General features: G+C 39.4%; 2 protein-coding genes across 2 annotated transcripts; both read left to right on the top strand.

Annotated features, from left to right (window-relative positions):
* The first annotated feature begins 83,658 nt into the window (after positions 1-83,658).
* IFNGR1 (interferon gamma receptor 1) lies at positions 83,659-109,782 on the top strand. Its single transcript, XM_081140148.1, has 7 exons — positions 83,659-83,871; positions 94,271-94,385; positions 95,821-95,981; positions 99,545-99,717; positions 101,592-101,778; positions 106,617-106,741; positions 108,118-109,782. The coding sequence occupies exons 1-7, from the start codon at positions 83,787-83,789 to the stop codon at positions 108,688-108,690; spliced, it is 1,419 nt and encodes a 472-aa protein (XP_080996274.1). The 5' UTR covers positions 83,659-83,786; the 3' UTR covers positions 108,691-109,782.
* Positions 109,783-116,886: 7,104 nt separating this feature from the next.
* IL22RA2 (interleukin 22 receptor subunit alpha 2) lies at positions 116,887-130,912 on the top strand (the record flags this gene model as incomplete). The annotated part of the gene is made up of 5 exons (XM_081141151.1): positions 116,887-116,947; positions 120,150-120,285; positions 122,944-123,122; positions 129,607-129,776; positions 130,763-130,912. The coding sequence occupies 5 exons, from the start codon at positions 116,887-116,889 to the stop codon at positions 130,910-130,912; spliced, it is 696 nt and encodes a 231-aa protein (XP_080997277.1).
* Positions 130,913-144,179: the final 13,267 nt, after the last annotated feature.

Below are 144,179 nucleotides of genomic sequence, written 5' to 3'. Positions count from 1 at the left end.
CCTTCAGAGCTGGACCAGCCTGTTTAGTGACCAGCTCAGTTAAGGCCCAGCAGGCCCATAAAATAGACACATACATCTTTAAAGGCAAGATGGCATAAAATGCACAATTATCACTTATCAAAATGAAAATAACATGGAGCAAAGGGCTTTGTTAACTTTAGGGTACCTGATAAATATGAGGAATTGTTTACTCTATCAACATACGCACATCTTGTATCTGCATGGCTCAGGGAAGCTGCTGATCATAACTCATCAGAAGAAAGTGTCACAAATACAGTGAAACTCACCATTTGATGAAAAGGGAATTTACCAGAATATAAAAAGCAAGAAACCTGGTGTGAACGTGGAGAATAATATAGCACTTGGATTACATTATGCCTCTTAGCTCTGCATTGATACAAAAAAGACTCAAGTGCCTTGTTCCTCTGGGTTACTTACACATACAGATAATATTTTGCAGCTTTTTCAAGGAAAGGAACTTTATTATTCCATTCCCAGTTCAGAATTTGAAGATGCACAGTCAGCCTGGAAGCCAGGGCTTATATCACATCATTGGCCATTGAGAAAACCAACAGTTGACCGTCGCAATGATTTGTATGAAAGTGCACTGGACTGTAGAGTGCCTAGTGTCCGTTATTAATTCATGGCCAGCGCCGTCCGAGGCACTTGGCCTTTGGCCTCTAGCCTCACAGCACAGCAGGCAGTGAGTTGAAGCAACACTGTTTGCCCCGCTCTTCACTCTCTTCGCCGCTGTTTGCGCATGTTAGGGTCTGCATTATTTCCTGAGCATGGCCCTTCTGTCTTTGCACAGCTCTACCGGCACAGCACCTCAACTCCAAAGATTAGCTAAGGGCCACCTTCTGAAGTTGGCGTCAATGATGCCACCTTGTGGGCACTAACCCTTTTCAGAAAATAACAGCTCATTACGGAGAGCGGCCTGCCAGCCTTCTAGGCCTGGGAAACGTGCTCCTGGGGCCTTGCAAAGTTATTTCTGCTGCCCAGCTTCCTCTCGCTCCCGCGGCCCCGCCCCGACTGGTGGCTCCCGAAGGTGGCACGCAGCTCGGAGGCCGGCGCCTCACTCGGAGCTGGCAGTGCAGCCTGATCCGGCCCGGCCCGGCCGCTTCCAGGAGGCCTCGCTGTGGTCAGCGGAGCCGGCGGAGGGCTCGGCGAGGCGGCGCCGCCAAACGAGCAGATGTGTCTGAAGCCTGCCCCGGTTCAGCTGCTGACCTCCCGAAATCGGCGAAAGATTTCTATTGCTAATTATAGACTTGTTTCTAATTTATTCATTCTTCCCTTCATTAGAAAAAGGTGGAGATGTGGTTGCAGATTAAAATCCAGTGTTACTTTAGGAGAGATGTCATCATCTTTAGGGATTTTTGCAAATCACAATTTTGACTTTCTCAGGTTAGATGGGCAAAACACACAACATACCGAACATGCACACACAACACACCAAACACACACACACACACACACACACACACACACACACACACACACAGAGCTATTTACAGTTATACCAAATTCCAGAGCTCAGCACAATAAAAAAACCGAATGTACTTTGGTTGGAATTGGGTGTTCATCATAACTCAAAAGTTGTGAGAAAATAAACTGGAGTTGCCTGGGAATATATGTGTTCATCAGATAATTACTACTGAAATGAGGGACTACAGAGGAAATTGGATAAGTAGCCAGGCCACACTGCTGTAGTTAATTGTTGGAAGCATTTGATTTTTACAGTTGGATATTGTTCAGACCATGGGATTTTCTTTTGCGACTTTGGGGGGAAAAAAAGAAACAACAAACCTACAAAGCTTTCTGGAGTGGGGTGGTAAAGGGGCTGGGGGATTTTCCTCTAAGGATTCACTGGCTTGCCTGTGGGACTGCTTTACATAGATTCATGTTTTTTGTAGCTGTTTCCACCTGCCCCATCAAAATGAAAATTCCCTGTCAATTTGCCTTGAAAAAGAAAAGCACAGGTTTCCTGTGTCTCTCGGATGGGTTTAGCCATAGAAATACATGCAAAAAAGGACAAGTGTAATTCACTCTTAGCCATTGACTTTCCTCTTGCATTAAGGAATTTAGAATGGGCCCTAAATGTACCTTCCCAAGTTCACTGCAGGGCTCCAAGTCCAGAGACAGCAGATGGTATGCATGCATTCATAGGAGGTCCATGTTGAACCAGGAATATTTTCAAGTATTATCACAAAGCTTTTCTCACCACATCTTCCCAGGAATGAAATCTGAGTTGTTTCTTATGAATGAATTTTAAATTTTAACTAGAAGCAAATTATTCAAGTAGTATGAGTGATTTTCAATGTGAGCCCTTGAGTTGTTTTGACATTACTGACATTAAAGTCTGGTAGATTCTGATCAAAGTCTACAAAGTTTTTATGCAGTGATGTCAGTTTTAAATCCTGCCGCATAAAGGAAATAAACACATGCTATTGGCAAGAATCCCTCTAGAAATGCCACAGGTGACTGTCCCTGGGTCCCACACAGACCCAGATATACAGAACCTGAACTCAAACGACCACATGGAGACAACTCCAGACCACTTATTTCCTAATCCAGGAAAATTTGTTGTCAGGGACCTGATTGCGGATGAAAGGAATGTTGTTTTGTTTCAGAACCAAAGATTTCCTACAAGATGGAGCATGAGCTTTCTGAAAGGAGAGATCTTTTTGTGTGTGTGTTTTTTTCTCACAAACATGCTCAGACATAGCTTTCCTTTCAGCTAATTAAGCTGTTTTAAAGCAAACTGGTCAAACAGTGACATCTTAGTGGGGAGCCTTGGAGTCAATTGCATGATATAGAAGGCAGGACACTAGAAGGGTGACTTCTGCTATTGTTTGCTCTGGCTGAATATTTTCTACTTGGTCAATGCTGCCAGAGTGACCCCATACAATTGGGAGAATTCAAAGCCACTGGCCTCAAGAGATGCCATTAAGAAGGCACCGCAGAATAACATTTCATGGTCGGAAGCCAAGCTTACCCTCTCCTACGAAGTCCTGATGCTTACAATATTTCATATGTATGTTTTCTTCCTGTCATTAGCATACTGCTAAATGAAACGAGCACGCAGCCACTGGGGAATTGCTATAAATAATTATTCTTGTGTTAATGTAAAGTTCATAGGCTTTTTCATAAGAGAAAAACAGCTGAGAAAAAAGTCAATTTCTAGATTAATGATGGTTCCTTTAAGAGAATGTGTGAACAAAATTTCTCTTAGCTAAATAGTGAGGATGATAGACTATTTCACCTGTCAAATATTTTTAAACAATGCATGACACCCATTATCAAAATGGATGGACTAAATTTGGTGTTTTGACATCTGTCAAGATAGCACACGCTTTCACATGCTGAAAAAAAAAAGAAAAAAAATTAGATGTTCTATAAATGATTGCACGATGGTTGAAAACGATTGTCATTTGTATCTCTCATATTAAATCCCAGCACATCGAATCCATCAGGAGGCTGAAAATGGGTGTTTTAAAACTCTAACAGTGTTAAAGGAGATTTTTTATTCATAATAGCATTTAATTCATTTATTATTTTTTGCAAAGTATCATGATGTTTTCACTAAACAACATGATTCTGGGTCTAATTACAGTGAAAACTGTGTTAAGATGTGTCTTCCTATAGAAGTCAGATGCCACCTGTTTAAGTAGGAGATCTGTGACAAAAGGAATTGAAGAAAATAGCTAAAAATAGGAGAAATGATGATGTAGCAACTTTCCAACTCTTTCAGGAGAGATGTCACACTTCAGCCAATATTTATTTAAAGGAAATCCTGTGTTTTCCTTTGACTTTTAAATACCAACTATACTAAAAATAGGTAATGCATGAAAACAGCACATCTTGCTAATAAGAAAAGGGGGAGACGTCCGCCCACACTTCCTAAGTGTCTGTGGTTCAGAGGAGTGTTACTGAGAACAGTATGAATGGGAGCATTGCTGCTTCCTGATTAAGAGAGAAGCTCCAGGAGCCAGGTTGCCTGGGGTCATTTTCCTGCTCACTACTTCTTGCTGTGTAGCTTTAGGTAGAGTGTGTAACCTCTCTGTTCCTCAGTTTTCAAACCTGACAGAGAAGGTTAGTAATATACTTACCCCACAGGGACTCTGGTGAGCATTAAATAAGTTAAGTGCCGGCATTATGTTAAGTGTTTTACATGTTATCACTCACAATCCTCACAGAAATCCTATAACGACTAAATCATTCTCTACTTTGTAAGACTGAGAAAGCTAAAGTTCATAGAATCTACTGAACTGTTCTACTGTCACAGAGAACAGATGCCACGTTGGAGAGGAGCACTAGAAGGTTCTAAAATATTAAATATTTACCTCAAGAGACTAATCCACTTACAGGAAGTGTTTAAATTAATGAAACAGGCTGAGTTTGCTAAAATATAGTTTATTTTTCTCTCTGCCCATCAGGTCATTGTAATGAAAATTAGATAAATAATTTTTTAAAAAAATAAAGAAGATACATTTTCATTGCACAATATCCTGAAGTGTGAGGAAATCTGTATATCTTCTCTACTTTGTACCCTCTGCTTCCAGAAGTAATTGAGGGGCTTAAAGAGAAAACATGCAGAAATGTTGTGACAGAGACAGAAGGAAGAGACTATTTCAGACTCCTCTGTGAGCAAGTGAAACTTAGCAATTGCATGCTAAATTATTTGACATCCAAAATGGCAAGCGTACATTGTGTTAGATCCTTGATTATATGAAATAAAAATACAAATTTATTTAAATAAATGAAATATTTTCTGAAACTCAACATAAATGATAATTTATCACAAGGCATCTTCTATAGAGAACAATGAATGATATGCAAAAAAAATTTCCATCATATTTTCTGAGATAATAAAATGCTATTCAAGCATGATACAAATTCTAAATGGCTTCATATTTCCTAGCCTTTTGCTTCTGTCTCCTCCAAAATTTTTCGCCCTCACCTTTTATCTTTGCCTCATGCCACACACCAGATTCCTGATTTCTTCTGGACAAAATGATTATTTTTGGCAATGACCTCCAAGCCTTCCCAGAACACTCAGACCAGCTTGTCAGAATGTCCTGCTTCATGCGTGGACTCAGCATCAGCTCTCACCGGGCTTCTCAGTGAGACATCCCAAACATCTAAACGCAACTTTATATTTCTTTGTCCAACCCTTCCTCTCTAAAACTTAATTACCCCAATACAAAATTCTCATATAAATGTCATTCCAAACATTTTGCAATCTGCCACCATAATATTCAACCAAACTCTTCCATCAAAACTACTTTACATCTGTATTTTTTCTGTATATATCTATTACATTTGTCTATGTTGCATTCTCCCCATGCTATTACAAATAAAAATATCTGCAGATAGAGGCTGCATTAATTTTCACTATATATTTCTAAGATAGCAAAAGCTAGACATTTAGGAGATGGCCAAAAATTTTATTAAAATTGAGAAGAATGTAATACTCACAAATCTATTTGGAAGAAAATGTGTCTTTTCTTGTTAAACAGTATTTTCTGAAATTCAAAGGAAAATTTCAAAATTTCAGCAAGCAATTTGCTTAAAGAATGATCTTGCTTGTGTACTTTTATCTTTCTTTTAAACCTATTTTCTTAAGTCTCAGTTAAATATTAAATATTGTGATGGCAACACCTTCTTCTCCCCCCCCCCCCACATACACATACACACACACACACACACACACACACACACACACTCACACACACACACACCAACAGCTTTCCTGGAAAAGTCATCCTAAACTAGTGGAACTGGGAACCTGACTTAAGTGAGCCTTTAGTGACAAGTGGCATTATTTGGAGACTTCCTGCTTAACCGTTTTTTGGTCTGTGACAAGAACTTTGAAGGGTGGCTCCTGGTAGCATTTCCTGGCTACTTGCTACTTTTCCTGTGTAGTTGCATGTTAAACATGATGACCTGCTGTATAGGAGCCATGTGTTGTCATAATGTAACATCATTAAACAAAGTGTTTAGAGCAGTTTTAGCTGAGCCAGAACATGAACAACAAAACCCGCCAATTACAGTGTCATTTTGTGTAGTTGTTAAGGTTTCAAATGTCTCCAACTTTTTCTGGTGGGCCATATTGAGCATGTCACAGTGAACATCTGAGATAACGATTTGCTAGGCAATGTGCAATTCTCGCTCCTTTTTTTAATATCAGAGAAGAAAGAGTTCTTTATAATAATTTGGCTCAAATGTCTACACACATTGCTCCAGCGTCTGTAGCAGCATGTGTTTCTAGGATTGTTCTGGAAGGGAAAATGCAGAAACAGCAGGGAGCAGAAGATAAACAGGCAATCCGTGACTCATTAAAACAAGCATTGGTAGCCAACATTGTGGAGTGTGTGAAGACCCCAGATCCAACTCGCCTATAAACTTTTTTTACCAGCTGGACTTAGCATCTGTCAGAGTTTGGAAGGAGAGATAATCTGGTACAAATGATTTCAGTGTGTCGCATTTATTAACCTGCCACCTTACATAACTCTGCTGATTGGAAACTCGGGGAAATGTTTGAGCAATGACACAGCTTATTGTTGCAATGTTACAACTTCAGTATTAAAGATGCAAGTTGCCGTTTTTTAAAAGAAAAAAAAATGCAAAGACTGCAGAGCAATTGGAAAATGATAATGAAGCAAAGTTAAAAAGCATCACAGTCTTGAGAAATGTATGTGCCAGAAGAATAATTGAGATTCAGTTTGCATGTTGATCGTGTTCAATTCTTTACATCAATTAGGCAGGAAAAGTATTTTATTTTTTAATAGTTGTCACGTTGGCGTTGTTACACAGCTCTGATGTAAACAAATGCCAAACTGGGAGCATTGCCGTGTCCTTTCCAACTACTTACTGTTCTAAATAAATGACTTGGCTTCTGTGGCTAAATCCCTGACAATTGCTAGAAGGGCATTTTCTGTCTCTTTAGCGTTTTCACAGTAGAACCGAAGGAAAAGTAGAGGGGTCTTTATATCAATCCATGCTTATTTTTGTCTTCAAAAGCTTTGCCTTGGCTCACAGTTCACTAAGGACAAAGAATATTAACCCAGAGGTCAAACCACACAAGGTAACGTGCACCCTTTTCATTTCTGTGCTTTGATTTACTTCCATTTTTCTCTCAAAGTTTGCTTGGGATTATTTGGTCAAGGGGGGGAAATGCCACAAAGCAATTTTCTATTTCTTATCTAGCTCACATGCCAGTAATTTCAAATTAATGGGGATGTTTACTCTCTGGTCCACAATTTGTACATATTAGCTTATAAAATATGGATAAGCTGGTTTCCTATAACAAAATATAGCCCTGCCATTTAAAAAATGAAAACTGCAGAGACTTTGGAAAAAAATCAGCTGAAGGAATGCTTCATGTTTCGCAATGGTTAGCCTATTATTTGTAGTTTTGAAACTTTATTGGTCCCCAAACTAATCTTTTCTGAGTATAAAAACATTAACATATGGTTTAACACAGCACAGGGCTGGAAAGTCCATATCCCAAACGCACATTGTATGCAGGGTGACATTCACACTAAATATCATCCCTCAGGGTCTGTACTCCATTTTACCTGGGATTGGAGAGCCATGAAATCCCTGGAAAAGTTGTTCATGGGTCTGAACCAAATGGTGCACAGTGTACCGAGATGCTAACAGTGTATGCTTCTGCCAAAGGTTGTGGCTCAAATGTCTCTCTAAGTAACATTAAAAATCTGCTGCTTCATGCCTATGAATTTCAATATTTATAGCATTCAATAAAACGGTCCACTGTCAGAGAGAGATGTGCCACTGTGCACTCTCTGAGCAGATGGGCGGCAATATGGCACATTTACAGGGACCAGCTGTGGAGCGCAGAAATGGATGCTGGTCAGAGGCAGGGTACAGGCCCCACATCTGGAATTCTAACCGACTGGCCTCGGTACCCATTGTAAAGTTTCCTTCTGCAGGACGGGCTCTGATTTAGAGCTGCTCACTAGTGTGCCTTAAACCGCATCAAGAGTCCTCATTAACACAAGAGACCAGAGGGAGCTTAGGGCCTGGAACTGTTCTGCTGGGCATCTGTTAGAGTCCGTGGATGGTACTCTGCAGTCGGTTATACATGCACCCAGGGGAAGATTCTCTCATGCATGATGCAATGTTCTCTACTTAACTGGCTTTATACAAAAAACGAGGTTTTATTATAAACAGAGCTACTTTCGACACACTCCCTTTTCTAAACAGGTCAGAGGGGACCCTGAGAGAAAGGACAATCCCTAGGATATTTAAAAGTTTGGTAGAAATATCCAGTTTTTTTTCAAGTTTAAAGTGGAACATTGTCTTATTTTGGATAGAATGGGCTAAGTTCAAATGCACGGTTAGAAATTTCTGAAATGTATCAAGCTCTTAGACTAGATCTCTTCCTTGTGATATCACCATTCACTATAATTTTGCAGAGTTTAAATCATTAAACTGACTTGATAGAAAAGTAAACTTCTTTGTATATTTCAAATATGAACAAAAGATGGTTTGTTACATAAAAATACTCTTAAAGAGTAACATTCTAGTTTCATTTTTAGTAAATATTTTCCTTTAGAGAAAATTCTAGTCTCATTCTTTCATTTTTTTAAATACTTTCCCCCACATTTTCTAAGTATTTACTTTAAAATATATCTGGTCTTCAATGAACCCCATCTCTTGAAAATTTGTTTATAGCCCCATACTACTGATGACTCATTTTCTACAACTATCTCATAGCATCTATTTCTACTTCCTTACACCTCCTAGAGAAACATATTTTAAGCAAGTGAGCCAATACAACTAGTTACCAACTGGGTTATACTATGAAATTTATAGATATTCAATAATCATCTATTTTAAAATAAATATATATTTTTAGGCTATTTAGCCTCAATCTTTAAAATGAAAAATTAGGTTAGAACTGTCAAAGAAATTCTAGGGAATGGCTGATTTCTACTTAATGACAACCTAACAGTTTAAAAATACTCTGATTGATTAATTGATAGATGTTGATTGAATGGTATTGAGTGAGTTAATAATTAATGCATGACTGAATGCTCAGCCAAGACCTATTAGCTAAAGCAATAATAGTTTGCTTAAGATAGTATCCACTATGAATACACCCATGTGGCAAATATTCTAGAGACTCAATCATCTATAAAGAGGGTGAAGCGGTGTCCTGGCCGGAGAGGCTCAGTCGGTTGGGCGTCGTCCGGCGCACTGAAAGGTTGCTGGTTCGATTCCCAGTCAGGGCACATGCCCGGGCTGCAGGCTGGATCTCCACGGGGGACATGCAGGAGGCAGCTGATCAACGTTACACTCTCACATCAACGTTTCTCTCTCTTCCTCTCTCTCTAAAAAATAAAACTAAAAAATCTTTAAAAAAAAAAAAAATAGAGGGTGAAGTGACAAGAAGGAAACAAACCACTCTGGACACTTAGAATTGCAGTGATAAGAGGTATGAAACTATAAAAAAGATAGAGTGTTTAGGTAACAAGAATGAACCCAAGCTAGCAATCCAATAAAATATGCATGATCATAGTAGTTTTAAAGAGGTCAATGAGAGTGGTTTTTTTTCTTTTACTTTTCAAACATGATTAAAATTTTCATTGGCAATTCAGTATCCCAAAGGTATCATGTCCTTACTTTAACAGAAAATGTTAATGTTTAGATCATCCCAGGCCTTCCTTGTAACTTACTGTATGAATTGTGAATATATTGTAAACAAAATGTGTGATATCTTTGAGTGGAAATATGATCTTCTGACCAGGGAAATATTGAAAATGAAGTTCATGAGAAACAAAGTGCAATTAACAAGATACAAACCTTCCCAAATGGCAATCTCTATCCGCACGTTCCTACTGTGGCCGATACAAGCTTCCCCAGCACAAATAATCCCGCCTCTGGGTGTCCACCAGGCGGGCAGAGCCCCAGCACCGCGTCGTCTGGCTCAACATGTGCTCGTCACGGATTGCTTACCGCACGACTTATCCCATCTTGCAGAAGGGCTCCCGCTCCACTGTTCCTGACAAGAGACAAATCTATTTATGTATCATCTTGCTCGGGTCCTGAAATGCCAGAAAGGTCATTTTTCCTATAATAGTTTTTAAAAGTTACTCTATGAAGGCAATACTTTAATTTCAATTCAATAGGTATAAAGAATGGAACAGATCCATTTCATTTTTTTTCTCTGGCTGGCAATTGAAGTTTAGAAAATCTCAAGAGGATTTTTTTGTTTAGTTTGCTTCAAATTCCTAAACTCCCGAAGATGAAGAGTTACATTTATTGAAAGGGGGGGGGAATAAACCTTGTAGGTTTAGGATTGGAATTAGCATAATCTCATGGTTTCAAAATATATTCATAGAGATAGAAAAAAAATTCATATAAAAGTATGTATATGCACATTTTTACACATTCACTCATTCCCTAATTTTATCCACTGAGAGAGCCTCGGAGCCACCTGACAGCTCAGTAGCAATGTGTATTCCTGGCACCCTGAGCTTAGTTTTAATACCATTCTCCACTAAAAAAAACACACCAGGGCTTCTTGGAGAGATCACTGATTCCAGGGCTGGGGCAACGAAAGTACCAGACAAGTCTAAAGCACCTTATTGTGTCAGAAAGCAGGACGCACTCAAAGAACGATGGTAGCACATGAAAAGGACTTAAGAGCCAACACGAGAGACCTCCCACTGGTCAAACTGGGGACAATTTGAGCATCAACATAACTAACAATAGCAATGTATTAAAACTCATTGAGTAAAATAGAAAATCATGAAAACATATAGACAGAAATAAATGAATACATTTGAAGTTTGATAAGGTCCAAGATAATTACATTGTTTCAAAGTATCTCCCCACAAAATATTTATTCATAACAAAGAAGAAAAAGAGAACATTATAGTTTAGAAGACTGGCCAACATCACCCTCATCAAGACATCATGAATCCCATCAGTGATGGAACAAATTGAAATCATGAACTTCAACGGGAAGAACCAGCAATTCTGTGATATTTTCATCAGATATGTAAACCTAAATCTAATCTCGAGGAAGCTTCAGACAAACTCACGTTGGGGAACATTCTACAAAATAAATGTCTTGTAATCTTCAAAAGTGTCAAGGTCACGAAAGTGGAGGAAATACTGAGGAAACATTCTGGTCTAAAGGAGATTAGAGAGGCATGATAACTACGTGAAAGATATGATTCTAATCAGATTCAGTTTACAAAGACATTTTTTGAGGCAATGGGTGAAACTTGAAGGGGAACTTGGCTGTGCTCATATTAACCATCTGATTTTCATGGTTATTTATTTATTTATTTTTAAGCCTCACTCGAGGACATTTTTTTCCATTGCTTTTTCAGAGAGAGTGAAAGAGAGAGAGAGGGTGAGAGAGAAACATCTATGTGAAAGAGGCACATCAATTAGTTGCCTCCCGCTCACGCCCCAACAGGGGCCGAGCCTGCAACTGAAGTACATGCCCTCGGCCAGAATCAAACCCAGGACCCTTTGGTCCATGGGCTGACACTCTAACCACTGAGAAAACCGGCCAGGGCTTTCATGGTTATTTTGCCTTTGTGTCGGGGGATGTCCTTGTTAGTAGGAAGTTCACACTGAAGTATTCAGAAGTGGTGGGCCATTAGGTGTGCAATTTACTCTAAATGATTCAAGGTTAAAAAGTTTCTCATTCTGTATTTCCAACTTTTCTGTAAGTTGTAGTTTTTCAAAATTAAAAACAAAAGGTTTTGATACCTATCTATGAGCCTCCCTCCGGAGAATTTGGATTGATTTGAGGTGAGACCCAGGCAATTGCATTTTTTAAAAGCTCCCCAGGTGTTTCTGATGTGCGACCAGCGTTGGGACCATTGGTCTAGACTCTAGACAAACCCTCTCATTTTCCAACAAAAGTGAGTAGAATTCAGATGCCAAACTGAAGGTCTTGCAGTTGGCAGGACAGTAGCTCAGGTGATCAGCTCTTCAGGTTCCTACTTGGTTCATTCATTTACTTTATTGACATTATATTCAGGGCACTGTGCTGGCTATTTTAGAAAAATCCCCACAGTAAAACATATGTGCTTGTAATAATAACAATACCTTCTCTTGTATAACATTTTATTGCTTGTAAAATGTCTTAACATTTCTTTCGGTTGTCAAAGCAATTCACTTGAGTATTATTACCTCACTTTTACAGACAAGGAAAGCAAGGTTACAATGAGCAAGTGGTATCCTGTGTCAGGTCCGGGACTCAGGTCTGCTGACACCTAGGCCAGGACTTTTCTGTCACACTTCACTAGTTTAATAGAAGACACCAAATGTTAAATGTCAAATGAGTAATAAAGAGCCACAAGCATTCTGGGAACCTACGAGAACTTGAGGTCACTCTAGGTGCAGTGCTAAGGAGAACTTCATAAAGGAAGCAAGATAAGAACTGCAGATTGAAAAGCCACGGCTCAAGTTCAGAGCCAGCTTTCTCTGATAGTAGTTCACAGTACTTTTCATAGTTTTAAGTGTAGAATTTGAAATGTATCAATGAAAAGGGTGGAGGACCTAGCAAAAGCTCTGGCTCTGAAAGAACTAGGAGGGTTACAGAGATGAAGAGTGGACTTGAAGAGAGCAGTTTGAAAAGGAGTTTCAAGGAATTCTGGAAGGAATGACCTTCCTTACCTCCTGATTCCAGTATTTTAAAAAACAAAACAACAACAACGACCAAACCCCCAGCTCATCCTCTCTCATGGTCATGAAACCATTCTGACCTGGGGGAAGCTGCCCTGATGGATGCCTTTGTTGAAGGTCAATGGAAATAAGCCATCTGCTCACTCTATCAGTGATGAGCATGGGTGTGAAAATGTTGTTCACCCTGGGAAACAGATTTGAAGGCGGGGATTAGAAAAGAGGGAGCATCCTATGCCAGGCCACCAGGTCCTGTGGCATAGAATCTGGGCAGTAATTTCTCTGTCCAGACTGACACATGGACTACAGTGAACTGATACGATGGGTAAATGCTGTCATTGCTTGCCCACGTCCCCTACCTGCCCCACATCATTGTGGAACCTCTTCAATGTAACAGACACACTCCCTGCTTGTCCACAGGGTGTGGTGTGGGCAGGGAGACTGTGGGGGTGAAATGCCAACTCGAGGGTCTTCATTCTGGGGAGATGTGTAGTCATGATTTCAGTGACAAGTCTCCCTTTGTTGTCTTGTGAATTACCTGCAAAGGGCCCTTCCATTTTAGTTGGTGAATACCCATTTCAACCCCTCCATGCTTGCCTTTTGCCACCTGAAATTAATCTTAGGAAAGGTATTGAAAGGTATAAGAAGAGTGAGAAGAAATAAAATTGTGCTTAAAATGGCTGGTTCCACTCCTTTTGATTCCTGCATTACTCCGTGGCAAGCAACAGCAGTCTCTGTTCTGGCCAGGAAAACATTGGGGAGCATCCCTTCAACCTTTTTCCAGGGAAAAAAAACAGTCACTAAAAACAGCAGAGAAAATTTATGCTAAGTTTCCATTGGACAAATCCTATGGAGAAATATTTTAAGTAAATTGCTCATTTTTATTAGAAATAAAAGGACAGATAAATATTATTGCATTGTAAAAGTTACAAGAAAACAGTTCTGAGTTATATTTGGCAAACGTTAGTTTACAACTCTGCATTTTGCAACAGAGTTGCCAATGTGCTGGAACTTCTCCTCCCCAGTGGACTACCATCAACTTTTAATTTTATATGATGATGGAAAACAGTAATATAGATTAGCTACAAATTATTTCTATGTTGTCTCTCAATTATATTTTTGTAATTTTCTGTAAAAGGGATGTACTTGAATGTGTCCCTGTGAGCAATGCTAAACTGCTGTAACAAAGAGATTCCAAAATGCAATGATTCTAAAAAGGTTGAACCTTATTTTTCTCTCCTAACACTTTGGCAGTGAGTCATCCAGGGTGCGTGGGACAGTCCTGCTCTGAACGCATGTCGGCGACGCAAGGCCTTCATTGCTGCTTCATCACCCTTGGTGCGTGGTTATCATGCTCGAAGCGAGGTCCCCACTGTGTCGAGGCTCAGCCAGTAGGAAAGGGAAAAGGGTGTGGGCGAAACAGCCCCATGTCTAGAGCTCCAGGCCCATCTAGATATGTCACACATCACAGCCCGTCACATTATGAGGAATGTGGTCACCCCTAACTGCAGGGGACACTGGGGAATGCCGTCTCCAGCTCCGCAGCATGAACCCAGAGCAAAAGGAGGAGGGCACTGAGGGGAGAGCCAGCAGTCTGCGCCGTGTTGATATTACAGGAAAACACAATTCAATGTGTATTTAAACAACTTAGAACTTAGGAAGTTGCACAATAAAGACCTCGGAGAAGCTATTAAACAGCCCAGTTTCCTTATTGCCTCCTAGAGAGAAGGTTAAATTCCTCTAAACTTAGAAGTGATCAAGGGCTATGTTAAAATAATTCACCTTTTTGCCATATAACTTGACTTAATAACACAAAACCTAACAACATCAATATACAGGGTGTGGCAGAAGTAGGTTTACAGTGTGAGTACGGGAAAGTTTATTATTGTATTATTGCTTATTAATTGTTGTGTTATTTTCCATATGAACAACTGTAAACCTACTTTTGCCCCACCTTGTGGAATAGCATAAGAACCAAGAAGAGTCCTATCTGATACACCACAGAGCCCACACTGGCATCCTGCAGGTGGAAAGAGGCACCCAGACATAGTTCACTAGTGTGGCACAACATATAACTTTTCTTGAAAAAAAGAGGGAATTCTGATAAAAATACAAGACTGCCATTTCCAGCTGGCAATAGGCTGGCACTCAGCTGGGGCAGGTGCTAGGCTCACCAGTCTCCAGCACAACCTCCTTTCTTGCATCCATACTGCTCTGGCACAGCCTTTACACACATTGGAGCTTTTAACCTGGGTTATACACAGTGTAGCGATCCACTCAAACCTAGTGTTCAACTTCAGTTGCGATGGCAAGAGACAGTGGCAGGACTTACCATTTCCCAGGCTAACTATCTCTGCACAATTAACTACGGATTTCTCCTTCATTTAATTTTTCTAACTAATTTTTACTTTGCTTTTTAAATACTCTTACTATAATCTCTACTAAGAATTGAGTTGTCAATTTAGATAAAAACCTTTCTAGGTTTTAATATTTCAGTTTCAATGGTTCATTAAAGATAACATTTGCATGATAAATTCCCATAACATTAGAGGACAGCGTACTACTTAAGCAAACACGCAAAAAATGCACTCTTGAGCCAAAGGTAAATCATTTGTGGTTTTAAAGTTTCACTGGCCCTTATTATCATAGATTGCAAGCACCCAGAAAGAAAAAATCACATAATCATCATGTTCTCATACAATTAGGCTTATATACATAGACAACCACCATGTGTGTTATTAACATAGAACTAGAAATAAGGTTTTCAAGCTTAACTCAAACTTAGCACCATTAGAGGAATCATTAAATAATGAGTAATGTCTCTGGTGAATTAAATGTTATGAACTTGAAGAAAGCTTCAGAGGCACAGGGGAAACGTTGAGAAGGATGGAAAGGGAACATGCATCATTAGGAAAAAACATTTTTAAAGTTTTTGCTGTTAGAAAAATTCAAGAAAGTTTTAAAAAATCTTAAAAAAATAAATTTACTGGAAAAATGAATCCATGATGAAACTTGAATAGAAAGAATAGAAAGTGAAAATGCAGCCATAAGAATAAATATTAGATAGGAAGGAAACAGCCTGATCTCTATGCCTAAAAAGATAAATTTTTCCTTTTCTTTATTGTTTCTTTTCTTTTTTGTCCATTTATGTAAATAATTTCTTTATATAATTTTCCTCTGAGTACAGCAACAGACTAGAATGTAACTTAAATCAATCAGCTGGTCAAAAAAGTCCAAATCCTTTGAAAATGTGCCATATCCGTTAATTCTCCAGAGCTCAGTTCAGATCCCACTGGTTAAGAATCATGTAAGACAGAGGCCTGGGTCTCTGCTCTCCCCGGACTGTCAGAAGCCGCCCTTCCTTATAAATTGGAGCTGGTGTCTGGTTTCGTTTGGAAAGAGAAATCAATAATATAACGAAACACACACAGGGGAGATCCAACGAGCCATCATCAATGTGCTAAATTATTTCTACTATCTATCCCCCTCCTGACTCCAGGACGGCAAAGGCTTTGCAGGGCAGTAAAGCTGCCTTCACCTGCTGGGGTGGAGCAGAGGGCCCAACATTTGCATTTGACTTCTGCTGATCGAAATGGAGCATTAAAATGCTATTTGGCAAGTTCGCAAAAGCCCAGAGAGCAAAGGCTTATTCTTGCTTCGCTGTAGCTGTTCGCAGGGCCTCGAGAGTGCTCGGTAGGGCGTGACCATATTGCTCCCCGCGGTCATCATATGGTTTGCCCACGCAGACGCCGGATTGTTTTGTGGCTGTGAAATATTGTACGGTACCGAGAGCGCCGGAGCCGGCGGAGCCAGGAGCTGCTGCCGAGACTGACAGTTACATTGTGCTCCTGAATAGGGAAACGGCAGAATCCGAAACACAGACGGGCCCAGACAGAATGTCCTGACCTTTCAGAAAAAGCCTGATTGGATATGGTGTAAGCTGGCCTTCATCTCCCCCTGTAAATCCATTACACCTTCCTCAGCCACTTTCTCAGGGTAGGCGGCTCATAGATGGTTCTTTATGTGAAATTATTTATGGGGCAAAAAAACCCCCAGGAGCACTGCAGTAGGTAGCCACTTCCCCCGTATGGCTTATTCTTGATAGTCATTTTCTATTAACACAGTTTAAAACCAACATTAATGACAAATTGTGTTATTTTTATTGATCTAATCATATTGGTATTTGTGACTGTACTTAAATTTTTTTTAAAATGCAGACAGATGCCCAGATAAGGGAATGGATGTGAATCAATGAATCCAACCAAATGTCATTTAAATATATTTAAATTCATAAATTACTGTTTGCAATCACTGTTTACCATATTGTCAATTTCAAGTGATCTAAATAGAAAGTAGGAAATACACAAAAGAGTAGTTAATTTCTCATTTCTCTCTAGAGATTTTTCTGTTGACTAAGGTTGTAAAATAATGCATCTCTTTATGAAAAAAAAACACTTCATTATTGCTTGACAAGTGTATGATATAATTATGTAAATAAAGTTTGGTATATATTTTAAGTTTATATTTCAAACTTTAATGTTTTCACTTTATAGATGAGACTATTAGTTGTCACCCTTTAAAAAGGCCATGCTGTTCACGTGTGAAGGTCTATGTGATATGTTATGAAATGCAGTGTCCTACACTGTCTGATACAAGCTCTGCTCAGTAAGTTGGAACCAGAGTGTTAGAGAGCAACTGAGAAAATTAACATAACAAAGCAATAGTTTAAACGAAGTGTTTATTTCTGCAACATTTGAGGTGGGTAATGAAATGAAATTTTGACTGCTAGGAAAAGTTGAATTCCAATACCCAAATAAAATAGTCTAGATTCCTGTTTGTAATTTAAAATAATAATAATAAATTTTTTTAAAGCCGCTTTTTATTCTCACTAAAAGATAGATTTCTTTGCATTTTTTTCTAATAACTTTTCCCCTTAGAACAACCCTGCAGACATATAGCAGCCTTTTTAAGGGTTCTCTCTGCCTTTTTCTTCCTCTCTCTTGTTTTTTTCCTGATTTCTAGGCTGCCCTTCTGCTAACGAAATCTCCTCTCTACATTCATATATTTGATTTCAAAGGTTCCTTATACATATACCACCAGATTTGTAACGCAAGATTGAAAATATTTATAAGATTATGCTACATTTACTATAGTATATTTAACCTACCTTGACAGATACAAAGACTTAACTTATCACATTTGTAACTCTGAACTTTTGCTCTAAAATCTGATGATTCCACTGGTATTTCTTGCATCTCTGTTATCCAAGAGGAAAGCATCTTCTAACTCAATTAGCATGCTAAAGAATGGGTTTGGTTTTGTGCTCCATTAAAGTCAACTAAATGGATGCCCTGCATGTCTTTATTTCAAAACTAAAGCTGAACAATTAAATCCCATGTCTCTTTGCTCAGCTTTTGATTCCAAACAAAGCTTTCCCACTTGCTGCCTTTGGATGCAATGTTAACAAAGTCAGTTAACATCAAGCACTGTAGTAACAGGCATGGCAGAATTCCTTGTTTTTGCTCAATCAGTCTGTGTTCAAACTATCAGTTTGATTTATTTGTCCACATTGACCCCTATTCACCACTTAATTATCCTGGTATAATGTTTCAAGAGGCTCCTGACACAAGGAGAAAGACAATTGCCGATGTTCTGTGAAACAACTGTTGACCTGATGGGCCCAAATGAAGACCATGGGTCGAAGGTTGTTTGCTTTTGGGAGAACTCACTTCTCATGCTTGAGATCTGTGGCCAGAGCCACTCACTGTGGGTGCCGGAGGCTGTCCGGTCAAGCTGTTCAACAGGGTCTCAGAGTGCGTGCTGACCATCAGCACAGGGTGTTCACGGCGTTTTGCTTTGTCAGTCTCTCTAAATTCCCTGATAGGTTTGGGATAATATTAGAGTTAAGAAAACAACAATAACAACAACACACACACACACACAGACAACACAAGCTGCATTTCAATTTCAGCAATGTCCTTGTAAGTGTATGGTTACTGTTTTAACTGGAAACATTTCTCCCTTTATGTATGAGCAGGAGGGATTTCAAAATTACAGGTATGAAATGAGAAATTGTATTATGAGCATGGCACTGCTCCATACTGTGGTTGGTCTCTAAGCTCCTGCTAACAAATCAGATGAATTACTATTTCACTGGAAAGCAAACCAGTATCTGTCTTTTACTTCTTGCCAGAAATCCCATATAGAGTAATAAGTTTAATTTGAAATTAAGAAAATTTATTCAGAACTTTTAAAGTCATAGCCACTAAAATGTAAACATAAATAAAATAAATGATAGTGAAAAACACAGACAACAAACATTAAAATTTATAGAAAAAATGAAGAGTGTAATTTTATATTTATGAAGTGGTTTTCTATAAAATCTGAAACTCTTTTCTAGCAAGTTGAGCCCATATTTTATTTGGGTCCATTGGAGTATACATAAATGGTCTTTACAACACTCTACCAACCTCACTTCGTCGTTTTAATTTTTCACACATTTTCCCCTTTTCTTTGCTATGTTCTCCATCTTATTAAATTTTGGTCTCCACAGTTACCAATGTAAACTGACACCATAATTGTTTTTCATAAATTAAAAATGTTCATAAATGCTGTTTGAACCTGATATTAGAAAAATCTCAAGGATTCGTATCTCACAAGCCCTCCATTTGTTGGTGATTTTTATCCTTTTGTGTCTTGGCCTTTCTTTCTCGTAATGGGTATACGATAGCAAATGTTGCCACACAGAAACGATGTCATAAGAACTGGATAAATTTCAGGCAGCATTTTGAAAATGTAAAACACCAAATATTTCTAAAAGCTACTTGATGAGATGTGCTATGACTTTAACCAAATCTCTGGGAAGCATTTTTAGAAGCCCCTGTAACCAGTATGGAAACCACCAGGGTGTCATCTTGCACACCCCACAACCCTGACCCCGCTCTCTTAGCCTGCGGAGGTCTGAAACCTAAGCAGAGGTGGCCTGGTGGCGGTGACCTGCCTGTTCAGTGCAGAGAGGGTGCAGGTCGGGAGCCCCGCGGTGTTCGAGGGGTACGCGTCTGGGTGGATGCATGCTGGCGAAGACACATCAGCAACCTGCAGCCCTGCACACTCACCCAGCTGTGATCACATGGGTCCACTTTTTTCAGTTCTTTTCTGCATAATATTTTTCTCCAGGACAAAGGATTCTGTGGAATTTAGAGTTTTTTGTGTGTGTGTTCTAAATTTCTGGATGCAGAAGCCTTCCAGCTCAGGGATGACATGCATCTGAGATTAAAATTGTCATTCTTAAAGCTGAAAGAATGCAAAGAGACGATGGGGAATGGGCAGAAAGATCTCAGGTAGGAAACGGCCTCCACCTCGCCCTCTGAACCACCCCGTGTCCTTCCAGGGAAGAAACCATCCCACCTCTTCCCCTGGCCACAGACACAATGGGCTGAGATCTCCTGGGGGTTCCTGCCCAGAAGAATACCAGTGGGAAGGAGAGGCACACAGCAGGGGATTGTTCCCATACGGAATCCTGCTCAAAGAAAGGCCACAGATCTTTTCTCTCTGCTCCGGGCTTGGCCTCCAATACCAAGAAATTGTCATATCACTTTCCACTAGGAATGCTCGAAATAAAAATCTCCCTGAGAAAAATGCAACCATCTTAAAATTTTGTTTTGCGTATCTCACTCTTCTACTCAGACATCCTTTCAACCTGAAAATATTTTTTAATTTGAAAAAATAATTTGCTTTCAAGTCTCAAAGCTAATTATACCTGCTTCCTTCAAAGACAGATGTGTCAAAAGTCTACGTTCAACAGCTAAAGATTCTCTCACAGATCTGCTTTGGCACTTGTCTGCTACTAGTGCTTAAAAACAGGACACAAATGCGAAAGTATCCAAGGGGAGAAAGAGTAGCCAGGAGCTAGAAATAGGTACATGTATTACCAAATATGCTTAACTAACTCCCATCAGCATAAACCTCCCAACTAACAGAATTAGGTTAATATGAACCTTACCAAGAAGATTAAAAGGAATGGAACTCTGACTATAATTCTAAATTTACCAGAATATTTTGGGTTATTATAAACAGGATTAATACTTTGTTAGATTGGTCTTTGGATGGAGTAGGACTTCAACAAGCTATGCATTGGCCCCCCTCAAGACAGTGGATAACTAATATTTGTTTAAATATATGTAATGTCTCTAATACTGGAATGAAGACAGCCCTGAAATAACTAGTGTTTGAATTATTTATGAGCTTTAAATTGCAAAAGATACTGTAAAATCTTAAATGTTAGGTTAAAATAAAATAATAAAATTTTCTCATGTTGTTTTTCTTTCTGCCAGAGTCTGAATTCTTTGCATTAAATTATTTGGATTCTGGGGATTTGTAATAAACTCAGCAACCAAAAGAGACTATGTGTCCCAGAAAATGATGCAGGAAAGATAAAGACATGAGCTTAAAATCATTCTAAATCTGTGTTGCTTCAAGATTCTATATTTTGTTCAAATTTGTTCCTTCCCTGCAAAACACAATACTGAATCTGAGAAGATTACACAAATAATATTCTATAAAGAACAAAGAATAGAGTTGATGTATGGTTTAATGGTGTATCAAAAACCATATGAGCGTTAGAAGTACATTTGTTAATGAACTCCACAATACAAGCACCATTAGCTTGTTCATTGAAACTCAACTACTCGTGGAGGAAAAAGATAAAAACCCTTCATTTTCTTATTTTACATGAGTCTAATACAAAAAAGCATTGAGGCTGAGTGTTCAGTAGAGTCTGTAATGTTGACCCCAGAGTTCAAGGTGGCATTGTTATGACTGATGCTCTGTGTGATGGCAGAGGGGCTTCTGTCTCCCAGACTCCAGTAAGAAAAATCAAGTTGTGTTTTCCCTGTCGCAACTCCTGTAAGCAAAATTTCAAATACACTTTCAATAAAAATATATGAACATGTAATACTTTCTGATTGGTATGGATGGATGAAAAACCATTGTGGTTTGTGGGGGGTTTTTGTGGAGGTTTTTTTGGAAAATTTATGACCACAAAATCAGTAAATATCAGAGTTTGGCCAACGCACACCACTAAAGCTTTCACCAACTGGGTTATGTTAAAACAGGGCAAGATAAAAGTAAAGTTAGTCCATTTCTTCCCATCACAACAAAAAGGTTGATAAAGAACATACTTGATATCAAACAGAGCTTCCTGCTGGCTTCAGTTACCTGGGAGTTTGGAGCCTGTGGTTTGAATAATGTTTCCCCTACAATAGGAATGACAGCAGAAGTGTGGAGAGACTGATGGGGCTTCCTGCAGGCTCAGCTTTTAGAGCTCAAACTCATTCTTTATTCTCAAGTAGAAGCTATAACAAATGTGTAAATAAATAGTCACTGATCTTCTGATGTTTCTTTTTTGATGCTGGTAATGACATAACAGTTCACCCAGCAGAGGTGAGCTGACTGCATTGGACTACTATGTTCTGGAGTTATGTAAATTTTCTAAAGAATTAGCAAAGAATAGTTTTTCATAATTTCACTTCAAAATAAATGCCTGTATATGAGGTTCCTGGAGAAACAGGGCGTAGGCAGTAGGGCAGACTAAAGATGCTTTGAGCATGAAAACCATAAAACCTATTATATTAATAGACTTCATACACATGCGCCAATTCTCATTTGAATGACTGTAGTTGTTTGTCTTCTCAATTCTGGAAAACATTTTGCCAAAATAATAAAATTTTAATGTAAGAATTTAAACTTTAGTGTGAAATATAATACCTAAACTTAGAATTCATAATTTTTTTCTAAAAGGAATGTCTAAATCAATATCAAAGATATATCTACTTAATCCTCAGGTACTTGGTTTTTATTTATCTGATTTTCAAATATGTGTATCAACAAAAAAACTTAAGACAATACATTTTGTAATTGCATATATTATCTTCTAATAGTTTCTAACCATTAAAATAAAATTATAATATTTAATAATCATTCCACTTTTTGAAATCTACCTATGTTTCTGTGATTTAGCAGCTATGTTTCAAGCAATGTCCAGAGGGAAATACTTTAACTTTTGATAAATTAACGTTTAAGTTACAGGGAGATGGAGACAAAGAAAATTCTGGCCTAAGTTAGCGACTGAGCCATACAGCACTTCTGAGTGACCACCAGAGGGCAGCATCCTCAAATGGTTGAGGTTGGGGGAGGGGAAAGAGGCGACTAGGATGGACTATATACAGTAGTTAGCTGCGTCTCTTTAGAACTTCAAAGCCTCATACTGTTTTTTAATTTTCCCAGTTGAAACCCAGAAGTGTGAGAGCAAGGATTTTTGTTCTCCAACTTTTAAAAAGAAGTGGAAAAAAATTCCAAAGCAGAAATAATAATAATTTATAACACTTAACCATGTGCCCAACACAGTTTTAAGTGCTTTACATATTAACTCATTTAATCCTCATAAAAATCCTGTGATGTGCACACTGTTATTACCCCAATCTTACAGGTAAGGAAACTAAGATCTAGGGAGCTTCGGTCGCTTGTTCAAGCCAAGTGATGGAACTGAGGTTCAGATCAAAGCTGCTTGCTTATTCCAGGGTCCAAGCATAAGACCTCTGTACTAGGACTGAGGCTTCTCAATACTCTCTCTTGCACTGAATCATTAGGCCTGCCTGATAAACTGCAAGTCAGATAGTAATTTCTTTCTCATCTCATCTTCTTGAATGATACAATTCCACTTTTCCTCTTATTTTCCATAATAATAACATATCTGTACTTCTTTAATGCATTGTTTCCTTGAAATTCACACTATTACAGGCATATCTATCATAGTAAGACTCGTCAGAGAGAATAATGCTCATTTTAAGTTTTGAATTTTTAGAAGGCAGAAACCTACATGTGCACAAAGAGAAATAAAGACTAGAGCCTCAGCCAGCATTGGGCTTATAAATTGGTAAAGCCAACAGCTCACATACAGGAGAAGGTAAAGAATACCTGCAATGGAATCTATTATTAAATACTCATCATGATATTGAACAAAGTGACTAAAGTATTACTGATCCTAAGTTACAATGCTTATAGAAAAGAGAAGTTGAAAATTAATATGAAATGAATCTGAACTGCCAAGTAAACCATTCATTCATTTGACAATTATGGAGACGTAGAGGCAAAATTAATGACCTCTTCATAGAGTACTCCTGAAGCAGGAGTACGATTTTCCTCAAACAGGCAAAGGGGGAGAGCTTCCCAGCAAAGGGATCAATAAAAGCCAAGTGTGGAAGGGCAGATGTGTTTGGAGAATGGCAAAAAGTCATAACTGAATGAGTCTTGTGGTCTGTGGAGGGAGGTGCAGGGAGAAGGGCTGCAAACATAAGGAGCCAAGGAGTATAAAGGGCCTGGAAAATCTTAGTAATGGACTCAGCCTTTACTCTGTAAGCGATGGAGAAAGTGTAGGTTAAGTTCTAAGCTGGATAGGAGTGTATATCTAGGGTGCAAGCTAAAGGTCAACCTCTGACACAGTATTAAGCATTCGTGTGAAAGCCTGAATGATGAGTTTCTTGTAGGGTCACAGATGTTGCCAGGTCAGGAAAGCAGACCAACATTTTATATGCCTGGTGAATTGAAGAAGCAATGTTTAAAAAGAAGAAAAGACAAATGAGGAGAAGAAACAAGTAAGAGCACTTAAAGAAGAGTTAACAGAAGTAGTGTCTCAGACCCTGCATGCCATGGGATTTAGATAATGACAGTCTGTTTGCCAGTTACTGTCCATCAGTCTCAGTGCATCAGAGTGATCAAGAGGACCCAGTTACCTAAATCAGGCTTTTTTGAACATAAGAATGTGCCCCTCAAACGTTTTGAATGCCTACTGCGTTCAAAGCACTGTGCTAGGTGCTGGGTAATCAAAGATGCAAGACAGATGATTCCTGCCATCAAGAAGTTCATAGGTTGCCGTGGCCGGGTGGCTCAGTTGGTTGGAATGTCATCCTATACATCAAAAGGTTACAGGTTTGATTGCTGGTCAGGGCACCTACCTGGGTTGTGGGTTCGATCCCCAGTTGAGGCGTGTACGGGAGGCAACTGATCCATGTTTCTCTCTCACGGTGATATTTCTCTCTCACTCTCTCTCTCTTCCTCTCTCTCTAAAATCAATTTTTTTAAAAACATATTCTCAGGTGAGGATTAAAATAAAAGTTGACAGCTGTACAGGGACAGAGTAAAGATGACAATGCAACAAATCATTGCATTACAACTGAGACAAGTTCATGAAGACCTTTCTGCATAGTTCTATGATTTAGAGAAATAAGAAACTAGTGGATCAGAAGGATGTTCTCATTATTGTTCTCTGGAACTCTCAGTCAAGGATGCCTTTCCTTTCCTCTCCTCTCCTCTTCTAGAAAATTCTATTTATCTCTCAAGACTCATTTCTCTGAAAAAGTCACTAATTCTTCCCTCACCCCAGCTCTTAATAATCCTGAAGCTACTGAGTATTGTGTCCTGTTTGTGAGGTAGACAGTGTGGACAATGAATTGGAGAGGAACATGGCTGTAGGTAGGTTCCTAAGTGTTCATAATAGTTTCCTCCCTCTCTACACTTGCCACATTCACCTATGGGGATAGTATACTTCCCTACGCCAACAACTTTGAGTTTAGCCAAGCGACTCACTTTGGCCAAAAGAGTCTTGAAGGACATGACAAGCCACCTCCAACAGCAGCTTTAAGTGAGTATGGCATAGTTCTATTACCCTTGAGCTTGTACCATTGGCCATGAGACTAGTAAATCCCAAATCGGGGCTGGCCTTTAATCTGGGTCCCAGGTTACAAAGATACATGGAGCCCAATCAAGCTCAGTCAAGCCCAGCCAAGATCAAGGTCAAATTATAATCCTCATGTAATCAGAGCAACTAAAATTTTGGATTGCTTGTTGTGGCAATAATTGTTGACCAATGGATCAGGTAAAATGTTGTGATAATTAATATAAGGAATGACTGTGGCATAAATTATCATGGCGATGATGAGGTTGGGAGAGTTGAGGGCTGTTTAGGAAGTAAAAGCAAAAGGACACTAGTAATTAAATGGAGGTGAGAGTGAAAAGAGTAGAGGAGTGAACCGTGATATCCAGATTTCTGGCTTAGCTGCTGGAGAAGGGAAGCAAAGACTTATGCTCAAAAACTAAAGGTGCTGGATTCTTTAATGTGTACAAAGAAAATAATGGAGAAAAGTTAACACCAAAAAAAAATTTAATACATGTGTGTGATTGTAATTATTAAAGTGCCTATCATCCATCTCTATTAAGCATCTAACAAGTGGAAATAAGCTTAATTTGCATGAAAAGAGGTTATTACACTCAAGAATGACACTTCTGACTAGAAAGGTTGTTAGATATTAGAATGCATTATCCATGGTATTCAAGGAATTTTCTTTTACAGAATATATTTAGTTCCAGATTAGACATGGAATTTTCAAATTAATTATGAAGGAAGATCTTTTCTGAGTATGATTTTACACTTTTCTTTCCTATTCTTCAATGACTTTGACTGTGTTAATTTTATCTCTCTGGGCCTTCCTTTCACCATCTATAAAACAAGAAAATGGGACTAGATGATTTTCAAAATACCTCAAAGCTTGGAAATAATAAAACAGACCCTGCCAGTCCCACAGGACATAAGAGGATAAATCTACAGCCTGGGTTATAAAAGATGCTAAGGGAACTATGGGCAAGATGCTTATATATCATGTTCTTCTATATATATACATTGACATTGATATAGAGAGAATATACTCTTTTTCAACCACAACATACTCATTTTGTTATTTAAAAAAACTAGTTAAAATTATTTTGACATAATTAAAGTGTGCAAAAAAATGGTTGAGAAATGTAACTCCCTGTGACTTTTTTCCTACAAATATAAATTCCAAATATCTAATGCCTTAATCCTTGCTCCATGTACCAACAGAATTAAACTTTACAGTTTGGCCTGATTCGCTACACTTTGCCTCGGAGGAACTATTAGGGTAAGACATATCGACATAGGACTTTAGACCTAACCCAGCATAACACATAATATGTAATACTCATAATTCTTGGGTTTGACAACTGAGCTGCTTTTACAGCTATTTGATTCCTAATAACGAAGTGCTTTTAATACAATTTAACTTTGTTAAATGAGATTTTTGCTTACAAAAATGCCACACACACACACACACACACACACACACACACATATGTATGTGTGTGTGTGTGTGTGTATATATATATATATATATATATATATATATATATATATATAGCCATTAGCATTTTCATGTCAGATGTGTTGTGGAGGTGCTATCCAGGTAGTTCTAAGCTTGATCCAAAATAATGATAGCATAGATTACCAATCACTTAACAACATTTATAGAGTAGAGAGCCTTGCAAATGGTATCCTATAGCATGAAACTGAATCCACTGATGGGAAATTGACTCTTCTCTTTTTCCATAGGTGTACTTCCTAAGCTCCTAGACAGGAGGAAACACACATATGAAACAACTTGGAAGAAAAAATCTAAAATATCTAGTCACTTAAGATCAGAGTGAAAATAATAGTTTTGATTTGATCACTTTCCATAGGGCTTGTAGAAAGCCAATAAGGAGGAATAAAAGTTGGACAGTAGAGTAGGGGAGGTGCAGGGTGGCACAAGAGGATTAGGAACTCACTCGTACCCTCCAGAAACTCAGACTTCAAACCTGGCCGAACAGCTGTGTTTCCACGAGGCTGACTTAATTTTCATAACACTTTGAGATAGAGACTTTTATTTCCTGTTTTCCAGATGTGGAAACTGGTGTACAGTGATTTAAAAACATTTCAAATAATCATTAAATGGCATAGGGAAGATTTGAGCCCAAGTGTGCCTGATGCCAGGCCTATGGTCTTGACACTCCCCCGCCCCCCACCCCCCACACATTGTCTCCTGATAGCACAAATGTATGATGCTTAGCTACTACCAACAAAAGTGAGGTGAGCTTGATCTAAATACAACTTCCCAGAATCTTTTAATATTCCTCACAATTATAGATTGTAATGGGGGACAGAAAAAGATATTATCAGTGGAAACTGGCTTGGGCTGAGCACTAATAGGTAACAGAAAAAGAGAAGTAGCAAGAGAGATTGACGCTGTTGGACAGTCCGTGTGTCATGCTCCTGTGGCAGGAAGAGCATAGTTTGAGGAATGGATGACACATCACCCAGCTGAGAATCACAGCCTAGCCTGGCCACTCTGTACCTCTCAACACTAGTTACCTAATGTCCCTGAGCACACTTTCGTGGTAGGAAAGTGGAGACGGTACTGACCCTTGCCATATTACAGAATATATTCTTCATCTGTTGCTGTTGAAGGGTAACAGAACCTGCCACACACACACACCAAATATTTCACTTTAACATAAGGATTATTTTGAGCTGAAGGCAATAAAAAAGAAGCAGATACAATAAAAGCTTTCTGCCTTCTCCCTATTTGTCTAAAAGCAGGACATACATTTATAAAGGTGTCCCCTCTCCCCTCTCTACCAAGAAGAACAAAAGTTAATCACTGGAGACAACTCCAGACTTTTATCAGGCACCAGAGGAGTCTAGGTAACAAACCAAACTAACCCTTATCTACCAGTATTTGCTTGCCCACAATTTTCCACCAGTCAGGGAGGAAAAAATAATATTTGTTCTAAGTTCTTCTGGCTAATCTAATAATCAAATTGACATGAGATAGGGTAACAGGAGAAAATGACCCAATTTATTATGTACGTACATACAGGGATTCGAAGGACACACTGGGCAGTTAAGGATTATATTCCATTCTGGACGAAGCAGAGGCAGGGGTCCAGGCTTCCACGGGGAAGGAGACAACTCACAGGTACGTGAGAAGGAGCAGACATTTCATAGACAAATTATTGCCCAGCCACCCAGAGACAACGGGACACAGAGGGGAGTCTAACAGAAAGAAGTGGCTAGATTGTCCCATATGCCACACTTACTGCATATTATGCTAAGGTGATAGCTCCCTTCTTTTAAGCAGGTTTTTCCATCTAAATTCATGTAGGCAGGTGAGGGGAAAGATCAAGATTTCTTTCTGAATCTTTTGTTTCTTAAAATAACCAGCTTAAAAGCAATATCCCGAAAGGCATATTTGGAGGTGGCAAAACTTTGTCGTCCCTCAGTGACATTCCGCATTCCATTACTTCTGCCATATTTTATTGGTGAGAAGCAAGTCTATAGATCCAGCCCACAGTGAAGAGGGAAGGATTACATAAAATGTGAATACCAGGAGGCAGGGGTCATTGGGGGTCATCTTGGAAGTCTGCCTTCCGCTGACAGGCATCTGAGCGGGAATCCTATGAGGTGATACGATTGAAGACACTTAGGAGTTTGGTAAGGTTAGGATTGACATTCAAAAATGGCATTTCCCCTACAGCTCAAATTTTTATAATGAGAATAAGATATAGTTTCATTAATTAATTGCATTAATTTCATTCCATCAATGTGAGTTCGATCAGGTTATTGGCACAGTAAGAAAATAGCTGTCCAAGAACATACAGCTTCTTTGTCTAAATGCCTAGAAGCTGGTTGAGGTGTGGGAACTATGCTCCAGTTTGCTTTAATCTTGTGGGGTTTTTTAAAACAAACAAACAAGCAAAAAACAAGTTATATCATTTGGAATTTTACCCAAAAAATGAGTATAAATAATAATGATCTAGAAATTCATTGATTTTGTTCTAATCTTAAGGTGCTATTCCTATCATTGTCTGTTAGATTATTGTTTTCTAAGTTTTGATTAACCACTTTATTTTAGTTTGTTATAGCAAAATACTCATCTATAAAACTCTTAAAATTGGATTTTCTGCAGGAAAAATAAATGGACTTCTGAAACTCTCTAGTTCCTAACCCCCTTTTGCCCAACCACCCAGTTGAAATCAATATTTTATCAAACATTTGTGAATACACAAGGCTTCTTAAGAACCAATGATCACATTATAGCAGAAAAGACTTTACACAATATGATTATGATGCTAATGGGTTAGCTTTCTCTTAGGATTCTCTTCCATCTGTAAGCCCTGACTTTCTTCAAGGTCCATCTAAAGTCCTAGCTCCTCCATGACATCTCCCATTACTTAAGCCAACACCAAGTTTTTCTTTATATGTAAAATTCTATTACACTTAGTGTTACTATCTTATAACAGCACTTAAGACTATTTTATATTATTTCTGTTTCAAGGAGTCATTCTTTTTTCTCTCCAAAAGATGCTTATAAACTCCTTAAAGGCAGCAACTTTATCATTTGTGTGCTTGTGACACCTGCTTTTGGGGAGCCCATTATTGACTGATGGAGCAAATAACCAAAGAGAAAAGAACTTAGGACTAAATGTGGAAGTTAGAAATTTCCTAAACTCCATATTCAGCCCACAAAAGACACTTCCCTTTCTAGTGTAGACTTGTAATTCTTTGCCCAGACTATATCCAGCTTTGAAGATAAGAATTATTTTCTATTCATCTTAGTCTTGTCTCCCCTTCACTTTGCACCAACCATCCTCTCCTCACCGTGTCATTAAAAAGTCTACCAGAGTGGTTTGCACTAACCTGAGCTCGTCTAGAGTTTATACCAAGAGCCATTCACTAAGAAATGAATGTTGGTGTTCTGAAGATAAGTGATGGATCTAATACTTTCTGGCTTGGCTGCCTGGAGTTTCTGCTTGGGGGCTTCCTTTCTTTACTAAGCAAAGAAGACCATCCGTGATGCCCGGTGACAGATCAACTTCCTGCCATTGTCCCTGTCTTCCCCTCCAAACAACAACAAAATACATAAATAAAAACAGAAACAAAAGGAGGGTGTTTCTCTCAAGACAGGGAAACTGGAACTCTCCCAAATGAGGTCCATCTCGTCAATTCTGTAAGTTGGGTAGTTTCGGACAGTGTCAAATACCTGCAAGAAAACCCTGTCTTGAACTCTCCAGTCAAATGGTTTTATCCTATGACCTGAGGAGCCTGCAAGCTCCACCTGCCTGGGCCAGGAGTAATAGATCTATGACTAACTGGGAAGTTAAATTGACTTTGTTTATTGACTGGGCAGAATTAATCAATTCTAACACGTTTTTGTGTTATTTGGTGTTTTGCCAATATTAATTCCATCTGTAATATGTCCAAGACTAAAACAATCTGTGTGTTTTATCTCATCTTTTTTCCCACAATCTGTGGGTTTTCATCTCTATTAGCTGAGTTTCCTAGGAACTGAGGAAGTTGAGAAGTTGCATGAGCCAGAAGAGTTGGCATAATGCATCAGATGACAGGATGCAATTCAACAAACATGTGTCAGCCTTTTACCTTGTGCAAGGTACTGTGTCAGCTGTTTAGACAGGAAGAGTAAGATGCCAGTCCCACCCTCAAAGAGCTCACAGTCCGTGGGAATTACATGCGTATGTGCACACGCACATTTCTTGCCAATCAGATTATGTCAACTGATTCAATAGAAGGAACAAGTAAGTGCTGAGAGAAAAGAAAAACTCACTCCAGTTGAGACTATTAGAAACCTCATCGGTAAATTAATATTTCAGATACAATCTAAGAGTTTCAGTAGGAAAGAAGATGTGGTTGTTACAGGGATGAAAAATTGGTCATTGGCAGATTGGTCTTAGATTAAAAAATTATTTTGTTTTTTCATGCCATGAGGTTTCAGTATTAATAATAAAAATATTACTGGGGTATTTCAACTTACATTCTTATATATGGGAATATCAGGTATTCTGTTACATATAGTTTTCATGCCTTTTCTGTCCTAGTAGTAACTGTTATGCAAAGATTTGAGTTTGGATCAAGAAATATGTGTTCACAAACCAGGGATCACCTTTATTCCTGCTTCCAGTGACTTTCACAACCATAGATAGTTTAGACTGAGACTTCAGTGATCACATAATCAGTAAATTGTTAGCAATAGAATTGACCCTAGAACCCAAGTCTTCTGATATTTCCGCTCAGGTACCTCCCACTCCAACTACCCTGAAACTCAGCCCCTGTGAAGGCTCTTGGGAGAGAGGGACGCTGGCTCCTCTCCTATTTTTGTTTTATGTTTTGTTGGGAAGGAGAGAGGAGAGGCAAAGGCAGGAAATTCATCTTATCGCCTGGCCTCACAAATGGGCTCTTGTCCTTACTAAGGAAGGTCACTCTTCGCCGGCAGCCAGGCTATTTCGGGTCACTGGCAGGTTTTCTAGGACGCTGCACTTCCTTCATTCTCCTTCCCTCCGGTTCCCACGGCCCTCCCTCCTTTGCTCAGCAGTGGCTGGCTCGGATCTGCTGAATTTTCCTCTCGCTTCCTCCCATTCCTCCCTCATAGTTCCGGGAAGAACTGGGCAGCAGAAGGGAGCGCACCAGCATGGAAACCGCATGAGGGCAGGATTTGGTCTGTTTAGTTCATTTCTGAGCAATGCTTGGCACACAGTAGGTCCTCAGTATTTTCTGAATAGATGCTAATCTCTTTTCCTTCCCCCGTGCAATTAGAGCCTTTCATTTATTGGTGAGGCCACAGCTGTACACTGTTTTTCCTTTTGGTCACTTCATTTCGTCCCTGGGCATGTGAGAGTAAACCATGCTGGCCTTGTCACCACCCCCACCATGATTAGGTCTTCATGGGGAACACAGATTCTTTCATTTCCTTCTTCAGAACTCCATTTGGACCTGTAGCATTCTATTTCCTAATTATTCTGATAATATCAACTTTTTGGAGTTCTCCAAAGAGAAAACAATAACTTTAGTAATCTCTTGCCTTCCTCAAGGGTTATATTACAAAAATGGACTGTAGATAGAGAAACACAGTTGGCAAGATCAAAAGTTCATGAAAGATAAATTACTGGGGCCTTATTGAACTTGCACTAAGTATAATTTTTAACATATTTTTAAATGCTTAGAGTATATATTAAGATTATATACTCCCATATATTTTTTAAATATATTTTTTTATTGATTTTAGGGAGAGGAAAAAGAGAGAGAAAAATATCCATGATTTTCACTTGGGACCAGGCAAGAAAAAAATGGCTTAAAGTGAGTCAATTGGACTTGAGGGAGATTTTCTGCAATATGAAGACAATACCAGAAAAAGGATATGATTATGTTATTTTTAAAAGAGAAGATTGGCTTATAATCTTCTTAAAGTTATAGCTTGTATTTTGGTTCACGATGAGTTAGAATTAATAAATCAAGCCAGTAGACAGTGTGTATTTCACTGAGGAGAAAAGAGTTTGGGTCAACCCTACCTTGGGTCACCCCCCCCCCCCGCTCCCCCAGGCTGCTCCAAACATACGATAGCCTAAGGGCCCATGCCTGACCCTTGCACAGGAGCTCCTCCAAGTGCCAGGGCCACTGGACGCAGAGGATTCTTTGCAAATCCGAGTTTGTGTGCACATCTGAACAGACTTGATGAACAGGGTTTTCTTTTTTTACAGTGAGAGGAGAGATATGGAGTCATGGCTTTCTTCTATTCAACCTGAGAAGATTTAACCTCTTCTCAAATGATCATCTCTTCAGTTTCTGGAAATATTTAATCAGTACTAATTATTATATTGATGATTTAAAGTTTGGCCTGCACTTGACAAATATCCCAGGGTGGCAAAGCTGGTGAAAATTGTTTACCACGTCAGTTGCCTATGCCTCTTGGATACAGTACATAACAAAAATGATCTTCTGGGTTTTTTTAACTTTCCGGATACATTATATGACAGCAATACTTCTACTGTGGAACGATGACAGTCTCCAGTCATCATCCCACATTCCACATGAGTGAGCCTGGTGCCATGTGTCACTCAGAATCCCAGCTTGTTTAAAACAAGTCGAAATTCTTTCCTCTCCATTTAAAGAAAGTGAACCAAAATCATCACTGTTTTAACTGCTGTGTTTCAGAATGTTGGAGACTGAATAGAGCTGTAAGATGAGCAGGGAGAAAACCCAAAGACCATACTCTCATGTGCGCGTGCACACACACAGATTTTATGAGAGGTGATGTTTACCAGGGGGCAGTATTTATAGCTCTGCAGAATTTATAGCTTTTAAATCTAATGTTATCATGCAAATAAAGTTTTTTCTTCTCGAGTGATGAACTCATGAATAAACCTGAAAAGGATGCGAGGCTGGAGACAGAGTTGGGAAGGGGAGGCCGAGAATGAATTAGCGTTTGCCCGCTTTCTGCAGCAACTGCCAGGCGGCCCTGGGATCAGTTCACAGCTCAGCGTGAGGGCACCGCTATGTGTGACACGGCGCTAAACAGTCCCACCCGAGGCAACAGGCCAGGAACGCTGCTTAGCGCACCGTGCAACAAAAATGTATGAAATTGCATCAGCAGAAATACAAGATTTCTGGGTCTTATCACAGAAAGGCTTTTTTCCCCTCCCAGATGAGTGTTCACCTCTCATTGAACAACTGTCACCCTCTTTATTTCTACCTGAAAGTGGCTTTTACAACTCATAATTAAGGGCAGGATCTTTATAATCCCATCACCATGGAATGTCTTTTTAGTGCCTGAATGCAGTTCATTAACAGGATATTTAGGGCTGTTGGTTTAGGGAGTTAATGGGACTACAGTTCATTTGCATATCCTGAACATGCATTTGAAGTCTACACAAGAACTCCATTTGGTGACTTTTCTAAAACACATTCTGGAAGGCTGGTGTCCACGGTGCTTGTGAAACAAATACTACCAAAGACACGATTTCAACTTGAAAAGCACTTCACAGCAGGGTAAATAGCTCAAATCCAATCGGACATTCTCCAAATTAATATAAAATATTGTATTTAAAAAAGAAATTATACGGTATAATAAATTCCAGAAGTCGATGGCTCTTAATTAAAACAAACATGAACTAAAAGTTCTTCAGTTCAAATTTAGAGTTTTCCCCAAGCAACTGTGTGTTTCACAGAAGCAGTGGTGGACAATACTCTTTAGTAGTCACCATGAAGTTTTGGGGGTGTAGGGAGGCTCAATGGTTAATTTGTTTAAAATTCATGGCTGATTTTATGGGGAAACATTACCTATTTTATTCACAGGTTTTAAAGACTGTAGATATAAACATTAATTTAGTGGATCCAAATCCTAGCACTTCAGCATACTAAAAGAAGCCCAACCAGAAAGTTAACAAATGATTCAAAGTTGCAATATAAACACATACATCAATTTGAACATATATTTGAGTTTTGTAGACCCTGCTTTTTTAGATTGCTACCCACTTATACCAAGAGGCTCAGATCAGATCAGCCTTCCAGATGGAATTAACCTTATTTTCCCCACAAAGCTTCTATACATTTTGAACTGATCCTTGTTCATATGGACACTAACCAGACAAATTAATGAGGCTAATCTAGCACTAGCGACCCTTTCTCTCTACCTTTCCTTCTCAGGAACTCTCGAGCACCTGAAAAACTATCCAGTCCATGGAAAATTCCTGGGCTCCAGGATCCTTTAGAGAATAGGTTGATAAACTGGGCTTGTGGGAAGCCTTCCAACTGTAAAATTCTTCCAATTTCTTCTAAGAATAAATACAGACCCCAGCTAAAGTCATACTCCTGAACTGGACATTTATTTCAAAATTCTCAATAAAAAGAGAAGTGATATTAGCTCAATATTGCAATTTTTTCAGGAATAAAAAGTCAAGAATCTTCTAAAATTTGCAAAACTGTAGATAGATATTATCTTAACAATGACCTACCATCTTGTATATACACATGTATACACATATATGTATACGTGTATTCCATTATGTATGGTTATGAAGTTAGTGGTAAGTAGAGTTCCTTACATTTCTAATAACCCCTTGAATAAAAACTGCTTACAAATAGATGAACAAAAGTACAAAAGAACAAACAAACTAAACCTTGTAAGATTAATTTAAATGAATATACAAAAATACATTTTTTAATTATTTTAAAATTCTTGAGCCATAGGTTAGATTAAGAACATGTTGCTTTAAAAATAACTTACTTGTGTTCTTATTTTATTCAAAACTCTTTATGAATATAATTAGTTATAAAAGCTTATAATTTAAACCTTTGAAAATAAATCTTAAGTATAGTGGCATGCATTTAAGTCCATGGTATGAATTTGAATTCCATGGTAAGAACTTAAATGTAATTGAAGGAATTTTATTTTTGGCCTTACCCACTGAATGCATTTTAATTAAAATAAAAACTCTATTTACTTACATGATATAAGAGTATTTCTTTGTTCTAGTTATTTATATTTTAAGATAAATTTTATCTCACTGTATCTCAATATGTTACTATTATTATACATATCATGTTGTATATAAAATATATATTAACATATAGACACTATACAAAAGGAAAAGCACATAAAATTACCCATTATATCTGATAATAATTGCTAAAACTATTTAGTGTGAAATGTAGCACCATTATGGTTTTATCTACGAGATTAACAGTTGGATCTGTGTCTTTGTGCAAATAAGTGCTTTGTTTTATTGAGAGGATGACAAATGTGGGGGGGGGGGGGGTATTTTATTTTTAGCCCTATTAAATTAACAGTGATTTCAGTGTCCAAAACCTCAGTGACCAAAAGACTGAAAATCCCTTCAGATACTTTATCAGAAATGTAAAAACTGTATTTTACACCAGAGAATATGAACATATAGAAATGTTTACATATTTTATTTTAAGTAAATGACAATAAATTTTACTGTTTAAGATATAAGATATGGTCACAACGTGAATGAAAATATTTTTGGTACATGAAGTTTAAGGATTAAGCAATCAGAAGGGTAAGAATTAAGCTCTGTCATTTTTACATTGTTGAAGGATGTAGAAATCTTAAATCTGAAATTACATTCATGAATCATTCAAATTTATTCTCATATAAATGCACGTAAAATTATTTTTATTTGCAATTTAGACATCTCTCTTACGTAGTTCATCAAGAAATTATTTACTAATATATGTATGCCCTTTTGCAGAGATTTATTTAAGAATCTCACTGAGTATTGTTCATTTAGTTTTCTTTAAGTGCTCAGCCAATTTATTCTCCATTAATTCCAACAGTTTGCACTTAGGATAATATTGATTAAGATAAGTATTTAACTTATATCACACTAATGGATTTATTAAAGGTTTTAGTGTAAACAATGAAATTCTAAAAGACTAAATGAAAAGAGGTGTCTTTTTTAAACTGATATGAGGGTACAAGAGGATTTTCTAAGATAAAAGCAATAAAAGAGATCACAAAGAAAAAATAAAATTAAAACTATGCATTAAAAAAAGAAACACAAAATATAAAAGTAAATATTTTAATTGAGTAGAAATAATTTTGACAAGAGGTGGCTTTCCTTAATAAATAATAAAAGGCTCTTAAAAATCACTAATACTCTGATAAAAAATAATTGGACAAATCCTAATTGGAAAAATGCTATTTGCAATGAATATTTTAAAAATTACCAAACTCATTACTAGAGCAATATACAATAAAGCCACATTAAGATTCTATTATAATCTGCACAATTGACAAAATATACTGTAAATGTCAATTCTCAATGTTCATTTTAACAGGTACTCATATATTATTTGTAAAAATGTAAGTTGACATTTAATTTTAGGAAAACAAACTGACAATTACCTCAAAAATATTCATAGTCCTGCCCGGTCGGCTGAGGTTCAGCGGTTGAGCATCGACCTGGGATCCAGGCGATTGGGGTTTGATTCCCAGTCAAGGCACATGCCCGGGTTGCAGGCTCGATCAATGACTTTCTCATCGTTGATGTTTCTATCTCTTTCTCTCCCTCTCCTTTCCTCTCTCTGAAATCAATAAAGATATATTTTTTAAAAAAATTCATAGTCCCTCCTGGCCGGGCGTGGCTCAGCGGTTGAGCGTCGACCTAGGATCCAGGCTATTGGGGTTCGATTCCCAGTCAGGGCACATGCCCAGGTTGCGGGCCCAGTCAATGACTCTCTCTCATCATTGATGTTTCTCTCTCTCTCTCCCTCTCCTGTCCTCTCTCTGAAATTAATAAAGATATATATATTTTTTTTAAATTCATAGTCCTTAAATCAATAATTCTACTTCTAAAGAAGTAATTATAGATAGGTTCACATATGTATATGTACAGATGTTCATTATAGTGTTATTTACAATAGTGAAACATTAGCAATAATCAAAATGTCCAACAGTAGGTAAATAGAAAAATAAATTATTTTTAATTTATGAATCTGACAGAATATTATGCAGCCATTATAATAATGCTTCCAAAGCATATTTAAAAACTTGGAAATTCTTTATGAGAAAATGTTAAATTAAAATTTAATCCAAAACTTATATTTGCATAGTTATTAAAATAAACATTTAAAAATGAAAACCCCAAATACTGGTAAGCTTAGGTATAATTTTTATTTTATTCTCTGTATTGTCCAAATGGCCTGCAATGAAATATTTTTTTTATAATTAAAAAATTCCCTAAAATTTTTTTTAAAGATATGACAACTTTATACATTGAAATTATTGGGTAACAGTTAAGGTGATATAGATAGATAGATATAACAGATATAGACATAGATATAAATATACTGCTATTATATTTACATATTTACACATATACATATATAATAATATCACCAATAAAGTTACATTAAATCAGGTTTAAATAGCATTCACTCATGTATTTACGTTAATTTTCTGTTATAAGGTAATTTAGAGCTGAAGATAGCCATTGCTTCCCCTCCTTGTATTACATGAGTTTTCATAAAACTTAACAGTAGTCTAGTTTTCTACTGACTTCCTTCCCACTGTTCATTTTTTCTTGATTTTTAAAAACATATAAAATTGACGTGTGTGTGTGTGCATGTGTTTGCTTGAAATTCAAACATGTTGAACATAATATTTATAATGGTACACAAACAAAAGGTAGAATTTTTAAAACTAAACAATTGCAACACCAGTTTTCTCACTCTGCTACACTTGAAGTTTTAATGAAAAAATAACCAATCTTTTTAACATTCTGATTTAAACATGACATCAATCTATATTTAAAATTATTTTTATTATCATCCCTTTTTTCAAGGAGAAAAATGTTTATTTTTATCTGCAGAATAAATATTAATAATAAAGAATTTGAAATCTGGATGAAGCAGATTATTAAATTAACAATTTAATAGTTTTGCCTTTAGTATATAATTTAACTCAATATAATACTATTTGGGGGAGCCATTATTGCTGGTTACATTGAATATTTTCTCCTCAACAGCTCAAATTTTTAAAATTTATTTAGCGACTGAATAATTTAGTGACTTTTAAATTTTTGTGCCACTTACTTACCTGATAGGAAATAGTCTCCAAGTGTTGATTTCAGAAGAGAAACTGAATTTTAGACTTAAACAATGAGAATTTGATACCTTTGCAAAATATTAACTCTAGTAGAGTTATGATTATAGTCTTTGAAGTAGAACAGGCTTATTTATTTTAAACAAGAATATTTTACATTTATCTTTTTAAAAAAATAAATAACAGAAATAAAAATTACTATTATTCTCCTGATTTTAAGTCTAGAATCTAAGAGGCTTAAATAACCAAAAAGAGGTTGCTATGTTGCATTGACATCTGGTGGATTAAAGCTGTTATTACAAGGTTGGAAATAGCTCTGAATTTTTAGTGAGAAAAATGTTAAATTTGAAAGACAATTTAAAGAGCATTTCTACTCTAATCTAGTAATTTTTCAGCTATGACAACTGAGGCAAAGAGAAAGTAAATTCACCAAGTATTTCAAGAACTGTGAAAACACATGAAATAAATATAGCATTGGCCGTAGTAAATAGAAATTCAATTTAAGAAGCAGAAAACAAATACTAATATCAAATACATATAGTTGTAAAGTATATAGTATTTCCCTCTTTTTGAGAGAAATACAGGGTTTCATTATACTGTTCTATTTATGCTTGGGAAAAAAGTTTTTAAAGGAAATGTGAAAATTCATGTTAAGTTTAAAAATACATATTGCTGCACCTATAATGAAGAACTTCGGTTTTTGAATTTACCTGAATGTGAAAAGAGGTGAGAAAGGAAGAGAAATTGAAGACCAACACTGCTTTCCCTTTAGTACACATATTTAAGCAGTTCTCTGAGATGATACTTCTTAAGGAGGAAGTCACACTGAGTCAAAGTCATTTCCTTCTCAAGCTCAGATACTTGGCCTCTCAAAGTAGTTCCTTGTTCAAAGAAACTTAAACACAACATCACAGAAGGGAACAATCTTTTGTGTGGTTTTTCAGACATTGGCTCCCCCTGTCCACAGCACTTTTCTTATCCATGGAATGCACATCCTGGATGCCTGCGCTCTGCAGGCCCACTCTCACCCCAACCCTGATTCATCCTTGGAAAATCCTCCAAAGTACCTCCCCTGCATTCCCAGTCAATGGCTGACTGTCCCATGTCCTCAGTGTCCTTGCACCAACATAGAATCTTAAATGTGTTTGTTTCTTTCCCTAGACTGTAAGTTCTTTCAGGCAGTGACCATTTCTTTCCAGTGCCTATTAACTTCTGGCAAAGAGTAGGTGCTCAATTAGTGCCTTACACATACATGCGTGCTCTGGTACTGTCTCCTGCAGGCCTTGCTAATGTTACCAGTGCTTCCATTATTGGTGTTATCGGTGAGGAGAGGTCCACGTCTCCACCAGTTGCTTGGGAGGAAGTGTGTGTGTGGGGGGGGGGAATCTTCTTGCAATATCCTAAGAAATTTTCTGAGACTCCCATGGGAGGATGAGGTGTTGTAGAAAGTTTTATTTCTGTGGAATCAAACCCCTGAGTTTACAAGTTCTCATTTCCCTTTGTTGGACCAAGGAAGAAATGCAGCTGTGGCTTCAATAAGGCCAGAATCAGAGCCAGTGTCCAGAATTTCCTTTCCGTGTTGGAGCAGAGTCCAGTCCAGTATCAGGCTTACTTTGTGTCCCTTGCTGCAGTCCATTAGTCCATTGTGTGTGGCCCACAGGGCCACATGGCTACGGAGGGAACATGGGCAAATGCAAGAAAACCAAGAAAGCCAAGAAAGCCATGAGCCAAGAGTGCCAAAAGAACAAGCTCCTTTGTTTAGGGGATTATGTGTTCCCAAATTTTCAAGAGGTTGCAGCGGCCCCACCCATTCTGGCCAATGATCTCTGTTCCCAGGTTTGACTGACAGACACCTTCCCTAGTCACCCCAACTTCACTGCACATGCATCTATCTCCCCTTTGTTGGACCCCTTTCCCCAGTGCTCTGTGGGGAATGGGCCAGTGGTTCCCTGAGGAGTGTGTAATTGCAGCTTCCTGGAGAAACTGCCCAAATGGCCATGCTTATAATGTTTGGCATCCCTTTTGCTCCTTTCCTATTAGTAATAACCAGCTAATTACAACAGTATCACTTCCACTACCAAAAATCCCTGTTATTAATTTCCTCTATTAACATTAAGTTTTGAAAGATTCTGTCTAACAGAAAACCTGTATTTCTGAAGTAATAGTTAATTCCTTTGACCAATGTTGTAGATCAAAAGGCATTGCAGACTTTCTAAGTCTCTCTGCCCAGCTAAGGAGTTCTCATTTGGAGTGTGTCCAGAGCTTAATAAACTTAAGCTCAAGTTTATTATCATCTGGCCTAAGGATCTAGAAAATTAGCAAGTCATAGGAGTTTTAATTAATGGGATTCTGGAAAGTGAAATAACTGCATAATTTGTATTACTGTCAGTTTTCTTTAAGTTTTTAAGACATTTTTATTAATATATGTCACATATAAATTTCAAAAGTATTTTTGAATTATTAATTACATAAAGTATATGACTCAATATTTTTAAATAAACTCACAGATTTGTGCAACCACCTTTACAATCTAACTTTAGAGATTTTTCATCACCCTCTCCTAAAAAAAACCCTTATACTTATTAGCAATCACTCTCTACTCTCCCCCACCTTGGCCCTAGTCACCCACTAATCTATTTTCTGTCTCTATAGATTTGCCTATTCTGGACATTTTATATAAATGAAATCATACAATAGTGGTCTTTTGTGACTGGCTTCTTTCCTTTAGCATAATGTTTTCAAGGTTTATCCATGTAGCGTGTATCTCTTTTCATTCTTTTTATTGCCAAGTACTACTCCATTATATAGCTGTACTAATAATGCTAAGCATCTTTTCAGGTCTTTATTAGCCAAGAAACATTTCCCTTTGGAGAAATGTCCATTCAAATCCTTTGCCTTTTAAAATTGGGTTATTTGTCTTTTTAAACTTGAGTTATTAAAGTTTTTATATATTCTGGATAACAGTCCCTTCTCAGATATATGATTTATAAATATTTTCTCCATTCTGTGATCTGCCTTTTCACTCTCTTGATAGCATCATTTGCAGCACAGAAGCTTTTAATTTTGATGTAATTCAGTTTATCTATTTTTTCTCTTGTTGCTATGTTTTTTGTGTCATATTTAAGAAATCATTCATCACCTCACACCTGTCAGAATTACTACTATCAATAAATCAACAAACAACAAGCATTGGCGAGGGTGCGGAGAAAAGGGAACCCTCACGCACTGTTGGTGGGAATGCACATTGGTACAGCTGCTGTGGAAAACAGTATGGAGTTACCTCAAAAAATTAAAAATGGAACTGCCTTATAACCCGGTGGCTCCACTTCTGAGACTATATCTGAAGAATCCTGAAACACTAATTTGAAAGAATATATGTACCACTATGTTCATTCCAGTGTTATTTACAATAGCCAAGATTTGGAAGCAACCCAGTAGATAATTGGATAAAAAGGCTGTGGTACATTTACACAATGGAATACTACTCAGATGTAAAAAAAAAAAAGGAAATCTTGCCCTTCTCCACAGCATAGATGGACCTGGAGAATACTATGCTAAGTGAAATAAGCCAGTCAGAGAAAGACAAGTACAATATGATTTCACTTATCTGTGGAATCTAATGAACAAAATAAACAAAACAGAAACAGACTCATAAGATGCAGAGAACAGACTGACAGCTGTCAGAGGGAAAAGAGATTGGGGATTGGGTGAAAAGGGTGAGGGGATTAAGAAAAAACCCTCATAAACAGACAAGAGTACAGTGATCCCCAGAGGGAAAAGCGGGTGGGAGTAGGTAGAAGAGGGGAATGGGGGGATAAATGGCGATGGAAGGAGACCTGACTTGGGGTGGTGAACACAATACAATATACAGATGATGTGTTATGGAATTGTACACCTGAAACCTATATAATTTTACTAACCAATATCACCACTTCAATAAATTCAATTTTAAAAAATTAAAATTAAAAAAAGAAAAAGAAATCATGGATTAGCCCAAAATCACAAAGATTTAATCTTGTCTTCTTTTAAGAGTTTTGTAACTTTATCCATTTAACTCAGGCCTATAATCCATTTTGAGTTAATTTTTGTATATGGCATGAAATAGAGGTCCATGTTCATTCTTCTGCATATAGATATTCAGTTGTCTCAGTGCCATTTTGGAAAGATTATCCTTTCCCCACTGAATTGTCTTGACACCCTGCTGAAATCAATGGACTATAAATGTACACGTTTGTTTCTGGACTCTCAATGGTATGCTTTCCCTAGACCAGTACAATACTGCCTTGATTTCTGTAGCTTTGAGGTAAGTTTTGAAGTAAGTATAAATTCTTCAACTTTGTTCTTCAATATTATTTGGCTATTATGGATCCCTTGCATTTTCATATGGATTTTAAAACCCATATATTTTGTTCTTCTAGAAATTTGTTACTTATGTGTTATTTTTTAGTTGTATCTTACAAGTTTTTTTATATTTTCAGTCATTATTTTCTTTTTTATATACATTTTCTCTTAAGATTTTAAAAATCTCCCAAGCAACTAATTAGGGTCTCAATAGTGACCATCTTATCTTTTAATTTTTTAGTTTAAAACCTTTTAGCTCTAGATAGAAAGTTTGTGTAGGCTGTGTGTGTATTGTTACTGAATCTTCTTATGTTCTCTTGTTACTATTTTATTTACTAACAACTTTACTGAGATATAATTGACATAAAATAAAATTTGTCCTGTTAAAACATAAAATTGTTTTAAGTAGATCCACAGAATTATGCAACCATCTGATTTCAAAGTGCCTAATTTCAGGACATTTTTATAACCACTTAAAGAAAGTCTGTACCCATTAGTTCTTGACAAATTTTTTTATATACCTTTATTATTGAGAGTATTACAGATGTCCCCTGCCCCATTGCCCCCCTCCGCCGGGTTCTGACAGTTTCTTGATAAGCCTCTTTCTTACATCTTCTTTTTTCATTTTAGCATAACCACCACTCTGCCTTGAACTATTTGCTTATTCAAAATTAAAGTGTATTTAGGTTACTGGTTATGATTCACCGTGTCTCTAGAGAAATCTTAAAACTTTTGCAGGGAAGTGGTCAATTATTTATGTAGAATTGAAAAGGCTTTGCTGCTCATCATTTAAAACACGTGTCTTTCCTTCCTTTTAAGATTACCCAGGCTACACTGTAAAACTATAAAGTAGCTCCACATCTGAGCATTGAAATTTTATGAAGTGTTTGGGAGGGTGAAAAAACACGATTTGATTTCCTGGCCCTATATTCCTTTTGCCTGTTTTCTTTTGACATAAGAATTGCATTAATAAATGGTTTGCCAAAGTCCTGTGAGAAAAATTAGAAAAGGAATTTAAGCAATGTGTATCCATACTCAGTTCTGTATTAATAATGAATAAACCTCCTGTCCACCCCATTTGAAAACTACTTTCAAATGGGCCCAGAAGCTTCCTGAGTTACGTCAGTGGACGCTTTGCAAGGGCTGACAAAACAATGACTTCAAACTTGGAGAGTGTCCCACTCTCTATTGTCAAAACCTTTAGAACTTTGAACCGCTTTCTCGTGTGGAAAGCACAGCAGCAGAACCTCCATTTTTTAAGGTAAGCAAACGTGGGTTAGAATGCCACCCAGCTGCTGTGTTATCTTAGACAACGTGAGAAAACAGACCTATGGTCTGTGGACCTCGGCTTCCTCCTTTCTCTGCGTGTACCCTGACTTCTTCCTGACCTCACCAGCTAGCCAGGCAGATGAGGTCACTTTAACCAAGGTCACGCCTACTTCCTTGGCAGCTGCTCCCTGCAGCTTACACAGGATTTAGGCTTCCCGGTAAAGTTCACCAGCCCAGCATGCTGCCAGGTGTGTCTCACAGGTGCTTACTTGCAAACAAACAAGTTCCACCCATTCCATGGAGGGCACTGTCCCTCCTCCACACTGTGCTGTGGCTCTGTCAGCTCTTCTGCTCCCCGGGGCTCAGAACAGGCCCTGCTGCTGCTTCTCCAGGGGATACAGACAGGAACTTAGGATCACCAGGTACCTGATATTATTCTGGTACTTGATTCTCAAAATCTCTACCCTCATCTGAGTTTTTATCTGGTACTAAGGGCAGGAAGTCTATGCAAGCCATCTCTAGAGATTTAGGCTTCTAGCCCCAGGGAACATGAGAATCACTTGGTGAGTTGTTGAAAATTAAGATTCCTGAACGCCACCCAGGTCTCTGAATTGAACTTGCAGTGTTGAAGGTCACGGGCCACCTGGAGAGCACCTCTCAGTGTATTGTTGACTCGGATAGTGTCAGGCTGTCTGATGCATCCACATATTCTCGGTCATTTCTGTACTTCCCCCCTTACAGCAGAGTGCTGTCCACAACCCAGGTAACCTGTGAAGGGGCAGTCTGTAATCAGTAGCCCCTGTGGCTCGGGCTCTCAGTTCTTAGCCATGATAAACATGTACTCAAGTAGTGAGTAGTCTGAGGTGTAAATGGACAGGGTCCTGCATTATCGTCTTAGATCTCTAACTTTTTTCTCTTCCTGTATTCCCTGGATATTTCTATTCACTCTACTCATTTCTATTTAAAGTTCCCTTTAAATCTGCCCCTCCTCTCCATTCCCGCTGCAGCTACCCCATTCAGGCAAGCATCACGTCTTGTCCAGACTGTTAAAACCAACTGCCAATTCCTCTTTCTGCCTCCAAACGTTTCCTCGCAGTTGAAAACCAACTGCTAGCCAGAAGATCTATTAGAATTGTAAGTCTATGATCCCATTTCTCACCATCCCCTCCAGCAATCATCTGCCCCCCCCCAAAATACTGTATAAAAAACCCTAATATAATAAACTGATAAAACAGAAGCTGCTCCGCTGAAGGAGACTCATGAGAAGAGGAGAGCATACCTCCATGCACCCACCCAACCTTCCTGGATCTCCCCCACCTCCACCGTCAACCCTGGCAGCAGTTCTCAGTATCCAAGGAATCGCTGGTCTCTGTGGAACACAATTTGAAAACTACATCTCTAAAAGATAAATTCATAATTACCTGCATGGCAAAAAAGGCCTCCAGTAACCTAACCCCGACTCATCTCTCCAGCTTCACCCCCTCCCATGAATCCCTCAGAGATACCTTATGCTCTATAGCTGGGCAGACACTATGATAGTTGCTAGTTACATGCGACTTTTTAAACTTAAATTAATTGAATTAAATAAAATTAAAAATTTAGTCTTGCTGTCAACTAGTCACATCTCAAGTGCTCAAGAGCCACTGTGGCCCGTGGCAGTCATGATGGGCATCCCAGATACAGAATATTTCCTCCATGCAGAAAGTCACTCTAGAGATACTAAACTAACAGCAGTTTCCCACACCCCACACACTCTCACAGCCTAGAGCCTTCGTACTTGCTGTCCTCTCTATTCTTCAAGATTCTGTCTGAAGAAACCTCATCTTAGAGGCCTTCCCTGAACTTCCCGAGTTCCTGTCTGATTCAGGGAAAACTGGGGCACTGTTTCCTCCCTGATCCTTCCTTGGTATCTCTGATCCCTGAAATTCTTTCAATATTGTACTTTTCACATGATTTTATAATTATTTGCTTGGCTGTATATATTTTACATTAGGCTGATGTTTTAACTCATCTTTATAACCAAAGCAATAAATATCTATTAAATTTATAAATTCATTGATAAAGAATGGAAAACAATCAGATTGCTATATACAATTGGGTGAAAAATGACAGTAATTATGGGAATGATGGATGTGGTGAGCAGAACAATGCCCACCCCTGAAGATGTCTACATTCTAACCACCAGAACTTATACCTTACGTGGCAAAAGGGATATTGCAGATGTTGATAAAGTTAAGGACTTTGAGATAGGGAGATTATTATGGGTCATTCAGGTGGGTCAACGTAATCCTTAAAAGTGGAAGAGGGCCCGGCCGGGTGTGGCTCAGCGGTTGAGCGTCGACCTAGGATCCAGGAGATCGGGGTTCGATTCCCGGTCAGGGCACATGCCCAGGTTGCGGGCTCGATCAATGACTCTCTCATCATTGATGTTTCTATCTCTCTCTCCCCCTCTCCTTTCCTCTCTCTGAAATCAATAAAGATATATTAAAAAAAAAAAAAGTTGAAGAGGGAGGCAAAAGTGAAGATTCTAGGACTACAACATGAGAAGGATTCAACCTCCAGCTGCTGGCTTTGAAGAGGAGAAAGGAGGCCACAAGCCAAGAAAAGTGAGCGACCTCAAATTGTGGAAAAGCATAAACAGATTCTCCCTAGAGCCTCTGAAAAGGAACACAGCCTGCCTCCCCTTGCCTTTAACCCATTGGGACACATTTCAGACTGCTAACCTCCAGAACTGTACAATAATATATATATTTGTGTTGTTTGAAGCTGCTTTGTTTGTAGTAATTTGTTAGAACACCAAAAGGAAACTAATACAGTGGAGTTAGGAAGGGAAAAGCATTAGTACAGAAAGAAAAGATGTTTAGCTAGGGGACTTCTAAGTGCTGGGACCCTGGGGTCCAGTGAAGGCAGAACCCCACCCAGTGCAGCAGAGCAGGGACATTATGACTGACCCCAAGGTGGAGAGGATGTGTCCTGGGCTTGAACACAGTCAGGAGTGAGGAGGGGTTTTATGGGCCCCTGGGGCTGGAGAGCTTAGTGCAGGCAGGAAGACAGGGCAGGAAGACAGGATCTCTCGACAGGCCCAGTGGTACCAACACCTAGTCTAGACTTCATGCTCTTTCAGAGAACAGAAAAAGACCAAATGCTTTCTAAAAGCCCACAAGCATCTAGCACACTGCATCAATCAAATACTTATAGTATGATATGTAAAAGACACTGGGTAGCTTCGTGAACACATTGGACATTTTATTTTGTGTTGTGTAAACTAAGTGGTATTATTACTACACCCACACTTCCAATGGAGAACATTCTGTTCAGAGAAGCTGTAAATACATGCCAACTATTTCCCCATCACAGTTTCAATATGAACTGAATAGTTTTCAGTGATTTGATTTTTTTTTAAGCATTCATTTAACAACTACCTTCTATTCCAAACCATTCCTTTGGATGCAGAGCAGTGCGGCCAGAGCTGTGTCAGTGGTGTCCTGACCAAAGTCCTGAGGGCATGATAGTCACCATGGCCATGCCTACCCTGGGAAAAAGTTTCACACAAGGAGGTGATGATTAAACCCTGTCCTGAAGGATAAGTAGGTGTCTGCCAGGTAAAGAAGGTGGGGCAGGGTTGGTTCTCAGAGTATAAAGAAGGAGGGTGGCCTCGTGGACAGATATTTCCCGGAGCCACATTTCAAACCAGGCTGAGTCACAGCCTGTCAGAGTGCAAGTGAAGGGAGGGCGGAAGATGAGGAAAGTGCTCTTGAAGGAAGGCCAAGGGCAAGTCTGGGAGGGACCCTGTATTCCATGCTGCCATCATGACCCCCTGAAGGGTTTTGGGCAAGGAAAATGATTACATTTGCAACTAACAAAAGACAAGGTGACAGTCTTGCACCCAAGAGAAGGCAGGGTGGTAAGCTGAGGCAACTCTGTCAGTGATGCTGGAATTCACTATAGATGAAGAGAAGTCGCATGACTAGGGATGTTAACAAGGTGTAGCTAGATGGGTAAAAGCCTCAGAACTTGGTTATCAGTTTGCTTAGGGAGAGCAAAGGAAAGGTTTCTGTCTGAATGACAGGAGGGTGAGAACACCATTGAGACAGGGAAAGCTTGATTGTGGACAGGTTGAGCCACAGGGTGCCTGTGTGCCCTGGCAGAGCCACTCATGGAACTGAGGTGTTTGTGCTTGAAGGTCAGTGGAAAGCCCTGGATTGACTGGGGAGGTGCCAATGAATAGGCATCTCTGAAGCTATACTCAGCATAATAACAGTTCCCCATTGTTGCTTCTTCAGTACTAGGAACCGTGAGAAGGCCTTTATATCCATTACTGAATTTAATCTTTACAACAGTCCTGTGCATTTTGCTATCACATTTTACAGCTGAAAAGTCTAATGCTTGGAGAGGCTAAGCAACTTAATGTACCCAGGTCACAGTGCTTGCAGATGGGAGAGGTGGGATTCAAGTTTTTTTGAGTGATTACTCATACATTGTGCAATTAAATCACAATGAAAGGATATAAATACCTTGGAAAATTGAAAAGGTAAAATAAAATAAGCCCTGAAAATGTAATGTATAGCATGGTGACTAGAATTAATAATATTGTATTATATATTTGAAAGTTGCTTAGATCTTGAAAGTTGTCATCACAAGAAAAAAATTGTAACTATGTGTGGTGACGGTTGTTAACTAGACTTATTGTGGTGATCATTTCACAACATATGCAAATATTAAATCACTATGCTGTGCTCCTGAGACTAATATAATGTACCAATTATATGTTTTTTAAAAAACTTGCACCTAATGCAAATACCATCTTAGATAATTGAGAGTAGAGTTTCAAAGGCAGATTTTGAAGTACAACTTTCATGCCCTGCACAAAATCTTCTTCCATTTCTGAAAGCAATTTCTCCCCTAGATAATCTCTAAACTCCCCAAACCTGTGTGTTTCTCCCAGCTGGGCTTTGTATTTCTTTTTGTCCCCCACTGTACAATAAACTACTTAAGGCAGAGGACCTTTCTCATAGACCTTTAGAGGTAGTCAGAGTGCCTGTCACAAAGCACCTATTAGGTACTCAATAAATATTTGTTGAGTTTCTTCATTCATTCAACAAAGAGATGTTAAAGCGCCTCTACGCAGAGCACCGTGTGAGTGAGCAGGAGTGCAACGGGAGGCCAAACATGCACAAATCCTTCCCTCATGGAACTTCCAGGTTACTACTGGCAGCACAGACATTAATCAAAATATCACAGATACAAGCATAACTACATTTGACCAACAGCTGCCTCTTAACAGGGAGTGGAAGCCAAAAGATTATATCTTCAGAGTGCTCAGAGAATTACATACTCAGGGAAACTATGTTTTAAGAACACAGGTAAAATAAAGACATCTGCAGACAAACAAAGACAGAGTTTACTGGCAACATATTAAAGAATCTAGAGATACTAAAGAATCTCTAAGTATGTTCTTCCATACATAGGAAAATGACCCCAGAAGGAAGATCTCACATGCAAGATGGAATGATGAGTGAAGAAAATAATAAGCCCATGGCTAACTCTAGAAACTCACTGATTATGTAAAATGATAATATCAACAATGACTAATTTTTGCAAATATAAAAATAAGGCAGAACCAAAAAACTGGGTAAAAATAGAACTGAAGTTGGCGAAGGGGTAATGAGGGGTGAAGCATTCTAAGATCTTAGTGTTTAGAAGGAAGGTAAAGTTTTGATTCAGTTGAGACTTCTTAAGTTAAACATGAACAATAAAATATCTAGAATAGCTACTAAATATACAGAAACAGACTGTGTACGTTCCAAATTAGCAGAGAGGGAAAATGGAACGTGGTAGGGGTGACCTTAAGTCAATGCATTTACATAAGTCGAAAAAGGCAACCAAACAATATATGTTTTAATATACATATATAGTAAAATTACATTTTTTAAAATAAAGGAAATGATTACCACAAAGATTAGACTGGTACATACTTCTCTCTAGGATCAAAGGGTGCTCCCTGGGGACCTGGTTGGGTCTTTAATAAAGGAAACAGATGGCACACTCAAATTAATTTGAAGGGAAGTTACTAAGGGGGTTACTTACAACAGTAGGGGGAATGTGTAGAAAAATAAGTTAATACAGTGCTCCATTGGTCAAAGCTAACTGAAAGAGCAGGCAGAGCAGGTTGTAGGTGGAGACCATGCAGATCAGCTCCCCAGAGCACAAAACATGGGGGGCAGAGTGGAGCAAGAGGGTCAAGGTGAAGGGCAGGCCACAGATATCCACACAATGGGGCTCATTTCATTCTCCTTTTATATCACTAAGTTATGTTCTATTTATACAAGTTTGTATGCAGGATACATTTTGCAGCTCAAAAATAGGGAAACGTGCAATAAAAATGATGGTATTTTTTTCTTATTGGAAAACTACTTTAAAGCTGTTTCAAACATAGAAATGAGTAGCAAGGGAAATAAGAAACATTAAAATGACTAGTAATAGGCATTATTTTTTCCTCCGCTGTTAGCCAACTCCTTTACTTCTATTTTTCCTCATTTGCAGAAAGGACAGCAAAATAGTTTAAGTTGTCACAATCTCATTTATCAGATCATCTAGCCAAGAAAATAAGTCAATTTTCAAGTTTCTCACAGAGATAACTAGTCATTTTCAGTAAGGACAGTTTGCTGCCTCAAAGTGGTATGCCGGGAATGTTAGATCCCATTTACTGAGAAAATGATACATAACTTAAATAAAAATTAAATAAATAGAAAAAGTTTAAACAAAAAAATTTCAGCGATCATAAAACAATGATTTAAATTTTTTTTCAGCACTCTCGATTGTAACATAATTATATACAAAAGCATAATTAGGCAATAATAATAACCAACAATTACTGAGTGCTTTTCTTTGTCAGACAGTTATCTAAACTCCGTTTACATATTAAATCATTTAATCATTACCAGAAACCTACAGGGCGGGATTATTAGTACCTTTTTACAGATGAGGACACTGAGGCATAAAGAAATCAAATCACTAGACGGTGAAGCTGAGTGCACGTTCTTTACGACTGTGTCCCAGGAGTTGCTCCAGTTGAGGTGTGGTGATGCCGACCCAGAGCTCCCTCCCTGCCTCCTCTCCCCTAGCAATGGGGCGTCTTTGAGAGAGACTGTGAAACGCCAAGGGCTACACAGAACACAATTTGAAATCTACCAACTTAGAAAGGAGGAAACGCATAAGAATATTTGGGGGAATATTAGAATTGAGTGTTTCATTTGATATAAGTTTCCTTAAAACCAAGAAAAACTGTGAAATACCATGGTTTAGATCAAGAGTTTTTAAACCGTGTGGTTCATTGACGACTCTGAAGTCAAAGGTAAACTCTTGTGCATACATGTCATCTAAATGTCCCAGCTTGTCTTTGCCCATGTAATCAAATTTCCCTTTCATGTCCGATCACAAAGGCTTGGGTGTCCGTGTCACCCAGCATGCTTGGCTAAACAAAGTCCAGTCCTTTCCAGCTGCCTGGCAAAAGGAATCTGGGAATTTCCAGGCAATCCTACATGTGCCACAGATCATCCTGGTTGTGGCTTGCCACTTTAGCCAGATTTGTGTTTCTGGAGTGCAGCTCCTCCCTTCTGCAGATTGCCTCTTGCCATTTTTTAAGGATAATTGATTACTAGAATCCTTATCTGAGGAAAACTGGGTAGTATAATGCAAAACATAGTTTAAGGCCCCAGGCTTCGAGATCAACCAGACCTGGGTTTGAATTCTGTGGTTTGAATTATTAGTTGTGGACAAGTTGTTTAGTTTGGACTTGGTTTTCTCATCTATAAAGGGAACATTATAATATCCATTTAGCAAGATTATAGTGAGAATTAAATTCAGTAAAGCATGTGCCTGGAACACAGAGTGTACTCTCTGAATGATAGCTCTTGCTAGATTATTTTGCAATGGAGACATCTAAAATGGTGCAGAAACCTTAATTCTACAGGACCATTTCCTTGATCATCAACATTCAAGAATGTCAAAGACAGCAATAAAGTTACATTAGTAAAGGAAATTTTAATTTTACAGTTACACTGATTCAGACCAGATACTTTAATTATGGTGATCTAATACGATAAAGGGCTAGAACTGAAATCTTTCAAAGGGTAAATGGCTAATTTTTTTCTTACACTTTTGTCAGATATCAGTTATCAACTGTCAGATATCAACTGCATTGTTTGCATGAGTTAATTAGGTCAACTCCAAACTGAACTTTCCAGTGACTTCATAGTATACAAATATTCTTTGTTGTTTACTCAGACTAGATTCACAGATATGAGGTCCTGGATGTATACATGTCAAACTTTACTCATTTGGAAATTATGAAGTATGTTTTGCTTGTCAAATAAATGGGGACTTATTCCACTCTTGCAAGGAAGTGGAAAACAAGGGTAGTGAAAATTCATTTTAGGAGAGCACTTCCCCTTTTTCTTTCTAGAAGGCCACCAAGAAGGACATGTAAATTTTCTTTAACACGAGGTGAGAGAGAGTTTTCACTTCACGATCAAAACTTCTGCATTCAATTTTGCAAAGCTCACTCACAAACAATTGGTGCTATTTTGGTCAAAACTGGGAAGTTAAAAAAATTTTGAAATGATGTCCCGAACAACTACTAATTGTGTTAAAAGATTTGCTCAACACTGACCTGAAGCGTAATCTTTTCTTTTCTCCATACAAAGCATAACAGCTGTAGTGACAGGAAGCAATGCTATCCTAGTGGCATGTAGCCTATCCTGATTGCTCATCCAAATTAACATCTATTCAGTGGTTATTTACTAAGTAGTTATTACATATGAAGTCATACTATTTTAAGTACAATGTATTATATGTTTCTACTTATAATTTTCCAATGTAACCGTTGCTCATAATGAACTTGGGAGGTTGGTGAGATAGTTCAGATCAATGTTGCTACAAACATAGCTTAAGCGTCTACTATCTGTAAGGAAATAAAAATGCATAAGGTGTTCTAGTTCTAGTTCCTCACAAGATGATGAAACTAATGTTGATGCCGTCTCTCTGCCCCAAACTGAGTCCAGAAAGGCCACAGTGAAAAGAAATTGGGTCGACAGTCTACAAAGAGTCTGAGATCCCCAGGTGAGACAGAGAGGCCGTACGCTAGAGCTGGAGCAGAAAACCACACGCAGCAAGCAGAGGATGACCTGCTGGGAGCTTCCCTGTGGTGCCTTGTTCTTTGCCCCACATTCCTTGGCTGGATGATTGCCAGCCATGGTCCTCGGCATTTGTCAGGGGTTGTGATGTCACATCAGATAGCTGGGGAACCAGCTGCCTTGGGAATGAAAGGCAGCAAGCAGACCAGCTCCCTTCCAATCCTTGTCCTTCAGCCCTGCCCAGGCTTCCTCTGGGAGCCAGGAATTGACAGCGCAGGGAGGCAGCTTTTTGCAAAAGGCAGTGCTGGGCTGAGGTCCCAGGAGGTCCTCTGAGAGATGAGGTAATGAATGGGACTTGGGAGCACAATCAACAGAACCTCACACCAGAACTTTCCACACCGAGGAGAGCACCCTCACGCTCACTTCTTAAACGCACGCGGAAGGGCAAAAGCTAGGAGCTGAGCCTTTGTCTCCCTCCCAGGTACACAACCAGCTCAGGGTGAGTACACAGCAAGAGGGCTGATGAGCCTGAAGCACTTCTCCCAATTTAATCTCCTGGGACAAACTGTTACATTTGTATGAGATAGAAAACAAATACACCCGATTTAGGTTTCCTATGCAGAATTCTCAGAAGGTAAGACATGTCTATCACATAATTATTTTTTGTGAGTACAACTAAAATATATAAATGTCTTATTTGGAACCTCTTAGCTCTCATTCAAACCCATTTTTCAAACATAATACAAATAACACTATGGCAGGACCCTTTAATGTCAATAGGAGCTATAAAGGAAGGAAAAGACATAAATTTGTTCACTCAACAAGTATTTTAATGCCTGTTATGTGCCAGGTACTGTTCTAGGAGCTGAGAGTACAAAAATTAATAAAAATGGACAAAACTGAAGGGAAGAAAGACAATAATAGATCATAAGTAAAATATATAGTACTGTAACTGCCTTTACGGTACTTATAATAAAATGGGCCAGTACGTGGCTATCCCGTATATATGTTTTCAAAATCTTGCTGTTTTGAAAAAAAGTAGTGTGTGGAAATACTTTATTCAAAGTTGGGATTTGTTATAACTTTACTTTCTATAAGTTGAACCTCTGAGAAAGGTGGCTTTGAAGAGACTATTCAATATACATTAGAAAAATAATGAAGCTGGAGCTGAAGAAAAGAAAGTATTTCCTGGTTAAATAATACCTATAGGGCTTTATCCAGGAAATTGTGAAGTCCTTCATAGGCAGATACCACCTCTCTTTCACTGCCCCATCGAACAAAGAAAAAAAAGAAAAAGTTCAAGGAAAAGGAATGAGAACCTCTGAGAATCACCTTAGAGTCAAACCTCGAGGGAGGGCTAGAATTTCGCAAGAATTCAATATTCAGCAGTCAGAAAGTTGCAAGAAAACTATCCTGAAACTATCCATAATGTGGGAGAGTTTGGGGCATGAAGTATCAAAATTTAATGAGAAATTAAAGAAGTATTTTTTTAACAATGAAGACTAAATAAAGAACCAGCACTTATGAACCAGGGAAGGTGACATTAATTATACTGAAAGTGTTTATATTTCTTTAATTCTTGTTCTAATTATATTTTTTAACCATAGTGACCAACAGTCATGCTCGTGCTTAAGGCCTTATGATTTCTTAGAAACACGTGACAGCAAAGAGGCAGAACTCTCATGTAAGTCTGAGCTCTAACGTGAGGCTCCTCCTTTGGCGTGAACCAAGGCACAGTTGGTCCTGGCATGTTCTCCTCATTTCAACATACGCGAAATTCTCGCCAACACGTAGTGATAGAAATGGTCACTGCCAGCCAGGACAGGCCACAAGCAAAAAGAACTTCCAAGAAACCACCACAGTTCTGTGGTTTGTTCCCTCAAATATTTGACTAGTGCACACTGGACACTAAGAACAAAGCCTCCCACACTGCCGTCCCCAGCTAGATCGGGAGCTCTTTCCTCGCCAGCTCGCTTCCCTCTCAGTGACCCCGGGCTGTGTCCCATGTCCTGATCAGCTGCGTCTGGCAGGCAGGCAGTTTTCACAAGGAGTCCTGCGAGAAAGTTGGGTGTTTTTTTTCATTATGACCAGAAAAATAACCCATGTACTTGGGGTAATGAGTCAATAAAAACTTCTTTATGGACAAAAGAACATTTATTTGGGACATTTTTTTCCAAAATCTAAACCTCATATCTTTTGAAATGAAAAAGTTAAGGAAGTACGAATAAAAGCATTTATAGCCTTTCTTTATCAATAACTATGGCTGATTTTAAAACAAAAAAGTTCCCCCTGATAAGTCTTTCTATCAAATCATAGAGAATAAAACCATCTTCCAGGTTTTGATAAATGAACATTCAGTGTAAAGATCACAGGCAAAGTAAAGAAGACAAGAAATAGTGTGCATTCTAGTCTTGACAATCAAAACGGACTGCCCATCTAAAGCGTTTCTCATTCTATGGTAAACAGAAAGAACAGAGGAACAACAATGCAGAAACATGCTAGTTATTCTCAATACCCAAAAATTCCCATTTTTAAACCATGCTTTAGCTTATTCAGAAGTGTTCAACTCCTTGAACAACAGAGAAATTTCTCAGACGGTCAGCATAAATTACATTGTGCAACTTCCCTTCAACCAAACCACAAACAGCCTCAGCATAAACAGTCAATGTCCCCAAAATGGAGCAAAAGAAAATAATAGATTCAAAGTTGGGACTGTAGAAAAAGGGACAGCTTTTTTTTTAATGTAGCTGTATGTATTTTCTGATATGAAATACCTCTTTCTGTAAGCTGCGGAGATAATAAAGAGTAGTTATTTAGTGTTTATTATGCACAAGACACTGTACTGCTTTATGTGGGTTATTTCATTTATTCTTCTAAAAATTCTATGAAAAAGACATTATCATTATTACCCTCTTTTTACAGGAGAGGAAAATAAGGCTTGAAGAGTAGATTGCATAGCTAATAAATCAAAACCAGATGTCTGATTCCAGAATCAGTGCTTCTACTTTTTTTCTTTCTGTCTTTCTTTTTAGCAAATTATCTTTCCCCTTAACTATAGGTATTTTCAAAGAAAAGGCCAAAAGGCCTTTGCTCTTTCCTCTATATATTCTTTCATTTATTTTAACTATTGCCGTTAAAATCATTCCTCCCAAATGAATATCTGAGAATCAGGACATTTCTTACCTGCAAGACTTTGCAGATTGGTGAGGTCTGACTTGCCCTGAACCATTCCTCCATGTATCCTTAAATTCTAGCTGGGGGTATCTATTCTGAATGTCGCACTCTCAACTCAACAGGTAATTGTGTAAGTAGAGACAAGCATTTAATTTGTTGTTGCTGTTGTTCTCAGTTGTTTTTTGGTTGTTTTTATTTTATTATTATTTTTTAATCCCAGAAAGAAATACATTTAAATGATCCCTAAGGTCTAAACTGTATGGTTCTGTGATTCTATATATAGGATTAAATGTCATCACATTATCCTCCAAACCTCTTCTTCCTAACCTGCCTATGTCTCTGAATGGGCACTTGGGCAGAGGACTGAAGGAGAGGAGGAAACGAGCAGCATAGATCTTGAGGATGGAGTGTGTCAAGCAGAGCAAACAGAATGTGAGGTCCAGCCTGACTGGCATGTTAAAAAAACTCTCAGAAGCCATTATAGCTGGAGCTGAGTAAGCAAGAGAAAGAGTGAGAGAAGAGGAGGTCAGAGACGGTCAGCTCATGAACCTCATAGGGTCATATGGTCTGTGCTTAGAATGGCCATGTACTTTGTTGAATGCTCTGAGGTCAGCAACTTGGAGTTATTAATAAGAGTTTTAACAAGGAGCTCTGCATTTCCATTTTGTATGAGGCCCTGCAAATCATTAGCTGGTCCTGGGTCAGAGCAGTCAATTGTTGGGCAAGAGTCAACTGTTGTAGTGTGTTGTAACCACTGAGCCTTGTAAGGACTTTGAATGAGATGAGAAGCCATTGAAGGCTTTTGAATGAAAGAATAAAAAGATCTGACTGTTTTTCTTTTAAAATCACTCTGGCTACTGCTTTTAAGATAGATCTAAGAGGTCTACGGTGAAAACTGGGAGACCCGAAATAATCTAGTCTGGTGATAAGGGTGATTTGGTCCATGCTGATAGCAGTAGAGGCAGAAAGAAATGGTCGGATTCTGGGCATATCTTGAAGGTATAGCCAAAAGCATATGGTGATGGATATGATGTAGATGTGAGAGAAAGAGAAGTCAGAGATGATTTCAGGGTTTGGGGCCTGACCATTGGGAAGAAGAGAGGCAGACTGAAGGAGACTCCAGCCTGGGCTTGTGGAGACCGGGAGTTTGATTGCAGTTATGTTGAGTTTGAGATGCCTAGTAGACACCAGAGTGTAGGTATTGAGTAGGTAGTTAGATATGCAAGTCTGGGGTTCAAGAAAAAGGTTCAGGCTAGAGATATAAATATTCAGAGGTGGAGGAGATGAGGAGGAACCAACCAAGGAGAATGTGAAGGAGCAGGCAGTGTTAGGAAGGAGACCCAAGAAGGAGTATCCTCAGGTTAAGAGAAGAAAGGAGTATCTGGTATGTCAATAGACTTGTCAATATTGCTGATAAGTAAAATGCGCCAGAGAATTAATTGACTGACCATTGGATTTTGTAAGATGGGGATTTTATAAAATGCTGTTTCACTTTACTATTGAGATCCTTCTCCTTATTTAAATGTAAAACTTCAAGCATATCAACTCCTTATTTACCCTCACACCACTATTTAGATGACCCTTTTATCATATCCACCATTTCATTTTAAAAAAAATCATATCCAGAGCCTTTCTTAATAGTACAACCTAATTCAGGCCCCTGTTACCTCAGGACTGGATTGCTGAGTGCCCTTCTAAACTGTCTGCTGGTTTCTAGTCTCCTCAGCAGCAACCCATCCGGATTAGTTATCCTGGAAGAAAACATTCTGCAGGGATTTCCCAGGTTCTATGGCTTTCAGCAAAAGCATACTAGTAACATGCTTCTCTCACCCACTTGCCCAGTGCAGTGCACAAACATGTCCTCGTGATTCACAACATACACCTATGTTATGAGCCGCAAAGTTCTGCCTGAACTCCATAGAAAAGAACCCACAATTAGAGCCACCATCTAGAATGAGTAGGCCCTCTATTTGCAGTGATTTGATGGACTAATTCAATCTTTCTTAATTTAGGAAGCATGGGAGATTGAAAAATACCAACACTGATTAAATAGGGCAAAGGACTAATGCTTTCTAAGAAAATATAAGCTAACACACCTATTAAAACAGCTAAAGTAAAAAAAATTAAAAAATATTCTTAAAAAACATAAACCACTTACAGCATCAAATACTGTACTGGCAAGGACAAGTTGCAGCTGGAACTCTAATTCACTGCAAAAATTCACTCTCATTTGGAATGCAAAAACAGTTTGGTCACTCTGGAAAATAGTTTGGCAGTTTCTTATAAAGTTAAACAAATACTTAAAATATGACACAGGAGTCCCACTCCTAGCTACTTTCCCAAAGGATACTAAAACATGTGTCCATGAAAAAAAAACTTGTAAGTGAATGTTTATGCAGTTTTATTCATAATCACCCCAAACTAAAAACAAACCAAATGACCATCAAATGGTAAACAAATAAACAAATTGTTGTACATCCACAAAATGGAATCCTACAAAGAAATAAAAAGAACAAAGCCTTGACACATGCAGCAACATGAATAAATTTCAAATGCACATTGCTAAGTGAAAAAAGCCAGACAAAAAAGGTTGCCTCCTGAGTGATTCCATTCATACAGCATTCAGGAAAGGGGTGGACTATAAATACAGGAAACGGGTCAGTGTTTACAAGGACTGGCGGTGGTTGGACTGAGGGAATTTTGGAAAATATACTATAACTTGGTTGGGAGCAGTAGTTCTATGCTTATATAGGTTTGTCAAAATCATAGAACTACACTTGAAAGTGGTGAATTTTACTGCATCCAAATAATACCTCAATAAACCTGATTTTAAAGAGTTCTACGAGAGCAAGTACTGTTTTATTCACTGCTTTATCCCTAGCATCTAGAACGTGTGAACAAAAAGGGGTCACATACTAAACCGGACTGACTTTCAGAGACTGAAAGTAACCACATAGGATAGTCTGAACACACAAATTCCTAACTAAAAGCGCGTCATGGTGGGTAGTCATGCCCTAGACCTGTATTTTCCTTGACAAAGGTCGATCTTTATCTTAGGCGAGCCTGTCTGTTGTCCTTTTGCATCTAAGATGGCACACCTTTGAAATGTCAGCATAATCTTTTCCAGACCCCTTAGGGCACAACCTCTACGCCAGAGCAGAAGACCACAGGACTCCTCCTTGTTATCTTGTGCTCCTTTCCCTGCATACCATCTCTATGTGCCAAAAATGTTAATTATTAACTACCCTGTACCCAGCAATGTGAAAAAAGTATGTGTCTCTTCCTTTTACTTTTTGTCCAATCCCAGAGATTTCCTCACTTTGCTGTCTGTTGTCTCCTTTATCTACCAGCAGTGGGTTTCATGTAACCCTCCTTGCATCTCCTCCTTTGATTCTAATGTTAAAATAAGCTGCAAATCTGCCATTCTGTAGAACATTTTCTCAGTCTGTTGAAGTTTGACTTCCCAGCAATTGTCTTAGTTTGGCTCAAACTCATAAAAGTTCTCCACCTTTTGGGACACTTCTTGTGTTGACAAAGGCACATAATAAGTGTTTATTATAGGAGTGTTGACATAAGAAACATTCAAACCCGTGAAGAATTTTTGTGAGCTTATATGAGCCAAACTGTCGACAATTGCCGGGAAGCCAGTGTTTCAATGGATTGAGATAATGCTCTGGAAAATGGCAGTTTTGCACTTTGTTTTATACATTACAATCAACAGAGGAGACATGAGTGGGTTACATGAAATTCATTGGTGATAGATTAGGGAGGCAGGAGAAAGCAAAGTGGGGGTGGGGGGGACCTCTGGGATTGGATAAAAAAATTAAATGATGGACACACACTTCTTTTACTTAGGTGGGTACGGGATAGGTAATGGTCAACAATTAACTCAGTAAAAATGAGGGGATCTGTGAACTACTCAATTCTGCTTTGAGGGGTCTGGAAAAGGAAAATTATTTGACATTCCAACGATATGTTATCGTAGATGCAAAAGGCAACAGACAGGCTCAGTTAAGGTAAAGACTGACCTTTGTCAGGGGAGATACTGGCCCAGGACATGACTACTCACCATAAACAGCTTTTCAATTAAAAAGTTTTAATTTCGAACCATCCTTTGTCATTACTTTAGGTCTCTGAGTTTGCAAGGCTGCCACGCAGGCCTTCCCTGAGCTTGTCAGGTTAGCATGTGGCCCCTTTTCATCCACAGAAGGAAAGAAGATAGAAGTGAGAGAATGAAAAAAGAAGGAAAGAAAAAGAGAAAGAAGGAAAGGAAATGAGAAAGAGAAAGAAGGAAGGAAGGAAAAGAGAAAAAAGGACAGAAGAGATAGCAGGGGGTGGGAAAGGAAGATGTATTTCTAGATTTTAGTGTGAACATTATTTAGATTCTCTAATATAAAAATTCTGGAAATAGTATGTAACATATCTTGGAGCCCATTTTATTAAACATTTTTTTCAAATTTCTTTTAAAGTCTAGAGCAGAGAGTAAAGGTTTGTCTTAGATTTTTTTCCAATTTCTAAAACACATATAAGGATTAAGAAATTACATATATTTCTGGTTGAGATAATAGAGTTATAAAATAAAAGAAAATTTACAACACATTATTTAAATTGATTGGGAATCTAAAAGAATATAAAACAAATTTGCCTTTATATATAACTGTAGAATTTTTCTGTTCAAGTTATTTAAGCAAGTTCAAAACTGGTCATCCAAAGTTAGATTTCTCTATACAGACACATCAAAAGCCAATGTTAAAGCCAATGGTGGCAAAAAAAAAATTTTTTAATTTTTTTGGTAGAGAAAGTTTTATTTTAGGCTTCAAAAATAAAATCTTAAAGAGAACTGTAATTAATCAGTGTGTTATGTGTCAAACTTCTGGTAAATTAAGTTGAAGTGTGTGGTGCCAAGGTGTAGTGCATGGAAGGTGCCTCAATCAAGAGCAAGCTTAAAGAGCAACAGCAGCCAAGCATAACTGAGTGGACACTAAGAGGTGCTGGCAGCTTAGTACTCTGCATATCAATAAATGCTTTAGAAATGGTACCTTCCAGGATGTGAGAGGTTATGTCATTATAAATTAAATCTTTGTTTAAAAATGCTGTTCACATAACATCATTATCAATATATCTCAATGTATATATAAAGAAAAATAAGAGATGGATGATAAATAGGTAATAGATAAATATATACATATATTCATAGATAAAGTTTGCTAAAATTTAACAGTAATTATTCAATTTTATATTATTTGAGCAAAAAGAAATAAAATAGAACAAAACAAATTGCTAAAAATTGTGATAAGTATTTCTTCACAAAGTAAAGATATTAATTTTCTTGAATTCTTCTTGATTAAAAAAGAGTTTACTAAACTAAAAGTAAATAAATAAATAAAAATGGTGTTTACTTCCTCTGATTCACTCATCTTCCAAATACTTTGGGTCTTGGAATTTCCAAACGCCACTTTTGAAATCACTGAGATGAAATCATGAAGGTACAAATATTTTGCAAATCATACAATGGGAGAAAGGAAATGAATTTTTTTTGCAACAACAAAATACAAATGACTAGTAAACGTGAGAAAATACTCAATCTCACTCTAAGGTTGAATGGATTCAATTTTTCCACCACTAAACCAGAAACCTTTTTAGTGAAATAAAAAGCAGTACTAATAAGGATGCCACAGAGGGGGTTATTTTATACTTTATACATTGCCGTTGGAAGTACAAATGGGTACAATATTCCTGAAAATATTTTTGAAGATATTTATCAAATGTATCTAAAATGTTCAGGCACTTGAACAAGTACTTTTACATCTAGATACCTACCTAGTAAATGAGATTTGCAGAAGGGGTTTTGTATGGAACTGTCAACCACTGCATTACTTGCTTGGTAAAGAACGAGAAACACTCTAAATGCTTACCCTAAGGAGAACAGATAACACATGATGGTTCGTTTCTAGAATGACAATACCCAACCTTTAAAATGATGTTTATGAAGAGTCATTGATGAAAAAGAAAATGCTGAAGTACAATATTAATCCAAAATAAGGCAGAATACAAATTGAAATCTTAGCTATGTAAATTAAAAAAAAAAAAATTTTTTTAATCCTCACTTGAGGATACACTTTTTTAAATTGCTTTTAGATGCCCTGACCGGCTTTCTCAGTGGTTAGAGCATCAGCTCACAGATTGAAGGGTCCCAGGTTCGATTCCCGGTCAAGAGCACATACCTTGGTTGCAGGCTAGAGAGGGAGGCAGCCAGTCAATGTGTCTCTCTCATATTTATGTCTTTCTCTTTCTCTCCCCCCGCCCCCTTCCTGCCTTCCCTCTTGTTTCTCTGAAAAATATCAATGGGAAAAAAATATCCTTGGGTGAGGTTTTTTTTAAAATTTACTTTAGAGAGAGGAAGAAAAAGAGAGAGAGAAACATTGACTGGTTGCCTCCCACACGGGTCCCAATCAAACCCACAACCCAGGCATGTGCCCCAACTGGGGACTGAACCTGTAACCTTTTTGATGTATGGGAAGATGCTCCAGCCAACTGAGCCACCCAGCCAGGGCTTAGCTATGTAAATTTTTCAAATATTTTGTACAAAAAGTATTCAAAGAAATAGCCAAAAATTGTATTAGTTCTCTTTAGGTGATAAGATTATGCTGATCATTTTTCTGTTTCTCTACACTTCTTGTACAGTTTAGCTTTTGTACATGAGAAAGTATTAAAAACAACATCAAAAAAAACTTCTAAAAATTATTGATGGTTAGTAAAAGAAACTAGACACAAAAGAGTACACACAAGACAATTCCATTTATATAAAGACAAAAAAGCAAACCCAATCTCTGGTGTTAAAAGTCAGAACAGTGATTCTTCTTGGGCTAGGGAGAGAAAACATTGAGACCCAGAGATTAAGGGAATGAGTAACTGCCAAGGAAGGGAGGTGGCTGTCTTCATTAGTGGCAATCTATAGCTTACATCGAAAGACTGAGGCTGCTAATAAACGAGTGATCCCAAGATTGAGCATTTAGAAATTCCAAAAGGCCCAAAGCATCTGGAGGATAAGTGAACCAAAGGAAGTGAACACCATTTTTAACCAAAGATTTAATCTATAATAATATATATAACTTTCCATATCTTAAAAGGTACCATTTCTAAACTCATTTCTAAACCATTTCTTTCCCTTCTTTCTCTATTTCAGGGGAACAGTATGAGGGGAATTATGGGGTGCTGGTAATGTTCTGTTTTTTCTGAGTGCTGGTTACTTAAGTATATTCAGTTTTTAAAAGTGAATAATTATGTTTTCTTATGATATGTGTGCTTTTCTGTGTGTATATTATAATTCACTAAAAATTTTTAAGAAAAACTATTATAGTTCTTTTCCAGAAAGAGGCAAATTTGGATATTTTAAAGATCCTAGACATCTTCCTAAAACTATGTGCAAACATAACATTGTCCAATTATGGTGGTTCCAGAGGAGAGGGGGTTGCGGGACTAGTTGAAAGAGATGAAGGGATTAAGAAGTACAAATATATAGTTACAAAATAGTCATGGGGATGTGAAGTACAGAATAGGGAATATAGTCAATAATGTGATAATTATATATGGTACTGTTACCCTCATTAGCTAGTTACTGATGGGAAAGGAAGCAAAGGTAGAGTCAGACATTGTTGAACATATTCATCTGGGAGGCAAAGACCTGTTTGCTTCACCAGAAAGCTACAGCTTCACACTACTCCAGGGAACCACTGGTCCACTCCCCGAAGATCACTGGGGGAAAGGATAGAACAAAGGAGGAGGTAAACACATGTGCAATAAAGTCAAAATGGCACAGGGGAGGTGCTGGATCATGGAGGCCTATTGGTCCAACCTTAGAAAAAGATCATGTGCTAGGGGGATAGACCCCAATGCAAGCCTGTGAAATCTTGGGTAACTAATTGGTTATTTTGAAAATGCTTCTGGTTAAAACTCCAGGAGACAAAGCTCTCTCTGTCTCTCTCTCTTGCTCGGTGACCCTCACTCCCCCGCGCTGTCACAGGTTGTCTCCCACTCTGGAGCAGGTGGCCATGTGGATCTAGTGGTCATCTGAGGCCTGCACATCATTCTAGCTCCCACGGACTATAGAGCAGAAACTCTAGACATTGGTTTTTATTTTAGCCCTACTGAAGATATGGTTGGATTTTTTCCGTGGCAAGATAGAGGGAAACGGGATGCTAGAAGTCCAAGGGCAGGGGCAGCCATCACCAATAAACCACCTTGCCATGTGGATCCTTGAAAAGCTTTTCTCAAGATCCTGTGAAAGAGCCTGTTTCCCACTGACAACAGAAGTGAGCTGTAAAAGAAATGGGCTCAGGAAACAAGTTAAAAGGCAAGAAAAGGGCCCTTGGAGCTTAGGAGAAAGAGAGGCAAAGAAAATGTGCCTGGGGGTGGGGAAAGGCACTGGCATGCACCATAGAGAGAGCCGCACACACAGGGTCCTCCCTCTTGAGGGTATATATCTGGGAGTCTCAGGGGAGGATCCCAATATAATATTCATCAGCTTTCCAGGTGTGTCCTTTTGAGACAGGCCAGTAAGCCAGGACAGGTGGAATAGGGAAACTGAGACCAGATAGTTATACAGCAGTTTGCAACCATCTAGAAAAATCAAGATGCCAAGCAGTTGCAGCCATCTAGTAAATCCCATCTTCCCTAAATGAGGGACAATTTAAGAGTAAATGGTTAGCACTTCTCCTCTACCCCCCAACCAGAGGGTAAATAGCTTAAATCACCCTACTTGGAGATAGAAAGCAGAAATCCAATTAGTGCCGTTTGCCAACCACATCCAAGGACAGATGAACTTAAGAGAATAAATTTCAGTTTGGCAATTAGTATAAAGCTGATGAACATTCTATTGAAATCCTCCCCTAATACCCCCCTAAACACTCAGCCTTTAAAACCCCTAAAAACAAAGGACTCAGTGCTCTAGCTCTCTTTCCCAGAGCATGCCCACAATTACCCCCCCCCTTCTTTCCCCACAGGCACACATCTCATAAACTCTAAGGGACCCCACAAAATTTGCAAACAGGGCAGCAATGAGCAGTGGCAGTTCATCCCAGGCAAACCTCCTGAGCCTGTCCCCAAGGCCCCCTTTTCTCTGACTGCTTAGTAGGCCAAAGCAGACCAGCCTAGACTCATTTCCCCAGCCCCTCCTTGTTTCATTGTCCCCAGCTTTAATAACATCCTCTAAAATTCACCTGGACTCATGTTGTGAAATTTTTTCTGCATGAAGTCAAGAACTACACGCCACCAGCTAGCCCTATGCAGACCCACCAAGGGCCTGGTCCTCTTTCAGTAACACCTTCAGGGCTCTGGTCTCTACTGATTGGTTGGGGCCAGGGCAGGGAGTCATTAGTCAACTCAGCTAGCCATGGAGTCATTTATCTGGTTTTAATGTTTTTCTGGGCATGGAGTTGAAACACAGCTGCGGCCTAGATGTATTTGATAGTCAGAACCTCATTGTACTGGGGGCTTAATGCTCAAGGGCTATTCTCTAGCCCCCTTGTTCATTCCCCCTCTAAGGAGGTCTAACTTGCATGACTAGCAATATGACAGGGGAGGAAAGGTCAGGGGAGGGTCTGAACCATATGACCAGAGCTAAAAAGGTCAGAGGGTCTAAACTGCCTGACCAGTGATATGCTAGCAGAGGAAATGTTAGCATTGGGGGGGTGTTCTTGTTTTCCCAGTTTTGCCTGTTGCTAGGAACCTGAGGCTTTTTGCTCTGCTTGTCTGTCTAAATGCCTACCACAAACTATAATTTAAAAAAAACAAACAGCCGGGCCAGCGTGGCTCGGTGGCTGAGCGTCGACCTATGAACCAGGAGGTCACAGTTCGATTCCCCATGGGCACACGCCTAGATTTTCGGCCTTGATCCCCAGTAGGGGGCACGCAGGAAGCAGCCAATCAATGATTCTCATCATTGATGTTTCTATCTCTCTTTCCCTCTCCCTTCCTCTCTCTGAAATCAATAAAGATATATTAAAAATAATAATATTTTTTTAATTAGCAAAATAAGCTTCAAGTTCTAAAAAAAATAAAAACATTGTCCAATGAATCTATTTTTTCAATAGAGAACTTAATTCATCCCACTATAACAAACAGCCAAGTTAAAAAAAAAAAAAGTTTATACCTTAATAATACTAACTAGTCCTCTAGATTTTCACATATAATGTTAAATACTCCCAAAAGCATTTAAAGGCTGGCAAAAAAATATTTAATGAACATACATATACCAAAAAAAGTTATGCTATGAATGTGACTCATCTATGTGTGTCTATTGGTGAGAAAATTCATGGCTCTTTCCTTCCTGGCAAGGAGGTAAAGACACCTTTTGTAAGCCTTTTTGCAAATGGGTAAAATGCTGGAGGAGACTGAGGACAGCCAAACACAAAAGAAAGAAGGATACAAGTAAAGCCACACCTGAGTGTTAGTAGAAAAATTTTCTTGAAAAACTACCTGGTCAAGCATATGTATCAACACCTATACAGAGTAGTTAATTAAGAATGTGGGGCTAAAAAAAAAAATTTATACTTTTCCTCCCACCTTCCAGATTAATAGAGACAGATTAACAGGAGAAAATCCAACTTCTAATACATGCTCATGAGGAATTCACATAAACATGAAAATTTTAAGACAGCCAAGCAACATTGGGTATATATGACATCTTGGACAAAGGAGAAAAGAGGGGACAGGGTATTAGATCTCAAAAGTGACAATGGGCAATTTACAGGTAGCTGAGGAAGAGCAGAACATACATGGCAGGAAAATCCTTACTAGGCAACTCATAAACAATGGGACATGTGGTAGTGTTTACAGTCTTCCTGACCTCTGCTAGGATGAATATTCTTAAGGTGATTAAACCAAGGCTCAAATAGGTTTTTCTGTCTGAATCTCTTGGGCAGGAAAGGGGGAGGGTCAAAGTGTTACAGGGGAAACCCCAGTGAGGCTCAGGCTGCCTGTCGCTGTATCCAATTCAGGGTTGAATCATATAAGGCATTTATTGAGAAGCCGGGCCAACCAAGAAGACAGGAAGCATACAAGCATCCAAAATCTGTCTTCAGGAGTGGCCTGAGGGATAGGGTTATATGGGGCAAACAGAGGCTGGGAATGGAATGCAGCTACTTGCAGTCCTGGAAGTCATTCTTTTGATCTTGGTCATCTGGCAATGTCTCAATAAGGTGATATCTTGACTCATTGTTAGGCCAACCCCACCATGCATCTTGGTCTCGATAAGGTAAAATATTAACCCATTTTTCACAGCTGTGCCACCGTCTTAATTGCTTCAGCCTGGAATCAAGGGGACTGCAGGGTGCAAAGGGCTAGAAGAAAGCAATCTAAGGAAAAAAAGAACCTTAAATCCCTGCTTACATAAGTATATGTGTTCTATAATATTATAAGTAATATAATTATATTTTGGATTAATTCAGGAGCTCAATCTTTGGAAATTATAAGTGCCTCTATCAAAAGTTTCCTTCTGAGTCTTGTTTCTTAAGAAAAATGTTAACAATTGATGTTAATATCCCCAAATGCAGCTTCAAGGTGGCAAAACTATAGAAAGCAAACTACAATGTTAGGAAATAAAAATAATTTTTAACTAATGAGAATCTTTAACAAACAATTGTTAAAATTAGTAAGAAACAAAGCCAGTGGGAAATGTACTACAAAGTACATGCATCAAAAGGGTGAAGGGAAAGTGAAGACTTGGGATCTATTTTCCTTCTTTCTTCACTTACTTGCTTTTAACTTCAGGAAACTCTCATCATTCTCCTCAAAAGTCCCCAAGATAAAATCTTGGCTTCCTCAATCTTGAAACAATGGCTATTCTATTTATTACTTTCCTCTTCCCACAATCCAAGGAGCTATTGGTAGAGAGTAGGCCAGGTTATTTCGCAACTTTTAAAGATGTGCTGTCTTTCAGACATCAGAGCTGAGGGGATTTTTCTGGAGAAAAACAGTAGTAGGAAACCTGCAAGAGTGGAAAGAATCCTGGATGCTTGGTCAAGAGCCCAGTCTTGGAAGAGAAATAAGCTGGCGGCATAGGTAACTCTGTAGCTGCCGCCTCCCACAACCACATCAGAATTACAACTAAAACACAGAACCACCATCACTCAGAACCTCCTGAAATCTGACTGAACAGAAGCCCCACAACCAGGGAGCTGAAGAAGCATCCAGACCCATAGGAAGAGCAGAGTCGCGGGCGGATCAGGCCTGAATTGTGGGGAGGTGATCGCGGGCCCACACCCGGTGCTTCGGTTGAAACCCAGGAGGGAATCTTGGCGGTGGGGGTTTCCCAGAGGGGCCAGGGGTCCTAGCCCCACAGCAGGCCTCCAGCCCAGGGCTCCAGGGCCTGGAAGAGATGTCCCCACAACATCAGGCCGTGAAAACCAGCTGGGACTGTCGCGGAGGCTGCGGGAGCCCCAGGCTTTCCTCTTAAAAGGCCCGCGCATGGACTCACTCGGACGCTCCCTCTGAGCCCAGCGCCGGGCAGCAGCTGGAAAAAACCTGCGACCCTCAGGGAGGAACTAACCTGCCTGAAATCCGGGAGAGAGGTGAAGGGGCGGCTTCCTCCCAGGCAGAAGGGCTGGCAGAGGCCATTGCTCCTTTGGGGACTCCTCCCCGCACACAGCCAGCAGGCAGGCGCCATATTTGAATCGCAGGCACCTGACTCACACCTTTGGCCCCGCCCCTCCCCACCTGCAGGCTCATGCAGGCCATTTCCAGGGGCTTTTCTGTGCAAGTGGCCTCTCGAGCCTCATGCTTAGGACTTTCCTAAAATCTCTCAAACAAGCAACAGCGTGCCCCATACGGCTTGATAAGCGGCCCCAGGCCTGGCACTAGCGGCAGCCTGCATTGGCTCATAGCTTGGCCTCTCCTGGACACCTCCAAGCCCAGCACAAGTAGCAGCCAACTACGGTTTGTTGTGTAGCTCATGCTGGGTGGCCCTGGGCAAGGCACTGGCACAGGGTAACTTTGCACCTCCCGGGAGGCCTCAGAGACAGTGCACCTGGTGGTCAGACTCGACCACACTGGATTACAACCCTACCACATCCACAAGTGACACGCTCAAGGGGCGCGCTTGGTGAACACAAAAGCTCCACTGAAGTAAATCCTGCTCCTTAGGGGTGTCTCCAGCATAGCAGCTCTCTGGCCGTAGTTGCAACTGGTCCTCACTGCTGACTGGCCTGGGGGTCAGTTTCTCCCAGTGATGCCAACAGCAACCAAGGCTCAACTACAACAGGACAGTGCACACAGCCCACACAGGGGAGCACCTAGAAGGCCCAGCTCAGGTAACTGGGGAGGCTGAGCCACTGGACCCTGCAGGACGCCTACTACACAAAGCCACTCTACAAATTCCAGGAGACATGGCAGCTCTACCCAATACATAGAAACAAACACCTGGAAGCAGCCAAAATGTGGAGGCAAAGAAACATGTCACAAAGGAAGAACAGAAGAAATCTCAAGAAAAGGAACTAAATGAAATAGAGCCAAGAAAGCTACTAGATACAGAGTTCAGAATTTTGTTTATAAGGATGCTCGAGCATATTAGTAAGAGTATTAAGAAAACAACTGAGAAAATCGATGACATAATAAAGTACCAATTTGAAATGAAGGCTACACGAACTGAAATGAAGAATAATTTACAGAAAATCAACAGCAGAGGATGCTGAGAGTCAAATCAGCAATTTGGAACATGAAGAAACAGAAAACACCCAACCAGAAGAGCAAAAAGAAAGAAGAATCCAGAAATATGAAGATATTATAAGGAGTCTCTGGGACAACTTCAAGCGGCCCAACATTCGTATTGTTGGAGTGCCAGAAGGGGAAGAAAGAGAGCAAGAAATTGAAAACCTATTTGAAAAAACTTCCCCTACCTGGGTAAAGAAATAGACTTACAAGTCCAGGAAGCACAGAGGGTCCCAACAAGAGGAACCCAAAGAGGCCCACAGCAAGACACATCATAATTAAAAGGCCAAAGGTTAAGGACAGAGAGAATCTTAAAAGCAGCAAGAGAAAAGCAGTTAGTTACCTACAAGGGGGCACCCGTACGACTGTCAGCTGATTTCTCAAAAGAAACCTTGCAAGCCAGAAGGGAGTAGCAAGAAATATTCAAAGTGATGAAAAGCAAGAACCTACAACCAAGATTGCTCTACCCAGCAAAGCTATCATTTAGAACTGAAGGTCAGATAAAGAGCTTCACAGATAAGAAAAAGCTAAAGGAGTTCATCACCACCAGACTAGCACTACAGGAAATGTTGAAGGGTCTTCTTTAAGAAGAAGCTAATGAACAAAAGAATCTGATGAACTGAACAGATCCAGAGACACTGATGCTTACAACAGATGATCATATTTCAGAGGAAAGAGGGAAGAGGGGTGGAGGATGGAAAGAGATTAACCAAAGAAGTTATATGCATATATGCATAACCCATGGACACAGACAATAACGGGGTGAAGGCCTGGGGAGGGGGTGGGAGTGAGGTGGAGGGGGTCAATTTGGGGGGAAAATGGGACACCTGTAATACTTTCAACAGTAAAGATAAATTAAAAACAAACAAACAAACAAAAAACAAACTAGTCTTCAGGATAAGCCAACCAAGTCACCTGGCTTGGAACTTTGGTAAAAGTTTGTCTACATCTCTGTTATGGTTGAAGGGAGCCAAAGTTTTGCCGTCCTGAAGCTGCCTCCTATGGATATTAATTTTAAGCTGTTTTTAAGAAAGAAAATACTCAGCCCTGGCCAGTTTTGCTCAGTGGTTAGAGCGTTGACCTGTGCACCTTGGCTGCAGGTTTGCTCCCTGCCCCTGTCCAGGCAAGTGCAGGAAGCAACCCGTAGATATGTCTCTCTCACATCGATGTTGATCTCTCTCTCTCTTCCCCCTTCCTCCCTCCCTCCCTTTTACTCTTTCTGAAAAAACAATGGAAAAAAATCCTCAGGTGAGGATTAAAAAAAAAAGAAACAAAAGGCTCAGAAAGAACCTTTGACCCTCCCTCTTGGTACCTAAGAGATTCAGATGAAAAGGCCTACTCTGGGAAGGAGACCTTAGGATGTCTGTTATGGGTGGAAGGGGAATATCCCTTTCCTCACTAAGTGGTGGGGGTGGTGTCCTTACAATATCTGGAGAAAAAGAATTTTCTGAGACTCGCACGGGAGGATGAGTGATTTTTATTTGCGTGGAATTACATTTCTGCATTTCCAAAGTCCCATTTCCCTTAATCCAGTCCTGGAAGAAGTGTAGCTGGGGATTCAGTAGGGCTAGAAGCAAAGCCAGGGTCCAGAGTTTCCGTTCCATGCTGCAGCTGGGTCCAGTTCTGCATCAAGCTCGTTACAGTTCATTAGTCCATTGTTTGTGGGGTCCACATGGGCGCAAGCCAGGTGTGCAAATGCAGGGGAGCAGAAGTGTAAGAGCCTAGCAAGCCAGGAGTTGACCAAAAGTGTAACAGGCTAAGAGCCAAGAGGGCCAAGAGAGGGCACTCCTTTGTTCAGATAATTAGTATTCCAGATCTTCCAGTGCTTGCAGTGGCCACACCCATTCTGGCCAATGACCTCTGTTTCCAGGTGTGACTGACAGCAATCACCTTTGCTAGTCCCCTCAACTTTACTGGGCATGCAACTATCTACCCCCTCCCTGTCCAGTCCCTTCCCCCAGTGATCTGTGGGGAACAGACAGGTGGCTCCCTGGGGAGTGTTAAATTGTAGCTTCCTGGCAAAGTTGCCCAAATGATTCCTTTTGCTCCTTGCCTATTATTAATAACTAGGTTAATTACAACGGTATCACGTTCACTAGCCTAATTTGAATTAAGTATGATAAATAGTGTGGCTTCAGGCAAAGGCCTGTTGATTAGATACCCTCTGGTTTCCATTGTTTGTGAGCTGCCTTTCCAGAATTTACCTGCCATGTATATTCTGCTCTTCTTCAACTACCTGTAAATTGCCCATTCTCACTTCTGAAATCTAATACCCGGTTCATCCCCCTTTTTTCCTTTGCCCAAAATGTCATATGTACCCAACATTGCCCCCACTGTCTTTGGAATTTTCATGTATGTGTGAATTCCCCAAGTGCATGTATTAAAATTTGATTTCTCCTGTTAATCTGTTAATTTGATTGTTAGCCCAGCTAGAAGAACTTAGAAGGTGGGAGGAAACGTATTAATTTTTTTAGTCCCCACATTACATATATAAAATGATAATAACCAATAATGGTGCTATCTACATCTTACAACTGTGGGATTCCAATAATATCATGGCTATTTAAAAATGCTTCCTGCCCAGCTGGGCGTGGCTCAGTGGTTGAGCATCAACCTAGGAGCCGGGAGATTGGGGTTCGATTCCCGGTCGGGGCACATGCCCGGGTTGTGGGCTTCAGCCGATCAGTGACTCTCTCATCATTGATGTTTCTATCTCTCTCTGCCTCTCCCTTCCTCTCTCTGAAATCAATAAAGATATATTTTTTAAAAAAAAAGAAAGAAGTGTTCAGTGGCCATAAGCAGCTAGTGGCAAGTCTAGACTGTAAAACCTCTTTAGATGTTTTACTCTTTCTCATTCCCTAACCTCCAAACTGAACTGGGTTTACAGATTTTTAAATCCAAATCTTCATCTTTTAAAAACAGATTGTACGCCTGGTCCATTTTTTATTCTGAAAACTTCCATTTGAAAGAGAAGGGTCTGTTCATATAAATTTGCACTAAAGTATTTACAGTGAGTGCTCCAGCTAAAAACTACAATTATACCTCAACAAAGTCCCCAGCTCCTCTTTACTGCTGACACTTTAACATGTACACACATTTAAGCCACAAAAAAAAAAAAAATCTTTTGAAGTGATAATGAAGTAATGATTAGAATTTAACACCTTCTAAAAATGAAACTCACCACTATAGCTGTTTAAACTTCTAGGCTCTAATTCAAAACCTCCCTAATTTTTCTCAACAGAAAATAAGAACAATTTTTACCGTAAAAAAATTATTTCATTCATTTTTCTAAAAGAAATATAAATTTAATACAATCACATTTCAATAACCATTTTATAATGAAATAATGATTTGTTGAAAATTTTAAGGCAATAAGACATAAACTCAGGATCTGTTTCCCATGAGGCTGAGTACAACCAACAGTGGCTTAAGGATTGGGGGGTCTTTATCTTCACTCAGCCAGAAATGAGGCCCAGGTCCTGCAAGGTAAGGTCAAGACACCATTCACCTCCCTGATTTCTCCTCTGTCTCAGATTTCCAATTTTCCTGTGGTATCACACCCAAAAATGTATGTGAAAACTGTCCTAGACACCAATTGTCGTCTTCCTGAAGCAGATGATACTAATATGCTTTTTGCTGGCTGTTTTGCTTCCAGAGGTTATTGGGGCAAAGTTCGACTATGTAGCTAGGTAGTCAGGACTTTCCTTACTATCCCAGGCCTGCTTCTGGGAATTTGGTTCTGTGTCAGTCCCACCCCCTTTCTCAGACTGCTCAGACACAAGTACTCCCTAACTAAATAGGAAGACCCAGTTGTGCCCATGTCATAAACCAACACCTGAGTAAGAAGTATGTGCCCGTGGATTGTATTATCCTGAGAAAGTGCTCAGAATCTATCTTTTTATTTAGTGTCTATCTTGACCAAAAAAAAAAACAACAAAAAAAACAGCATCTTTCACTTTTGCAGAAAAAACAAGATAGTTGTGATGGTTAATTTTATGTGTCAACTTGGTTGGGCCACAGTGCTCAGATAGTCAATCAAACACTATTCTGAACATTTCTGTGAGGGTGTTTATTGGATGAGATTTACATTTAAATGAGCAAAGCAAATCGACCTGCATAATGTAGGTGGGACTAGAGTGAGGGGTGGGGTCCACTCTACCCAAAACCCACGATGCTGTACAGCAGGGGAGGGTTGAAGTATACATTACAAGAGACAATCATAATGTTCAGAGTAGATCCTCACACTTCCTTAGGCTTGGTCAGAAAGAGCTAGCATCAGCCTATTAAATCACTGACTAAACTTGTAAAACGTTAAGCATGATTGTATAAGTAAGGATTCCCCATATAACAGAACCGTGTGTGTGTGTGTGTGTGTGTGTGTGTGTGTGTGTAGAGAGAGAGAGAGGGGGAGAGAGAGAGAGAGGTTGGTTTTAAGGAATTGGCTCACATGATTATAAATTTTGGAAAGTCTAAAATCTGCCGGGAAGCTGGTAGCCTGGAGACCCAAGGAAGAGTCAATGTTTCAGTTGAAGTCCAAAGGCTGTCTGCTGGTAGAATTCCTTCTTATAGGGGGAAAGTCAGTCACATTGTTCTATTAAGACTCTCAACTGATTGAATTAGGCCTCACAAATGGCCTAGCCCTGCTGCCTATCATGGGTCCCTGGCACCTGTTTAAGACCCCTGAACATTTCATGACAGCTGGCAAGTCCCCAATATTCTGTGACCATCCAAATCTTGTTTGTTTCATGTACTGTGAGGAGTCACAGCAAGTGGTTTCACCTAGCACCACCCTCCAGAGTCTCTGCCTCAGCCCCACTAAATAACAAAAGTTAACGGCAGGAATGTCAAAATGGAGTGGGCATGTGTATAGAGTATGTTGGGACTGAGGGTGAGAGGAAACATGATAAACCTGTGACCAGATGATGCTGAGAAAAGAGAAATACTGGCTATGATTTCTTAAGCACTTTCTCTGTGCCAGGTACTGCATTATACTCTTACACACACTCACTGAGTTCTCACATGTGCCCTACGAGGTGAGTATAATTATTATCCACGTTTCACAGATAAGAAAAGTGAGGCCCACAGAGGTATAAGAATGTACCCAAAGTCGGAAAACTATTAAATGATGGGGCTGGGATTTGAACCTAGGCAGTCTGGTTTCCCACAGCCTTAAGTAATGCCTGTATTCTCTGGCAAAGAAACCAGGTGTGTGCATAATTAGGAAAGGGCATTCCTTCTGGGACTCTGCTGGAGACACACTGAACAATTTTGCATCCCTGAACTCTACATTTTTTCTGTGTTTCCATCATAACCATTCCTCTTCTTTTGATGCAATTTTTAAAAAATATGCTAATGTCTCTACTTAGGTAATGATGAATTCATTCCTCCCTTTTTCGGCCTCAGGGATAGTGTTGGCTTCATTATATCTTGATTTTAATAAGCAAGCTCCTTTATAGATACAGGGAACAGATTGGTGAGGAGTAGGCAAATGGGTAAAGGAGTCAAAGGTACAAACTTCTAGTTATAAAATAAATAAATCATGGGGATGTAATGTACAGCATGGTGGCTATAGTTAATAATATTATATTTCATATTTAAAAATTGCTAAGAGAGTAGACCTTAAAAGTTCTATGGCAAGAAAAAAAAATTGTAACTATATATGGGGATAAATATTAACTAACTTTATTGTGGTGATCATTTCACAATATATAAAAATATTGAATAATTATGTTCTACACCTGAAACTAATATAATGTTGTATGTCAATTATACCTCAATTTTCTAAAAAAGTGAGCTTTTGTTGCCGTCTTCTACTTGACTGCTGATGCAATTAAACCTGACATGAATGAATGGGGTACAGTGGAGGTGCAGAGTTTGTGGGTCTGTAAATGCAGAAGCTGTAAAAGGCAAAAATGAGGCAAATGCAAGCGGATGACGCTGACAGACTTGTTATTTGCAATCACTTGTTATTTGAAATCTAAGATAGTGAGCATTTTTTGTAGAAGATATAGTCATTTCTTATTTGTCTATAGTAAAAGGCATGCTGTTAACTGTTTTCTTTTCTTCACTACTATTTGGTGGTTGCTAGGAGCCCAAGGTGAAAGCAGAAACTGTTTTCAAGAATTAGTTCAAGGTCTTCTACTGTATACAATTTCCTGATTACTCTCCACCTTTTCAAATAGAACTGACCACTCCCTGCCCTGTTCTTACCAAAGCTGTCACAACTTTGTTGCAAGATAAGGTGTAATGCTATTTTTAGTCTCTCTCTCTCTCTGAGTAAATTCTTTCAGAGAGGAAATTCTAGCTTATTTTCTTTAAATAGTTGTAGCAGGGTTTATCTAGTAAACAATAATACACAGCTAACATTTGTATACTTGTCTATCAGTTATGGGGCTAAGCACTGTTCACAATTATCTTATTTAACCATCACAGTGATCCTATGTGGTATACATTATTCTATCTCCACTTTACAACTTTACAGATAACGAATGGAGACACAGAGGACTTAAGTAACTTCCCCAAGATTCCAATTGATGGTGGTGGACACACTGAACCCCGGCAGCCCGGCGCCAGAGGCTTCGCGCTTGGTTATTGTACGATACTCTCACATAAAATGTCTGCTGATGGACTAAAGAAAAGACTGCCTCGCTCACTCCTAACCACTGGCTAGGCTTCTGTGACAAGATTAACACACTTATCCCCATGATCAATTTCCATGTAGGTAAAGTTTTCTCTAAGTAATTTGGAATAGTGTCTTATTCTGTTCAGGCTGCTATAACAGAATACCATAGGCTGGATGGCTTTACGAACAACAGAAATTTATTTCTCACAGTTCTGGAGGCTGGGAAGTCCAAGATCAAGGCACCAGCAGATTTGCTGTCTGGTGGGGGCTCACTTCCTGGTTCATAGCCAGCTGCCTTCTTCTCACTGTGTCCTCACATGGTGCAGGGGCAGGGGAGCTCTGTGGGTTTCTTTTACAAGGGTTTTAACCCCATTCGTGAAGGCTCCCACCTCTCAAAGACCCCACCCCCAAATACTATAACATTGAGAGTTAGGATTTAACATATGAATTTTGTGAGGCTGACATTTAGCCCATAGCAAATAGGAAAAAAAAATTATCTTTTCATTTTGGTTTGATTTCTTATCCAAAAAAAATCATATTATAAATTCTTCATTCACACAAACTTAATGTATTTCAATTCTCTTTTTAGAAGTCTGGATGGTAGCACATATACATTCTTTGATCAAAGTGTTGATTATTCTAGCTTGGAGGCAAGCTATCATTAAAGGTTAATGTTTGTCTTTTTTAAAGCCATTCGCTCACTCAGTCACACACCTACTCATTTATTTATTAATTCAGTATATTTATGTGCTGGTCACTGGGGAGATTTCTCCCTTGTAGAGCGTCTGTTCCAGAGGTGAGAGGCAGACTTTAAACAATGTGTAGAATGCCGTCTGGAGTGCTCCAGAGAATGTTAAAGCTGGCACAGGGCAAAGAGCAAAGGGTGTGCCAGGTGTCAGGGAGAGAGGGGATGGCCTCACCGATAACCTGTGATGGGGAGCGAGATCTCAAATGCTCCCAAAGGTTAACTGTAATTAAAGGATGGTGTGAGGTAGTGGTCCCAAACTCAAATGCCTACAGGAACCAAGAAGGTAACATAAATCAAGCAATGTGTGTGGTGATCAAGATAGTGGGCCTGTGGTTCAGCTGGAGAAGTGTGGGCTGTAGAGAACATTTCTGTTTCTGTACAGTTAAATTTCCTGAGCGAATTTTACTGACATTTGGGATCTAAGCTAAAAGAATAACTGTGGAAATGCACTTATGAGTGATTGCCTGATAAGAATTCCAGAGAGATTTACCTCCCCAGAGCTCTGTAGTTTTTTTATGTCAAAGAACAATGGAGACCTTTCCTGGTAAGTAAAGCTGGACACTTGGTTTTCCCTGTGGAGAAATTTATTTATAGCCCAAAGGGGAAGAACCCAGGCTCCTTTTCCTTTTGCATCTGCCTGCAGATTACAGAACTGTGTACCTAAGTGTTGACTATAGATCAAGATGGAGAGAGGCCTTAAGCTGAAGCCTTGTAAACCAGGGCAGTTCTAGGTTCTCAAAGCAGGACTCTGGGTATCTAAATGAGGGCACCGGGCATCCATGCGGTGACGGAAAGCACTTAGACAAAGAGGAAGGAGCCCTGAAAGAGGAAGTGTGAGGTACCGAGGACAAATCGCCTGCTTCTGTACGTTGCTAGTTCTTCTTTAGCAACAGTCTATCTAGACCAATATTTTATGTGATGTTGAGAAGCATTTTTAAAAAGAATATGGTAGCTGTCCTTTATGGGACTGACCACACATGGCTAGAAATTATTAGGTGGGCTCTTTTAGCTGCAAGAGACAGAGACACACAGATTACCTTTAGTGACAAGTGATTCTGGTGAAGATGTGTGGGAAAGTCAGAAGAGGAAACAGTCACCAGTGAGCTGGTCCTCAGGGCCACAGCGAGGGAACATTATTCAGGGTGTACAATGTGCTACCAAGCCTCTGGCTACAGCTGCGGCTCCAACACCTGGGCCTCCCGTTCTCCCCTCAACAGGGATATTCTTTGCTTACTATTTTTTTCTTTTTTTAAAAAATATATCTTTATTGATTTTAGAGACAGGAAAGGAGAGGGAGAGACAGAGATAGAAACATCAATGATGAGAGTCACTGATTGGCTAGCCCGCAACTGGGGCATGTGCCCTGACCGGGAATTGAACCCCGATCACCTGGATTCTAGGTCGACGCTCAACCGCTGAGCCAAGCCCGGCCGGGCCTTTGCTTACTATTCTGGTGTCCTCCTTTCTGTCCTTGAGTTGGTTGTTTCGTCTTTCTCTTGTTCCCCTTCTCCCAGCCATTTCCCCTTCCATTGTGGTTTACATTCTAACTCTCTGAAAGAGAATTTATTTAGGTTGGCCTGGCATTGAGTGAGAAAACATTCAGCTCAATTAACAGAAAACCAAACTGGCTGTGGCTCAAATCAATAGGACTTTATTTTTTGTCCTATAACAGGAGTTCAGAGGTAGGTGGTTGCAGACATTGGTTCAGCTGCTCAACGCTTATATCAACACCTCAGGCTTATCTTTCTATTCTTTCATTTGGCCGTTGGGTTTTCATTCTCAGTCGTGTTGCCTTGTGGTTGCGAAATGGCTGCTGCAGGTCCAGGCAGCATGTGTCTACATTTAAGACAGGAAGACTGGAAAAAGGTCAAGGACAGCAAGCTCTCCCATTGCATCTGCTATATGGGCATGCACACGCACAGGGACTCTTACTTCTGTCTCATTGACGGGAACTGTGTCACATGACTATGCTCAACTGCCATGAATATTGGGAAAGTGAGTATTGAGCTTTTAGAGTCTCTATGGTAGGAAGGCAGCAAGGTAGAAGGATACTGAAAAAGGTTATTAGCAGTCAGCTAATGAAAAATGCCTGTCACAGTCACTATCTTGCATGTGGCATCTAAGGCAGTGCTCAAACATAAGCCATCTACTACAAGACTTTTTAATATTAATGGAATTAAATTTATTAACATTAACAAATTAACATTTTTCAATATTAATGGAATGATACGCACTTGTCTAGGGCAGTTATTTGCTTTGGGTAATGCTTACCAGAATTTCAGTACTTAATATATTTGTGAATGATAATAAATGCTATGGCAAAAACATAGCTAAGAAAGAGGCAGAGTGGAGACATGGATAGAATGAGAGGGGCAGGGGAATATTGGCTATAATTTATAGAATATCAGAATTTAGAAGTAAATGCCACAAACTTTTCAAAATGCCTGCTTTAAAGGGAAATTGGCAGACATTTCTGCTCTAGAGAAGAGGGGAAGGAAATGCATGGTGCCAGGAGACAAAGTGTACCATTTTTGTTGCAAGCCAAGTCTCTGTTCTCTTTCAAATAGTTGGCCTATGAGCTTCCTTCCTCTAGGCTGCGTTAAGTGTGGACTACAAAGTATAGCCTTGCTCCTAAGCAGCACTCCAGTTTCCACTTGGCCCTGGAATTATGCACCCCTCACCCCACATTGGTTCTCTTGGTTTTTAAAAACTCACCAGAGCAGCCTGGCCGTCATGGCTTAGTGGTTGAGCATCGACCTATGATTCAGGAGATCACGGTTAAATTCCCAGTTGGGGCACATGCCCGGGTTTTGGGCTCGATCCCCAGTAGAGGCCATGCAGGAGGCAGCTGATCAATGACCCTCTAATCATTGATGTTTCTATTTCCCCCTCTCCCTTCCTCTCTCTGAAATCAATAAAGATATATATGTATTTTAAAAAGCTCACCAGAGGATATAGTAGGACCAACATATACCTGAATATTCTTAGGCCATTAGGCATTGGACTTTTACCGAGGAAAGGCACTGCTCATTTGCCTTCTGTATGGCTAGATAAGATCTATATATTGAATTTTAAAATATATTTTACTGACCATTCTCCTAACTCTCTCACTAGCTTGTGATATCCCCACCCCAATCCCCAGCTTTATCCAGGCTAATTCCCCCTTATCCTTCACCTTATAATTGTAGCTGCCTTAAGAAAGAAGATTCTTAAAACTTAGACTAAGTTAAGTCTCTGTTTATGCTCCTGTAAATCCATTGCTTTCCTTGATAATGATTACCACAATTTCAGTACTTATTTGTGTAATAGCTTGATTAATGCTTGTTTAATCCCTTAGTAGACTATAAGCTCCATGAGTGCAGGGGCATATCTGCCTTGCTCAGTTCTGTATCTCACTGTGCAGCAGTGTTAGACATACACAGTGCCACCTAATAATATCCATGGAATTAATAAATATCTTTAACTGACAAATGACTAGCACAGTGCTTCAAAAGGATAGTTCACTATGGTAGACACTGATGGTGAAGCTCTGCACAATCTCCCTTCAGGAATAGAAGATTTAGCCCCATCCGCTCCCCACTGCTGGCAGAAACCCTCAGCTCTCAGCACTCTTTGGAGAATGCCTCAGTTAAGGAAACAGATAGCCCCAAATCATGTTCCCTTCCAGAAATGGTTTGCATCTAATGTCTAATCAATGCTGGCAATTGAAGGCCCAGCCATTCATACCAACTCAAGACACCTCTGAAAGGCCATCCCAGACCCAAGGGGTCTCTGAAGCAGTGGCATTACAGATCAGCCTCTCCCTCTCCTCAATTCTGTTTTCCACCCCCCTTTCAGAGGGGTTGATCCTAAGGGCATACAACAGCATGTCCTGCATGCTAATCTCCCATTCAGACTCTACTTCCTGGGTAATCCAACCTGTGATGGGTACTACTAAAATGTTTACTGAGCTGAATTGAATATTATGTTCTGTCCTACTCCATAAACTCATAAACAAAGATCAGTTCTTATTTATCTGTGCATCCTTACACTGACTAGAAGGTGACTTTCCTATAGTGAGTGCTATGGTCCAATGTTTGTGTCCCCCCCAAATTCACATGTTGAAATTCTAACTCTCGATGGTGATGGTATTCAGAGGTTGGGCCTTTGGGAGGTGCTTAAGACATGAGGATAGAGCTCTCAAGAATGGGATTAGTGCCCTTATAAAAGAGGTTCCAGAGAGATCCCTACCTCTCCCATGATGTGAGGTTACAAGAAGTCTCCTACCCAGAAGAGAGCCTTCAGCGGTCCATGGCGGCACCCTGATCTCAGACTTCTAGCTTGCAGAACTGTGAGAAATAAAATTCTGTTTTTCATGAGCCATGACATATTGTTATAGCAGCCTGAATGTACTGAGGTAGTGGCATCATAAACACATCAAACAAATTATTTCCCCAAAACTCAGACTAGATGAAGCTAAAGCCATCCGACTCAAAGTGTGGCCCTAGAGCCAGCGGCATTGGCATTCCCTGAGTATCTTGTTAGAAATGTAGCATCTCCAGCCTCAACCTGAATCACACCTACTGAATCCGAATCTGCATTCTAACACTCCTTCCCACCCCCGCCCAGGTGTTCACCAGTACATTGAAGTTGGAGAAGTACTGAGCTGAGGGATTTATTAATATAAATAAAATGATCTAGCTAATAATCCCTTTCGAGTTTGCACAGTCTTTTCATATGATTTTTCTCACTAAAATCTTGCTTAATGAGAGTGTAATCATGTATTCTTTCATTCAACAAATACTTATTGAGTGCCAAAGGTTTCAGCCCTATTTACTTATTGAGAAAATAAATATCAATATGCATATTGCAGAGTGTGGGGGAAGGTGCTAAGTGCCATGAAAAAATAGTAGGGCAGGATAAAAAGGAGGGAATTTCAAATTTTTGCAAAAGGCAATGACAAGCAGAGTCTTGAAGCAGGTGAGGTAGCTGCTTGATGCGCATCCCATGTGGCTGGAGTGGAATGGGAGAGGTGAAGAGTAACAGCAGATGTGAAAGCGGGCAGATCTCATGATGAGAGGCTGTTTAATAAATCCCTATTTGATATTTATTTGCTGAAAAGGTAATACAAGCTGTTTTGCCCCCCAAGAATAGTGTCGTTCTTGGCCAAGCGAAATCGACTTGGGCTGTGGAAGTTTGCGTAAAACATTTCACCCAGGAAGCTTCAGGGCCCTCAAATACAAATGCAGGGATTCGAGAAGGCACTTAAGGGCTCTTTCGGTGCTAAACTCTCAGGTTCCCAGAGGCGTGGATGGAGAAGTCTAACAGGGTAACATGATTGTGGCTGGGCTGTGGCCTAGGGCAAAGCTCTCAAATACTGAGGAACTAGGAAGAAGAACCGCGGGAGGTGGCGCCAAGCCGACAAACACAAGGAAACGTAGCCTTTGGACTCAAGTTCCTCACAAGCCCGTGAGCCCAGGTTGCGACCCTAGACTGTCGTGTCCCTAGCGCCCTGATACCTGGAAAGTGGCCCCTCCCGGCCCGGTCGTCCTAGCGCCGCCTCCCCGCGGGATCCCCGGCCCCGGGGGCCTCCTCCCGGCCGCTGCAGGCAGGGTCCCAGCCCTGGCCCCGCCCCGGCCCCGCCCCCGCCGCGGCCCCGCCCCGCCGACGTCGGCCTCCGGGCCTGGCCCCGCCTCCCCCCTCAGTCTCGCGCTGCCCAGTCCCCGCCCGCGGTGGAGCGCTGGTCCGCGGTGGCCGAAGTGCGGCGAGGCCCAGGCTGGAGGCCGCGCCGGGGACCCGCCGCCGCCCGGGGCCGCGCCCCGCCTGTCCGGAGCAGCATGGCTTTCCTCCTCCTCGTCGTCCTCGTCACGCAGGCCGCGAGCAGGGCTGCGATGAGCGCCGCGGCTCCGGAGCAGTCCTCGGGTACTGTGGGTCCCGGCGCGGCGGGGTCGCGGCCGGGTGGGGACCCGAGGGAAGGGGAGGGAGGGAGGAAGCCGCGGCGGCCAGGAAGCCCCGCCCGGCGGCGCCCCGACGCCCCGGTTCTCGGACGCGGTGGGGCGTCGGTCGCTGTGGGGGCGGCCGCCGGGAAGCCGACTCCGGGTCTCTGCGGTTTGCTCACTTTAGTTCCCTTTCTCTCGCCTCGGTTGTTGCCGGAACAACAAAACTCGCCCCTCCGTTCTTCTAATTCACTTTTAAATAAATGAGTTTCCTGGTCAGCCTTTGTAAACTGGCCTCGGCTCATGACTTTATACTTAGGGCGGACCCCAAATCCTCAGGGTGGGAGCGAAGTTGTTCTTTGGCCAGCTGAGACTTGTGCAGTAATAGGCCTTCGAGGGTGCAAGGCGCGTACCCGCAGCCAGATTTGTCCGGTGGTGAGGCTCTTCACATAGCTTAGTTTCTGGGAGCATTTTATTTCCGCCTGTTTATTAGATTTTCCAGGAAACAGATGCCGAGAATACTTTTTTCGAAAGCTCGGTGTAATGGTGATGCTGAGCTCTAGTGTGATCAGTAAACCTCTTCTGCAAGGGGGTTAAACCTAAATGATCAGAAAACCCATTAGTCTTTTTTTTTTTTATCTTTATTGTTGAAAGTGTTACACATATCTCCCCCCCCCCCCATTGACTCCCTCCTTCCTCTCCCCTTCCCTGTCCATAGGTTATGCATATATGCACGTAAGTTCTTTGGTTAATCTCTTCCTGCCCCCCCTCCTCCCGGCTGTACCTCAGTCTGTTGCCTGTTTCCATGTCTACGGGTCTGTTTCGTTCGACAGGTTTTGTTCATTAGATTCCACATAAAAGTGAGATCATGTGATACTTGTCTTCCTCTGCCTGGCTTATTGCACTTAACATAATACTCTCCAGGTCCCTCCATGCTGTCTCAAAGGGGAAGAGATCCTTCTTTACAGCTGCATAGTATTCCATGGTGTAAATGTACCACAGTATTTTTATCCACTCATCTACTGATGGGCACTTGGGCTGTTTCCAGATCTTAGCTATTGTAAATAAAGCTGCTATGAACATAGGGTTGCATATATTCTTTCTGATTGGTGTTTCAGGCTTCTTAGAATGTATACCTAGAAGTGGGATCACTGGGTCAAGTGGAAGTTCCCTTTTTTTTTTTTTTTAATATATCTTTATTGATTTCAGAGAGAGGAAAGGAGGAGAGAGAGAGAGAGAGAGATAAACATCAATGATGAGAGAGTCATTGATCGAGCCCACAACCCGGGCATGTGCGCTGACCGGGAATCGAACCCCGATCGCCTGGATCCTAGGTCGACGCTCAGCCGCAGAACCATGCCCGGCGGGGCAAGGAAGTTCCATTTCTAATTTTTTGAGGACTCCACACTGTTTTCCATAGTGGCTGCACCAGTCTGCATTCCCACCAATAGTGTACTAGGTAGGGTTCCCCGTTAGTCTTGAGTGTCTCCTTGGTGTCTAAAGCTAGCGCTGGCCTGGAAGGGGTCAGGGAAGCCCATCCTCCATCACACTTTGCAAACTGGATTTGAAGCTCTGTATTATGACTTACTCCATGAGCTCCTGTTAGGTGTGCTGCATTCATAGCCAGCTCTCCTTTGGCTTGTTCTTTAAAAGTCAAGCAAACAAATACTTAGGCATATTCCTTGGGACAGACATTGTACCACGTGTTGGGAATACAAAAATGGGAGTTACTTAGTTTCTCCTTTCAAGAATCATGATTATATATCTAACAGTTATTAAGTGCTAGGCACTGTTATTAAATTCTCATCACTTCTTGTTTTCACATTAACCCTATAAAGTAGGCGCTATTGGTATCTGCCTTTATGGATGAGAAACTGAGGCACAGAGACATCTGCCCCACTTGTAGAGAGGTTGCTGGTACTCAGTGGGGAGCCTGGTAGTTGGGATCCAGACGCCAAGTTCTTTTTTTTAAATTAATTGAATTTATGGGGCTGACATTGGTTAATAAAATTATATAGGTTTCACCTGTACAATTCTACATCATCTGTATATTGTATTGTGTGTTCATCACCCCAAGTCAAGACTCCTTCCATCACCATTTATCCCTTCTTTACCCTCTTCTACCTCCCCCTCCCCCGTTTCCCTCTGGTGATCACCACACTGTTGTCTGTGTCTCTGAGGTTTTTGTTGTTTTTTTTGCTTAATCCCTTCACCTTTTTCACCCAACCCCTCTGACAGCTATCTGTTCTCTGTTATCTATGAGTCTGTTTCTATTTTATTTGTTAGTTTATTTTATTTTTTTAAAATGTTTGTTTTTTTCATTGATTTCAGAGAGAGGAAGGGAGAGGGAGAGAGAGATAGAAACATCAATGATGTTTCTCTCATCTTAATGAGAGAGGAGAGTCACTGATTGGCTGCCTCCTGCAGGCCCCTTACTGGGGACCTAGCCTGAAACCCGGGCATGTGCCCTGACTAGGAATTGAACTGTGACCTCCTGTATTAGTTTCTTTTGTTCATTAGGTTCCACATATAGTCTGCAAACTGTCATTACCTAGGGGAAGTTAGTCATACACAAGGGCAGCAATAGTACATTGTGATAAGAGCTTGAACTTACTGCACAGGCTACCAGAAAGCAACATATGGGTACCTGGCTCTGACCAGGAAGTCAGGAAAGATAAGAAGATGACCCCTGAGTTGGAACTGGAGATGCAGAGACACTTGGTGTGTGCAGAGGAAGAGGCATGAAACAGCATGTTGAAAGTGGAATATTAAGCATTTTATTGTAGAATATGTGTATAAGGATACAAGGGGAGATAGGATGAGTGGAGAAGTGGGAACCAATTAATAAAGTGCCTTGTCATGGTCACATGTAACAGCAAAGGACAGAAACACAGGTTTGCCTTAGACAAAAAGAGGAATTGATCGGCTCCTAGAGTCTAAGCAAGAGTTAAATAGAAAGGTAGAGATGTGAGCTGGGCCTCAGAAAGCCGAACCAGGAAGTCAAACTGCCAAGACTCTCCATTTCTCATAACTCTCTTAGTGTTGACCACTTTCCCTACTTGGCAGGAATCATGGACTTGGACAGCTTTCAGGTTTTGACATTTTGCAGCTTCCTTCATCCTAACAAAATTCCAAGGGAAGGCTCTGATTTGCTGCTCAGTTTGGGTCAGGTGCCAGCTCACATGGCAAGTACATCGTTTCAGAGGATGACGGTAGGGGAGTTCCCAGAAGAGAAGTAATGTTCCTGAAAGAAGTATAGGTGCTGAACTAACAAAATAATCTGATCACTATACCTTGCCCAAATCAGTGGGCAGCCATTGGATTATTTTAAGAGGAGAAATGATTTTATGCAGGATTAGATACACTATTTAGAAAAACCATTCATCGTATAAAACAGGAGGGAGGCTAGTTAGGTTGCTGTGTAAGTCTGAGAGCAGTTCATCAGAAGTGGTGGTTGAAATGGAGAAGTGAGGACACAGGTAGACCAGCATTTAGAAGGCTGAGTCGGCAGGACTGGGTGACTGGATGTGGAGAAGAGGATGAGTCAGGCTCCTGGCTCAGGCAGAGCATTAAATCGAGTGCCAGGCTCTACCTTCTGAGTACAGGGCCCTCCTTCACATGGCTCTTCTTGTGACTGCAGAATTTGCACATCCTTGAAGCAGGCCTTGGGAGTAGAACTGCCTGCCCATCCGCCATAGAAAGATCTGCTATGGCCTTCTGTACCCCAGCATTTTGTAAACACAACTGTCAGTGACACCGCCATTTTTTCCAGTGCATTTTTAATACAGTTGTCAAGTTTTTTCAGTGCATTTCTTTACATTTTGTTGTGTTCCCTATGCTTTTAAAATTAATTTAAAATGCAAAATCTGCCTGACCTGTGTAATTCAGTGGTTGAGCATCGATCTATGATCCAGGAGATCGCGGTTCAACTCCTGGTCAGGGCACATGCCTGGGTTGTAGGCTTGATCCCCAGTAGGGGCTGTGCAGGAGGCAGCCAATTAGTGACTCTCATCATTGATGTTTCTGTCTAGACTCTCTCCCTCTCCCTTCCTCTCTCTGAAATCAAAAGATATATTTTTGAAAAATAAAAAAAAATAAAAAATAAAATGCAGAATCTCCAGAGTATAGAAGGAAAACCCACAAGGACAACCTGCTTTGGCTCATGGTTAACTTCCCTGACTCTCCAGCACCTGGCACTTAATACACATTCAGTATGTTAACTCTTACGAGTAGTGGGTTTGACTCTATATTTGGAAGTTCATATTAGATGAGGGGACCTGGTAGGAACAGGGAAACAGGCAAGGGATTAGAGCCAGTCTCTGAAAAATCCAAGTGGTTGGGAATATATTACTGTTACGGGCTTTTCTTTATATTTCTTAAGTGAATTTATAGGAAAAATAAATGCATGTGTGCCATATAATAATGAGTAGTGCTTCACTTTTCATACACTTTCACATATAAATGTAGTATATATTTTTAAGTGAATCAGTGCATGCTAGTGGCTACCTTCCAGTTTGATCTCCCACTCTGGGTGTTATCTGAAGAACACGCTATACTTCTGCACAGATGTGGGGCTCTTACCTCACCTTCTCCACTTTTTCAACTATACTTCTACTGTTTCTGACTTTAGAATAATGCTCTGGGTGTGTTTAAACTTCATTATTTTCTTTGGATTCTGTTCTTATTTCAGAGATTTCAGATATTTAAGATAATGCATTTTAATTATACTTATCGAAAAAGTGTTAATAATTTTCTTTTTAATTTTATTCTGATTCATGATTTATATGGATATTGAAAGTTCCACATTTCAGGTCTACATAAAAGAATACTTAAAGAAGTGAAGAGAAAAATAACACATTTAAAAAGCTATCTTATAAAATTTGGCTGCACACAGCAATAATGCAGTAGTTGTATGAACTAAATCAATAATTAATGGTTCCATTTTAATGAATCAGAATGAGAACTGAACCAGAATTCTGACAGGAAGGAATAAGTTTACTTGTAATGTTCTTATTAAGGGAGTGTCTTTATTTTAGGTTATCCCAATGTATAGTAACCCGAATATATGGTCCATTTCAGTCATGTCCATTCTAAAGAAATGATTTACTTTAATACATTGGTCAGATTTTTTTTTTTTTTTAAATATATCTTTATTGATTTCAGAGAGAGGAAAGGAGAGGGAGAGAGAGAGATAGAAACATCAATGATGAGAGAGTCACTGATGGGCTGCCTAGCCCGCAACCCAGGCATGTGCCCTGACTGGGAATTGAACCCCATCACCTGGATCCTAGGTCGACGCTCAGCCACTTAGCCACGCCCAGCCGGGCTACATTGGTCAGATTTTGCAGTGGCCATCCTTTAATTGTGATAGTATAATAAGTCGGGCAAAATTACTTGAAGCAGGTGCTTGTGAAGTCATCTCCAATTCCTATTTATATATGAAGGTTATTTTTTCCCTTATTAAACTATCACAAAAATGACACTTAAGCAGCTTTTCTTAATTAAAATCAACAAAACTTTACATATTGTCAAGTCTTTAGATAACTTCTCTAAACCTTTGTTTTGTTATTGGTAAAAATATGTATAATATTACTTCCTTCATAAGATGGTTGTAGTGCTTAACTGAAATAATGCATAAAAAAGTTGAGCACATTCTTTGTCCTTTTAATGATTGTCATTCAATAATGTGCATCATTATTTTAACAAATATTATATATATGTTTTAAATATGTTTTATTGATTTTTAGAGAGAGAGGAACAGAAAGGGATAGAGAGATAAAAACATTGACAAGAGAGAAACATCATGGATCGGCTGCCTCCTGCACGCCTCCTACTGGGATCTAGCTTGCAACCCCGGGCATGGGTCCACATTCAACCACTGAACCACACCAGCCAGGCAACAAATATACTTTAAAATATTAAATTGTTTAGTTATATATGAGAAATTGTGTTGGCTTAAAAAAATCTATAGGAGAAACTTAAAATAGGTTCAGCAGCTAACTTGTTCTTCTACCTTTTTTCTTCTATAGACTGAAAAGGCCTCTTTTATTTTTTCAGTTCCTACATTATTTCTGAACTTAGAATGACTTAGTCCAGAGGGGAATTAATCTTGAGAGATGACTACTGTCAGTGACTAGGTGGGTCTCTTCCAATTAGAATTCATTAGCATGCCAAGCAAACCCAATTAGATGAAATTGGATAAACATGCAAGAATAAAGTCCTGTGCTTCAGGTCAGAAAAGTAGATGAGCCCTCACTTGGTGGTGGTTTGAGTGAATGATCTGGGGGATTTTACCTAATTACAAGTTTAGCATAAGCCATTATTCCATATGTCCATCTCTTTTAAAAAAGAGGAAAGAATTTCACATCTAGAACATCACTTCTGAGCTCCATATTTTAAGAGAGAGAGCGAGCAGTAAAACCAGAATAGTCACAAAGACAGGAATAAAAGAAGACTGCAGGGATACTGGGGGTCTGGACCCAGCTGAGGAACTATTACATAGAAGGTAAAATAGAAGTACTTTAGGTGTCCTCGAACCAATCCTTAGTTCTGCAATGTCTGCAGTACAAGAAAATAAGTGAGGATGTAATGAATAACACGATGGCTGTAGCTAACACTACTACAGGTATGCTCAAAAACTGCCAAGAGTAGATCCCAGAAGTTCTCATCACAGGGAAAAATATTTAGTTTCCCTTATTTTCCTTCTTGTATCTGTATGAAACGATGGATGTTAACTAAACTTATTGTAGTTATCGTTTCGCAGCATAGTAAGTGGAGTTAGGCTGCACACCTTAAACTTAAACAATGCTGTATGTCGGTTATATCCCAATAAAACAAAGAAAAAAATAAAGAGAAAGAGTTGGAAAGCATTAAGAAAAATAGCCATTTTATCAACATTATAAAACCATTCCGGAGGTAGATTGTGAAAAAAATCTATTCTGAAAAAAATGCAAAAATCTTTTTTTTTTCCGTCTGGATGTCTCGTCCCATTTCTCAGTTTGTAGTGTAAGAAGAAACATTTGTGAAAATACCCATGGTCCTGCATCTTCAATGTGGGGAGGGTGTTAGATCTTCCCTCCCCACGTTGCTCACTCAGGAAAGGGTCTGGATGCTTTAACTTGGAGCATTTGTTTTTGAGTGGTAGTGTCGGGTGACTTCAAATCCACACAAAAAAATTATTTACCGGCTCTTTTCCTCTCACTTCTTTTTGCTGCTCAGCTTGTCCTTCCTACAGAGAGGTAGGTAAGCAGATTGTGGAATGCTGTCTACAGCGTATGGAGTTCTGTTCTGCCACAGATGTACACATCTTCTAGGCAGTCTTTTATGCTGTTGTGTTAAAATCAGTGAAGAACTGTGGCTGTCCCTCTTTGAGTAGAAGCAGCAGGTGCTTTGGGCAGTTATGGGGTGGAGCATTGTTAGTAGCTAGCCCTTCTGTCCGTCACCATCCATCCAGAGGACATCCGAAGATGCCTGTAGATGTCTGCTTCCCCATCCACCCTACCTTCCCTAAAAATGATTAGAGAACTGTTCTGGCTGCTGTATTTTGGTCTTTGGTGACATCCCCATTGCCCCATCTAGTGGCACTGCTTCATGACTTGCTGATGTAATCATTAGTATTTTCTGTACCCTCCCTTGCTCTTTTCATATCCTGTTTCTTCTCATTGATCAGGAGGAAACAGTTGGCTGTGACCAGAACTCTTTTTTTTTTTCTGCATTGTAACGTGTGTGATGAAAAACTGATTCTTCTCTCATGTGTTTGGTTTTGTTAAATCCTCAGCTGCTAGTTTCCAAAAGAGGAGTTCTGGAAAGGAGATCTTAAAATAGCTAGTTTACTCTGGGTAGTGTGCACATACACACCAAATAACTCTGAATCCATATCCAAAAATAACAGTTACAGAAACTGTCTATCTGGCATTTTGAAGAGATGAAGAAATCTGTAAGATTATTTCATGCAATCTGGTGGGATCTTTCCTCTAAACTTATGAATAATACTTTCTTGCTATTTATACATGTAGTTTTATTTACATAAGGTAAATTTATTATGAATTGAAGTTTGCTATAAGCCTTTATTTCAATCAGAATATGTAACAATTTAAATTTTAGGTTACAAAATTCTGAAGTTTAATGAGAACACACTCATGTCTACTATGTGATTTTAGCTAAGATGACAAAGGCAGATATCTAATAACCACATGGTTTCTCTTCTGGTAGCATTAAAACCGCAAGTTATATCCTTTCATGTAAATATTTAAAAGTTTCTCCTTTAATGTACTAGTAATTTCTGCCTGCTGTAATCCATCGAAACCTCTTACTCCTGCCACCTGTCTGTCTTGATTACTTTGAAAGCTATGATTTAAGTCCTTGTCCTAGTCTAACCATGTCAAGCTTTTACTTAAATTATGGGAAACATAGTTTGATTCACATTAAAAACTTGTCTAACAGTACAAAACAGTAGTTTGTGGTTTTATGTGATTCAGTAACCTCTTAAATATAAGTGGACTTTATTTGATATCCTAGTATATAGATTGACTTCTGTGTGCCTTTTCTTCTCAAATACAGAAATTTCAGATGAGTATATACAGTTAAACAGTCATTCCCATTGGGAGTAGTATTTTAACAGGAGCTTAAAAGGAAGGGAAGAACCTGTCACTGTTGGAAACTAGAGGAAGGCAGATCTGTGTTATGTAGTGGCAGAAAGCTTGGCTACACTATGAATGGTGCTTAGTGATCTGCATGACCTAACTGAGGAGGTTTCCAAACAAAGTGTTGAAGGTACCATGTAGTTTCTTCTTGCTTCTAATAAATGCAAAACTAGAGAGTAATCAAAGGGAAAGGCTGTTAAGCAAAATGAAACCAGGACCTGATGGTTTGAAAATTCTCAGCCTTTGGAGAGGCAAGAGATGCTAAAATTAAGAAATGGTTTCTGAAGGAAGTTCAGGTCATTGTGAGTTTTTTTTTTTAGCATCAGGTACCTCTCCTTCTTATCTGGTTGCAAAATTATGTTTATATGTATAATTATTATTTGATATTAATGTTGAATTGAACCCAGGGTTTACCTTTTATTTCTCCTCATCCCTGCAGTGTAAGCTACTTGAGACTAGGCTGTTTCAGGAAGGTGAGGAACCCTACTAAGGAAGCCTCAGTCTACCCTGGTACACACTATTTAAGTAGGTGTTTCCTTCAACAGAAAGCAAATATGTGTGTGAAATTAACACCTCATTTGACAGATGAAGAAATCTGAAATAACTATTTTGTAGTACGGCAGGAAAGAATCCAGATTTCATAATGTCCAACCCAAGGAATATTTTTATTAGAGCAGTCCGCTTGATAGAAACCTGAGTGATCATCATCATCAACTGAGGTGCTTTAAAAAGTGTACTTATAGCTCTCAAAATTTTTGAGGATGATAGTTATGTTCAGAAGCCACTGAACCTTGGTCATATTGCCATTCATTTATTTATTTTGATTGGATAAGTAAATCATGTTTAATAGAATTTTCCATTTGGGGTCATATTGCTAACTGTATCTAATATCTTCATGCTTATTCATAAAGAAGGGAGGGAAGAGGAGGTAGGAGGGAGAAAGAAGGGAAAGGAGGAAGGGAGGAGATGAGTGTGTGTTTAATTTTCCAAGGGGTGGTAGACAACAGCCTTTTACACTTACCGGAGGGTAAATGGCTACTTTTAATAACTAGATTGCAGTATTAGTAATGTCTGATGAAAAGATGTTAAAATGACTTCATGTGGCTCACATCTTATCAACAGAACTTTTATGACATGGTTTAAAAGAGCAAAGGCAAGAAGAAATATTGGATTTGTTTTGTAAAAAGCCCTGCACACTCCAGAGAGCAACATGTTAATGTAATTGAAATGTTCAATGGCAGCTATTCTTGTGCTATAGAAAAGGTATTAAAGGTCAATAATAGTACTGGGTGTAGGGTTGAGAGCCTAGGTAGTGGGATTTTAGAGTGAAATTGGCCATCCCTGGTGTAGCCAGTTCTTCTCTAGATATTAAATGCAATCTGTGGTATCATATATAGAAAATTCTAGTGATTAAATAAATTGAGGATTATTATTACAACAGAAAGTGCATTTATTTTAAAACTCCTAACACATAGGAATTTATTGTCCCATGTTATATTTGTGTTTCCCTTATAGGACAATGTTGCTTCAGTAATTTAAAATGAATCAGAACTCTTCTATACTTTTTTTAGTAAAATTTATTGAAATAATTAATTTATTGAAATTAAATAATTTTATTCTGATGAATTCTTTTGAAAAACAAATATTTTTATATTTGGTTAACATGGCTTCTTATTATAAGGTTTTCTAATGTTAATGTTAATTTCTTACTATTGTCCATTTTACTTTTTGAATCTCTTACAGTGCCTGTTCCAACCAATGTTATAATTGAGGCCTACGACTTTGATACAGTCCTATCTTGGAATTACCCAGTCATGCCGCAGAAGCCTGTTTTTACTGCGCAGGTGAAGAACTATGGGTGAGTGTTACTCTTTTATCGTTTTTATTGTTTTTGTCTATGTCCTTGCATATTCCATAATTCTGTGTTCCCTTCCATTATTATCCTTCCTTCTCATGTGGCAAAACTTCCTGAACTGCTTATAGACTTCTGGAAGTGCTAAGTAAGGATGCACATTCTTTTCAGAATAATTCCTGCCTCTTAGTTCTTCCTGTCAGAATTGAAGTAGACAAGTATCACTACCCAGATTTTTTTTTTTTTTTAAGATTTTTTTTACCTCAAAATTTTTTTTTTAACCTCACCCAAGGGCATGCTTAGAGAGGGAGGGAAAGAGTGAAAAAGAGAGAGAGAGAGAGAAACATTGATCAGTTGCCTTCCGTATGTGCCCTGATGGGGGATCAAACCCACAGCCCAGGTATGTGCCCGAACTGTGAATTGAGCAGGCAACCTTTCGGTGCACAGGACAACACTCAACCAACTGAGCCACTCTGGCCAGGCCGACTTCACAGATTTTAAGGCATGAAATAAAGCTTACAGTTCTGTATTAAAAGTAATGTCTTCTTACTTCCTATAGTGTATATCTATTGTTGAGTAAAAAGATAAAAATTTCAAAAAAATTTTTGACAGGTATTAGGAGTCTTTGTAATGTGTTAGATTCTGTAATTGAATAATGATTCTGTTAACGGAAACTAGAGTTGTTTAAAGAGCAGATTTTTTAAAATTGTATGTGGGATATGGTTTGTACAGATCTTATAATTTGAATCGAGCCTCTTTATTTTAAATGAATTTGTAGTACTTCTGACTAAAGAGTAAGGGCTTCCTTCCTACTTTGTCTGCCTTCTTCATCTTATTCTTTTTCTTTTTTTAAAGAATAGTTTATTGATTTTTTAGAGAGAGAGGAAGGGAGAAGAGAGAAACATTGACATGAGAGCATCACATCAATCAGCTGCCTCCTGCATGTCCACTACTAGGGGATGAACCTGAAACTCCGGTATGCGCCCTGATTGGAATTGTACCAGCAACCTCTTGGTGCATGGGATGACTCCCTATCAACTGAGCCACACCGGCCAGGGCCATCCTATTCTTTTTCATTTTTAATCCTCACCAAAGGATATTTTTTCCATTGTTCTTCAGAGAGAGCGGAAGGGAGAGAGAGAGAGAGAGAGAAACATAGATGTGAGAGAGTCACATTGATTGGTTGCCTCCCACATATGCCCCGACCAGGGCCAGCAATTGAGCCTGCAACCAAGGTACATTCCCTTGGGCGGAATTTAACCCAGGACCCTTGTCTGTGGGCCGACACCCTAACCACTGAGCCAAACCAACTAGGGTAATCCTATTCTTATTTAGCTCTACCAACTCCATGCTGTGAATGAAAAGCAAAGCATGGACACAGATGGTTCAAGTTTATATATTAATAAAAGTCACCTTTGTGTTTCTTTAATCCTCATTTTAGGAAAGAATGGGTTGATGCCTGCAATACCTCTAATCATGACTGTAATATCTTTGACATGATTAATATTCCAAACGATCCTATCTGGGCAAGAGTTAAAGCTAGACTTGGACAAAAAGAATCAGCCTATGCAGAGTCGGAAGAATTTACTTTGTGCCGCAAAGGTGAGTAGAACGTATACACATCTAAATTTTAAACTTGAGAATATTTACACATCTTCTATATATATTTGCTTTTATTAGCAATTGCTAAAAATTATTACAATACCCAAGAAACATTTGGAGCAATTTAGGGAGTTCATGTCTTCCTCTTCTTCCAAGCCCCATAAAATAGGGCTTTAGGTGCCCATCACTTTGCCTCTACTAAATTGTTACATTTCCATTCCATTTAAGTATGTGGATCAGTGCTAACTAGACTCTGCACTGCCCTTCTCCTCCCTATCTTTGTCATTCCTTTGTAAGTTAACATTCACTGAGGACTTTGGCAGTTTCTCATCTTTTTTGTCTACCTTAAATCCTCAAGGCCTGTGGGATTTTTTTGTAATTGTGGGTTTTTTTATATATATTTTCTTTATGTGTTTTCTCTTTTGTTGTTGTTTCTTTATCTTTGTTGTTGAAAATATTACAGATGTCCCCTTTTTACCCCCATTGATCCCCTCCACCCTGCAGCACCCCACCTCCAGGCTTTCCCTAGACCAATGTCTGTGTCCATGGGTTATACTTAATAAACATATAAGTTCTTTGATTAATCTCTCCCCACCCATTGCCCCCTCCCCACCTTCCCTCTGAGATCCCTCAGTCTGTTCTGTGCTTCTATGTCTCTGGATCCATTTTGTTCATCAGTTTATTTTGTTTATTCCACATATAAGTGAGATCATGTGGTACTTGTCTTTCTCCGACTGGCCTATTTCACTTAGCATAACACTCTCCAGTTTCCTCCATGCTGTCCCAAAGGATAAGAGATCCTTGTTTTTTACAGCTGCATAGTATTCCATGGTGTAAATGTGCCACAGCTTTTTTATTCACTCATCTACTGATGGGCACTTGGGCTGTTTCCAGATCTTAGCTATTGTAAATTGTGCTGCTGTGAACATAGGGGTGCATAAGTTCTTTGTGATTGGTGCTTTGGGTTTCTTAGGATATATTCCTAGAAGTGGGATCACTGGGTCAAAATGGCAGGTCAATTTCTAATTTTTTGAGGACACTCCACACTGTTTTCCATAGTGGCTGCACCAGTCTGCATTCCCACCAGCAATGACTAGGGTTCCCTTTTCTCCACTGTTGATGGTAGCCGTTCTGACAGGTGTGAAGTGATACCTCATTGTGGTTTTAATTTGCATCTCTCTGATGATTAGCAACGTTGAACATTTTTTTCATATGTCTCTTAGCCATCTGTATGTCTTTTTTGGAGGAGTGTCTGTTTAGGTCCTTCCCATTTTTAAATTGGATTATTTGTCTTCCTTTTGTTAAGTTGTATGAGTTCCTCATATATTTTGGATATTAACCCTTTATCTGATGTGTCGTTGGCAAATATGTTCTCCCATACAGTGGGCTCTTTTCGTTTTGTTGATGGTTTCTTTTGCTGTGCAAAAGCTTTTTATTTTGATGCAGGCCCATTTGTTTATTTTCTCCTTCATTTGTCTTGCCCTAGGAGATGTATCAGCAAACATATTGCTATGAGAGATGTCTGAGATTTTGCTGCCTACGTTTTCCTCTAGGATTTTTATGGTTTCATGTCTTATATTTAAAGTCTTTTATCCATTTTGAATTTACTTTTGTGTATGGTGTAAATTGGTAGTCTAGTTTCATCTTTTTGCATGTACCCATCCAATTTTCCCAACACCATTTATTGAAGAGACTGTCTTTACCCTGTTGTATGTTCTTGCCTCCTTTGTTGAATATTAATTGACCATAATGGTGTGGGTCAATTTCTGGGTTCTCAGTTCTGTTCCACTGATCTGTATGTCTGTTCTTATGCCAGTACCAGGCTGTTTTGATTACAGTGGCTTTGTAGTATAACTTGATATCTGGTATTGTGATCCCTTCCAACTTTGTTCTTTCTCAAGATGGCTGTGGCTATTCGGGGTGTTATTGGTTCCATATAAATTTTTGAAGTGTCTGTTCTAGACCTGTGAAATACGCTTTTGATATTTTAATAGGGATTGCATTGAATTTATAGATTGCTTTGGGTAGTATAGACATTTTAATGATTTTTTTTTTCTACCCTGTCTTCTAATTCACTGATCTGATCCTCAGCTTCCTCTAATCTGCTGTTTATTCCTTCCAATGTATTCTTTATTTTTGCTATGTCATTCATAATTTCCTTCATAGTTTCCGTATCTTTTTTCATGCTGTTGAGCATCCTTACAATCAGTATTCTGAACTCTATATCTGAGAGATTGCTTATCTCCATTTCACTTAGCTCTTTTTCTGGAGACTTCTTGTTCTTTCATTTGGGGCTTATTTTTTGGTCTCCTCATTTTGGCTACATTTTTGGGTTTGTTTCTAAGTATTAAGTAGATCTGCTAGGACTCTCAGTTTTTTTGGAGGATCTCTGGTACAGGCCAATGTTAGATGCAGTTTGTGACTGGCCCTGAGTACCCTGGTTGGAGCTATCAACAACCCTAGGCTTGAGGTCTCCACTGCTGGGGCTGGGTGCGTTTGGAGAGGACCAAGATACACACCAAAGTCTGCTTTTCTAAGGGCCCGGTCGCAAAACTGATCAGGCAAAGACTCAAAGCATCCTGAGGTCTGCCTCTGTCTGCAGACTGATTAATCTGATTCTCTTAATGAGCCTCTGGCTGTAGAAGCTCCACAGGGTTGGGCAGCTGGTTGTTATCAGTCTCTTACTGAGCCTCAGGCTGTAGAAACTCCTCTGGGCAGGGCGAGAGGCTCTCCAGCAGGGTGGTCTCTTCCACAGCCCATTCTCTACTTTCCCTTGAAATAGTTTTATTCCCCAGAGGTCATGAAACCTTTGTCATCTGACACCTATACCCTCTGTATGTCAGATTCCCCCGAGATAGGTTTGTCAAAGGCATACTCTATGCCAGAAGGTATGCTAGGCCCTGAGGATACATTGGCGAGTAAAAATAGACCTGCCTGGCACACAGTAGGTGTGCAATAAATATATGAAGAATAGTTAAATGGTCCACTGACAAAGTCCCCAGCATCAAAAGACACATAATAAATATTTGTTGAATGAATGAGTATCTAGTTCTGATTTTCACAGTAAAAATTGAATGTATTTAGCAGACTTTTATAGAGCCTTCATGCCAGACATTCATACGTGTTGTAGGTACAAAGAGTTACTGTGAGGGTTTAAAGATAACTAAAATGCTTTTTCTGAAATGGTTTTTGGAAAACCATGGTGTGTTTTTTTAATTCTTCAGAACCAAAGGTAAAGGAAAAATAACTTCTATTATGTCAAGGTTTTTTACCAAGATTCATGACCACCTGTTTTTCTTTAGGACTCGAAATGAATTTTAAACTGTTACAGAGGAGCTTAGATTAGATAAGAATACTTCTTGACTGAGAGGATATATTAAGCATTTCTTTACTAAGTACACTTAGAATATCTTCTTGATCTTTTTAGAATGGTTTAAATGTGGTTATGCTTTAGAACAACAACAAAAAGAGTAGGTTGAATGATTTTGGTAATTTTATACAATGTACTATAAAGTTCCAGAACCAACTAATTCTACTACTTTTTTGCCTTCCCCCCTGCCCAGGGAAATTTGGACCACCTAAACTGGGTATCAGACATAAGGAAGACAAAATCATTATTGATATATTTCATCCTTTAATTATTGTAAAGGAAGAAGTGCGGGGAACCATGTATCATGTTAGTGACTGTTACAACACATTCACGTACAAGGTGTATGTGAGAATAAATGGAAGTCTGGTATGTTTCTATTTCATCTTTTTCAAAATGGGAATTTTTCTGTCACTAACATAAGTTTTTTCCCTATGTAGTGTAAGAAAGTAGAATGCTTATGAATATTCAGGCAAGACTTATGGATCCTAGGTTTTGGTAAAAAAAATGAAATACGTATATAAATGCTATTGAATGGAATTGGTGGCGTAGTTAATCACTAACGCTGGCCAGGTGAACAAGTTTAAGGTTTTTCTTTGCCTTGTATAACAGAATAACCCTAATCTAGGATATTAACCTGTATATTTTCATTTCTTCACTGGTAAGATGAGAATAATTTTAATCTTTTCTTCCTCGTTGGTAGAATGTAAAATTACACAAAGTTCTAATTGGAGTCATTGTTTTTGAGAGAAAAAGCTAACAGTAGTATATTATGGGGATATAATTATATTCTAGCACTGGTGTGCAGACCACGAATTACTCTATTCAGCCCATTTGCCACAGTCCTACCATTCCTTTATTTAACAATATTTGTCAAGCATGTGCTCTGTGCCTTCTAGGCACCAGGAGACAGCAGTGAACAGTACGAACAAAACTCCAGTGATAAGTGCTATGGAGAAAAAGCAGGGAAGGGGCTTGAACAGTAGAGTAGGGGCAATAGTGACTTTCCATAGGGTGGTCAGAGCAGACCTCACCTGCTGGACAAGGTATTACTGCAGCCAGGGCTGGTGGAGGTGAGGAGTGAGCTCCATGGATAATGATGGGGAGAGTCTTTCAGGCAAAGAGCCTGGCGGAAGGACACCAGGCACATGAAGGAGCAGCAAGGCTGCACAGAGTGCAGAAGCAGATGAGAACAGAGTGGTCACTGGGGCCATGTCTCTTAGGGCATTGGAGGGATCTGACATTTTTCTAAGTGAGATGTTGCACCTCTGGAAAAATTTAAATAGAAGAGTGACATCTGATTTAGGTTTTAAAACATCACTGTGGTTGCTAGCAGAGTTGTTTCTAGAGTGCAGATCTAACCATATTACTTCACTGCTTAAAACCCTTTAACAAATCCCCATCAGCAACAAATACGTAAATTCTCTTTCCTGGCCTTCATAATTTGGCCTCTTGCATCCTTTCTAGCACCCTGTTTCCTCATTCCTTCCAACCTTATTTTCATTCATGCTTTGGTAAACTGTTTACTATTCTTAGTTCCTTGTAAATAACACGCTCTTTCATAGAATGTCCTTTGGCAAATTTCCACTCATTCTTCAGTATTCAAGTGGCGTATCATCTCCCCCTTTGAATTATTTTCTGATACAGTAGACTGTTTCCTCTTCTATGGTCTAGTTATTCCTACTTCCATATAGAAGTCCTCTTGCAGTACTCATTACCTTCTTATGTTTCTTATCTCTCTTCTACACCCTACAGTAAGTTATTTGAGGTTAGGCACCACAGTCCTCCCTTTGAGTTTTCAAGCCCTAGCACAGGTAATGCTCTCACTTCAGCTGGTTGAGTGAATGATAAACTCCCAGAGATTGCTTCAATCCCTTCTACATTTTACAGCCAAGAGATTCTACAGCCTTAGCATAATACCTTTATTATTCTTCCTATAAGATGCTTTTATTTCTCACCAGCTAAGTTTCTAGCATTATAGAAAATGGACTAATGAAACATTCCTGCTCTTTGTTTTTAAATTTATAATCCCTATAAAGAATATTTTGATGGATACATCATGCTGAAGTAAGAAATTGACTTATCATTTGATGTCAACACTGTTTTCAGACATGTTCAACAGTCATCACATATATGCTTTCTCCAGATGTTTGGCCAGTGTAAATATGGTGATTTCTTTTTTTTTCCTCCCAGATTAGAAGGGGCCATGCATTTTTATTATGTATGTGTTTTTTTTCATACAGATGATAGAAACGAATGTACAGAATGAAGATGATTGCAATGAGACTCAGTGCCACTTCAGTATCCCAGTGCCCTCACTGAATTCTGAGTACTGCATTGCAGCAGAAGGAGTCACAGATACATGGTCTGTTACAATGGAAAGGTCCAAAGAACTTTGTATTAACATTTCTGATCATAAGAGCACAGAAGGTAAGTTACTGCCATTTTTTCCCTAAATATAGGGAGTGATAACTAACACAGGGTAATGTGAAAAAAGGAAATTGGCAATTTCAGTAATTTCTGCTCTTGTAAAAATAGTTCCGTTCCTGAGAGAGGTTCACAATTACAAATAAGGCCATTTCTCAGGCATTAAAAGATACAAAACCACCAATTTGGAAAGCCATGTGATAACCTTTTTGTGCAGGAAAGAAATATACAATAAACACATAAAACTGTGTGCACAAATGTCTGCACCTCAGGATTATGCATAATAAAATGTCAGTTTATTTAATATAGCAAGATGATATATATTTATCAAAATATATATTCATATATGTTCTTTTTATGAGGACAGTTAAGTTTAAAAACTGAATAGCAGGAATGTTAATTGATTAAAATTTTGTGACGTGAACTGCACAAGCACTGGAAATTAATATTAAAAAATAAAATAAATATAGATTGTTTTAAAAAATGGATTAACATTTAAAAATAATTTTTGAAAATTTTATTGTTGAAAGTATTACAGGTGTCCCATTTTTCCCACCATTGACCCCTCCACTTCGCTCCCATCCCCTCTAGCCTTCACCCCGTTATTGACTGTGTCCATGGGTTATGCATATATGCATATAGCTTCTTTGGTTAATTTCTTCCCATCCTCCACCCCTCTTCCCTCTTTCCTCTGAAATATCATCATCTGTTGCATGCATCAGTGTCTCTGGATCTATTCAGTTCATCAAGTTCTTTTGTTCATTAGCTTCTTAAAGAAGACCCTTCAACATTTCCTGTAGTGCTTGCTAGTCTGGTGGTGATGAACTCCTTTAGCTTTTTCTTATCTGTGAAGCTCTTTATCTGACCTTCAATTCTAAATGATAGCTTTGCTGAGTAGAGCAATCTTGGTTGTAGGTTCTTGCTTTTCATCACTTTGAATATCTCTTGCCACTCCCTTCTGGCCTGCAAGGTTTCTGTTGAGAAATCAGCTGACAGTCGTATGGGTGCCCCCTTGTAGGTAACTAACTGCTTTTCTCTTGCTGCTTTTAAGATTCTCTCTGTCCTTAACCTTTGGCATTTTAATTATAATGTGTCTTGCTGTGGGCCTCTTTGGGTTCCTCTTGTTGGGACCCTCTGTGCTTCCTGGACTTGTAAGTCTATTTCTTTCCCCAGGTAGGGGAATTTTTCTGTAATTATTTTTTCAAAGAGGTTTTCAATTTCTTGCTCTCTTTCTTCCCCTTCTGGCACTCCAACAATACGAATGTTGGGCCGCTTGAAGTTGTCCCAGAGACTCCTTATATCTTCCTATTTCTGGATTCTTCTTTCTTTTTCCTCTTCTGGTTTGGTGTTTTTTGTTTCCTCATGTTCCAAATTGCTGATTTGATTCTTGGCGTCCTCTACTCTACTGTTGATTCCCTGTAAATTATTCATTTCTGTTCGTGTAGGCTTCATTTCTGATAGGTACTTTATTATGTCATTGATGATCTCACTACTTTCCTTAATAGCCTTACTAAGATCCTTGAGCATCCTTATAACCATAATTCTGAACTCTGTATCTAGTAGCTTTCTTGGCTCTATTTCATTTAGTTCCTTTTCTTGAGATTTTTTCTGTTCTTTCCTTTGTGACATGTTCCTTTGCCTCTGACATTTTGGCTGCTTCCAGGTGTTTGTTTCTGTGTATTAGGTAGAGCTGCCATGTCTCCTGGAATTTGTAGAGTGGCTTTGTGTAGTAAGTGTCCTGTAGGGTCCAGTGGCTCAGCCTCCCCAGTCACCTGAGCTGGGCCTTCTAGTTGCTCCCCTGTGTGAGCTGTGTGCACTGTCCTGTTTTTGTTGAGCCCTGGTTGCTGTTGGCATCACTGGGAGGAATTGACCCCCAGCCAATCAGCTGTGAGGACCATCTGCAACTACAGCCAAAGAGCTGCTGTGCTGGAGACACCCCTATGGAGCAGGGTTTACTTCAGTGGAGCTTTGGTGTTCACCAAGTATTCCCCTTGAGTGTGTCACTTGTGGATGCAGTAGGGTTGTAATCCATCCTGGTTGAGTCTGACCATCAGGTACACTGTCTCTGGGGCCTCCCAGGAGGCACAAAGTCAGCCTGTGCCAGTGCCTTGCCCAGGGCCACCCAGCATGAGCTTCACAGCAAACCGTAATTGGCTGCTACTTGTGCTGGGCTTGGAGGTGTCCAGGAGAGGTCAAGCTATGAACCAGTACAGTTGCCACTAGTACCATGCCTGGGGCCGCTTATCAAGCCATATGGGGCACGCTGCTGCTTGTTTGAGAGATTTTAGGAAAGTCCTAAGCATGAGGCTCCAGAGGCCACTTGCACAGAAAAGCCACAGGAAATGGCTTGGATGAGCCTGCAGGTGGGGAGGGGCAGGATCTCCAGGATCACCAGGGCGGGGCCAAAGGTGAGTCAGGTGCTGGCGATTCAAATATGGCGCCTGCCTGCCGGCTGTGTGGGGGGAGGACTCGCCAAAGAAGCAATAGCCTCTGCTAGCTCTTCTGCCTGGGAGGAAGCTGCCCCTCCACCTCTCGCCTGGATCTCAGGCAGGTTAGTTCCTCCCCAAGTGTCCCAGGTCCTTTCAAGCTGCTGCCCGGTTCTGGGCTTCAAGGGAGCACGTCTGAGTGAGTCCATGCTCGGGCCTTCAAGAGGAAAGCCTGGGGCTCCCGCAGCCTCTGAGAACCTCAGCCACAGTCCCTGTTGGTTTCACAGCCTGAAGTTGTGGGGGCTTCTCTTCCCAGCCTGGAGCCCTGGGCGGGGGCCCGATGTGAGGCTGGGACCCCTCACTCCTCTGGGAAACCTCCGCTGCCGAGATTCCTTCCTGGGTTTACCCCACAGCACCGGGTGTGGGCCTGCAGCTGCGTCTCCATGATTCAGCCCCGATCTGCCCGCTTCTCTGCCCCTCCTACCGGTCTTGGTGCTGCTTCAGTTCCCTGGTTGTAGGGCTTCTGTTCAGCCAGATCTCAGGGGGTACTGAGTGATGGTGGTTCTGTATTTTAATTGTAATTCTGATGTGGTTGCAGGAGGCGGTGGGTACGCAGTTACCTACTCCACCATTTTGTTGTCTCATCAAAAATAATTTTTATTTCATCATCTTTTCCTGTAGGTACCATAACAAAAATTTGGGCCTTTGATGTTTAAAAATTTTAATGTTCATTATAGGTAATTTATAAAATAAAGCCAGAAGAAAACAAAATTATCTGTAGTTCAACTATCCAAACAAATACTTAGTTATTAAAGTTTGGTGGTTTTTTTTCATCCTGTTTTTCTTCATAACCATGATAATAATATATAGTATATATATTTTGGTATGCTAATTTAAGCATATATTATAAATATTTTTCTGTATTATTTCACACAGTTTATTAATATTATTTTCTAATGTATTTAGAATATTTCATCATTAGATTGTATTCTATTTAATGTTCCTCAATTTTTGGACTTTCTGATTATTTATGGATTTTCTCTATAATAAATCATGCTTTGATGACTGTTCTTGTGTATGTATATTTTTCCAGTTGTTAGGATGTTTTTAGAATATATTTTTTAGGTTTAAAATGTACAAAAATTTTATGATACAGATATCTTTTTAAGAATGGAAATCTAAGCTGAAGAATGAGACCAAACACCTAAAACGTAGTATTAATAACTTTTAGGCCATTTTATACATGAGGGTTTCAAATAGGTGACTTATAATAATGCAGTAAGTACATTTTATGCCAATTTGCCTGGTGCTATTTTGAAAAATTAAATCTTAACACACAAAAATGGTGATTTTCAAATTTTGAATAATGACCAGTAATTTCTTGACCAATGGGGAAAATAAAAAATAAAAGGAGTAAAGGCTCAAAAAAAGGAAAAAGAAATGCAAATGACCCAGATTTACTTAAAACACACACACACAGAAATGCCTGAATTATAAACTGGGCCGATATTGTGGCCACACGGTGGCACCACTGTGACTCATAGCAGCATCCCTGCCTTGCCTATTCAGTGCTTCTAAGCCCAGTGCTGGTTTAGTTATGTAGTTAATTTTATCTTTTACTATTGTAATAATTTGTTTTCACATCCTGTAACAGGCATTCATTTTTGATACAAGCATTCATTTAGTAGTAATTTTCCAGAATTACTATTGCAAAGAAGTAACTTTGGAATAAAAATGTAAAGGTAATGAAATGCCCTGAAAGAGGCCAAGCACCACCATGCTATGTATTGTTAATTAGTAACAGAGGACTGTAAAAAAAGTACTGAAGATTGTACTGTGAAAATAAAAAGCAGCATTAGAGAAAAACACATGCCAGTGATTATAGATATATATGCTGTGAAACAATAGTCAAGGGGACTTTATTCCTGTACAACTTTCCTGTGTGTGTGCATGCATCTGTATCTGTGTGTCTTTATAAGTATTTGCAGTCTTGAAATAAATATAAAATGTTAACGAAATTCTATGGAGTGGGACTGGATTCTTTTAAGAGTTACAGACACTGAAATATATTTTTTAAATTCTTTTTTTGCCTCTTTAACTGAGAGAAAAGCACAATTCTGAAAACCTATATTTGGGGCTATAAGGAAATATTTAGGAAAAAGCTATTTTAGCCACGTTGTGTCATGACAGGGTAGTCGCAGAAAGTTTAGAACCGTGGAGCTGGGAAGAGTATGCTGCTGTCTAGGGCAGGAACGTAACTTTTCTCATCTCTCCTGACTTTGCTGTCAGTGTTCCTTAATGCCCTTGACTGTATTACCTGATGTAACCTATATAGAGAATAGTTCACAGGCTTTATAACTATTTGTTTATAGCAGCATTCCACCGTAATTCTCATTTGTGGCTCTTCTCTTTCAGATCCTGTTTGGATTCCGATTATTGCTGCTCTCCTCCTCTTTGTAGTCATTCTGGTGCTCGTATGTTATGTCATTAAGAAGATAAATCCATTTAAGAGAGAAAGCATCATGTTACCCAAGTCCTTGGTAACATATTTAAATATACTTCTTTAATTATATACACTAAAATGTTTATCTGAACCTTTTTGATAGTTTCTTAAACTTTTTAAAGAGTAGAATGATGTTCAGCAGCATGTCACCTACCGTAAATAACTCAAATTACCGCACATCCCAAACCTTGTATTTTTCACTCTGTACCAGGTGCTTTCTTATGCATGTGGCAAAAGTATAGTTAGACAAGTCTATTAAGAAGCTTAAAGTCTAGTGGGAGAGAAAGATAAGTATTCAGTGGGTGTACAGTGTGATAAGTTCAAAAGTAGAGGTTTATATACTTGCCAGTGAGGACTTTGTCCAGAGGCAGTGAGGCCTGAGCAGTCCTGAGGGACAGATGGGAGTTTATCCAGGTATTAAGGGACAGTATGTGCTAAGGTCCAGCATCGAGAAAGCATGGCTTTTGAAAACCTGCAAATACGGAAACACTTCACTGTGGTTAGAGTGTAGAAGGAAAGATGGCCAAAAGTGAGACTAAACCAAAAGTTTGACATTTTAATATCTAACATTTAAAATCCTTTGTACAATGAAAAGAACATTTTAAGGGTAACAATTATAGCTTTTTAAGTCACATATGATAATAATATCTGTGATATGCAAAGGGCACATTTAAGTTTGGTATAAATACATTACATTTAAGTAAAGTGGGTAAGAACTATGAACAGGTAGTAGACAATTTACATATTATAGTACTCATCCTTGCTGGTAATTAAGCACAAAGCAATCTTATGCCATTTTACACCCACCAGAGAAGGAAAAATAAACCTGAATATCCAGGAGTAGCAGTGGTAAAACTGGTTATATAGCCTGAGTGGGAAAATAAGCATACAATGGGTATACAGTGTTGTAGTTCCATAAACATGCCCCACCCTCAAACTTAGTCCTTCCATGCTTAAGACTTTATTCTAAAATAAAAAGACATGTAAGAGTATTTCAACATGTTCTGTAAATAGTAAAAACTGTTAACACTTTAACATCTACTGTTAGAGAAATTATTTAATCATTGGTGTAAAGAACTTATATGAGTTATTAGAAATTATAATCATGAAGGAAAATGGTAAAAATATTATATAAAGTAGTTGGACTTCCATTACAAATTTAACATTCATATGTGTGAAAGGTAATACACCAAAAAAATAGCATATATTGGTGAGACAGTAACTTTTAAAAAATTGTTTCTAATCTTAACATAGTACATTTTCATTAAAAATAAAGAAAAGGCAGCCACTAGATTTTATTATACTGTTCCAAATATGCCATTTAGTTGTCCGTTAGCCTTAGACCATTTTTTTGAGGATAGGTACTTAAGTTTAATAATTATTATTTTTATTCATTGATTTCTCTTCCCTTAGGTGTCTGTGGTAAAAAGTGCCTCTTCAGAGGTAAAATCTGAATCAAAATATGTATCACCCATCACCTATGAACCAATTGTCCTTGAGAATGAGAAGGTGATCTGGGAAGAGCAGCCATCTCCAGCAGCAGTTTCAAGTATGCAGACTGAGGACCATCCAGGAAAAGTAGAACCTAGAGAAGATCTTTGTAGTGAAACAGAAGTGGGAGACACTGAAGAAAATATTCCTGACATTGCCCCTGGTAGCCCTCTGACCCCAGTAAAGAGAGGGGATTCTGTCCATTCAGGTAGTAACCAGTCTGAACCCTGCAGCGTCGCTTTAAACTCTTATCACTTGGGAAATGGTTCTGATAGTGGCCTTGTGGAATCAGACAGTTTATCTGACTCAGAATTTCCTCCAAGTAGCAAAACTGAAATAAAGACAGGAGAACCAGAGCCCATAATGCTGAGAAACACTACCACCTCCTTTGGTTACGATAAGCCCCACGTGCTAGTGGACCTGCTTGTGGATGAAGGTGGTAAAGAGTCCTTGATTGGCTACAGAGTCACAGAAGCTTCCAGTGAGTTTTCATAAGATCAACCAAGATGCACCAGCTTGGAAGGATCTGCTTGTCCTGAACAGTTTTTCTGCTTTGATTTCATGAAAAGATCATGATTTCAGAAATCGTATCTTTTTTATATTAACCAAATGGAGTACCTTGGTTTAGATAAAAGTGTAAGTCTGTTTGGTATTGTCACATTAGGTCTCAAAGCTGCAAAGACTGAAAACACACCATTATGAACTTTTCCATATCGATAGGTTATGAGTGACAGTTAATACTCTAATAAGCCTGCTTTCTATGTCAGTAAGTGATTCTTGCAGGTCCTCTTTAACACATTAAGAGGTATAATGGATTTCTTTTCTATGCGTCTCTGGTTTTCTTTCCAAGTTTATGTAAAAAAAATACTTTTAAATGTTTACTTTCAGAATAAATCCTGGAAGCTTCTCAAAATTGCATTTAAAATTGAATTCAAACAAATTGAATTAATAGAGTATATAAAAAGAAACATAGGTATAATTTTTGTGGAATGTCACATTTAGAGATTTTTAAATAAAGAATTTTTAAAGTTCATTTTGTATTCATTTATTCAAGCACTTTGGCAGTTAACTAGAATATTTTTTGTCTATTTATTTGTTTCCATGCATTATTGCTATAGATTCATTTTTAAATTATTCCTATCTGATCTTTAAAATAGTTTAAAAATAATATAATCCTTAAAAAATGGCCCTTTTATGCCTATATTTCAGTATTTATCACCCAGTGTGCAGACCACTGTTCCAAGCTGTTTGGGGGGGAAAGAAGACTGACTTCTAGAGCATGTGGATTGAGGAACCTCTACCATAAAAATGGTGGCCGAAGCCATGGGAGTGGGCAAGGGAGCCCTCAGAAGCACTGGGTGTGAAGAGAATTCCTAATGAGAGGCAAACCAAGAATTAGTTAATATCTATCTATATTATATAAGGAGTTCTTGGGAATACGAAGGATAGGAATTTTAAGACTCAATTATTAATTGACTAAAAAATTTTTAAGTATAACTTACATGAGTAAATGAACAAATTATGGAAAACTATTTCTCCTCACTTAAAAGTATAAATTAAAGATGCATCATTCCAATCTCTCCTATGACATGGCATTCTTCCCTGTGTGTCTGTGTCCAAAGCTTTCTCTAAAGACACTAGACATCAGATTAGGGCCACACTAATCCAGTATGACCTTACTTAATTTGATTAGATCTGCAAAGACACAATTTCCAAATAGGATCACATTCATAGGTACCAGGGATTAGGACTTCAACATATCTTCTTGGTGGACACAATTCATAAATTAGTTGTCCCAATAGTATTAAATCATCCACTCTTCTGTGCTGATTTCAAATGTCACGTCATATGCCAAATTCTCAGTACTCCTGGGACTGTTTAATTGTTCTCTCTTTTCTTGAATCTGTATCACAGTGTTTTAATTATTACAGCTTTATACTGGAATATATTTTAACTTTTGAGGCTCTCCATTTCCCTCAAGCAGTATACCTACTAAATTGGTCAAAAGATGGTGACTGTGGGTAAGTCACTTAGCCTCACGGGAGCTGGATTAAAATTTCTCTACCTTTTGGCTCTAAGAGGAAGTTTTCACTTAAGTTAACTAAATAAAGGGATCCTCTTCCTGACAGTCCTGCTTCTTAAATCTTTTCCCTAAATTATTGCTGGGTACCAAAGATTGGAGTTATTGCATGCACCATCATTCCATGCCAAGTTAAACTGCCTAAGAATATTGGCTGTGTCACACTTAATATACTGGTTTTTAATGGATGAGTTGGGTGGTAAACTCCAGCTTTGTTTGTAGGGTGATTAGGGGTGCTATACTTGCTCTACATTTTCTCCTGTGCTTCTACATTCTGGACCTTGGACTCCTGGACACTTTCTATGAGAGCTACCAATTAGGAATGAATGAACAAAAGAATAAATGTATAATTATTGAACTGTTTTCAAAAATATGCCATCTCATCTTTACAACACCCTGCGAAGAGGAATTGCTATTCCACTTAAGATGAGGAAACCATGAGTCATCAAGTTAAGTGACTTGCCCAATGAGTAGCAGAATGGGGATTCTGTCTCATCACTTTCTTCCAGTAAATCTCAGCTGCCTGCTGGTGGTTATTTGCTTCTTTGGTAATAAAGAGATCTTAGAGAATGTATTCCAGGATGCTTAAGCTGTGGTAAGAGACTATAAAAATTAGAAATATTTTAGAGATCATTAAAAACTAAAGGGGAGCCCAGCAGGCATTGCTCAGTGGTTGAGCATCAACCTATGAACCAGGGGATCACGGTAAGATTCCTGGTCAGGGCATATGCTTGGGTTGCAGGTTCCATCCCCAGTAGGGGGGGTGCAGGAGGCAGCCGATCAATGACACTCTCATCACTGATGTTGCTATCTCTCCCTCCCCCTCTCCCTCTCTCTCAAATCAAAAATATAATTAAAAAACCCACCTAAAACTAAAGGGGAGGGGGAGGAAGTAAGCAGACAGAGGAAGATAAAGCCAGAGATATCTGATGATTATCCATGCCAACAGGAGATGGAAGAAGGATTCCTGGGTTGCACTGAGTTCCCCATTGAAGATTAATGCTTAGTTTTGGAGATACTTTGAGATTCTCAAAGCTCTGTAACCATGGAGCTGAGGAGTAAACAACACATTTACTGAGTGCCAGGGGTTATGCTGAGAGCTTCACTTGTGCTACCTCATTGCTAAAACTCCATATTGCCTGTTTTTTATAAGGGAAGAAACTAAGGCTTGGAGAGGAAGAATAACTTCCATCATGTCACAGCTGGTCAGTGCAAAGCCACTTTTTCAAAATGAGAGGTGTGACGGGATTGTCACACTAGAAGCTGAAAGGGGAGGGAATCTAGAGCACCACTCCCAGAAAACAAAGCCGTAGGAGGGGATTTCCACATGGTGCATGGTTGTGTAAGTCAACATATTTTTCTTCTCTGGAAATCATGAAAAAGCAACAATGAGAATTAAAATTAAAAGTCTTTTCCACTTGGAAATTTTGTTTATAATTCTTGCTTTTAAAACACTTGGATTAGAAAAAGTAAATTGCAAATTGTTAAAAAAATAAGGAAAATATCTCACTTCAGCGCCAAAGGGAGAGCCTATGAGATACATTTCAGAGTACATTCCGAGTGTAAATAATTGTGTTAATATAAGATAAAGAATAAAACAGAGAATAAACATCTCAGGAGTTCTTATAAAAACAAACAACAAATTAAAAGACAGAAGGAATTTTAAAAGGTAAAAGAAGGTATGAATGAGAGAAATTTTTTAAGTAGAGTATATAATTACAAAATCTGATTCCTTAAAAAAAAAAAAAGATATATAACTATCTAACTTAACTAAAAAAATAAGAAAACAAGGGAGACAGTATTACTCAAGATAGGGCATTATAAAAGGGAAGCCACGGAAGCGGGGAAACTGAATAGCCTGTAGGGGGTAATCTCAACTCTGCAAATAAACTTAAAAGCATATGTGAGATGCACACTCCCCTAAAGACAATATAATCTGTAGAAATTGAACCTAGAAAAGAGAGGAAATCCAAACAGATAAATGATCATAGGAGAATTAGAAAACTGCCAAAGAAATGCCACCCCCATGTCCCCATTCCCCACCTAGAAAAGCACCCAGATGATTTCTCAGGGAAGCAGCAAATTCTCAGGTCACACAGATCAACTGACCCAGCTGAAGAGTTCTCAGTGGCACCACACAGTGTTGCAAAGGCCAGTGTTGCCCGTGTGTCTGACTGAACCCTAGTGACCTCATGAATCAGGAAATCCCATCAGGACAACCATCCCAGACTATAAGAAAGCAGAGAAGCATCTTCCTGTTCCTTTAGCTTAAATCTTGTAAATTCCTACCCACTGCTAATATCACACTCCTTTTCACCAATTCACCAGATAAGCACTAATCGCTTATTATGTGCCCAGCACCATCCCAAGTGAAGCAGTGAACAGAGGCAGGGAGAACGGAAAGGAGTCTGTAGCCACAAATCAGGCAAGAGATGATGGTGGAGGGGTGGCAACTGGTTGGAATCAGGTTACGCCATGAAAATCTACAGTCGAAACAATGTACAGGCCTATGCTAGTGCATGGGCACAATGATTAATTAATCATTCAGTAGGGTTTTCAAGATCAGTGAAAGCTCATCATCAAGAACAATCAAAACAATATTATGAGCATCTTTTATCCAGAACAATACGAATGAAGAACAGAAAAAGTTATCTTCATGGAGTCTTAAGTCCTATGAATGGAGATTTTAAATAATATATTAGTGTTCATAGCCCAAAACTCAATCAAAATTAAACTTGACCAGACTAATCACTGTGCTTATTGCCTGTATTTGACAATGGAGCTCCTTCTTGCGGAATTCAAGTTCAAAAACTATTTTGAAACACATGACAATTATTTCCAGAATGCAGAGCTGCTGAAAGGTCATATTACTCTGAAGAGTTATTGAGGATCTACCAGGTAAGAAAGCAAATAGTTTCCCAGTTACTGGTACTATAAGGCACGCAGTTTTCTATTGGTCTGAGGGGACGAGGGATAGTGTTCAAGTTATAATTCATTATAGAACTTTATTTTTTAAATTCATCTTTATTGTTGAAAGTATTACATATCCCCCTCTTCCTCCCCATTGACCCTTGCCTCCCCATTCTCGCCCCTTCCCAGGCATTCACTAAAAAGCTATTCTGCTGCTAACCAGGTCACAGAATAAGGGAAAGGGCCTGAAGCAGAAACCGAGTCCACTGACCCCTGAGTAACCCCCCGATGAAGTAGTCCAGAAGACCAGCTTTTCAACACTTTCCTGAAAGCGAAGGAGGAACATGTGGCCTCTCACTACCAAGACCTAGCTGAAGAAGATGATGCTGGCTCCATGAGGACTGGCTCTGCCATCTCGCTCATTACTACATGCCTGGCACGGTGCCCGGCATACAACACATGCTAAGGAAACATCAGCTAAAGGAATAAACGACCTAATCTTCTTTGACACCATTCCGTCCCTTTATGGAATGACTATTACAGATGAAGAACAGCACATAGTGATTTTTTTTAATACGTTTTTAGCCATTTCAGAAAGAGGAAGGAAGAGAGAGAGAGATAGAAACATGAATGATGAGAGTCATTGATCAGGGGCCTTCTGCATGCCCCCTGCTGGGGATGGAGCCCGAAACCCCAGGCATTGTGCCCTGACCGGATATCAAACCCGTGACTTCCTGGCTCATAGGTTGACACTCAACTGCTGAGCCACGCATAGTGATTCTATGATTGACCCTCGGATCCCAAGATCAGCCAGACCTGATTTCACCCCTGGCTTTGTCACTGCATACATGCACTATAGGACCTGGTCAGGTTCTTTTAGCCTCACTATGTCTCAGTTTCTTTATCTGTAAGGTCGTGATAATAATACCAACCTCTGGGGCTTGTTGTGAGAATTAACTAAGATAATGCACGGAAGGAAATTAACCCTGTTCTCCATAATTATTAGATCTTACTATTGACACTAAAATGGCATTAAAATTACCAGAAGGAGTTTTATAAAGATGGCACCTTTATAAACTTCTAAAATATTTTTCTTTTGTTTTGAAAAATTGCAAACATATATATAAGAGAACATGGTGAACCTCCATGTACTCAATACAGTTTCAACAATTATCATCTCATGGCCCCCTTTTCCAACCCCCTGGATTATTTCAAAGCAAATCCCAGACATCATGTCATCTGTAATACTTCAATATGCATCTCTAAAAACAAATAAAAATTATAACCCAAATCCCATATCGCACTTAAAACTAATGAATCCTGATTCATTAATTAGATGAATTATTGGCCTGCTGGAAGCCACAAGGAGAAAAGAAGAAGAGACTAAAGTCTGTCCAAGGCCAAGGTTTAGGCATGTTCTCTCCAGACCCAACACACTGGAGGATCCACTCTCACTGTCAAGGTGGCCTCTTCCTACTGACGGCCGGGGAGGAGGTGGGGGTGGGGCGAGCAGGTAGGGAATGAGTCTGAAGCCAGCATTTCATGGCTGAAGCAAGGCAGAGCCGGGGTCCCCCATTCTCTTTCATTTTCTTACTTCCCAAAGCAAATGTCATTCCGCTTGAAACAATTCTCTACAAATTCTTCTGCTTCCAAATTGGTGGGATTTTATCATTTAACTTCACCTACCTTGAGGCATTGTTGTCAGTGTTGGCTTTTAATGCAGGTATACTATCACACAATTAGAGAGCTCACTGAATTCTCACAGGACTGGCTTGTTTCTGGAATTTAACATAGCACAAAAGCTCACACGTTTGAGAGAATTCCATTTTTAGTATAGTCTATGCTCTTCTCTCCCCCCCCCCAATTTCCCTTTATTTGTTCTACAAAGTCAGTAACCCAGTAAAAACCCCAATTTCATTCTTGAATTCAAGTATTTTTCTTTTTTTCTTAACTGGGATTTGGAGCAATTTGATTGCTTCAAAACAAGAGCTTTTGCTGCCCAGCTGGTGTGGCTCAGTGGTTGAGCATCAACCCATGCACCAAGAGGTCACTGGTTGGATTCCCAGTCAGGGCACATGCCCGGGTTGCGGGCTTGATCTCCAGGAGGGGGCGTGCAAGAGGCAGCCGATCAATGACTCTCTCATCATTGATGTTTCTATCTCTCTACCTCTCTTTCCTCTCTCTCTAAAACATAAATAATAAAACAAAATAAAATAACAAGAGCTATTGATGTTGAAGATACTGAACATCAATAGTGCAAATCCAGATCAGAGGGTACTATCAGTAAGTGAGTGAAGAATCACTTACTGAGAAGGCTAGAAGACAAGGAGCACCAAGAAGGTGCAAAGGGAACGAACCTCAGATACGCTGCAAGGTTCTGTTTTGGAAAGCCAAGTTAGCTTGTAAGCAATGGAAACTTCACTTGGAGGGGAAGAAGATAAGGAGCCTAGTTTCAGAAGTCTGACACAGCATGTAGGTGCTGGAAAACCTGGTGTTCTCTTTAGAAAGCAGTAGGTCTGCTTTCCCTTTTAGAAGTAGGCTTTGGGAAGGCAGGGGCAATGTCTATTTGATTTGCTGCTGCAGCCTTGCTACTGAGGACATGAGCACATGATAGAGCTGCAAATATGTGTTAAGTTATTGGATGGATGGATGGATGGATGGATGGATGGATGGATGGATGGATGAATGAGTCTGTTCAGCAGCTATCACTATTCTTTACTAAAGAGACTATTGTACCAAGAACTTGCAAAAGACTACACGAGGAAAAAGCAGCCAGAAAATATTTCCTCTTTTGAGTCTCTTAAAAAAAAAAATCTTTGACTTTCTTTGTGCTTTGAGGTATAGTTTTAGTGCATCTAAAAATGTGATTACTTGTTTTTGGTAAAAAAGATGATGTAATGAATCATGGGCAAACAACAGATGGCCTAGTTTGATCAGATTTCCAAGAAGAGATGAAAAAGATCTAATGTAGCTCAAAATGATTTCTCCACATTCATCCTTTTAAAGACTCATTTGGTTTGACTTACTCAGAAATCACTCAAAATCTTTATCAGATTCATGAGAACCAAAGGTGGGAACAGAAAAGAAGAGGCATGACTTGAGTGGAGCTCATACCCAACAAGTATGGCAGGGAGTCCTGCAGAATCCAGAGGGTGTGAAGGGCATGAGGTGTCCCAGGGAGATTAGTCAGAGAGCAATAGGGGAGGAAAAGGGAAAACATCAGAAAAGCTCACCTGCTTTGAACCTCTGCCAGGGGCCCTGATAGCTGGAACTGCCGAGCACGGCACTCAGAATCGAGCTATCAGCCTCTTTGCCTCCAGGGCCCAAATTCCCTTAAGATTTCATGAGTTGCTCCATTCACTGGCCCAGTGAGTGCCTTGCACAATTCCTGCCCTACCTTGCCCTCCGGTCCGCCAACCCTCAGTGTTTTTTTTGCCTTTTTACAGCAAATGAAGCCCAAATCCCTGCAAAATCGAGCTTCCACGTCAAAGTGACTTACAGCAAATGTTTTTTGAAGCAAGTCTTTACTTTCATAATTTCCCTAAGAGCAAAATGCATTCACAAATGAAATCTGCGTTCGCTTCGAGGAACGTTGAGCTCAGGAGAGAATGCTCGGCACGAGGATTCTAGTTTCCTCTTCTGCTCAGAGCCCTGCTCTCATTCAGGGGAACGCAGGCTGCCTGGCGGCCACACTCGCAGCCATGGCGCCTAAACACTGCTTCCTAGGCTTCCTCATCACCGGCTTCCTGACTGGTGCAGTAGGTAAGTGAGTGCTTCATTTCTTTTTAATTGCTCACAGTTTTGTCACCTGGGTGTGCTCAAGGGACTGTTAGAAATGTCACTGCTGCTTTTCCAGGCTCTGTAAGAGTTCAGCTTGCTTCTGTCAGGAAATGATCAGAACAGACATGGGGGCAGCTTCTATCTGCAGCCTGCTTAACTCAAGGACTTATGGAGTAGCTACTGAAGAGGAGGCACGCTAGTGGGTGCAGAATCTTCATACAGGACAAATGCACATCCATCTCTGTCTCCTTAGCATTTCTTTGGCCTTCAGGGGATGTCACAGCATAGTGGGTAGAAGCAGTCTCCTAAGCCAGACTGTCTGATTCTGGATTTCAGCTCTGCCACTTACTCTTTAGGAAAACTGGGGCAATTGACTTAACGTCCCTGTGCCTCAATTTCCTTATCTGTACAATGGGAATTGTACGTATTGTGAAGATTAAATGAATTAATGTATGCCAAGTGCTTAGAGCAATGCCTGGCACAGAACAGAGACAGTAAAAAACATGTGAGAATGTGCCCTTGGTATTTATGGAGAACTCTTCAAGAACAGAGACCATCATCACCCCAACACATCTCTGAGCAAGGCCATTAGAACCCCCAGTTAACAGATGGGTACCTCTCAGTGTAAGTGGCTCAAGTAACTTTCCTGAAACTGTACAGTTACCCAGTGACTGATAACATAAAAACAGTTCAAGCCTCCATCTCCCAGAAATGTATGGAATTGTGAAGACTATGCCTTTGGTCCTTGGTAATACCAAGGACTAAATTAGCAAAATATGGCAGGAATTCATGTGCTACCAAAATGATCCTGGCTCTGCATCTTACCAGGTGTGTATGTATCCTTGGGGAAGGTATGCAACTTCTTTAAGTCTCAGTTTCCCTATTGTAAATATAGTAATAAAAATGCCTGCCTCATTTGGTGGTTGTGGGAATGAAATAAAATGTAAAGCTTTGAGCACCATGCCTGATACATGTTTAATGTTCATATACGTTCAATGTTCAATGAATGTCAGCTGGGAGGAGAGAAAGGAGGAGGGGAAGGAAAAGTATCTCCAGCCTTTAGTTGTTTTGCTTTTTTCCGTTAGCTCCTCTCTCCTGAGGCCTTGTTCTTGGTTTGCTGTGGCAACACTCAGGCTTGGAGTTTGCTTCTGCACAAGTTCCTTCAACCCTCTAGGGCTTAGTTTTTTAGTCTGTAAGCGGAAGACGACATTAGTACCTTTTCAATAGAAGAGCCAACAGATTAAATGAGTTAATGCAGGTAGAAGGCCCTCAGTATCTGGTGCAGAGTGATTTGCTATTATTTTGATGGTTGTGTTACAAAAATGAGAAGAGATCCATAGACAGACAAGATAAGGGGCACTGAGCCATCTATCTTTAGGGTAGCAGATCAACTGCAGGCAAGGGCTTCCGGAATTTGTGCCTGTCATCTCATGAAAATTTCTGGGAGTTTAAATACTAAGTGAGTGATTAGGTAGCAATTTTGGAGAGCAAAATAAATGGTGGCAGTAGGCTCTTTCCAAGTACACATAGTCACTTGATGCACTGAAGGAGATTCACAAAATAAAGACCCCCTCCCCCCCCCGGAATTACAGTAGTAACACTATTTGGGTGGTAAAAAGCAACAAATATTAGAAAATAACAAATCTTGAATGTTCAGAGCTGAGATCATGGGCTTAGGAGTATTTGCTTCCAACTCAATGATATTTGAGCAAAGACTTGAGGTACGTGGAAATCCAGGGAAGAGTATTCCGGGAAAAGGGACAGACTAGAGACCCTCGGTGGGGACCACACCCACCACGGTGGGGCAGGAGGAACTCGAGGTCTGGGAAAGGCAGGCTCTGCTTCCCGACCCGCTTCCTCCTACCGTCCTACCCTCTTCAGGACCTTGGAACCTGCTGAGGAGGCAGAGCTTCACCTCTGCCCATCTCAGGTCTACAGCGAGGACGCTTTAACGAAAACAAAGATTAACAAGAGAAAAACAGCTCATTAATGGGAGCAGAGCACATCGCGAAGGAGAAACCTAAACAGAGTAACTCGAAATGGCGAGTTAGAATTCCAGCTCATGTAGCATCTTCAGAAAAAAATAATTCCTTTGTAGAGACATGACAGGACTAACGGAAGCAGTGTTAGGCTTCCAAGGGTGGAAAACTCTGGAAAAGTAAATCTTGGAGAGGAAACTAATGGAGTTAGATTTGTTGGCAGATCCCTCTGGTGCTGTAAGAGTCTATCTCCAGTAAAAGAATTTATTTCCTGCCTTTAGGCAGAAAAAGGGGGAAGGTAGAAAAAACTTTTCCTGCCTTTATTGCTCACTTGCCTTCAGCTCAAAATGGTTTTTATGTCAAAGAGGCATATTTTAGGGTGACATTCTGGTTTTCTTCAGACTCTAGAATAAAATTTTGTCCAAGGTCTCTTGCCACCATGCGACTAAATACAGGTGAGACTGGGCCACCCATGTCACATGAGCTGAGGAAGAAAGCACAGGCCATGCCAGTGCAAAATTATCTTTCCTGCCATGATCGCTGTCGAGACCCTTCTCAGGGACCCTAGGCCCACAGCAGGGTCTTGGCCAGTCTCCCTCCACAGCATGGAGCAGTTTATCTGAGCAATTTGAAGCCAGGATGTAGGCAGGTAAGTGCAGACATTCGGGAGTGGGACAGCAAAGGCTGACCTACCTGGAACACAGAGGACACTGAGGCAGCACACAGAGACTGAGCAAGAACCTAAGAAAGGGGGAACCGAGTGCTGGGCTGAGGTCCTGGAGCGAAAATTGATCCCAGGCAAAATTTTGTCTCAGAGTAGCAGTAATATAGTGGCTCCTAGGAAGGTGGGCGAGTGGCCTTGGTGTGGGTCTTTCATCTCAGTCATTACATCCATCACCATGAGGGAAGGGCCTAAGGACAATATTTTTGCACTGTTCTTTACTTCCTCTACAGTTTGGGAATGGAGTGGGAGTATGTTACTTAGGTGTTTATAGTCTGAAACACAACTGTTCTGAAACTTGAGCATGCATAAAAACTATCACATTAAAGATTCAAAATGTTGATTTCTGGGCACCACTTCCACCATCTGCACTGACAGCAACTACTTTAGGGAATCCTGACTCATGTATTATATCGAAAACCACTGCTTATAACAACGGTGCTCATATCAATGTTCAGTGTTTTTCTTTCTCTTATTATTTTAGAAACTCACCCAGCCCATAAGTCTCTGATGCCTCAGAGAGTACATTTCCAGTCCCGAAATTTTCACAACATTTTGCACTGGCAGCCTGGGAGGGCTTGTGCCAGCAACAGCTGCATTTACTTTGTGCAATATAAAATGTAAGTAATTTGAGCTTCCTCTGGCTGATAGACATGGTCACTGAGAGAACATGTTCTAGAACGCAATAGAGCATTAGGATCTGAGCTTGTTTTAAGTTTCTTTCTTTCTTTTCTTTTAAGTTACTATAATAGAAAATTTTTATTTTATTTTTCATTACAATTTACTTATTTATCCCAATAATTTTTTGTCCAAATAAATTGTTATTCATATATATGACATATGTAGACAAGATTTATCAGGCCAGTAATATGTTATCGTTGCTCCTCACCCAAGGATATGTTTTCACTGATTTTAGAGAGAGGAAGGGAGAGAGAGAAACATGGATCAGTTGCCTCCTATATGTGCCCCAACCAGGGATTGAACCTGAAACCTAGGTATGTGCCCTGATGGGGAATTGAACCCACCACCTTTTGTTTGCTCTAAATGTATTCCGTTTCAGAAAGGTTGAGAAAAAGCAGAGGTAGGGACAGGATTGTCTTGTCTCCCCTGAAGGCTGCCTGGTGACATAAAACGCATGATGATGTACAGTCTGTCAGGGACATAAGTCATCCCTTGAAAACCCAGCACAAGATCCTACAGCTCAGCCTTTGGCGTCACAACAGAGTCCAGCTTAATGCGTATTTGTCAAGTGAGTGTTGGAACCAACTTGCTTAGCATATTGTAGGCACTTAACTAAGTTGACACTTTTGATACTTGAAAAAGAAGTTGTGGGACACATGGTCAGTGTGTAAAATATATTTTTAACTTAAAAGTCGTTTTTTAAGAGTGTGTTTTACTATTTAGAAAATCCATTTCAAAAATTAATGACTCCTGTAAGCATGAGCACAAACTGGAACGTGCCGCTGCGTGTTCCTCTCATGTAATCTTCAAGCTAGTTCTGCGGGATCGTTGCCAAAACTCAGATACAATCAACTCCTTTCCTGGACTGAGGCCTGGAAACAGAGGTTCCTGATTTGCAAATGTCAGGTTTTCCCACTCATACATTTCCTGGGGGGGGTTGAGGCTCTTCCTTCTCTTACATAGTTTGCGGTGCTGGCTGAGCACGAGATAGGAGCTATTATGTTTTAATTTTCAAGGTTTTTCATTAGAAATTCAGAAAATCAGATGAAGCTATGGACCAAAATACTGTAACAATTTTTCTTCCATAAACTCATCATGTCTCTCCAGCATGCAGTAGGCCCAAGGTCTGATTTTTCCATTAATAAACCTCTCACTAACTTCAGAAGGAATGTTTTTAGAAGTTTATCAGTCTTTAACTGCTGCTGCTTTTCTTACATTTGGGTAAAGTTTATAGATCTTTACTATAAAGATTTCTCCATTCCAAAAATAGATTTGTGCATAGCTGGAGATGCTTCCAGCTGTAGGAAGCTGGGATTGGTTTTCTTCCTGTCCTCCTACCCCCTTGGGTAGTATAAATAGGTCCAAAGTGGGCCTATTTGTGGTCAGCATAAAATGTGGGTTAGAAGTTGTTTTACCATGAAGGTTAAATTTTAGGGAACATGGAAGAATTTCATATTTGTAACACCTTTTCTTAAAAAGGGCTCCTAAACTTGGATAAAATTCAGACTACCTGGATCTATTCTTAGCTATGGGGTATTTTCAACAGCACAATGCAGATTTATATTTTTGAAATCTTTCACTTTAGTTCTATCCAGTTCACATGGGATATGACAAAAAAATAAGGTATTACATTAAAAGAGAGGCCAGTCATTACAGTTAAATTCAGCTAGCAAGGACAATGTCTCATCAATAATGTCTCTGTTTCCACCGTTGTCTTACTGCATTTTCTCTGATTTGTGACTGGTAAGGAAGTGAGCATTAATCTTCCCTTTTGCTGTTACACCATCCCCTAGTCTCAAGATGAATCAACCTATCTGCCTCTGCCTCACTACCTATTTTTTATTTTTATGGGTACCTCTCCCTCTCTTCCAGCTCCTTATTAAAGGACTCCTTATATAGCCCTCACTGCAACCCCCACTCAACTTCTAATAAAGACCATCACCTGAGATCAAAAGCAGTAGCAACTTGCCCGGCCGGGCGTGGCTTAGTGATTGAGCATCGACCTAGGATCCAGGCGATTGGGGTTCGAATCCCGGTCAGGGCACATGCCCGGGTTGCGGGATTGATCCCCGGTGGGGGGGGGGGGTGCAGGAGGCAGCCGATCAATGACTCTCTTATCATTGATGTTTCCATCTCTCTCTCCCTCTCCCTTCCTCTATCTGAAAGATACATTAAAAAAAAAAAAAAGTAGCAACTTCTCAGAATCAGCCGCATTACTCAACAGCAAGCTGATGAGAAGTGAAGGAAACCACAGAGTTGAAACCTCAGAAGCATAAAGGACGTGAAGAGCTGGTTTTCAAAAATGGAAGTTGGTCCGTAGACCAGAAGAAAAACTTCACTAAATATTTAAAAACAAACAAACCCTATGCTAGTGATATAGAAGGTGTCAGGTTTGAGTTTATCTTTCAACAAGAGAGCCATTTGGTTAACAAGAAGAAATCTTTTTAAGAATAGTTAAGAGTAGCCACCAGCTTTCACAGTAGAATTGATATTGGAGAGCAATTTTCAACCAGCCTAAAAAATTAATAGACTGATAAGACTGCAGACTCCTCCAATGGAAAGAAGAAACTCAAATATTTGTCTTTTCCCTTCTATAGGTATGGACAGAAACAGTGGAAAAATAAAGAGGACTGTTGGGGTATTCAAGAATTCTTTTGTGACCTTACCGATGAAACCTCAGATGTACAGGAGGCTTATTACGGAAGGGTGAGGACCGGCGTGGCTGGGACCCACTCAAGCTGGACCATGACACAGCGGTTCACTCCCTGGTGGGAAAGTGAGTTCCATGGAGTTTCTTTGCATTTGCTTTTCCTGCCCTTGAATAGCCCTCATAGAGCGAGGCTGTTTGGGAGGCTTTGTGCTTTGCGGAGGTCCACACCAACATCTCACTTGATCTGATACTCAGGACAACGCTAGAAGATGGTTGTCACCATCCTTACTTCCCAGGAAATCAAGGCACAGAAGCTTCAGTAGTGGCCCAGGTCTCACAGCCTATATTACTGACACCAGGATTCAAATTCTGCTGCCTCTGACTACAAAGCCGACACTCTATCCCTCTGCCAGATTGTTACCTCCTAGGTAACAAAAGGAGGTTTAGACAGCAGAAAGGAGTTGTATCCCCTAGGCCCTTCCTAAGCATGGAGGTCAAGTTCCTGAAAATACTCATTAGAAGAATTTTCTTTTGAGGAAATTACGACTTTTAGCTACCTCCCCAAAGGGGAGACCAAAAGTTCGCTCTCGTATCCGTATCGCCATAACGTATGGTCTTTTCCTAATTCAGTGATAATCCCATAATAATAATAATAATAATATAATCAAAGATGTAAATTATAAAACAAATCATTACCAACAGACCTTATACAAAAGAGTAGACAAAGAGAAAGAAAAAAGTGTTTAATGTACATGTATAAAACATACATAACAAGAAACAAAACAAGAAAGAAAATGTGGTACTTATTGTAGTCCTCATAATTGCAACCAATCACGAAGCTGTAGTTAATATTTATAACTTCTTCTCTCATTATTAACTCAATGTTCACTTTCTTTCCTGCCAGCACCTCAACTCTTCAGTCTTGAGGAGTGTGGGTCCTTTTGGTCTTTCCTGTGTAAGCTTGACATAATCTTACATTAATTTTTATCACAAAATAGAGGATTCTAAGAGGCCCCTCACAAGAGACCAAGCATACTTCTCCTCAACCCCACTGTATCTCTAGCATCTCTATTTCCCTGGGTAATCAGAACCAATCGTCCTAGACAACAGAAGGACCTCATATTCTCCTTGTTGGTTAAATAGCACCAAGAGCTTCAACTAGTTAGAAGACAGCCTTAACTTTCAGATCTTTGAAACCATTTTGTTATAACCCAGAAGGATTAAGGGTCAAGTGTACAGGAAACAAATGTTTTGTGAGTCATTCACTATGAGAATTGCCTCCATGACTCCCTCCCACATCTTGTATCACAAACCAGTGAATTCTTTGGATGGAAGAAATAGTGCCATATATTGGTCACAAGATTAGAGCATATACCAATTCACGGACAACTTCCCAAGGTGCTGTCACCCAAACTGAATTTTCAACTATCCACTTTACTTTCCTATAAGCCATGGGCTGCTGAGATAGGATATATGGTAAGATTTCACTTTTTCCACATTAACTTAGTCTTCTGTCATAAGCAAAGTATCGTGGGGTACCATGCTCATGAATAAGGCATTCATTACATCCATGGAGGGGGGTGGTCAGGGGGACTGCTGATAAAAGCACTGAAGCAGGGAAGAGAAATCTGCAATCAGAAGTGTCTACTGCAGTGTTACTTGTCCCCTCCCTGTTGAAAGGAATCAAAATATACCAAATGACCTATTACCAGAGTTGGTTCATCATACTGGAAAACTGGACACTCAGAAGTGTCATCCAGCCTTGGCAAGAGGAAGTCCATGTTGTTGAGTCTATATATAGCCTCCATCCATTTCACCCAACCATTTTGTTCATAAGCCTATCAAGCAAGTATGGGACACTGGAGAAATAGGCCTTCACTGCTCTCATCTAGATTTTTTAAAACACCCCTTATAATTACCCATATAATGTGTACAATTCAATTTGTTTAGCATATTCACAGGTTCATACATCACTCACACTCAATTTTAGAACATTTCATTATCTCAAAAAGAAACTCCGTACACATTGGCTATCGCCCTCATCTTCCTTTACCGCTCTAGCCTTTCAGCCCTAGGCAACCACTAATCTACTTTCTGTCTCTATAAAGTTCCCTGTTCTTTTATTTTTTTTTTTAAATCCTCACCCGAGGATATTTTTTCCATTGCTTTTCAGAGAGCATAAAAGGGAGAGAGAGAGAGAGAGACAGAGAGAGAGAGAGAGAGAGAGACAGAGAGAAACATCGATTCATTGCCTCCTGCATGAGCCTGGGCCTGGTCCGGGGATCAAGCCTGCAACCAAAGTATGTGCCTTTGGCTGGAATTGAACCCAGTACCCTTCAGTCCGCAGTACAGTGCTCTAACCACTAAGTCAAACCGGCCAGGGCAAGTTCCCTGTTCTTGACATTTCGTATGAATGGAATCATATAATATGTGGTCTTGGTGACTGGCCTTTTTTACTTATTATAATATGTTCAAAGTTCATCTATGTTGCATCATATTTTAGTACTTCCTTTCTTTTTGTGGCTGAATGACGTCCCAGTATATGGATATACCACATTTTGTTTATCCATCCCTCAGTTGAACATCTGAGTTGTTTTCACCTTTTGGCCATTATGAATAGTGCTCCTATAGACTTCCATGTACAAGTTTTCATATACACATACATTTTTATTTCTTTGTGGCATATACCTTAGGAATGAAATTGCTGGGTCACATGGTAATTCTATGTTTAATCATTTGAGGTACTGCCAGACTATTTTCCAAAGCAGCTGTACCATTTTACATTCCCATCAGCACTGTAGGAGGGTCTGATTTCTCCACATTCTCAGCAACACTTACCTGACTCTTTTATTATAAAATGTCAGGTAAGTGTTGCTGAGAATGTGGAGAATCAAAGCTCAAAAGCTCATGGGATATTTTGAAAATGCACAGCACAAATAAATGTGGTGTGTGTTTCATCCAAGATTCACAGAGGTCTAACAAGCCCAGTGAATGTTTCCTGGTAATAGGGATGCAAAGCAAAGCAACTTGCTCTTCACGTGAGAGGAAATGTCTCAACAAACATCAAAGGAAATTTAGCTCCAACATTCTGCTTCCATGTATCTTACTAAAGTAGCTATAGTGCCTAGGATGTCAGGCACACCAAATGCAATCAGTATCGTGTGATCAACTTAGTGGGCCAATATGATATCCTGTGAAAGAATCAATGACTCTGTAGATTATATGTGACAAAGAGCCAGGATGACAATGAAAGCCAAGTGAAAGGAAACTGTTCTGATGCTTTTTAATTATTGGGCAAAGAAAGGGAAAAAATCATTCTCTAAAGCAGTAACTATATTAAAGGCTGTGTTGATTGGCTCCAAAACAGAGTCACTGTAATGAACAGAAATCACACCACAGTCACCACTGGAGTCAGTACATTTACAATTATCCCTTTTATTATTCAATATTTTTTGGGGGGTGAGGGTATAATTCAAATAAATGAAGGTATAATTCAAATACATCTCACTACTCTGTATCATGCAAGGTGTTTTTGATGCACGCATCTCTACAGTTTTCCCAGGGATACAACAGTACTTTTGATTTTCTATTTTGTTCAAAGGAAGAATTCCATTGGCTTCCATTTGTCCTTTCATCCCTTAATAACTTTCATGCCACAGCTCAGAAAACCAAAATGGAAATTGATTCTGTCAGTTGTTGTGTGTATCTCACTGAATTTGCTTTTATTACCTGACAGCTGCAAGAGCCCACAGTGCATTCTGAGTCCCCAAGGATTATTATCAACTCAGAATCAGGGTCCATTATTGGCCAAAAGGTCTGTACTTACCTTTCTCCAGTTTGCAGTTACCGTCAGGGAAAGATAAAAGAAGATGTATCTTAAAACTTGGCAGCATTATTACCTCACTTGCCTTCCAAATCTCACCCTAATGATCTAACTGGTGCAATGTCCCACTGGAGCCAAGTTAATTGGATCACAGGCAAAATGCTAGATGCAATGGAGTGTAGAAAAAGGCATATTTAGTTTTCTAATTTTTCAGCTAGTAGGAGCGGAATGAGAATTTAGCAAACCAATCCATGGTATCCAGCACATCGTATCTTGAAATAACTTGCGATTCAAGCCCAATCCATTGCACCAACAATTCTCTATAAAAGAGCAGACTCAGAAAAGCCTTGCCATCAAAGAGAAGAAACAAAGAAGGGTGTATGTTTCAGTTTTGACTCTGTTAGGAATCAAGAATTTCCTAAGTTCAAAAAGGTCTGAGATTCCAATATATTCAACTTTCATGTTGCTGAAACTTGAGGTAGTGCCAGGTTACAGTGCCAAAGGACACCTTGTAGAAGCAAAGCCAAAATACATTATTAAACGAGAGTTCAAAAGCAACACTACACAAATATGATCATTTGATCTATGTCCTTGGCACAGTTCAGCAGAGTAACTATGGTCTTTTTAACAAGTGAGACTGGATCAATTGGGAAACAATAAATCTTGGTCTCCTATATCACCCATTAATGGAATCAAGTCTGGCTGGACACCAACAATAAAACTCAGTAACTACAGCCTTTGGGTCCAATTTGACCAGCTTCTGTTTCGTAAATGAAATTTTATCGAGCATAGTCAAAGCCATTCATTTACATTTTTTCTATAACTACTTCATCCACTACAATAGCAAAGTCTTAGAGTTACAACAGAGATGTATATGGTCTACAAAGCCTAAAATATTTATCTGTCCCTTTACAGAAAATGTTTGCTAACTACTATGCTATAATGTAACATGGGAGAATATTTTCATGACTTTGGAGTAGGTAGACCCTCAAAAGTACTAATGATGAAGGAAATAATTATAAATTGGACTACACTAAAATTACAAACTTCTGTTTTTCAAAATATACCATTAAAATTATGAAAATGCAAACTACAGAGAGAAGATATGTACAATGCACATATTTGACAAAGGGCTATGTCTAGAATGTAAAAAGAACTCTTACAAATCAATAATAAAAAGATGACAAATTTAAAATGGGCAAAAAATTTGACCAGGCTCTTGACAAAAGATGATATCCAAATATGCCATAAACATATGAAATTCCATTAGTCATCAGGAAATATAATCTAAAAACACAAAGAATCATTATATACACTTACCAGAATGGCTAAAAGTAAAAATTTTTGAGATAATGCTAAATGTTAGAAAGAATGCAAAAAACTGGAACTTTCATATAGTGCTGAAGGGAACATAAATTGGTGTATCCACTGTGGAAAACTGGCAATGTCTATACAAGCTAGACATATGTATATAAACTCTATCACCCAGCAAGTCTACTCTTAGTTATATTCCCAACAAAATGCCTATTTCCCAAATGACATGTACAAGAATGTACATAGCAATTTCACTCATAATATTAAAAAACTAAAAACCATCTAAAAGTCTGTGAATAACATAACATACTGTGATATTCACACAATTAAATACCACACAGCAATTAAAAGAACAAACTATTGATACATGCAACACAGTGGATAAATACGTATATTGTGTATTAGTTTACTAGGGCTGCCTTAGCAAAATACCACAGACTGGGTGGCTTAAACGACAGAAACTTAGTCTTCTAGTCCTGAAGACTAGAAGTCCAAGATCAAGGTGTCAGCAGGGTTGATTTCTTCTGAGAACTCTCTCCTAGACTTATAGATGGCTGTCTTCTTGCTGTGTCCTCACATGGTCATCCCTCTGTGCTTGCACATGCCCACATCTTCTGACAAGGACACCAGTCATTTTGGATTAGGGCCCATCCATACCATCCATATGACTTCATTTTACCTTAATTACCTCTTTAAAGGCCCCATCCCCAACTACAGTCACATTTCAAGGTACTAGGGGTTAGGACTTCAAACTATGAATTTGAGAGTAACACAATTCAGTCCATATATATATGGTAAGAGAAGTCAGAACAATTGTGGTTATCTTCTGGGGTTAACTAATTGGAAGAAACATGAATAGGTTTCTGGGTGTTAGCAATGTCCTATTTCTTAATATGGGTGGTAGCTATATAATTTGTTGACCTGTATCCTCATGATTTAATTTTTTGTCTATATCTATATTATAGGTAAATAAAAAGTTTATTTAAAATAAAAAACTCAAACCAAATCAACATAAAAGGAAGAACCAACTTCTAAACATGTGCTCACAATAAAAGCTCAAGGAAACAAATCAACACAAGCAAGTTCGGAAGCAGCAGGGCTAAGCCATTCAGCACGTCAAGTATTGTAATACTGAAAGCAGATAAAATAAGTTAAATAATATAACAGAGGGAATAAAGATATAATCAAAAAACAAAATTTGAGACTTCATTTTCCAAAACAATCACTGCAGGCTGTGAAAATGATTGATAAATGTACTCTTAAAGCTGAAACAGAATCTATTAGTCTTTACAAATAAAAAACCATCTTCAAAGAAACTTCTCAGATATTTATACTTTAGGTATCAGCAGTTTCTCTTCACGATTTTTGCCAGATCTCTGAATTTAATGATGATTTGTTATTACGCATAATGTATCCATGTGAAATACTACATTTTTAAAAATGACTTATCAAAATTTCCTATTCTTTCTCCAGCAAAAATAGATCCTCCAGTTATGAATATAACCCAAGTTAATGGATCCTTGTTGGTGATTCTCCATGCTCCAAATATACCATATAGAAACCAGAACGGAAAAAATGTATCCATGGAAAATTACTATGAGCTAGTATACCGAGTCTTTATAATTAACAATTCACTAGAAAAGGTAAGTTTAGATGAATAGATGTCTGGTATTTTTTTTCTGTTGTTCATTTGACTAACATTTTAGCCATAAAATGTGTCTTCTCTCTTGCTACTCTATCCCTTCTTATTTTTCCTTATATATATTTTTAGTTCCTTCTCACCTCCACCCTCACTGAAAAGGAAGTCATGCTTGGCATTACCTTCAGAATGTGTGTGTGTGTGTGTGTGTGTGTGTGTGTGTGTGTGTGTGTGTGTGTTTGCAGTCTCTCAGCTTGTCTCCACTGGATCATCCCTGCATATCTAAAAACTGGTATTAATAATAGTTAATTCCACTTGTCTTTACGGGCTTTCTACACCTTATTTTAAAGTGGCTTCTGAATCAGAGCATTACATATTTGTGCCCATTTGCTATGATATTTTCATTCATTGTCAGCACCTTTATCTAGATTTGGTGGTTAACTGAATCTTATTTTGGGTGGCGATCTAAGACAGGGTTCCTTAAGTTCTAAGGAAAAGAGCCCCATTCAAACCTGTTCAAGTAGAAAATAGATAAGCAGAGGGGAGGAGTTTAATTAGGAAATAACAAGCAATCTTGGGGACAGCCAGAAGCAAGAAGTAAAGCGCTCGCAGGCTTTGCAATGGCTGGGAAGGAGAAATGGAGAAATAAGTCTTCAAGAGCCCCACTCTGCCTCTCTGTGGTCACATGTTGCACATCTACAGCTGTCTCCAAATCTACTCAGTTCTCCTCGCTGCACAGTTCTAATTCTTGAAAAAGAGACTGACCACTGGATCAGTCAACCAGGGGCCCTCATGTACCTACACAGCCACTCGACCTGCCTCTTGATCAGGCCGCGTTCCAGGACTCTGGAGAACGATGTGTCTGGAAGAAACCCTACCGCCCATCTACTACTGTGACCACGAACAACTTTCTAATTCTATCAAAAATACAGCAAATCAGTGCATTACTGAAAACCACTTATCATCTCTTTTCTTTTCCCTTGTGTATAGGAGCAAAAGGTATATGAAGGAGCCCGCAGAGTGGTTGAAATCGAAGCTGTCACGCCTCACACTGGTTACTGCGCAGTGGCCGAAATCTACCAGCCCGTGCTGGGCAGGAGAAGTCAGAGGAGCCAAGAGCGATGCGTGCGAATTCCTTAACCCGCGCGGCTGCTCACCCCGAAAGCTCTCAGGATGGGGTGGCTCATGTTTGAAGGCTCTCACTGGAAATTGTTTCTGTTTTTCCTAAAGCAATGTTACACTTCTGGGACTTCTTTCTTCATCCATTCTTTCTTCCTTTATATTTCATTTGTAAACTAAATGTAAGCAACATGCCCCCCCCCGCCCCAAATAACACACTAGAATTTAAAGAAGAGGCAGAGAATAAGGGCTCTATGAAATACAGAGCTTTACTTCTGAATGTAACATCCCTCACAACAATCTCCACTCTTCTAAAAAATTTAAGAACCAAGGAATAGTAGGCATTTAACAAACTGTTGTTAAAGTAATTTTTGACAAATAGCATTACAGACCAGCAACCATGAAGCAATCTTTTTCACTCTTCATTGAGACAATTTGACATAGATATGCCAACTTTTATATGAATGGAATTTTTGCATGAATGAATATTTTCCCATATATTTCTTTTACATAAATATATTTTTTCATACATTTATTTTCTATATAAATTATTTCTACTTAATGAACCACTTTTTTAATCTATGTAAATAAGAACAGTATTTGCAAAGAACCTCGTGATCTCTGGATTAATATCTAGATTAAGATTATCCACAACAACATCTAAATACCAAAGGATACCTACTCAATATAATTTCCCTCATTTAGCACATACTCACATTAAGGTTTTCTTTTCTGTTTTTGTTTTGTTTCTTAATATTGCCTTAGAAGAATTTAACCATAGTCTCAAAATCAAGTATAATATATTTCAGCAACAAAGTAAAATAGAAATCTTAACTCCAATTTATACCATACTCACTACTCTACCCTCCCGAGGAAGGGTCTCTGGCCGGTCGCACATTCATAATTTCTATGTACAAGGATCTTATAAATGACAGTTTGACTGGGGACATGGGGAATGGTTGAGTACCAGGTAGAGAATTTGCCTGAAGCTTAAAGCACTCAGTGGGTGATAGGTTTACTTGGGAGAGGGCCTGATGTTAGCAGAGATTGTAGGGCCAGTTAAAGCCCTCCAACAACTTCCTAGAAGTTGCAGTGCCCCCCCACAAAGGTGTGTGACCTAAGGCTCGGTGTAATCAACAGAAAGCTGCCTTCTTCTCTTTGGGCTTAGTCTTACATATCTGTTTAAGGCTGTTTTTCTTGTGAGGAGGTATATATTAGAGAACATTTGCACAATTCCTCATGAAAATTGCTTCAAAATGTGGTAAAAATATAGTAAGTGCTTCTGGTTATATATAGTTATACACAGTAACAAATGGGTTAAAAATTATTTAGAAGTGCATGGAGGAAGAGAGCAAGAGGCACAAGAGCTGGAGAATTGGTTTCACTGCTTTCCCTTGTGGTCAGAAAAAATTTGAGCATAAATCTAGAGACAAAAAGAAATTACTTTAACCTATGTTTTTGAATTATGCTTTCCCCCCCTTACTATCTTTTTTGCCTTTTGTCCTTTTGAAGGGGAGTTGAGAGTAGTGAGATGGGTGAGCAGTAAGGATTGTGTGTGGCCGACGGCATTTATGTTTATGAAATTCAGCAGTTCTGAAGCCTGATTTAAAATCAGTCACGGCTGCCCGGCCAGGCGTGGCTCAGTGGTGACCTAGGATCCAGGCGTGACCTAGGATCCAGGAGATCACTGTTCGATTCCCCGTCAGGACGCATGCCCGGGTTGCGGGCTCGATCCCCAGTCGGGGGTGTGCAGGGGGCAGCCGATCAATGACTCTCTCATCGTTGATGTTTCTGTCTCTCTCTCTCCCTCTCCCTTCCTCTCTCTGAAATCAATAAAGATATATCTTTTTTAAAAAAATCAGTTACGGTTGCCTCATGAAAGTTCTTAGGTAGCACCAAGTTTGGGGGTTAGATTGTTTTGCTTTGTTTTTGCTTTCATGCTCAGGCAAGTCACTTAGGCGCGCGTAGGCAAGAATGAAATACTTTGTAAAAAATAATAATTGTCACATTCTTTATTGTGTTAGGCATATACTGTCATCCTATTTCAATAAATCTTTTAATTTTTTGCTTTGCAATTTGAAATATTTGTTATTTGGCGTATTTAAAAGAAAGGTAAAATTTATAAGCCTCTCAGATGGAATCCTAATTAGACTTCTGAGACCCACCGTAAGTCCCAGCCGGAAGGAACAGTGTTCAGCAGGACTCCAGGCATTCCCTGACTCTGTTCTATGATCGAATGGCAGTTCCACTGTGATAGTGTCTCAGGTCAAAAGCTCTGGGGCCATCTGTCTCCATCTTTTCCCTCATATCATATATTCAACCCACCAATAAATCCTACTGGATCTAGTTACAAAATATAACATTTCTCACAACTACCTTATTACTCCCAGCCGACATCATGTCTCATCTGGATAACAGTTATGGCAACCTTACAGGTATCACCGCTCTGCCCTTGCCTCCAATTTAGTCCAAGGAGGGTAGCCAGGGCAATCCTTTGAGCAGAAATTATATCATGACACTCCTGTGCTCCTAGCTTTCCAATGCTCCCCATCTCATAAGGTTAAAAACCGGAGTCTTTATTATGGCCTCCAAGGCCCTGCATGATCAGAATCCTTTTCTCATTATCTCTCAGACTGCATTCCCTAATTCTGGTCCCCTCACTTTGCTCCAGGACACTGACCCCGTTGCTTGGCTCTCAAATACAAATGCTCTGGCCTCTGGGCCTTTGTACCAGCTGCTTCCCGGAAATTTGTGCCCCAAGATATCCTTAGGCTCATTTTAAATTTGATTTAAAATTGCAAACTACCCCCTGCAACTCTCTAGCCCTCATTTTTCTTATTGTTTATCTTCTCATTCTCCATTAGAACGAAAGGCAGGCCTGCCCTTTCTCCCCACAGCTGTATCTTCATTATCTAGAGCAGTGCCTGCACTCAGCACACTCTCAACATTTGTTGTATCGATTAATGAATCAAGAGGTTTGGGAGGGGTGAATGAGGAGGACTGGGTGGGAGGTTTCTCTCATAATTTTGTACAACCTGCTGTCGTATCTTCCTCTGCAGATTAGTGTGGAGATGCAGAGATGGAGATGAGGTCCAACCATGCAGGACAAATACATATTGTTGGACACTGCTCCTATTTGTCCCTGAAAGCAGCCAGCCACCAACCAGCTGCCCAGCTGTCCTATCAGATCTCCCTGCCCTTATGTTCTCTTGTTTTAAAGGTCAACACTTGCCCTTCAATATCTTGAGTGACATTAAAGAAAAACAAAAGTCCTGAAGTTCTAAAAGACAAAATGGACATTTATGAAATGAATTTTAATCAAGGGACTGAAGGGAAATCCATATATACAAAAACCCAGAGGTATTTTGGGAGGGTCTGATAAAAAGTGCTTAAGCTGTGGCATTAGACAGAGGTGGTTCCCGACCTTGACAAATCACCACCTCTCAGGGGCTATCTAATAGAATAGGTGACTACCTTTCACAATATCCATGACGACTTTGTGGGCAAGTCTGAGAGTTAAAGAAATTAGGTCTGTGCAAGTGTAGACCTGGACAGGCTGAAGCCTGGACCTGCTGAGGGACGTGCCTGAAGAAATAACCGTCTCTTCATCCATTCTCATGGCCAGTTCCTGGGACTGGGCTGAGCTTATGTCACTATTTGCTTGTTCCTTGTGGTCAGCCAGAACTCTAGCCAGGCTTCTCAAAAGACAGATGAGAGGGGAACCCAGGAGGGTGTCATATCCCTGTGAAAACGGCAAAGGCCTCTCACCTGGGGGCCTCTTGCTCTGAGCAGCTGGCAGTAGCTACGATCCTATGTCCTTGCAGGGAAGTAAGGCTCTGGGAGTTAATGCCATTCTGGGAGCTGTGTGTTATCCTTCACTGTTTAACCATCTCCCAAAATTTCCTTATCTTTTGCCACTGAACTTTATACTTTGTGTGTCCATTGGAATTTTCCCTTTATTCTCATCACTATCATATGGACAATTCCTCACTGTGTGAATGTTGGCACATCTAGAAGCACAATGGAAGTTAGTTTCTTTCTGTAGCCCACTCTGTCAGGCACTATCCAAGCCAAAGCTCACCTGTGGATAGGGCATCCTACTTCCTCATGGTTCCTTTCACTTACCTCAACCTTGTCTTGAGAACACTCTCGAAAATTCCTTCTCATCAATGTGGATATATCTTTCCATATTCTCAATTTCAACCCCTCTCTCCTTTTAAAGAAAATCTGGGGCAGGACTTCTGGACTTGACCAGCAGCGAAGGAGAACAAATAATGCTTAGAAGTGACACTCATTTGGAGGAAGAAACAATTTTTCTAGAATAACTCTCAGCCATGGTGTCAGACTTTAGCAAAGAGGAATGTTTCCAGAACCAATTGCTTGTCAATTCCTTCATCAGCACAACAGCCTCCAAGTTCATTTTGTTCTTGTTTTTAATGTTGCAGCTATACCCCAGGGCACAGATCCTGGCCCATCAGTAGTTTTGCAACAGTGGCAAGAATGGAGCTGTGGAGGCAAGGCACTGCGAGTCTGCCAAGACCTCCACGAGCTGGAACTACTGCCATTAATGGGTATTCTGATGGTTCAAGTTCATTATTAAAGGTAATAAATCATTTTCTTATAAAACATAGGTAATTAAGATCATTAGTCTTGCTTTTCATAAACCTATAAAAGGAAAAGTGAACTCACCTTGGTCTGGAAAGATAAAAAAACTAATCTACTACTTAAGATCTGGACCTGATCTCTCAGCAGCTTTACCCTAAACGGACACAAATTTCTTCCCTTCCGGCACCTGAATGAGAAAATAGCAGTAACGATAATCTAATAGGAAAACCACCCAAGGATTTCCTTCAGTAGCACAGTGGCTTCCATACATGGACACACTGTAGGTATTAGTGGAAAAACTGAATTACCTACCTCGTGCAGACATGTGTTACGCTTTCAGGCTGCTTCATATTAAAATCCTCGTCTTATGTTTGAGGAATCCCCCAGTTTATGAGATAGTAGCAGGTTCTCTCTCTCCAAACTTCCCTTGCAACTAGGGAGGGGTAAGTCCCCAGGCCCTGCCAATCTGATATCCCTGCACCAGACTTTGAACTGCAAGCTTGGTCACAAATGGGCAGCCTTGTGCCTGATCCATTGTGGCCAGGGCACTGGCAAGGTGGTTGCAGTTTTGGTGGCAGTACCCCATGTCTAGTGTTAGAACTGTGAAAGACATAAGCTGAAGTGGCTGTGCCCAGTGGCAGCACAAGAATCTTGAATGGCCCAGTCTGTGACTCAACTGGGACACTGTTCCTGGCTTTACAGATTCCCATCTGGTTCTCTTCCCTGTCCCACCCCCAAGCCCCTGGAGAGCCTGTGAGTTACCCAGAATCCATTTATGTTTTTCTTTTAAAATTGTTATAACATATAGAAAAGTACACAAGTCTACGGATATAGGTCAACTTTTTTTTTATGTATGTATTCTGTATGTATTCCAGATCAAGACACAGAATAGTTCCAACACATTAAAGGCTTCTTTGGAGAGTCCTCCCTTTTAGTATCGCCCAGGGGTAACCACAGTCCTGATTTCTATCCCAGAGATGACAGTTTCCTGTCTTTGAACTTCATATAAATGATATCATACAGTGTGTAGTTTTCTGCAACTGGCTTCGTTCCTTGAATGTTAGGTCTATGTAGTGGCATGTATCAACTGTTCATTTTTAAAAATTAGTGTGTAGATTTCCAGAATAACCAATTTGTTTATATTTATCTATTCCATTCATGGGGACTGGGTTGCTTCCAGTTTGGGGCTATCACAAATAAAGTTTCTACAAACTTTTTAATGTATGTTTTTGGTAAACATACTCATGGATTGCTGTTGGATATATACCCAGGAGTAGATCATTTGGTTTAAGTATGTTTGCCAACAAACCCTGTAAAAAGTGATGAGGAAAGGAATAGAAAAGAAAGAAAATGTAAAAAATAAACATATGCATATGTATTTATACATAAATACTAATTTATACATAAATACTAAATTAGTAGATACTAATAAACCCATTTTTTAAAGTAATTGTTTCAATTTACATTTCTACCAGCAATATAAGAGAATTCTAATTGTTCTATATCCTTGTAAATATTTGGTATTGCTATTTTCAATTTTAGCCATAGTGGTGGGTATATAGTTGTAATTCATGGTGTGTGTTTAAGTGACCATGTATTAGAGATTTAACTCATGAATAAGTGAACCAAAAGAATGGTAAAGCTTATACAAAGGATTATAGGAGCAGGAGAAGCATTTAGAGTCATTGAAAAAGAGAATGCTAATTTAGATACGAATGCGATTAATGTCCTACAGGTCAATAAAACTATAACCTTTAGGGTTATCTTTTCTACTGGAAATCATTTTTATCTCTACAGGAAAAAAATTATTTGCCTTACTCTAAAGAGAATAATTTACATGTCATTCAAATTTCTAGAAGTTATTTAACCTATCTGGAGTTGTAAAATATCCTAAGTAGCAATTAATGCGCCAAGGATGAGCCTGTTTGACAATGAAAAGACTTGTAGTTTACCGCTCCTAAGCATTTACTAGAAAAACTGAAAAACTGCCAAGTTTGAGTTTGACCCAGAACAAGAGATGGCTTTCTAGCCAATCCACACAACAGGACAAGCAGCTCAGTTAATTGGCTATTATGACGCAATTCATTGCATGTTTGTAGACAAAGCTGAAAACTAACAATTGCCAACACACCCTATAGAAAGCAGTGAGGAAAGGTATAGAAGAAAAAAAGGAAATTTAAAAAACAAATATAGATGTATATATGTATATTTATGTATAAATACATATGCATATGTTTATTTTTTACATTTTCTTTCTTTTCTATTCCTTTCCTCATCACTTTTTACAGGGTTTGTTGGCAATTGTAACTTTTCAACTTTGATGGCACACAGAAGGCAAAACCCAGGGAAAGACTCCACAATCATCTTTCTGAAACTGGACATGAGACTATAGTAAGGAATCATGATTTCCCTCCTCTAATACCCATTCCATGTTCTCTCTCTTTATCTCCTGAAATTGTTGAGGATGCATAGCAGGTGACTGACCCAGACCTTCATTCCTGGGGCTTCTGAGCCCCACGGTAGTTTAATTCCAGTAGCTGTTCTTCAACATTTACTACTAAACATGGAAGTGCTGGGAGTAACTACAGAGAAAGTCTTGGTACCCCCCAAATATCAGGATGGGTCTGGAACATTTTTGTTATAAAACATCAGGGTCAGAGCTAGAAGAATGAAGTGGAAGGCAGCTTAGCATGGGGGTGGCGGGGGGAGGGTTCCCAACAGCCAAGTTATGCCTATTTGAGAATAACTTCAAAACAAAGCTCAAAAGAGAGAAGTCGGTATAAAAAACACACCAAAAAAAGTTGTAATACCAAAGAAAAATAAAAAGAATAGGGTATTTTCATTTTTGTTGACTTTTAAATGTAGGCCAATGTTGATATTCATGGACTTTTTTCTTCCATTAACATATATACGTTTCAAAGTATACATATGTATTTGTTTCTAGCTACAGAAACAGGAAATGGTGAACAAAAACATGTGAGTGAGCCAAACAGTCCCAGAAAAGCAGGAACTGAACTGAGAATAGGAAGGTCTGATCAGCGCTGCTGGTTTCACACAACACTCAAGGAGATGAGGGCCCCAGCAGTTATTAGCACCAATGGTTACCCAGGGAGCCCAATTACAAAGATGGCTGGAGAGAGGTTTCCAAAAGGATAAACTCGTGAAATGCTCTAAAGAGGAAAGCTGCTCACACCAACTCAATATCTCATTTTCTAGGAAGAAAAAACTACTAAGTATAGTTACTAATTTTAATAAAATACTAATAATAAACACATTTTTTAAAATATCAGTAGTCAATGTCTATATTCCAAAATGGACAGCTGTTGTCGCAAAACTTGAAGGCTACATTTGAAGAGCATCTCAAAGACTGAGGCTCTGCCTAAGAGGCAGGGATCTGAGTTCCACGATGAAACAAGTGAAAATGGTTTTATAAAGCGGCCTCAGCCTATGATCAAAAGTTATATTTTAATTGCTTTGGACTGTGCAACCCAAGAACTTGTGAGTTCTGCTCAAGAATATACAACATTCTTAACAGTGGCTTTTGTACCAGGAAAAATTTAGTCAGGGGATATGTTGTCATGTTTTTCAATTGAAACTTGATTTATGAAAAGTATAAATTCAAATTCATTGAGGTTTTTTAATTTAACTCATAAGCCTCATAACTGTGTTTATAAATCTGGAAACTTTAACAATCACTTTTAAGAGGGCTTTTATAATTTAATTGAAGTATTTTAAATATTTTATGAATTTAATATATTCCATATTATCTTTGAATGCTTTAGCTGTACAAGAAACAAGTTATTAAGACCCGTAAGAGATCTGGTATTTTACCCTACCTGAAGCTAACAAGTTAGCCTGTCAAAGTTATTCTGTCTTAGACCCTGGCAGAAGACATGAGACTCTTGGGTCAGAGACTCAAAAGACTCTTGGGCCTTTACCACCTACAGCAACAGCAGCAGCCAGAGTATCATCATTTTGCAGTGGTTCACTGTTCAATAGGTCTTAACACCCAAACATAATGTGATGATTAAATTTAACATGGTACCTTGGATGAGATCCAGAAACAGAAAACAAGACATTAGGTAAAAACTAAAGAAATCTGAATAAAGTATAGACTTCAGTTAATAATACGGTATCAATACTGGTTCATTAACTGTGACAAGTATACCCTACTAATGTAAAATGTTAATAATAGGAGAAAGTAGGTGTGGGGTATACGGGAAATCTCTGTACTATCCTCACAAAATTTTTGGTAAATTTAAAACCATTCTAATATAGAGAGTATTTTTTAAGTTGAGTAAATGAAAAATATTTAATAAATGATAGTACATATTGTACTTGAATACTGAAAACACTATGAAAATTGTAGACAATGACTGAAGTTTGGTAACACTGGTTTTGAGATGAGGAATGTCTGAACTATCTGCTGAGCACCCCTTCTTTCCCACCAGTTGGACAGCGAAGACATGCGATCACACCACAGTACTATCAACCGTAGGTTACAATTTCAGATGATCCTTATGCAGCTCTAATTAGAAGAGTCTTTCATCAACCACCCTGAGAAGCAGCAGAGACTGACCACCGAAAGCAGAGCTGAAACTTCCTCAAGAATGAAACGCCTTTCTCTGGAGGGAACTGGGGCTTCTTGGTGTCTGGGTTCTCAGGGGATTTCTTAGGCAGGGAGTCACTATAACACCCAGACTCTGGTTTACCACAGGGGTGTGACTCTTCAGAAGCCCTGCGTCTTTCAGAAGTCCCCTTGGCGAACTTGAGTCCTTGTCTGCACAGACAAGACCTCTCACTCTGGGAGCAGGGAGAAGGAATTGAGGACCATATCCACTGACGCCCCAACCTCACCAGCCCCCTACCGTTTGTCTTCCCAGCCTCTTTACAATCATCTAGGGATTATAGCACTTGGCCCTCCGTAACCTCAACACCCAAGGTCACAAAGTAAGAGATGAGAATGCCAACATTCCTCACCTATAAATGAAAGACAACAAGAAAGTGTTGGTCTAACTCAGTGATCTGGAACTTTAGTAGTCTACATGAGAATCACCTGGAGGGCTTGTTACAACACAGGTCACTGGACCCACCTCTTGAGTTTCTGTGCAATATAGGGTTAATAATTCACATGTGTAACAAGTCCCCAAATGCTGCTGATGCTGCTGATTGAGCACACCACCGGTTTAAGTGATATTGAGGGCATTTTTCTGCTTTCATATTTATTAAATCTATGTTAACTAACACTCATGTGATCATAAGAATTACCTGGGAATTTGGTTAAATATACAGATAAGAAGGCCCCACCCCAAGAATCAGGCTCCATTGACTCAGAATCACCAGGAGAGCACTTCATGTAATTCTTATGATCAGAGGAGTATGGGAAACTTTATTACATCAAAACCCAGGGCACCATCAGTGAATGTGGCCTCAGGTTGGAGCAGGACATGGTGGGGAGATATGGGCACTGATGGACAGCATGAAATCCCCAGGAGAAATGGGTAAATCTGATGGAGGGGGTGAGAAAGGACCATCAGGGTGACAGTGTTGTCTGACCCTTGTCCACGGTGTCCAAAGCACTGCATAAATCATCTCAAGAACTTGGCATGCTTCCTTATACATTATCAATACTATTGGATGGGGAAGGCAGGAGGCTCCAGGGAGTACAAATGGCAAGGTAAAGCTGAGTCAAAGGGAAGTATTAGAAGATCATCAAATTTATCACTCATTGAATGTTTTGAATGTGCTTGGCTTCCCTAAACACACAACAATGCATCAGTGGAAAGGCCTTTGTTTGCTTGTTTTTACACCCTCTCTCGCATGTATAGCACTCAGGGACAAAGCTGGTCTTATGAGTAACTGGAGCATATGGCTTCCAGAGCCTGTTATGGCCAAGGAGACCATATGTTGAGGTTTTCCCAGGACAATTCACTATTATCCCAGCTTCCTGCGCAGTCCTTAACCCCATCTCTCTCAGAAGTATCCTAGTTTGGATGATAAATTGTATTACTTACATAAATTAGATAAATTACTTACAGCTCTAATATGCCACATGTCCATGGATATATAATCATAGTCGCTTATATTTGTCTAATATCTTATACATTAAAAGGTATTTCTGTAAAATAAGTTGGACGTTATTATCCCCACTGAGAAGTTTTGGAAACACAGGCTCAGAGAGGCTAAGTAACATTACTAATATCAAAGCTCTTAGAGGCAGAATAAGAACTGAAGCCTCTTCTAAACTATAGTCCAATGAGTTTCTTCCAAAATAGTACTACTTGAAGGTAAAGTCATCCTTCTCTATCTACACGTCCCAGAAAAAATGTTGTCATTAAGATGTTCGTTCCTTTGAATCTTTTAATATCAGTGATATGAGTCCCTTTTAGAATAAAAATATTCTAAGCCTCTATCAACTAATACATCAGTGGGGTGAAACAAAGGGGTAGTAGAAAGCTGGGCCTAGTCTTGTAGATAACAAGGAACACGCCACCACCATAACCCATAACTTCCTGCCCTGCACAAAGTAAACAGAAAAATGGTACCGAAAGGAGAGACCGGTGAGTAGAGAGAGGGTCTCTCAAAGGCTTTGTTGTTGACGGGAGTTGGAGAGTGAGGAGGGCATCAGAGTTCCACCTCTCAATTTTGCCTGTGTGGTCCCCAGTGATGTCAGTTGATTTAAAATAAACAGAAACTAGTATTAACTCTGGCTGAAAGCAGTGAAAAATAAAACTTAAAAAAAGAAGAAAAAAAGGAAGCAAAGTGAAGGTTTATTTTGGCCTAAATTTGCCTCCGACAGATTAAGGAACAGAGAGAAACCTCTCCTCAAAGAGAAAGACCCGAGCCAGTGATGCCAGCCCAAGGTGCTCCGTTTAGAAGAGCATCCAATAAAGTTTATTCCGAATGAGACCAAGAATCTTCCTGGAGGTTTTTCTCTCTTTCTTCTCTGAAAGACAGGATTCTGGGCCATGTCATTGTCCCTGGTGGTGACCCCCCTTCTTTCCCACACCATGGGGTTGGGGCTGCTCGATTAAATAAGAAACTCAAGGAGAAGGCAGTTAAAAAATTGGAAAGAGTGGCAGCTAGAGAGCAGATGCTCCTGCCTTATAAATTAGTAGGAGATTATGCATGGCCAGCTGCACCATATAAATGCCCGGTTTTTATACCACACCATGACCCACTGTGTTTATCATATGGTCCAGCATCTGGTCAATTCTGTCCCCCACTTCCATATATCTATTCAAATCAAGCATCGGCTGGGGATTTATTTATGTATATGATTCAATCTCAATCAGAATACCCTCCTTCAGTCTTAACTTGCAGCATGGCAGAGAATTTAACCCAGCAAGTCCTTTGTGTCACAACTGTAAGTTCCTCATTTCCCTAGAGGATCATTTTATTTTCATAAGGCATAGGAAGTGAGTAGCGGCCAAGTGAGGAACGCGCGCGCACAGACAGACAGACACACACACACACACACACACACAGAGATAGATGATATAGATATAGATACAGATACAGAATTCTCAAAGTCTTTATATACCAAGAGAACCAGGTATGGGTACTCTAGAATAAGGTAAAAGTAATATTTGGTATGCCTTGTGAACTAAAAGAAAAAGAAAAGAGATTTCCCTGTGTTTTAAAAATCTTAGACTTAACCTGAGGATACATAAAAGTTTTCTAAGTTTCTTTCCTTTGTAAAGACATCTTCTCCAAGAAGAAAATCCATTAATTGATTTCTTGCCTGTGGGTGTTTTACTTTAGATGTCTTTACTCATTTCTTTTTAATGGGACCCAAGTTATGTGGTACAGTCAAAAGAATACTCTGACCTTCCTCTCACTACACACATCAAAACAAAGTTTAGGTTGACCAAAGAATTAAATTAAAAAACTTAGAAGGGAACACTTTACCAATTTTTTTCTGATCTCTGGAAGGTGAAAAGTTTTCAATTACAAAAACAATGGAAGAAGTTTAATAGAAAAAGATTGATAGAGTTTACCCCATAAAACTTTAAATTTTCTAAATCTTAAAATTTAGCATAAACTGAATTAAAAGACAAATAGCAACATGTGATTTTTTTTTTTTTTTTTTTTGCAACAGATAATGAACAGAGTTAATAACCTTAATAGATGAAGAGCTCTTAGGGACCAACAAGAAAAACACCAAAGCAATGGAAAAAGACATACACAGTTCTCAAAAGAGGAAATACAAATCATCAGTAAATTTCTTATTGTTCAATTAGTTAGAAATGATAAGATCTTAAATGAAAACAAAGTACCATTCTACACCCTTCGACTAGAAAACACTTAGAGGATAGGATGAGATCGGTAAGTTAGGACAACAAATTTAGAAAGCAAATTGGCTTTAAAGCGTTTGTATGTTTTGAATGAGTAATTGTTTTTCTGGGTTTCTATACTAAGTGTGAAAATTTCAAAACACAAATATAAATTCAGGCACAGTGATATTCACTGTAGTAATAACTAAAAAAAAAAAGTGGAAACAATCTAAATGCCTTTTCAACTATAGGGAAACGGTAAAGTATAGTAGGGTGTGTGCATTAGGCTATTATGTTTTCATTAAAGTTGTTCTTACAAGAATTTGTAATAACATAGGAAGGTGGAATAAATTCACATTTCTCTGACCTAATTAATGTGGCACCTTTTCCATACACTAGATTCGCAT

This window comes from Miniopterus schreibersii (assembly GCF_964146895.1).
Source record: "Miniopterus schreibersii genome assembly, chromosome: 6".
Taxonomy (NCBI): Eukaryota; Metazoa; Chordata; class Mammalia; order Chiroptera; family Miniopteridae; genus Miniopterus; species Miniopterus schreibersii.
This window is presented reverse-complemented; position numbering and strand designations above follow the sequence as displayed.

Bases quoted from the DNA above. Each gene is read 5' to 3' on its own strand.
- IFNGR1 (XM_081140148.1), top strand. From the start codon at position 83,787: ATGGCTTTCCTCCTCCTCGTCGTCCTCGTCACGCAGGCCGCGAGCAGG. The intron at 83,872-94,270 runs GTACTGTGGGTC...AATCTCTTACAG, and splicing joins GGCTCCGGAGCAGTCCTCGG to TGCCTGTTCCAACCAATGTT. The intron at 99,718-101,591 runs GTATGTTTCTAT...TTTTTCATACAG, and splicing joins TGAGAATAAATGGAAGTCTG to ATGATAGAAACGAATGTACA.